The sequence below is a fragment of the Euprymna scolopes genome, chromosome 35 (assembly GCF_053919585.1).
Source record: "Euprymna scolopes isolate OS-2025 chromosome 35, ASM5391958v1, whole genome shotgun sequence".
NCBI classification, from domain to species: Eukaryota; Metazoa; Mollusca; class Cephalopoda; order Sepiida; family Sepiolidae; genus Euprymna; species Euprymna scolopes.
Window position 1 is genome coordinate 78,739,537 of NC_136516.1, and position 144,179 is coordinate 78,883,715.

The 144,179-nt window shown below is 33.3% G+C and overlaps 1 pseudogene; it reads right to left on the bottom strand.

The window, feature by feature from the left end:
* Positions 1-92, bottom strand: part of LOC145260027 (U2 spliceosomal RNA) — a 139-nt pseudogene extending 47 nt beyond the window's left edge.
* Between the last annotated feature and the right edge of the window lie 144,087 nt (positions 93-144,179).

A 144,179-nucleotide genomic window follows, 5' to 3' on the forward strand; every position in this document is an offset into this window, starting at 1 on the left:
CACTTTATATCACAAAGTAACAAACATAAGTACAGCATGTAGTAAGAACAGATACTACACTTTGATCTTGGCCAAAAGGCCAAGAAAAGGGTATTTATTTGCTCCCTCACCGTTCAAATTAGGCCAAGGCCGAATTTTACTGGGAGGAGTGAAGGGGAAATGTGGACCAACTTCCCGGGGAGTAGGGGAGCTGGTTAGTGACAATTGGTATGAAGGGTTGCTCCTACATTGACCAAGGTTTTTTATGCGGTGTTGCCCCAACATATGGTCTTGGCTTGCAGCATCTGCCGGAACAGATACTACGCTTTGAGCTTAAAAAGCTAAGAACAGCATCTATTAACAACAGACCTTTGATCTTAACCAAAAAAGCCGAGCACAAAAGTGTTATGGACAGACCGACAGATCGAACGACCAACCAATGGAGTCACTTATAGAGTCGCTTGCACGCGACTAATAATGAAAAGCATATTCTCTTGTCATAGCACTTATCATGAAGTTATTCTTTCAAATCAGAAAAGATAGCTTTATGTATTAGATGTATACCTACCGTTTTGTTTATTTTTACATTCAATATACATAACTGCATCGCAGTCTTTTCATATCAGTGGACCAGATTATATACAGTTATGGCTTTCGTCCATTCTCTGATGTCATTTTTTCAATACTACACCAATTCTAGAGAAATCTAAAGGAAGAAAATATGATTTCGAACATGTTAGTTGCACAAAAGCAGACAACAAAAGCCGGTTTTCGCGCTCCAACGCGAAATTCTCGCAGACAAAACCAGAATGTCAAACGAAAGCAAGAGAAAATTATTCCTTTTCTTCCTGTCTTTCTGTTATAATCACGCATGCGTGGCGCGTACAATTGGCAGGAAATAGAATCGATGACCCGACAGAAGGCATTGGGAAGGGATGCAAGATGCAGCTTGCACGGGGAGAGAAAATTCGCCTTCTCTTTTTTTTTTTTTGTGTAGCGTTTATCTTCTAGAGCGCGCAAGGTATGCTTACAAGTGCCGGCAGCTCAGCACGAAACCGCTCACACTTGCAATTACGGTCGACACAAAGGATTACACGTACGTATTTAGGGAGACGTCCATTACCTGCTTTCTTTCTTCCGGTTTCCTGGCTAGTCCAAGCGAAAAAGAATAGCAAACGGGAAACAAAAAAATAATACTGGAAAAAAAGTTGAAGAAAGTGACGAAACTTTTTGGACGCACAAGAAAAAATATACAATTCGGTACAATAGTTTGCACGTCAAAAGCTTAAGAAAATATGCAGCCTAAAGGTACACATACACACCCACACACATACACCCCCCCACATATATATATATATATATATATATATATATATATATATATATCATATATATGCAGAGAGAGAGATGTGTATAGATATGTACATGCGTAAATTATATATACATATATATATGCATGTGTGTATATATATATATATATATATATATATATATATATATATATATATATATATATATAGTCCTAATAAGCCCTTGGAGTAAGAACAATAAATTAAAAAAATTTTAAAAATGTAAGAAAAAAACAAAGAATATAATTTAATTTAAAAAAAAAACAAAAAAACACACAACCAAATTTAACCCATCGCAAACTTTGCACTTGAATAATCCGATTCCAAAATGTCAATTACAAAAGAGAATTACAAATTACAAAAGAGAATTCACGGATGCAAAAGAAAAACAAAACAAAAAAAAAATAACTAAAATTGTATAATAGAAATAGATAAAGCACTTTCATAAGCCGATTTCTAAAAAGTCTACAATTATAAAAGAGAATTCAAGTAAGTATATATATATATATATATATATATATATATATATATATATATATATATATATATATATATATATATATATATATAGCGGGGATACCCGGCGTTATCAGTGTTGCGTTAAGACCTACGTGCTATTTCTCGAATATTTAATACATTTTCATTACAAAATTCCATTTCTATTCCGGGCAACATCGAGTAAATTTTCTTGCAAATGTTGCATCTATATTTGTTAGCAATACAACAAATAGGTTTTCTTGGCATATGGGTCCAGCACCTGTTAGTTGATAGTGGACCTAAAATATAATAGAAAAACAATATAGACCTAAATATGAGGACCGTGTATGAGGAGGTAATATAGACCGTGTATGGGGATGTATTAAATATTTTATGTATATTTTCGGACAATTTATAAACGCCAATTATGTAAAATACTCGTGTTTGGCTAAATAAAACTCATGATAACGAATGCACAGATTTTAAACAGTAAAAAAGCATTTAAAATATTTAACATCAGAAATTATTCAATTTATCCATTTTTTTATTTAATGTTTCAAATATTAATAGACGCAACATTTTTATTTAGAAACAATTATTTATATTGAATGTGGGTGCTGTTTCCATCATTCTGTACTTTCAAATAACAAACAAATAAACAGAAGATACGGTAAAAATTGAATTTGTCTAGAAAATCATATTTAAAAACTAGCATGGTTCATAAACTTCAAAGGTACTAAACAAATAAAACGCAACAATATAATCGCCATTAATTTTTTTTGTCTTCTGTTTTAAATATAACTATGGGAGAACAGTTAAAACATTTGATATCACGTCATTTCTTGCATCTCATCATGCTAAACGTCCACAGAAATTTTCACCAACGTCGGTCTAATAATTTTTAAAAAAATTCTAAGGTAAAGTTTTGGATGCTTTTGTCGGTTTTTATATTTTATTCATTTGCGAACCATTATCCTCATTTTTATAGTCGTTATTTTATTATTATCTGCGGCCAGCTATTCCCGTGGCCTTCGCCAGGTTGTTAACCGCAATGGGATAGGAATTGGTTAAAACAGCAACTATAACAGATAAGCATAATAGTCTGCAAATAAAAAAAAATATACAAATTACCAATCTCATAAAATTTCCAATAATTAAATAATAGATACTATTCGATACGAACCCAACAATGGAGGATCAGATACGACAAAAAATCTTTGATTCATGAGACCAAAAAAATCAACCTTGTTCGCCCTTCGGGTCCCATGGTGCAGTGATTAGAGACGTTGAATATCTACGGTTCCAGGTGAGCATTGTCTGAAGATAGCTGTTTCAACCCTACCCAAAGCCGGCGAGAGGATGAGTTGACCAAAACGTGGTGAGATGACAACAACTATGGAAGGCAGTAATTACTGAAGATACAGTTAAGAGGTTCGATATTTCTATCCCGTCGCGGTTAAAATTCATTTCCTGTCGCGACGAATGCCAGAGGAATAGTTCCCCGGAACGTCGTGAAAACAACAACTATAAAAGATGAGTATAATTGTCTGCAAATAAATAAAATATACAATTTAATTATTTCAAAAAAAAAAAAACTTCCAATAATTAAATAAATATGCATTTATAGGTAAGAGAGATTTACTCCCCAAACAACACATCATGTTCGACGCCATATCCTTTAGAAAATTTACTGAATGGAAGGTAAACCGTACACTTATCGTTTAATTCTTATGTTATTATATTACTAGCGGGGGTACCCGGCGTTGCCCGAGTGTTTGTTTCCGGTACGGGGGGGGGAGTTTTAAAAAATGTTATGGTAGGTAAGTAGGAAGGATCAAACCCGGAGTCATGAGTAAAAGTAGGAACATCTGCAACGTTAACAGTTCGGCCACCAAGAAAAGTCCATTCCAGTTGTTTAGGAAAAAAAAAAAACGACTACGGTAGGTCGGCGCGAACGTGAAAATATAATGTGAATTGTCCAGCACGTTAACTACTACCCCACAGAGCACTGCAGCTTAGTTTAGTGATTTTAAATAACTTCACATGAAAGAACTACGAAGCCAAACCGGTGTTCTCTTCTCAACTGTTCCTTGTGAACGATCCCCAAACGGTGTTAAGTGGTGGCAGGGGGAGGAGGAATTTATTAGAGAGAAAATATTTTACCACTTCCATTGATCTTAACCGATTTTGGCCGTGACTTCTCAGCAGAAAAAGTATAGAAATCTAAGATTATCGAGGAATTTGAGAAATGATAAGCCTAAACCACACCTCAGATATTGTTCTGCCGTTTGTGCATATTATATTTGCATGAAATATCTTGATTTTTAATCCTATTAAGGTCAAAATCCCACGGGAAAAAATGAGTTCATTTTATTGATATAGAAGAGAAGAAGAGAAGAGAAGAGAAGAGAAGAAGAGATTAGCTTTATTACCATTTGAAACTATAATGGATTTCTCGTTGCGAACGATATAAGATGATTCTCGGGATTTGGAGACAGCTATTTTGTAGTAGACATCTGACTGGGATGGCTTAAGATGAAGAAGTCAATAAAGTCTCCAGATTCCATCAAAAAAAGCTAACATTTTTGGATTATTTGGACTACTATGTTCATCTTCAGTATTATTTTTCATAACGTATTAGTCAAATAACCTCCAACCTTCTTAAAATTATAGAACGCGGGAATCCTTTCATTCAACACATAAATCATTCTTGAAAACATTCGTGTCGTAGTGCCTAAAGCACCACTTGCTGAGATTCAGTTATAAGTTAGGCCATTCTGGAAGCAAAATGTTTCAATTCTCAGTGCGATTAACGCTAAAAATACAATCGAATTACTTAGAATTTCAACCCAATCATGGCTGACAGAACAAGAGCATGTTACCCTTAATTTCGTATCGGTGAACGCTGGTCATGGGATATATTCCTTGCTAATTAATTCGAAAGTGCTTTCCTGGCTAGGATCGAATCCCCCGACCAATGAGAAAGCATAAAACGCTAGTGTCTGTAAGAATTAAATTAATTATTTATATATCTATATATCTATAAAAGTGAACGTGTCTGTCTATCTGTCTGTCTGTCTGTGTGTCTGTGTGTCTGTCTGTGTACATTTCCCTACGCAATAACTCTGTCAATTTTTAGTCTATAGACTCGAAATTTGAAATACCGGGTACTGAGATTTGGGAAAATCGATGTGACGGGTGTCAGCAAGAAATTTGGCTGTTAAGGGGTAAAATTTCAACGATTTGACCTTTAAGAACTCTACCAAACTCCTCCGACAATTTTGGGTCTACACCCTTGAAATTTTAGATATAGGTTCCGTGGACATGGATCTAACGTAATAACTTGATTTGAGTCCAAAACAATAAATTTTAAGGGGTCATAATAGGGGTCAAACTTTAAAAAATTACCCCCTTTTTTTGCTCAGCATACACCTCTAAACACCCGGGCAACGCCGGGCACCCATGCTAGTATATATATATATATATATATATATATATATATAAGTGTAAGTGTGTGTGTGTGTGTGTCTGTGTATATTTCCCTACACAATAACTTTGTCAATTTTTAGTCTACAGACTCGAAATTTGATATACAGGTTACTGAGATTTGGGAAAATCGATGTGATCGGGTTTGGGCCAGAAATTTGGCGATTAAGGGGTCAAAGTTCAACGATTTGACCTTTGAGAACTCTACCAAACTCCTCCGACAGTTTTGGGTCTACGCACTTGAAATTTTAGATATAGATTCCTTGGACATGGATCTAACTTAATAACTTGATTTCAGCCCAAAACAATGAATGTTAAGGGGTCATAATAGGGGTCAAAGTTTAAAAAATTGAGCTCTGCGGTCTCTTCCAAATTTCTTAGACAATTTCTGGTCTAAATATTTGAAATTTTACATAATGGGTATTCAGAGATAGGGCAAGCTTTTTCATCAGTTTGGGTCGAAAAATTTTAGTTACCAATATATAAATGTATGTATGTATGTCTGTTTGCATGTCTGCCTTAAACTTTCAATACAGGCAACGGATTTTACCAAGATCAGTATTGTTTTAAAGTTCGACCTTTCATACGACAAATATCGAAAAATTGGCTGAAAACATTAATATCTACCCCTTCAACTAGACACTTTTCTACCGGGGGGCTGGTCATTTTTTCGTCGATATTTTGGAAAGTTATCCTCTCCTTTCGATTGTCTAGCTTTAATTTTAAAAAAATGTCGCTTCAGGTTTGGCGGTGGTCGTAATAGCGTAAACGTTAGGTTTTGCCCCGTTCTTTTCCTCCTTTGCAGTACGGGTTGGAGCCTGCCTTCCTGCTACCACTTTTTTTTTTTTGCTAAACATACACATCCAAACACCCGGGCAACGCCGGGCGCCCATGCTAGTATAATTATAAAACTCGAATGACCTTGTAACGGGTGTTATGACCCAACATCCGGTTTACGACTTCCGGTTGCGTATGCGTAAATAAACAAATACTCAACGCGACAGTAAAATTATTGTTTTACTGTGTACGTTTTCAGCGTCGAAATTGTTTTCTTTTCGCGTTTAAATTATCCAAATAACAATTGTTAATACTTTCTGCATATTTTTACATCGTTCATTTCCGTATTACGTTTAAGTTATTTAAGCGCAATTTTTTTTACAAATAAATCTATTTTAACCCGTTGACAAACATAAGAGCATTTTACAACGGCGATTTACCCATCACCTTCATTTTTTTTTTTAATTTATTCTTCATTTTTTAATACACGTTTCTTAAAAAACATTCATACATTTTCTTCTACGCTACCAACATAAATAAATAACTCCAAAAATATGTTTTTTAATTTGCGTAACAAATAAATATTTAACGCGACAATAAAACGTATTGTTTTACTGTGTACGTTTTCAGCGTCCCTATTGTTTTTTTTTCGCGTTTAAATGAAAAGATATATCAAAATTTGAATTTAACTTTAAGTATTATGGTATCTGTTCAGTGCACATTTACCTATAAGTATGGCAAACCACTTATAATTCAATAGCTGTAAGTTTTTTTTTTAATAAACAATTATAAACAGAACGACTCATAGAACTCTTTCTATAGTCTTTGTCATTTTAAAATACTTTCACAGAAATGTTTCTGTTATGTCACAAACAACATTTTCTTTGCGTCACAAGTGTCACGCTCATACATTAATTCCATAGCTAATATAACATAATGACCCATCAGGTCACAGGTAGTCTAGTAATTTATATATCTATACCCCTATAAACTAGTTTTATTTTTGTAGTGATATCTATATTAAAAACTCTGTTTTCTCTTTATTTATAAAGAAAACACAATTTTTTCATTAAATTAGTTGTGAAATTGCATTAATCTGCAAAAGGTCTAGCTAATTTGAACATTCTTTAAACCATTCATTTTAATTAATTCCCTACTTGTTTTTAGGTTTTCTCATGGGATAATCGTCTTTAGTTAACTATTACATGTAATTATTTTCATGCAGATGCACGACATTATTTATACTTGCGTAATATTTGCGGAAAAAGTTTATAAAAAACACGAACCCCTTTCTATATATATTTACCTATGCGTATATGTATTTGTTCAAACAATTTTTCCTACAAAACTTCTCTGTTAGATTTTTTTTACGACAAACATGAATCTTAATATATAGAGTATCCGGACCCATGCGAAACTTTATATTATTTTTGGCCGGAAAAAATCGGTGCAACAGTGTAAAAAAAAAATGGAACCTTTCAGGTGATGGCCGAACGACGGCATTACAAATATACATGAGTAACCTAATAGCTAATGGTTCATGTTAAAATTTTTAACCTTGCAGAAAACATATTCATAGCTAAGGCATTATCGTCAAAGGAAAAAATAAATTGTAAACTGAACATTTTGGTTTCGATTCTAAGTGGTGATGCAGGAGTCATTTTTTAAAACTTTGTAAATATTTACTATATATTAGGTCCAATGAAATATGATAATAAATACGAAATCTGCATGAATCGAAATTGTAGCGTATTTTACAACCGGTCAATGCCGAGCGGCCTGCTAGTATATATATATATATATATATATATATATATATATATATATATATATATATATATATATATATATATATGAACAAATGATTAATAAAACATGTTAAAAGACATCTTGAAAAAGAGTTAAAAACATATTTAATTTAAAAAAGGAAGCACAAGATAAGTGGATAGTCCTTAATCCGCGGAGTTTCGAAGAAATATTCTCCTTCTCATCAGAGGGCAGGAATTAGCAAAATGCAGGATCAGATTTTGCATATAAAAGTATTTAATGAAACTACAAGTAATTCACAGATCTTACTTGGATAAAAAAAAAGGTGAGATAAGGGGAATAGGAGGTAAAAGAAAAATGATAAAAAGATTTCACATGAATGGATAGTCCGGTGAAGGGTAAAAAATCCCAGAATGGTAAAATCCAAAACGGTCGAATTTAAAATTTCCAATCCAATGGGTATATATATATATATATATATATATATATATATATATATATATATATATATATATATATATATATATATATATATATTAGTGTTGGGACGATTCGATTAATCGGATTCGGATTCGGGAATCGAAAAAATCGGAGCTTTTTGGGGTATCAGATTTGGTGTTGGAATCGAAAACATTTGAGCTTATTTTCCGATGCAAAAACCGATTCCTTTAATTAACATTTTTTATTTGATTTTGTTTATCTGATAAAAAATAATAATAAAATAATAAATAATTACTGATTTAAACTTCCAATAAGACGAAAATATCAATATCACGACCCTAAAAATGTATTTTTACGTTTCATAAAATATAGAAACATTTGATATGTGTTTTTACGGTAATCAGGACAAAATACTACTTTTATAGTTAAATATTAAGAGATTTATAAAGAATCGGAATAAAAATCGGTAATTGTATCGGAATCGGGAATTTAGTACAGAATCGGTAATTGTATTGGAATCGGGAAAAATACTGGAATCGTCCCATCACTATTATATATATGCACACATATTATATATATATATATATATATATATATATATAATATATATATATATATATATAACTACATCATTTACTCACAAAAAATTAATATACGAGATTATAAATTTCTGTGTAAACTTACTTCAGAAGTGCTAGATACGTAGGTAGAGCTAGTTAGTAAGTTATAAAAAGTATAAGGCGATTAAACTACACTGAATATTCCGTGTTTCATCCACTCTTGCACTCTTCAGGCTTATGCACGAATTTTGTGGTTGTGTGCCGTTTTTATATATGCACCTTCTATTGAGATTTTAGTGAGCCAATCAGCTTTCTAGTATCCGCTGCGCCATTCCTATCAGCCAATGAACATGCACTTACCGGACAAAGACCTATTTGGCCTCTGGTTTACCTGTTCCTTTGTGTGTACTCTATTTAGCCTGGATATCTAGCTTCTTGACATATTTTAAATCTAGGTTAGTGTTTTTTCTTAATTTTTTATTTTTTTATGTTTGTTTATATATGTACACGTGTAAATACATATATATATATATATATATATGTGTGTGCGTGTGTGTGTGTGTGATAGTTTATGTATATTTATGTTTATTTAGTTTATTTGTTTATTTTCTATTGTTTTTGCTAGTTTTAAAATTATTTTGTATCTCTACCCTAGAGTAAATCTTATCTTGTGAACACATTTGTTCGCTATTTCTTTCCTACAGTTTAATAGATGCTGGGGGTTTTTAAAGTGCAAGATAGCAAATTTTTCATGAAGGCATAATCTACATGGGTGAACTAATACGCGGAATGCGATGGCGAGCAAATTTCTTAAAACGTAAACAAGAATCCTATGGTTTAAAAACCATAAAAATGCGGAAACAGTAGACCTCTTAATTAACTTTGAAAATGGTCTTTCAAACGTAATTAAAAACTTTGAATTCCACAGTCAACCTAACAATTTCTAACGGAAACTACACAAAATCGTTAGAAGCATAAACAACTCAAATAAAATCTTTATAAAAGCAGATTAAGCTAGAAACTTTTATGAAATAGATAAACAAGAATATAACCAACTAATCACAGGGAACACTACAAAAAACTACAAAAAAACTAGATACAAACAAATACGACTACAAGCGCATGTTCCCATGCGGAAATTTTATAGCAAGCCACACTCTCCCCAATGTTTATTTCGACTTGCGCAACTGCTATTGCTCAAGGCAGCATGCATACCGCAGATTTAACCGACATATGTCCATTTCAAACAGACAGACGTACATAGAAGTTAGAAGTAACGTTAAGAAAGAAATAGCGACGGCTAAGAGAGAATTTACGGAAACCACTAAAAAACGCATCGAAGCACAAAAACTAGGAACTCCTGACGGTGGATAGTAGAAAGCTGATTGGCTAACTAAAATCTCAATAGAAAATGCATATATAAAACGATAGACAACCACAAAATTCGCGCATAAGCCTGAAGTGTCCTAGAGTGGATGAAACGTGGAATAATTAGTCTAGTTTAATCGCCACATATATTTTATAACTTACTATATATATATATATATATATATATATATATATATATATATATATATATATAAGAATAACAATTTGGGGAATATATATATATATATATATATATATATATATATATATATATATATATATATATATATAAGAATAACAATTTGGGAACGTAACATTTTTCGTATAACAGCAGATACATTTGTGCCTATGTGCGCATGCGTTAGTTGATTCTCTATTCAAACGTGTGTACACACATCAAAATATCGAGACAGGGAAGAAAATGATTGAAGAGAAATTTGTGATGTATCGATCAGGTCACTAACAGTTAACCTCTAGATCAATGAATAACCTCGCCCCACCCTTCCACTTTGATAGCACTTGTTCTATTCTCTAACGCTCGGTGAATTGGACTTTACAAATCCCCAGCTCGATTCCGATTTTCTTTTTTTGATTTCAGAAATGTTGAAGCCTTGACATTTTCGAGAATTATTTTAAAAGTTTGAGGCATTTTATTAATCGAAAAGCAAAAGCTCTGCGTTGTGATAAAGAAATAAGAAAATGACTATCACTGTTGTAAGGCGAATGCTGATAGGTTTTAAAGCTCAGTACAAATATTAAATTCCGAAATGGTTGTGGCACACAAACTCGAATAATACCAGATTAATACTGATGCACTTAATTTACATTATTCTTTATGTTGTATTTTTATAGATCAAATGTCTATTAAAATTAAACTGTGGATATCTTTATTTCAACCCACTGCTTTCTTTCATTCATGTACTGCGCACATACACACGCATAATCGTGTTCGGAAATAACATCCTGAAACGTATGAATAGTTAATATATGCCAACGGTGTGACGTGACCATCCCAAGGAGCGGTTGAGCTCCCCACTTGTGGAGACTAAGACTCCAGGAGTACTGGAGAAAGCCAGGTAGATATAATTATTTTATTCAGTTATTTATCATCGGTGTGTCCAGGTGACAGCAAAAAAAAAAACCCCTGCTGAGAGAAAAAAAATAGAATTTGTGACTTTCATTTTTATGAAAGTCGACAAAGAATATCATTTTTTAAGTTTGTACTACAAAACAAGTAATGAGTAAGGTTCTGGAGAAATTATGTTTACAATTCAAGTGCAGTGATCCAAGCTGGGGTTCACAGGGGTGACCAGATTAGATCATGAGAAACGTTTGCAGATTCACAGGTGCACCCGTGGGGTGACCGTCCTAAGGAGCGGTTGAACTCCCCACTAAGGGAGGATGGGACTCCAGGAGTACTAGAGAAAGCCGGACAGGTACATTAATTCTTTTTTTCATTTATTTATCATCGGTGTGCCCAGAGTACAGCAAAAAAACTGCTGAGAAAAAAAAAAAAAAAGAATTTGTGATCCACAGGCGCACTCGTGGGGTGACGTTGTTTGGTACGATTGGTCCAGAGAACAACCCCAGTTCCACCCCACCCCTGAATATATAATGGAGTGAACAGTTGAAAAATGAGACAGTTGAGACAGAGCTGAAACAGAATTTGAGCCAGAGCTAGGAAAACCCAGAATTGATAAAAGCGAGAACAACTTGTACAGATTCGCCACATCCACTCTCTCTCTTTCTCTCTCTCTCTCTCTCTCTCTCTCTCTCTCTCTCTCTCTCTCTCTCCAAGCCAACCTCACCGCTATATCAAAAGAGAAGGGAAATCTAAATATAGACTGTGCGAAGACGGACATTATTGAACATTGTACTGTAAAGACAATTGTATATATTTATATATATCATTTTTCCTGAAATTTAATAAGTAGACTAGAAGAACTGAGTTGGTTTTTTTGCATGCTGTTGTCTTCCTGACAGAAGACGAATTGTGAATTTTTCTTTTATCATACGACAGACCAGCGAGGAAAGGACATATTAACCATGAAGCTAGAAGCGCCGACGAACACCCGGCTGCTAATTGAAAACTAACCAGCTCGATTAACGGGGATTTGCCGCACGAAGAATTCAGATCTGGTCGCTGTTGATCGAGATACTGACTCGCACGATCAAAGGGGCACTCTTTGGTTATTTGCGACCAGGATAGCGGCACAAGGGACGCATTCATAACAGTTCGGAAGTTAGAGCATGTGCCATGTTCCAATTCTGAATAGCAAAAACTGGTACTTGATGCATTTTTGCTCGACATCCAGAATCATAAGGGAAACGTCAAGGTCGAGTGAAGCAATTGTCAGAAAGCTAATATTTGCTTTTGTCTGTTAGTAGAAACTAACATATTTGAAATGGGTTCTCCAACCCGCTCAAGGCGGATGACTCGCCGATGAGTATACGGGGAAGAGTTTGCGAGTATTTTATGAGCGTAGCAAGTTTTTGCACGTATATGTTTTTGGAATATATTGTGTTACTTTCTAAGGTCTAGCATTATCATCATAAAAAGATGGGGAAATATGCGAAAACCGTGTGGTATAACGCACGTTGAAGTTCCTGAACGATAATAATCGTGTTTTTGTCAATTCATGCTTGCAATTCGAAGGACACGTGTTTCGGAGGTCTTCTTTATTAGTCATTTTAGTCAGTCAGTTGGCAAAATTTATAGTCTCAGGTTTAGAATAAGTACTCTATCCCAAATTGATGGTTGAATATGTGCTCATTCTTTGCATTAGACACTAACCCTTAAATATTCTTATTATCACCAACTGTGCTTTGGACGCATAATACTTTGTTCGCTGTATTTTATTCTGTCAAAGCTCCATAAAGATTTCAGCCAGATCGGTAATGTTGTATCGTGATGACAACTGGCTATTAATCTTTAGCTGTGGATGGAATGGAAACCATAATTAATTCGCTGCACCTAATTATAACATAATTGAATTAATTAAAAAAGTATGGCTAACAAATACAAATAAACTATATCTACATAAAACGCGATATATTCAGTAGTCGTGCGAGATAGCCCAGTGAAAAAGGTTTATGCTTCTAATCATTGGGGTCCCGATTTCGAATCACGCTAGATTCAACAACTCTGATGAGTCGTAGACGATGAAACACGTATCAGTGTATAATTATATTTTAAAAACAATACATATGCCACGGGGTACAAAATTGGTCTAAGGGAAAATTATTCCCAACTCGTATTTAGGTAAAATTGCACTTTTGTATAAATAATTGAATTCATTCAAAAAGTTTCGCAAACAAAAACAAATAAACAATACCTTATTAAACCAAAAGTATATACAAAAATTGAGCAACATTGGTCCAGTGGTTTCAGAGAAAAGATAGAACGGACAGATTAACAGAAAATAGAGAAAAATATGATACAGATATTGCCAATATGGGTTTCCGAATAGGGAGTTATGGGGTACATGAACCGCCATGATTATGTATAATCACCAGCAGATATCTAAATCTCGATAATCTTGTCAGGAAAAAAATCTTTGTATTTTTACGTGATCAAAATAACTAATAAAATATCGATATTAGATGCAAAAAAAAAAAAAAAAATAGTACACTTTTTCAAGAAAGTTTCTGTTGCGATGGATTTCTGTTTCGTTTTTTACTATGATTCACCTCAACTAAAACACAGTGCTGTGGAGACGTAAAATGACGTTAACTACTCTGGCATCCTTAGTTGAGAGTTTCGCAGCGTGATATTTACCTACTTTGCATTTAACTACCTGTATGTTGCTGCAGTCAGAAGAAAAGAAGATAATCTCGAAGAAAAAACTATTAAAGTAGAAAGAAACCCAGCTACAGGAGATTTCTATGGTAATCATTACCATCATATCGTATGAATCCGAATATTTTATTATTAGTCAGGATCCCCCGATATTTTTTTAGTCAGAATTCTTTCTAGAAAGATATCGAGTACAGGATGCGCCAATTTAAGATTGCCAACATCCTAAGTGAAAGTGATTTCGTAGATGAACTGGATTTGAACTTGGAACAACCAGACCCTTCGACACTGATGGGTTCGGTTTTTTTTCTGATTTTCTATTCGCTTAGTGGTATTTAGGTCGAAGGAGTGCCATTGCAGTAAGTATGTAGCACGTATTCTAGTAAAGTACGTTTAAAGCGAGCAAAGGGACGCAGCATTGCGGCGATGGGACAGGGGTAGATGATATGGAGCTTATTTGATGAGAGGGTCTAAAGTTAGACCTAGTCTATGAGAGAGAAGCTATGGATTAGTGCATCAACCTAGGATGTGACAGAAATATTCCATGTATGTGCCAATGCTAGCTCTATACAGTTATAGGACTATAGTAGTTATTAACAGTTGTCCGTCATGGAAGGGATGTCTATCTTTTTGGAGCTGATCTGACAATTTATTCCATGCATCGATCTTTGGATATTTATCATTTCTGAAATTCATGATAAAATTGTCCCAGAGATGGGTATATTTGGTAATGACACTACGCTATTAAACAGACAAGAAAGGAAAACCAATGTACACATATTAAAGATATTCCTTTCTCTGCAATCTCGTTTCCGCATAAAATATGTTGCGAGCTTGTCTCTCGTCTATCGTTATTTTAATAGAAAGTGCTCGTCTTAGCTGCACTCTATAGTAACCCTTACCAAACTTTTACAAAAACACTCGACACTCTGCAACAACTATCAGAAAGTTCCCCATTCTCCATCTGTGCCTAAATCTAAACGCAAATTCGGTGAACAAAGCTTATTATGAGAAACTGTCCCACTGTGAAACACTATTCCACTGGCCTGCTTCCCGACCGACTACAATATGGTAACGTTCAAGTCCAACGTACAAAGATCCTGTTGAACCGTCCCAATTTTATTCTATCCAATCTAACCTAATGACGATTACTACACAACGCCTTGCATTCATTAAACCATATCCTCGAGTGGCGTTCGGGCCTTGATAAATGGTGAATCCATTTGTAATAAACAAACAATTGTTGAAACGTTAAAAATTATCTCCTGTCTGTACTGGAATGGGCACATGAATTGACGGTAACATTTACCTGCTAAGAGTAAGCTTCTTTCTTTTAACAATTATTTTGCTACAATAAACCTTCTCAACCACTGGATGTCATGACTAATAATAAGAGATGTTCATTTCCTATTTCTCGGTTTAACATTCGCAGCTTACAGGAATTGGAACAAATATATTGAAGACATCCCCAACACGTGCTGCATAATACTACTCACATAAGACGGTATCGTGTACCTCAGCAAAGACACTATTCGGCAATGTATGAAATACTGTAATCGCACGCAATCTGGTTCATAGACTACGTTCCCCTACTTCTTAGAGATGGTCCAAAAGAAGTCTCGATCCTAATAGGTCTAGAACTACAGGCCAAGCTCCAGCATCTGTCTAATCTAAAAGAAAAATTAATATACTTTGCTTGCATAAAAAATGCATGAAAAAATATATTATAAGAAGAAAGTCATTGTGCATATATTTTGAAGAGTATGCGCATGACAGGGGACGATATTGACATAATAATAACTGTTATTTTTTGCATGAAGAAACAAATGTGTAAAAATGTACCGAAATTTTAACATGCTGGAGGAGAAAACATAAATGAAAATAAATATTTGGCTCTTGGAATGTAGTTGTAGTGTTGTTCTTTTACAAATACATACACACACACCTCTCTCTCTCTCTCTCTCTCTCTCTATATATATATATATATATATATACATATATATATAACTACTTAATTTACTCACATAAAATTAATATACGAAAGTATAGATTTATGCGTAAACTTTAAGTATTTACTTCAAAAGTGCTCAATACGTAGGTAGAGCTAGTTAGTAATTTATAAAATATATATGGCGATTAAGCTACACTGAATATTCCGCGTTTCATCCACTCTAGGACTTTTCAGGCTTATGCGCCTAAGCCTGAAGAGTCCTAGAGTGGATGAAACGCGGAATATTCAGCTTAGCTTAATCGCCATATATATTTTATAAATTACTATATATATATATATATATATATATATATATATATATATATTACACACACACAAACTCACACACACATATATATATATTACACACACACAAACTCACACACACACACACACACACACATATATATATATATATATATATATATATATATATATATATATATACTGTAGTGTTTGACTACATGGTTACGGCAGTTTTAGTCATTTAGAACTGCTTTAAAGCTTCACCGCTCACTCATTTTTCGACCAAATTTCAAACAATTATTGCAGGATATAGATCACCTTCTCAGCTATATTATGATTTTTTGTTTCAATTGTCCTTCAGTAAAACAAAAGTTATGATGAGTTTGACGTTTTTTATGACTGGTTTCCATAGCAACCGCGTCGATTGAGCGACTACTGTTGCTACCAATTCACCGCTCTGGGATAAAGAGAAGTAACGAGTGAAACAGAGAGAATGAAAGAATAAAAAGGAAATAATTGGGGGCATTTTATTGATTGCAGACGAGTGATGTACATTGTTATTACATATGTGTATGTTATGTTTATGGCTGCAAAAAATAAGACTGACATTAAACAAAGAGCAAGTGAATTTACTGGAAGCTTGGAAAATCATGGAATACAATAGAAAAACGCAAGCATGAAAAGTAATATGGTTAAGCTTAAACATGGAAAACTTTACAGACTAGTTGGTGAAGCTGGAAAAGAAAATAGCAAGATAGTCTAGTAAAAACTATAATAAATTTATAACTTAAAATATTGTGGCATTCAGAATTTTTTTTTTAAATTCCATTTATAACATTATATAACCAAATAATACTACAAGTAAAACCTTGTATTGGTTTTATGATTTTGCGAATGTTTAATATTGTTATTTCTATTTATTAACGTATTTTAATTAAAGCTGTTTTTTTTTATTTCAAGTAAAACAATATCTAACTGTCCGTTTCGAGGAAAACGTATCTGTCCCTGATGAGTTCTTTCTATTCCATGAAATACGCGTGCGACATACTAAATAAACATATGAATAAAATATTATAAATTTAACTTAAATACATCCTTTTAGTTTTGGGTGATAATTAACGATTATATATATATATATATATATATATATATATATATATATATATATATATATATATATATATATATATATTAGCAATCGGTGCCCGGCGTTGCCCAGGTGTTTTGAGGTTAATGCTGAGGAAAAAAAAACGGTCAATTTTTTTAAACTTTGACCCCTATTATGACCTCTTAACATTTATTGTTTAGGGATCAAGTAAAATTAATAAGTTAGATCCATATCCAAGGAATCTATATCTAAAATATCACGTGTTTAGACCCAAAATTGTAGGAGGAGTTTGGTAGACTTCTCAAAGGTCAAATCGTTGAATATTGACCACTTAATCGCCAAATTTCTGTCGAAAACCTATCACATCGATTTTCCCAAATCTCAGTACCCTGTATATCAAATTTCGAATCTGTAGGCTTAAAATTGACAGAGTTTTAGCGTAGGGAAATGCACACAGACGCACAGACACACACACAGACACTATCACTTATATATATACATATATATATATATAAACATAAACATCATATATATAAGGATAATAGTACGCCATATATATAACAAAAGACCATTATTTACTGAAGTGAAAGGAAAACCCGGGGGAACTTTACCCAAAAATAAATCTATATTTTTTGTGTGTATTGATAGTCTTATCAACACCCTTTTTTTCTATTTATTTAAAAAGAAAATACACCTTTGTTAATTATGAGTCGTGGAATTGCATTCATCTACAAAAGATCTAGCTAATGTGCATATTTTTTATCGTTTTTAATTAATTCCCTATTAGTTTTTTTTTCGGTTCTCTTATACGATGATCATCTTTATTTAACTATTACGTGGAATTATATTCATACAGATATTCTATATGATTTATATTTGCGTAATATTTGCGTAGAAATGAAGAAAATCAAATTTACTGTGTATTTATCGCGTGTTAGCGTGGCCTTCGTTATAAAGACGTTTTAAGACGGTCTTGGTGTTAGTCAGCGGGCTTGGTTGCAATAACAACGTGACGTAGCCAACGACGGTAGTGGACGTGAGTGTGTGTGCGTGTGTGCGCGTGTGCTCGAAATTATAGTAGTACTAATAACGTTTGTTTTCGTGTTGTCTCTACGTGTGTGCCGCTAACGCCAGAGTGTGTGTGTGTGCGTGTGCGTGCGCGTGTGCTGGGAATGGATCACAACGTTTGTTTTCGTGCTGTGTTTATATTATGCATATTGTTTCGTATCTTATCAACTTTTTCGAATCTATGTGTACAGTAATACAAACCCGTTTTTCGAGCTGAATAAATATGTTACATTGAATAAAAACACGAAAAATCCAGTTTGGTAGAAAAGTAACTTATCTTGCCTTTGATAATATTTATTTGTTATATATTTGTTTTTTGACAATTTTTCAAATCTATGTGTACAATAATACAAACCCGGGTTCTTGTGCAGTTTTCCATTGACATTAAAAAATGAAAATATTAAAAAAAAATATATATTGTACGTACTCGTCATGGGATAAAGTTTTCCTACAGAAAAAATCACGTAATTTCATCAAGTAGTTATTTTTTATAGCGAAAAAAGAAAAAAAATCAATGCGACAAGCGAGTAATTATTAATTCAGCCATCTTGATACTTAACCAAACAGAAAGTTCAAGTAGGGGCATTTCCCCTTTTTTTTATATAGCGAGGCCAAATTTCGCGAATTTGGCCTATTTTAAAGCAGTTTGGCCTTCAAAATTTCTGTTTGGCCTTTTTTTCTTCGCCGATGAAATCTGGGGACGCAACGGGAATTTTCGGCAAAAAAATGTTGTTACTATGCACATCTATGTATTGAAATACAATTTGTGGCAAAATTTCAGGAAAAACTAATGGATGGTTCTCTCGCAATAGTCCGGACAATTCGCTAAATTATCTCGTCAAAACCTTAAATCTCGAATTTTTGTGCATTTTTTTTTTTGGGGGGGGGGCTAATTTGGCATAATAGTGTCCATTTAATAGTATTATCTTGAAAAAATAAAAAAATAAGGAAAATTACCAAAAAAAAACAAACAAGAACAACAAAAGTGTGCCGTATTTTTAAAAGTTTTATTGCGTTTTTTATTTGCTTTTTTTTTATTTCATCGGCGAAGAAAAAGGCCAAACAGAAATTTTGAAGGCCAAACGTGTTTACTTTTTTAATATCCAATTTTGCTCTTTCAGATTATTTTACTAAAGTAAGTAAAGCTTCATTATTTTTCAAAACTGTTTTTGTTTCTTTGTTTTTCAATATTTCGTCGATATTATTTAGTAAGAGTGTTTAGCAGAAAAGCCAACAAACGACTACCCGAAAAAATAAATATACAAGAAATAAATGTTATCATAGTCAATAAAAGATCAGTTCATGTGTTTTTTTGTTTTGAAAGAGTTTTTAATGCTCTTTACTTGAAATAATTTCAGCGAACCGAAATTTAAACGAAATTTGAGGCGATAACTACTTAAATAAATTTTTATATAAACTACACATGACATAATCGACTATTCCTCAAGCACAAAATAACGGAAAACATTAAAATAGGGTTATAAATATTCCTTACGTTGACGGAACTCTCTTAAATTGTTAACCCAGAATGCTCCGGTGCCCCTGCTCCAAATTGAAAACGGGGATCTCCATTACAAAGTCGCTTCCATTTTGATTTTTTTAAACCGGTGCATGAATTAAAAAGAATTTTTTTTACAAACTACTTAAAAATACAAACCAATGCACTTTTCTACCATAAAAGTAATTTTTATTTACTATGGTAACATTTATTTCTTGCATATTTATATTATTATATGTATATAACACGTTCTCTTTGCAAGGAAACGTCTTTTTGTTGGTCACTCTTGGCTACGAATGGAAACAAAGTTGATATAAAAAATATATTTTCGCAAAAATTATCTTTACTTTCATCATATTTTGCTTAGTATAAAATTTGGAGTATCAAAACCTATCTCTTTATAACCCTCTCCTTTTCATAACCTATCATACTTTCATCAATCACAGTCCATTTTCTGTATGCTGTTTGTGAACCCAGTCAATGACTTGTACTTCTGCTAGTATATATATATATATATATATATATATATATATATATATATATATATATATATATATATATATATATTAGAATGTGACAGATTATATAATATTTTCCACAGCCAAACAACGCCGGAGCTCACAAGAGCCATGACAGACAACGTACCGGAGGTCCAGGACTCGAGGTTTGCCCTCATTTGGGCTCATCAGTTAGACGCATCCGAAGTCAGGATTCGAAACCCGAGTTTCTTCCATGCGAGGCAAGCACTTTGTCCACTGAGCACACGCTTGTACACAAGAAATTCATTAGCTAAAACTGATCAAGCAAACCGCGCCGAAATCTGACTGTGAAATAAACCTACTTCTCTCTACAAGAGACGCGGTCAGTCAACCAGCTAACGTTGACTGCCATGGCTTTAGTGGGCTGCGACATTGTTTGGCTGTGGAAATTATATATATATATATATATATATATATATATATATAATTTAATATACATATGTGTTAGTGTGTGTGTATGCGCGTGCGTGTTTGTGTGTGTATAGAAAGAGAGATTGAAAGTTAGAAAGCGATAGAAAAAGAGAGAAAAAGATTGGTAGAGAGAGAGAAAGGGAGAAAATTCATTCGTTGGATCAGTTAGTTTGTACGCCGTGATCAGAAAGAGAATTTATGAGATCGAAACTCCCCGGTATTTTTTATTCTGAGTTTTGTTTTCTAATGAATGTATTTTACGGAAATTAGGATTCCGACCTATGCCATGCACCCCTCCTAATCTATAATGCAGGTATCTTTGTCTGCGTGTATACACAGGATGGAAAGATAAATTTTCGCCCTAGAAAAAACGTGTATCTATTTTCATTTGATGTAAATCAGTTATTTTTATTGTTACATACCATCTAGTAGTTAACCAGTTTTGTAGAAATCCCAAGAGGTTTATTTCATGTCTTAAAGTGTAACAATGTTCACCGAGCAAGATCAAAGATGAACCGCTGTATAACTCATACTATCTGCTGATCCAAATTATGACAATAGGACCATTGCCAGCGTTCACAAAATGCATCGCTGGATTGCCACAAATAAAAGGGACGTTTCAAAGGTTTTGAAAATAATGTTTCCGGCCACTGCTTTAGTCTTTGGCGTACTTCCAAGTGAGTGCCACATCATGCTACCTCACCTCGTCGAAATCTGGTTGAAAATCAACAACAAAGTGTACCTGAATTTACTGAAAAATGTGGTGATACTCTGGTGCAATCAGTTGGCCGCAGGCAGACCCTGCGTGTGGCATTAGTATTCGCTGGCGACCCACAAGTTCAAAGATATCAAGGCTTGGCTTCAGAAAGAATGCTACGACTTTGTACCCTTCTTCCACCAGCCCCCGCTTCCCCCGACCTGAACCCGGTAGACTATTTCGTTTTGTCATTCGTCGAGAACATTACCACTATGACCTCCCGTAACATCAAAGCCAGCCTGCTCACATCCTCCGCCGAGTATTCGCCGGTGCTCGTGAAAAAGGCATGCTCCTAGTTCTGGATCCGTATCGATGCGGTGATTGAAGCTGAAGGCAGCTACATTTTATTTTCCAGACGGGTTATGTACTAACCACATTGACACATCGGTTACCAGTAGATTACCCACGTTAAGCAACGCTGAGCCTAGTCAGTATTTAAAGTGACCATTTGGGAATTCTAAGTACTGTATGCAATCTCCACTTACTTCTGAATCGTTTCCAATCGTCCTGGACCTCTTGCCACACGACTTTAGCAGTGTCAATTCAGGAGAGTTTTGGATTGCGAAATCCTTGCTTACCAATTACACATGCAATTACCTTGACAGGGGTTATCCATTGTCACTTCAGGTTGAACGGGTGCATCATCATCGATTATGTATTAACTTGTTATAATCAAGAAGCTCATGTCGACACATTCTCCGAGATATCTATAAAAATGAGTTGTTTGTCAAGAAAGAGGAGTGAAGTGTAGGAACTCGGGGAATTGAAAAAAAAAAAGAGATAGAAAAGAGATAAAAGTTCCAACATAAACATTTTACTCTTTTACATCGGGTAACGCTGTGTATCCCTGCTAATCTATAATATAAATCTCAACTGCCTGTTTAAACGTATGTATGTATGTATGTATGTATGTATGAAAATATGTATATTTGCCTAAAACTTTCGACTAGGCGACAGATCTTAACGAGATTGGTATCGTTTTGAAGTTTGACCCTTCGGGCGATAAATATCGAATCTCCCCCAATTCATTCCTTCACCCTGAACTGGTCGGTTTTCTGCAAGGAGGTGTCGCTTTTTCCCAGATATTTTAGAAAGGCATCCCCTCTTTTTGATTAACTAGCCTTATTTTAAAATTCACCACTTCTGGTTATGCGATGGATACAACGGCAAAACGTCACTTTATTTACGTTCTTTTCCTCTTTCGTTGTACGGGTTCGAGCCTGCCTGCCTACTACCACTTTTTTTTTTTGCTCCACTCACACCTGCAAATACCCGGGCAACGCCGGGCACTAAGGCGAGTAAATTATGAATGACTGCCAAAATAATAGTGAAATTGATTGTCGAGACGTAAACAGCTGCTGGAGGAGCGGATCGGAGGATAATAGTAAAATGAATCGGTACATACATTTTCTGCACAATGTCTGTATATGTATGTGTCGATTTACGTTTTGACTGTTAGATTAATTCTTAACACGCGACAGGATTAACGAAACGAACCGCGAATAACAGAAGAAAACACAAGAGAAAGTGAATGACGCCCTGAAGTAGTCAAACCACTAGATCAACTTTGTTGAATCTAAAACAAGGAGAGCCAGGAAAAAAGAGGATTAAAAACCTTAAAGGTGATTATATTTTGATGGTAACAGGATTTACGGGAATGCTATTAGAGAGGAGAGACATATTTAATTCAAAATGTAGTTGTTGATCCTGGAAGATAAAAATAAGAGAAAACATAAAACAACAAAAAATGTATTAGATATGTTTGTGCTGAGATAATCTTTGATGCAGAATACAATTTGAAACCGCCACAACACCATTTACTGCTTCTCGCCAAATAGACTTGCTTGTCGGCTATTTCAAATATTGTTTGATCATTAACTGATTTAATATTCAAGTCAGATTGATTATGTAATAAGGTCGGCACATAAAACACAAAAGCATCGATCTTTAATTAATTTAAAAAAGAATCAATTTCCCTTCATCAACTTTTATATGTATTACTTTTTGCTGTGCTATACGGCCAGATGTAACAGAGCGCGGAAGCACATATGACAGCAGTGATAACTGTATGCAAATGACCGAGCTGTGTGCGATGTGACCCAACAGCGAGGAAGAAAGAAAGAAAAGGATTATAAAATATATAAATGGGCGATCTGGAAAGACGTGTCTGGATTATAAAATATATAAATGGGCGATCTGGAAAGACGTGTCCGAAACATGGCTGGACAAAGACAGAGTACAACATGTTCGGCGCGACAGAGTCTTGTTAAGCAAATTGGAGTACGAAAATGCTTTTGAATAAGTGGCAAGGCGTCATTATAGAATTACCTGTAAATAAATGTCTGTTGTTTCAACTGAAAAATAAGTGGGTTCTTTTATTACTTTCCTTGCGATTGCCTGGTACGAGGCTTTGTTCAGTAAGTACATGTAAATAGATATCTATTGTTTCAAACTGAAAAAAAAAGTCGAATTCTTTCCTTGTGTTTGTTTCCTTGCGAATGTCTTCATATAACCTGTGGATCCTGAGTAACAACTACGTTATACAGCTACTGATCCAGAAAAAAACGTCAATTATCCCCCTTTGTCAGAAACATCGTTCATGGACAGCAAGTACTAAAGAACGAAATAATTGAAGCGAGAGACTTGAGCTTACAAGAAAATAAAACCAATAGAAAATACTGTTGGTCGAAAAAATACGGGAAGACAACTTTAACTAGTGTGTAAATACGAGACGTTTTAGTCCCTTAAAAACGGGTAAAATTTGTAGAACAGTGACCAAAAATGAGTGATTTACGCAAAATTGATGGGCGAATATGGTTAAATTTGTCTTCGTCTTTGCATTAAAATTTAATGCTTACTTCGCTGTGCCTTATCATCACAAACGCCTAAATAAATTTCGACTTGATTCCTTAGTTCGACAGGAACATTCCTGAGTTCGACAAGATACAGCTGAAGAAGCTCAGAGGTTACCTCGGGCGAAACGTTCTGAAAAATCACATTTAAAATGAGAACAGTACTCCGAAGAATCCAAATAATACAACTACTTTTTGTTCCTCTCCACTAACGAACACCGCCAAATGCAACTACAAGGAAGATGACTTCATTCTACAGCGCTAGGGAAATCATCACATCTCTCAGTATCCTATATACAATTAGTCTATGTAAAAAGTATTGTGCTATATAGAATCTGGTGCATCAACCACTAGTTCTCACTATTGGAGAGGGGCTTCAAAAAAATTTATAATATAATAGATCCCTGAATGTCGAACCACCTTTGCCCCAAGGCCACAATTAACTTATTTTGAAATTACTTTGATGGAATGTGCTCCATTGAACTCAGAGCATAAGGGCCCACTCAACGTAAATACCCCCAGATTAAGCCGACACGCACAAAAATCTCACGCGTTCACCATAGACGTTTCCAATAGTATTCTTATCTAATCCTAACTTGCTTCGAACTATTAAGTATTGTTCTTTTGCTTCCCCGACAATACTAACATTCAGAAGTTTATATGTGATAGGAACTGTTATCTCGCTTCTCAACTCCCTACCTAGAGTGTCCCCGTGTACATTATCACCAATTCACAGTGCCCTCTTATATCCTATTGGTAATTTGCCTTGTTCCATGTGAATAGGAGTAAAAAAAATAGCTACAAACATTAAAAAAAATTATTTGTACCTAATTAAACTTTGTTATCCATAAATTTCCCGAAGAACACGAACGCTATGGTACAATGTTTTGTGAAATAAATTGGGCATAAATCTAATTGAAAGTTCTGTAATTAGATAAGTGATTGCGGTTAGAAGTTTATCCTCTTGCAAGCATGCCAATTTATATGAAGCGAGTAATATTTTTTATAAAGGCACATTCCAAACATAAGTAAAATTACATTTCTTTTTTTTAAGTTATGACTGTCAACAACTGAGATGGAGAAACATATCAGTGGAGACGTTGATGCTGTGTTGCATATTGATTATCATGCCAGTCAAACTCATCACCAATTTCAGTATTCGTTCGGCAATTTAAAATTATACCAATCAATGACAAGCAGCGTGAATCTCCATTGGGATGATACTGTGGTGGCCTTCCAGCAAACTTAACAATAGTATACAGTGTATATATATATATATATATATATATATATATATATATATATATATATATATATATATATAATAGGAAATACAAGACAGCCACATGCATTGTATACACAGTACTTGTTGGACACGGATATCCTTAGGGTCTTATCGCTAGTGCCTATATCTGAGCTAAACATCTCACCTTTCGAAATAAGGAACACAGTTAAGACTGATTTTGATGCCAGTTTTCGTAATCCTTTTGTTGTAGAGCAGCGGTTCATATAAGAGACACATTAACTGCACATGTATAACGGACTGGGATGATTCTTGAGGACTTCATATTATCAATAAAGACTGGGAGATATGATGCCCCAGTTCTTAACACATATAGAATGGAGGAGATACTTCACTTATGACGGAAGAGGCAAAAGGGGGTTATATAAGAGTTCATTCATTCTGTAACAAATCCCGACTAATCCATTTTAATCTCAAACGTAAACTTAATTACTGCCGTACCTAATTAAAATGTGTTATCAATATTTTCCTCGAGAACACAAAAGCTATGACAAAATGTCTTATGAAACGAATTGGATACAAATTTAATTGAAAAAACCTTTAATAATAAAATGATTTTGTTGAACATTTATTGACAGGCAGACATAATTGGAGCAATGCTTGTTATAAAGAAACATTCGCGACATAGGATCAGACAAGAGTGAGATAGAAAAGCGGCTTAGTGTCGCTGGGAAGATGGTTCTGTATTGGCTATCAGGCAATACGCTATTAGACAATATCAGGGATCAGACTGATTGCAAAGTGATATACGACACAAACTGACAACTTGGGAGTGCCAAGTCCGAATTCAGTTCGTTTCAGAGAAAAGTTTTCTAATTAAGGACGTTGGCAACCTTCACGTATTTCTTCTCGTAAGTACCCATTGTCTTTCTAGAAAGAATCATCACAAGACAAATATCGGGGAAGCTAATGTCAACAATCAACCATTAAACACAGTGGTGCATTGGGCAACCAAAACTCCTCCCCACCCCCACCTATCCTGAGCCAACCTAGCCAGTGAACCTCAACAATGCTGCGTAGCTTTCCTATCGCTTTCCACCGTTCTTCTTCACGTTGCTCTCGGCCTTCCTCTTTTTCTTTTGTCATCTAGGGTCAAGTACAATGCTATTCTTGTGATTCATTGTGGGTCTTTCCGGAGAACATGCCCAATCCACCTCCATTGCCGTTTTCTGAAGATCAGGCCGCTTTCTTCTTGATGGAATCTCCTTAGTATGTCTTCATTCGAGATCTTTTCAGGCCAGAATATCCTCAGTAATCATCGAAAGCAGGTGGTGTGGAAGGATCGAAGCTTAATGAAATCTGCCCCCATCGTTCTCCAGCATTCTGATCCATATAGGAGTGTTGATAGTACGCAGCTCTGATAGAGTTTGAGCTTGGTGTTGGTGTTGGTGCTGTATTGCGCAGATCTCCAGATGTTGCTCATTCCCCTAAACACTCCCCTTGCCTTGCTCAGCCTACTTTGTATGTCCTCCCTTGTGCCGCCCTCGGGTTTGATGATGCTGCTCGAGTAGGTGAAGCTGTCTGTCGCAAGTCATTTCGATTTATCTGAACTGGAGTTGGACTATTAACGTCCAGTCTCATTGTCTCTGTCTTCTTGGTACTAATATTGAGTCCAACTTGCTGCCCAAATTTCTGCAACCTGCTTGTTTTCTCTGGCATATGTTGGTGTATATGGGACAGTAGTTCCAGGTCGTCGGCAAAATCCAGATCTTCGAGAGTATAAAGCATTGAAAAACTCTAGCTACTTCACAGCGACAAGGTGGTAATTAAAGAAGGAGTCAACAATCTATATTATATTTCATCTAGTGTGTCTGCCTCTATGTCTGTCTCTACAACTTTTTCATATAAATTACTGTGCTGATCTATGTAAAATTTTGTATGGCCCTTTTTTATAATAATATATAACCTTCTACTCCAATAGTTTCTTCCCCAGAACTGCTAGACTTTGGAAATTGCTTCCGGGATTCTTCTTTCCCAACTATACTGACATGCAGAAGTGCATGTGTAATGTGAACAGACATCTTGCCACTCATCTCCCTTTATGATATCCCTGCAACTTATGTCTCCGATAGTAGCCCCCTACTTCAAAGTGGAACTGTGCCTTGTTTGGGGTGAAAGTTGAATAAAAAAAAGAAATACGTACGATGGCATCTGTTTGATGCAGTGTTTCAGATTCATATGAATTAATAGGTATTAATCATTATAATATAAAATTTAATCTAGAAGTTTTCCTGGAAACTAGGGAGCTGATTACGCTGGAATTTTTGATCGACTTCTGTTGTGATAACATTAAATTGAACTACTATGGTATTTGTTCGATGTATTGTTAGCGATGATTAAGGAATTATAGGAGTTACTATTTAATGCAAAAATTAGCATAGATTTAATCATGTTCAACCATTAATTTTACATAGTGAACTCATTCTAAATCAGCAGGTTATAATTTTTGCTCGTTTTAACAGGAAGAATATTTCGTAATCCTATGATTCATTGAATGAATGATACTCAGCAACAGAAAAACAATCACATCACCAATGACAGAATTCGTTGGCGATATACAATGAATCCTGACTGAGATGAAATGTCCATGTCTACAGCATTGTCAAGCTAACGTACGGGCTATCAGCTGTGGAGTGGCGTCTATGAGGACGGTCAAAACAGCGTTATCTAGACACGATTTACAAGAACGTGAAAATCGCCAGTGTGCACTCGGACATCGGGTACATGGCCGAAAGAAATGCAGCCTGAGATATGATGTGGACACATGCAAAAAATGGAGGGCAAAAAGAAGAACAAGAAAAAAGTTATACAATTGGTTTGTACGCATTTTCTACAGAATAGTGTAACTACTTGTCATATAGCCAGAGCAGGGAGAGGATCCTCTTATCGCGTTATCAATTACATACGATATACAAATCTATGACGTGACCGTCTTGAGGAGATACTGCTCCCAATTAGGGATGTTAAACTCCCCTAAAAACCTGAGTAAGGCCGGGTAAATATGCTGACATTGTCAGTTAAACGTTGATTGAATCCTGGACAGCCGCGGGTGACCTATAAAAAGGGGCGGGTTTATTGTGTTTGATAAAAACAGAGAGATGTTTTTATTGTTTGAAACAATGAGAGAGCCAGATATTTTTATTGTTTAAAACAATGACAGGAAATGTCAAAATAAGGAGGAATGACACTGTGTGGCCTGCGGAACACGGGCTCAGCCGTTTTGGGTTTCTGAGTATAGAAATTGACAAGGTTAAACCCATTGAGATCGTGTGAAAGAGATTTCATTTTTGGTCCCAGATTCACAAAACTTCTGACAAATTGCCGCAATTCACACACGCAAAATGGATCTGGGGATTCCCCATGAAGCGGATCAGACCCTGATTCATTAAGCAGATCGCCAGTTCCATTCCGTCACCTTTGTATAAAACCGCATACCCGAGGCGAAATAGATTGAAACTAAATCTCGAGAGAAACACACGCTCCAGGGGGGACGCCACAACCCCCTCCATCGATCCTGACCGCTGTTGTGAGAACGAAGAATAAGATTTTGGGAGAATCTTGATGTTTTCTGGTGTAATCGAACTGAACGATGTATATATGTAAAAACCTGCAACTTTTATAAAATCAACTTTTCCGTAGTTAGAAATCCTGAGTGTGTCTACTATTTCTGGCGTGCATTCGAAGCTATTTGCTTTTCATCAGAATCAACACGGAGCTGAGTACTATGTGAAGGCCTCCCAGTGAATAGACGATAACGACCAACAGTTTCGATGAGGCCAGAGGTCAATTGCTGACCTAAGCGATAGACCTTTCACAATCGTACAACTTTTAGTTAAGAAGGCAGTTTAGTACTTGTTCTCGTAGTGCACTTGGTTTATTATGTTCTTGATTAGTGAAAACGAACTTTTAAACTGATGCATTTTTTTTGTTCTAATCTAGAGTGCTCCGTTATGGAAACTGTCATTTTTTTCTCATTAAAACCCGGATTTTTCTCTTACATTGCTCTTGCAGGGAGATAAGTAAATAGGAGCTTTATAACTCTTTGGTTTAACTCATATAACATAATTGAGAAAAATTCGACTTTATCTGTTGACATAGTCTATTTCTAAGGTTCTACATTGATTCTTATGCTTCTTTCATAATCTCGTAAATTCTTTGGTCATCGATTTTTTTTTTGGGGGGGGGCTGGGGTGTAGATCTGGAGAATAGGGTGGTTGCGGAAACAATTCAATGCGAAATTCATGTACTTTAACTATCAGTGTAACATATACAGTCTTGTGAAAGAGCATTTTTTTCTTTATTTGTGGCCTCTAGGAAAGAAGGCTTTTGGTCAATTTTTTTTTTCGTATAAAGGAACCAGTATATTATTATTTAAAAAAAATAAAAACTACTAACTGCGTTTCTTTTCTTGGATCAATATTAAAACAAAACATCTTTCACATTCCCAAATACTGAATCACAAAAGCTAGCATGCTGATATTTGCAATTTAAGTATCTTTGGATAGTTATCTTCCAGCTTTCCTTCCTCAAATATTTCACAATTTGACTCTGCAATAAATTAATACATCAATTTTCCATCCATTAAACGCTGACAGAAAAAGAACAAATTTCATTCAAACAGTTGCAAACAACGTTCTAAATGGGCGATGCGTATGTTTTCGGATCGGCTATAAGCAAACGTTATATTATCTTTATTGGTCCTTCGATAAAAAGATAGTGGGCCTGTAAATTAACCCTTGTCCGTTCGTCCGTCCGTCTGTTCATCTGTCCGCGCCGTTCTCAATAACTACGCCTCTGGTTGCCTTTCAAGTTAAAAATGGCTTAAATTGAAACTTTTGTGCTTATTAAAAAAAATTGATGCCTTAGATTTTTATAAAACTTTCTGAAAAACCGTAACTAACTGATTTCTATATAGTCTTGTTTGTCTATCCTTTGCGAGAACTCTTGGGTGTGCTCCAGAGGATCTTTTAGGGCTAATAAAAACACTCCATCTTTTCGATTATTTTACTATATTTGTCCCAAATTTTCTGTATGTATATTTGTCAGTTTTGGATGGTGCTGAATTCAAATTTAAATACGTTAAGGCCTTAGGGGACTTTTGGGACTAAATGGGAGGGGGTGGCGAATAATGGACTTATTCATTTCTTTTTTTGCATGGTGCAGAACTCAAATTTTATATGTTAAGACCTAAAACTGCACCGTTTGTTCATTTTCACCAGGATTTGACGTCCCCTAGGGTTAAATGCTGAACTTTGTCATTTTTTATGCCTCGTTTACTGTGCCTGTTTCACTTGTTTTTTTCTACAACATCCGATTCTTTCAATTTTCTGCTTTTTAACGCTTTGTTTCTTATTTACATTTAAGCTAAAACGAGTTTTTAGACATTTTAAGTTTTCCAGAGCACTTGAATTATGCGGCTCACCAGCGAAAACAAGAAAAGATGAAGACAAATATAGTAGGAAAACAGTCAGCAGGAAGAGAGTTCCACAAGCTTAACTTCTTGGGGGAAAAAACTACAAGAATATGAAGCTGTGTTAAAATGAGATATCCAAACAGTGAATTCAACGAGACCACTTCAGGCACGAGTAAAAGAGCTGATACTAAGAAAACATGGACTAGATGAGACGATTCTGAAGAAAACGTGCTGTAATTGTATTTACAGAAAAGACTGAGACTGGCAACATCGTGTCTGTAAAAGATAAAGAGACAGAAAGAGAGAAGGGGTGAGGATACAGATAAAGACAATGAGGTCGATCAAACTAGAAATACGCTTCTGATCATTACTAAATACTCTCAAATGAGGCAGAAATACACCAGCGCAAATACAACAAAAGAACTGCATACAATTTGTGGAAGTAGATTTGTAGAGATAGAGAATAATTTTACGAGAAACAGAGATGGGCTTGGTCTAACAGGTCCCGTATATCAGCCAAACACCAATTTATATCGCATCGCCACAATATTGCATCCCCGTGCATGTTTTACAGGTACTTAAATAAAATATGTGCTGATGAACTCATCACATATGTGCTATATCCGACAAACCGTACTAGCAGCAAACTCCCACCACTTCACTTTTGATGTTCCCAGCTTGTTCTTTTGGACTTTGATATTTCATCGATGCCTCTCGTTCCGTTACTGCACTGTTATGCAGACGTTTTAATAAAATGCGAACAGACATCTTGCTGCTCAACTCCATACATCTAATTTTTTTTTTACTCACGGGCCCTCTTTCCCTTCTTTTTTTTCTTGGCGGACCTCTTCATAGCTATAGGACATGAGAACATATTTTACCTGTGAACTTCCAAAAATATTACTTGGATCTCTAGGGCCCATGTGGATCCCGGTTGAGAACCGTTGTCCTACAGAGTTCTCTATATATAAAGGGGTAATACGACTTGTTTAGGATAAAAAAAAAAATTATATAGGCTTCAAATAGATGGAATAATATAGACAGACGAAGTACTTCACGCGTTTCATCTGTTTGCAGCTTTGATTTCGTTATATATCATTTCCCAAATAAATGAACTACTCAAGATGCATTAAAACAAATTTCAGAGATATGACACAAAAGCGTTCCGAAGTATTAGATTATATAAGGTCACCTGTTGTTGTTTTCTTCGTTTCATAATCATTATATTCACGTTCATTCTACTCACAGAGGAGGTGGCGGTGGCCCAGTGGTTAACGACACGGACGAACAACCTGGCTGTTCCAAGACCGAATCCAGTCCGTTCCACAAAAATCATTTTCACTTACGAGGTTGGCGCTGTATCCTTTTTCATTCTGTTAGAGAATTCTAATTTAAAAAAAAAATTATCGGGGAAACCAGTGCCAGCAACAGAATCTTAGAAATGATGAACATTATTATTTTCACTATATCTATTAATATTTTCCCAAGATGTCAGTGTTATTAACACGAAACTATTAATCTATCTTCCTATACACCTATAAATTCGTTTTTCTTTTGTGTGTATTGATATTCATATTAAAAACCCGCATTTCTATTTATTTAAAAAGAAAATACAATTTTCTTATATATAGGTTGTGGAAATGCATTAACTAGATCTAGATAATTTGAATATTCTTTTTAAACATTAATTTTAATTAATTTCCTATTAGTTTTTTCGGTTTTCTTATGGAGTGGTCATTTAGAGTTAAATATTACGTGTAATTATATTCATGCAGATATTCTACATGATTTATACTTGCATAATATTTGCATAAAATCTTTACATTAAACAAAAAATTGTTTCCATATATATTTATGCATACACATATATTTTTGTTTAATCTATTAGTGTATCTATCTATATATCTATAAAAGTGAAAGTGTCTGTGTGTCTGTGTTTGTGTCTGTGTACATTTCCCTACGCAATAACTCTGTCAATTTTTAGTATACAGACTCGAAATTTGATATACAGACTACTGAGATTTAAGAAAATCGATGCGATCGAGTTTCGCCCAGCAATTTGGGGATAAATGCGTCAACGTTTAACGATTTGACCTTTGAAAACTCTTTTTGGTCTACACACTTGAAATTACACGTAATATTACACACTTCGACAATTTTTGGTCTACACACCTGAAATTTTAGATATAGGTTCCTTGGACATGGATCTAACTTAATAACTCGATTTGAGCCCATTGCAATAAATTTAAATAAAGGGGTCATAATAGGGGTCAAATAAAAAAAAATTGACCGTTATTTCTTTTTTTTTTTTTTTGCTCAGCATACACCTCCAAACACCCGGGCAACACCGGGCACCCATGCTAGTGTTTTAAATGTGTGATGTTATTTCCCAAAATCGTATGAAAGGTACAATTTTTTAAAATTAATTCATAAATTTATAAATTTATATTAAAACATATATATAGATATACATATGTAACTATATGTGCACACACACGCACGCATGCGCACACACACACACACACACACACACACACACACACACACATATATATATATATATATATATATATATAAAGTGAACGCGCCTGTGTGGGTGTCTGTGTGTCTGTGTGTGTGTCTGTGTACATTTAATAACTCTGTCAATTTTTAGTCTACAGACTCAAAATTTGATATACAGGCTACTGGGATTTGGGAACATCTTTGTAATCCATTTGCGGCGAGAAATGTAGCTATTAATGGGTCAATGTTGAACGATTTGACCTTGGAGAACTCTACGAAACCCCTCCGAGAATTTTGGGTGTAAACACTTGAAATTTTAGATACTGGTTCCTTGTACATGGATCTAACTTAATAACTCAATTTGAGCCCAAAACAATAAATTTTAAGGGGTCATAATATGGGTCAAAGTTACAAAATATTGACCGTTTTTTTTTGTTTTTTTTTCTCAGCATATACCTCCAAACACCCGAGCAACGCCGGGCACCCATGCTAGTATATCTATAAAAGTGAACGTGTGTGCGTCTGTATGTGTCTGTGTCTGTGTCTGTGTGTGTATGTGTACATTTCCCTACGCAATAACTCTGTCAATTTTTAGTCTACAAACTCGAAATGTCATATACAGGGAACTGAGATTTGGGAAAATCGATGTGATCGGGTTTCGGCCAGAAATTTCGCTGTTACGGGATCAAAGTTCAACGATTTGACCTTTGAGAACTCTACCAAACTCCTCCGACAATTTTTAGTCTAAACAATTGAAATTTTAGATTTTGGTTTCTTGGACATGGATCTAACTTAATAACGTTAGTTGAGCCCAAAACAATTAATATTAAGGAGTCATAATAGAGGTCAAAGTTTTTAAAAATTACCGTTTTTTTTTTTTTTGGTCAGCATACACCTCCAAATACCCGGACAACGCCGGGCACCTATTGCTAGTTATATAATAAAACTGGTTATCTATTAAAATATTAAAACTAAATAATATAAGTGGTATTCTATTAACAATATAATAAAACAGGGTGTTCGAATACACTTTATAATAAAACTGGTTATCTGTCAACAATAAAACAAAACTAGTTAACAAATAACACTACAGATTACAATTGGTTATCTATTAATTATCTATCTATCTATCTATCTATATATCAATAAAAGTGAACGTGCCTGTGTATCTGTCTTTCTGTGTATCTATGTGTTTGTGTGTGTACATTTCCCTACGCAATACCTCTGTCAAATTTAAGTCTACAGACTTGAAATTTTATATACAGGCTACTGAGATTTGGGAAAATCTTTGTGATCGGTTTTCGGCCAGAAATTTGGCGTGTAAGGGGTCAAAGTTTAACGATTTGACCTTTGAGAACTCTACCAAACTCCTCCGACAATTTTTAGTCTAAACACTTGGAATTTTTGATATAGGTTTCTTGGACATGGATCTAACTTAATAACTTGATTTGAAGCCCAAACAATAAATTTTAGGGGGTTATAATAGGGGTCAAAGTTTAAAAAATTTACCCCTTTTTTTTTTTTGCTCAACATACATCTCCAAATCCCCGGGCAACGCCGAGCACACATGCTAGTATATATATATATATATATATATATATATATATATATATATATATATATATATATATATATATATATATATATATAAGAGAACGTGTCTGTGTGTCTATGTGTTTGTGTGTGTACATTTCCCTACGCAATAAGGCTGTCAATTTTAAGTCTACAGACTCGAAATTTGATTACAGGGTACTGAGATTTGGGAAAATATGCGTGATCTGTTTTCAGCCAGAAATTCGGCTTGTAAGGGGTCAAAGTCTAACGATTTTACCTTTGAAAACTATGCCAAACACTCCGCCAATTTCAAGTGTAAACACTTGAAATTTTAGATATAGGTTACTTGGAGATGGATTTAACTTCATAATTTGATTAGAGCCCAACACAATAAATGCTAAGGGGTCATAATTGGGGTCAAAGTTTCAAAAAATTACTCAGCCAATTTTTGGTCCAAATATTTTAAATTTTACATAAAGTGTATTCAGACATAGAGCAATATTTTTAATCGTTTTTTTTTAATTGAAAATTTGGCTTCCAAGGGATCAAAATTTAAAAGATCTTACCTTTGCAGTCTCTAGCAAGCTATTAAGTCAATTTTAGGTCTAAACATTTGAAATTTTACTTAAAACGTATTCAGACATGCAGCAAGCTTTTTAATCTGTTTGGGGGCGAAAATTTGACTGGCAAAAGGTCAAAGTTTACAGAGTTGACCTTTGCAGATTCTACCAAACTCCTCCACAATTTTGGGTCTAAACACTTGTGATTCTAGATGTACGTTACTTGAACATGGGTCAAACATTTTAATTTGATTTGTCCCCAAAACAATAAATGTTAAGGGGTCAAAATTGGGGTAAAAGTTTTTAAAAAATTGACGTCCACGGTCTCTACCAACTTTTCTCTATGGTTGTTAAGGAAGCTTATTATTTAGAAAGGCATTACCGTACGTATTTACACTTTTTAATATATACATATGCGCATAAAGTTATGAACAGTACATATGGCCCGTGCAAAGCCGGGTGGAACTGCTTGTATATAATAAAACTAATTATCTATTAACTATATAAGATATTACCTAGTTACCTATTAAAACTATTAAATAAAACTCTTTATCTATTAACCATATAATAAAACTAACTGTCTATTGACTATATAATTAAACCGGTTTTCTATTAACTATAATAATACGTTTTATCTACAAACTATATAATAATACTTGTTATCCATTAACTATATAATAAAACTGGTTATCAATCTATCTATCTATATAATTATAAAACTCAAATGACCTTGTAACGGGTGTTGTAACTCAACATTCAGTTTATGACTTCCGGTTGCGCATGCGTACATAAACATAGCCCCATAATAATCAACACGACAATAAAACGTATTGTTTTAATTTGTAGATTTTCAGCGTCCCAGTTGTTTTTTTTTTGCGTTTAAATTAAAAGATATATCAAAATTTGAATTTAACTTTAAGTATTATGGTATCTGTTCAGTGCATATCTTTCATTTTAATATACTTTTATAGAAATGTTTCTGTTATGTTACAAAGTATTTTCTTTACGTCACAAGTGTCACGCTTTTACATTTATTCCATAGCTAATATAACATACTAACCCAACGGGTCACGGGTAATCTAGTCTATATATCTATAAAAATGAAAGTGTCTGCCTGTCTGTATGTCTGTGTGTCTCTATGTGTACATTTCAATACACAATATCTCTGTTAATTTTTAGTCTACAGACTCGAAATTTGTAATCCGTTTTCGGCCAGAAACTTGGTTGTTAAGTGGTCAAAGTTCAACGATTTGACCTTTGAAAACTCTACCAAACACTCCGCCAATTTTGGATCTAAACACTTTGAATTTGGATATCGGTTCCTTGGACATGGATCTAATTCAATAATATCATTTGAGCTCAAAACAATAAATGTTAAGGGGTCATAATAGGGGTTAAAGTTTAAAAAAAAATTGACCTCTGCGATCTCTATCAAATTACTCAGACACTTTCTGGTCTAAACATTTGAAATTTTCCATAAAGGGTATTCAGAGATAGGGCAAGCTTTTTTTGGTCTGGGTCGAAATTTTGAGCTGCAATATATAAATGTATGTATTTATGTTTTCATGTCTGCCTAAAACTTTTGACAACGGCGACGAATTTTCATAATATCAGTATCGTTTTGAAGCTCGTCCCTTCAGATGACAAATATCGAAAAATTGGCTAAATACATAAAATTTTCACCCTCAACTAGGCACGTTTTTATAGGGGGGGGTCGCTTTTTTCGACGATATTTTTTAAAGCCATCCCCTCTTTTCGATTGTCTTTTAGCCTTAATTTAAACCTACGTCTCTTCCGGTTTGGCGGTGGTTGTAACTACAAAGACGTCACATTTTACCCGGTCTTTTCCTCCTTCCCGGTACGGGTTCGAACCTGCTTTCCTACTACCACACTTTTCTTTTGCTCAACACACACCTCCAAAAACCTGGGCAACGCCGGGTACCCCCGCTTGTATATCTATAAAAGTGAAACGGTGTGCATATTTCTCTACTAAACTATTCTGTCAATTTTCAGTTTACAGACTCGGAATTTGACATAATTGCTATTGAGATTTGGGAAAATATTTTAATCTGTTTTGGGCCAGAAATTTGTCTGTTAACGGGTCAAAGTTCAACGATTTGGCCTTCGGAAACTCTACCAAACTACTCCGCCAAGTTTGAGTCTAAACACTTTAAATTTTAGATATACGTTACTTTTACATGGATAACATTTTGTAATTTGGTTTTAGTCCAAAAAAATAAATGTCAAAGGACCCAAATTGTGGTCAAAATTTAAAAAAAATTGATCTCTGCGGTCTCTACCAAATTACTCAGCCAATTTTTTGTCTAAACATTTGAAATTTCACATAAAGTGTATTCAGACATAGGGCAAGCTTTTTAATCAGGTTTCGTCGGAAAATTCTGCTACCAAAGGACAAAAGTTCAAAAGATTTGAACTATGCCGCCTCTAGCAAACAACTCACCCAATTTTTGGTCTAACCACTTGAATTTTACATAAAAGGTATTAAGACAAGCAGCAAGGTTTTAATAAGATTTTGAGCGAAAATTTGGCGACCAAGACGTCCAAGGTGAAAGAGTTGACCGTTGCAGACTCTACCAAACTCCTCTGCCAATTTTGGGTCAAAACACTTGAAATTAAAGATACAGGTTACCTGGCCATGGGTCAAACATTATATATATATATATATATATATATATATATATATATATATATATATATATATATATATATATATATATGTGCACATAAAGTTATGAACAGTACCTAGGGCCCGAGCAAAGCCGAGCTGAACTGCTAGTTAAATATATAATAAAATCAGTTAGCTATAAAAACTATATAATATAACAATTTATCTAGATACTATATACTAAGCTGGTTAGCTATCTAAACTATATAAAAAGTAGTTATCTATTAAAACCATATCAAAATACTTAAATTCTATCAACTATATAATAGCCCTGGTTATCTAGTGGTTATGTAATAAAACTGGTTATCTATTAACTATACAACAAAACTGGTTATCTATTAACTATACAACAAAACTGGTTATCTAATAACTATACAATAAAACTGGTTATCTATTAACTATACAACAAAACTGGTTATCTAATAACTATACAACAAAACTGGTTATATATTAACTATATAATAAAACTAGCTATGTATTAACTATACAACAAAACTGGTTATCTATTAACTATACAAAAACTGGTTATCTAATAACTATACAACAAAACTGGTTATCTATTAACTATGCAATAAAACTGGTTATCTATTAACTATACAACAAAACTGGTTATCTATTAACTATACAATAAATTGGTTATCTTTTAACTATATAATAAAGTTGATTATATAATAACAATGTAACAAAACTAGTAATGTTTTAAGCAAAAAATAGAGCTGGTTATTTATTAGTATAAATACAATTGGTTATATATTACCAATACAATTAAGAGTATAACTAAATTAGTTATCTATTAAAACTACATAATATTTTTATTAATAATCTATATAATAAAAATGGTTATCTATTAAAATTATAGCATAACTGGTGATCTAGTTGGACTTGGATAAAACTGGTTATCAAATAACTATATAATAAATTTGGTTATCTATTAACTATTATATATAACTGGTAATCTATTTAAACTATATACTCAAACTGGTTATCTATTAACTGTATATTTTGTCTATTAAAACTATGTATTAAAATTAGTCATCTATAAAAACAATATAGTTAAACTAGTTAACTCTTAAGTATAAATTCAAACTGGTTAACTATTAATTATAAAATAAAACTGGTTTGTTATCTATTAACCATGTGAACTACTAGTTATCTATAAAAATATAATTGTAATATATATGTAATATCTGACAGGACAATTTGCTTGATATTTAATCTGCGACTTATCTCATTTATATATATATATATATATATATATATATATATGTGTGTGTGTGTGTGTGTGTGTGTGTTTACACAACTGTTTATCTATAAAATATAATTAATTATATAATAATACTGGTTATGTATGAAAACTATATAATATAACTGTTTATCAATTAATTATATAATAAAAGGTATTTTTATTAACTATATTATAAAACTGGTTATGTACTAATTATAAATTAAAATTAGTTATGTATTAACGATATAATAATATGGTTATCTATTTAAATTATGTAATATAACCGTTTGCCTATTAAATACATAATAAGACTTGTTATGCGTTAGCAATACATTTAATCTGGTATACTATAAACTAAATAATGAACCTGATTATCTATTAAAACTATGTAATATGAGTGGTTAGATATTAACTATATAATAAACATTAACGTGCGTGTAAAAAATATGCCGTTCGAAATTCCGTGCAGATTCTCGAGTTGGCCAAAAAGATTCCCGAGGTTATACACCTGAAAAAGCTTAAGGTTACATCGTCAGACACGTTGTGCGAATAATACCTAAGATAACAGCATCAGTACAAATAAGCACACTCATACGCATTATTAAGTCTTATCTTAATCCATGTTTCTGGGCAACGTCGTGTGGTTCTACTAGGCAAATATATACTAATGGTTATGAAATACTTCGATCTCAATTTTATCTAGTTGTGGATTCTTTTTCCGTTAATGCGATGAGCGAATCGTTTCCAGCTGCCATTAGGAAACTGTCCGGAGTTTGGATCTATTCAGGACATTTTATCCGATGGCTTGGCTTTCATCGCTATAACATTTCGGGAGGAAAGGGCGCCATTCATTGCCAGATTGAATTGCAAACATCTTAACTTTCAAATGAAATATTCATTCGTCACTTGAGTCGGACTGGTTGACCTGAAGGTCACACCACGTCCATAAAAATCAGCAAAAATGATTTTGAAAACAAATCGATACATTTTCCTGTTTAAATATTTATTTCTCTTTAAATCATTTGAACTAAACTTTTAGAAGTATATTAAAAAAAGTTCATTGAAACAAAACACTAAAAAAACAAAAACAAACGGGTTCCAGGAAGTTACATGAAAATAGAATGATTGTGCCATTTTTTTTTTTAATTGGGCAATTTTATAGCGTCCGGTTAAGTGGAGATGGACTTTACACACATTAAAAGACCGACTTAATGACTTACGCTGCTATCCTAGGATGATAAGTAAATAGGGGTATAACATTTAAAAATCACGGAAGGGAGGACTCTCTCTCATTCTCACTCTCTCTCTATCTCTCTGTCCCTCTCTCTCTCTCTCTCTCTCTCTGTCCATCGATTTCGATGAATGCCACGAAACATCATTCATGATGGTGCGACTTGTGCGTGAAATTTTTGTGGCAAGAGTTGCGCAAATCTACAAATATACCTCTCTTGAATAAGTACTGTTAAATGCCAGTTACAAGTAGAAATTTCAAGACGGCTAGAAACAATGCGAGATAAGCGGGATTCTCTCTCTCTCCCTCTCTCTCTCTCCCTCTCTCTCTCTCTCCACACACACACACATACACACACACACACACACACACACATATATATATATATATATATATAGGCATAATATACATATATACGTGTGTGAATAATACTCAATATGAAGACAGCAGTACAAATATATACACAGGTATAGAGATAAAATATTTTATATAACTATTAGTACAAAAAAGACTGTTATTTAGTATATAAGACAATGCTTTGGAATTATTGGTTTATTTGGTAATTCTTTAGTGTATATACTTTATTACGACTACTTTCAAGTGAAATGTCAGATTTCTTGATTAAAGCTTTCTATCATTGAATCTAATGATTTCCAATATCTCGTTCACTCAAAGAAAATAGAGTGGGTTTACAGATATGTGTGTCCTGGCGTTTTTAATTATCTCGTTTCTAAGTATTGGCATTTTGTTATTATCAGGATACTTAGAAAGTAATGTCTCATTGTAAAGAATTGAAAGAGTATTTATTGTTATAATATAGTTGAATCTCGAAGTTAATCCTACGAAGTTAAAACGCAAGTGGCTTTAAAAACCACCTTTTCTTTTTATGCATTAAAAACATTCGCATTCCCTATGCCTTCAAAAAGCAAGTAATTTTACCAGGAACCTGTTCCCAAAGTATTTTCGCCCAGATCCTCTCAAGCTCCAGTAGAAACAATTCTTTGAGAAAGTAGTAAATAGTTCGAAATGATAAACCCTTTATAAACCCTACTCAAAAAAGCAGTTTTCCCTAGATGACACGCACTGGTCGTTCCTAGGTCAGGAAGCCAAGAACATTGTTCAACAACATGGTACCTTCGGCTGGGGAAGGCAATTCGTAAAGAAAACAGCCGAATGACTCATATACAAACCTTCTTACACATTAGCGACAGTCAGCCGAACAGAAACGAATTGTAATTCACATCTACATACGCAATAATAAGAACAAGATAAATCAACGCAAATATAGGCGCAATGCCACGCTGCCAAATACTAACATACATATATAATTTTACTATGAACACTCCATAATTGTAAGCCATGTATGTTCTAATTCAACTTTCGGCGCTTCTACATAACTGGGCCATTAATTAGTAAAAACAATGGTTTCAACTGATTTTTTGTCAATTCTAATAAGTTATAATTATAGCTTCCAAATTATGCCTTCGAAATTGCTTTAATATTACTGAATTATCAAACAAACCAACTTTATTCGCGTTAATAAGTGAAAAATTGCCACCCTCTCGTTTAAATAAAAATGGAAAAGTTTCTCTATTTTGAACTATCCTGTGTTTTACGATCGTTTTCATCAAATTCTATTTTTCATTTTCTTTTATAAAGACATTTTCTACTTAATCAATTTTCGAAATTTTGGATATAATTATCTTAAATATACGAGAAATATGTGGATACCATTTTTTCGTGTGAAATCCGGTATTACAATTTCAGAAATTTCGTCCCAATAGGGTGGAAGGGCCAAAATCCTTTTTTTAGCAAAAACGAATTTGCATAAATGAACATTTTCATTATAAAAGTAAAAGTTATATCTTTCGTATAAAAATTTGTGTTATAATCGTAATTTTATTTTTTTTTCATTTATATAAATCTGCTTATGCACTGAGTAAGTGCTTGCTAACTAGCGACCATTCTCTTCCGTAAATGTTTCATTTATTTCCATTTATATATATATATATATATATATATATTTAGAGAGAGAGAGAGATAGAAAGAGAGAGCGAGACAAGAAGATAAATTTAATAATGTAAATTATATTTTATATAATTTTATTGTTAGAGAGGGTATTCAAATAAGATATATCAAAATGATATATATTTGAGTATCATGTCGAGCAGGTAATTCTATGTAAAATATAATTTAGTCTGAAAATTGTGTTTTTCTATGAAAAGCTTTATTTCTTATCATGATTATATTGATCTTTTTGTAGGACTCCGAAAAAAAAATAATAAATAAATAAAACATACGTCAAAATAAAAAAAGTGGGTGGCTTTCTAAGAAAAACACCGGATTCTCCGAGGCGGAGACGTAAAGCTTAATATCGTTTAAAAAATCAACAACAAAAACTATATATATATATATATATATATATATATATATATATATATATATATATACATATATATATATATATATATATATACTTCATTTACTCACATATAAAATTAATATACGAAAGTATAAATTTATGCGTAAACTTTAAGTATTTACTTCAACAGTGCTCAGTACGTAGGTAGAGCTATTTAGTAAGATATAAATATATATGGCGTTTAAGCTACACTGAATATTCCGCGTTTCATTCACTCTAGGATTCTTGAAGCCTGAATAATCCTAGAGTGGATTAAACGCGGAATATTCAGTGTAGCTTAAACGCTATATATATTTATAACTTACTATATATATTCATAACTTACTATATGTATATATATATATATATATATATATATATATATATATATATATATATATATATATACAGGCGGTAAAAAGAAGCCCGCACTTGTTATTTTTTCAAAAACTCCAAATTTAATCTAAATTTAATGTAACTGCTTAAAAAAACTATATCTCATTTTATACTTCTATTCCTCTATAATTTTAAGTGTTCATATTTGACTTTTAATTTAAATATTCCAGTGTTCACGTCAATTAAAACAAAATAACTTCAAATTTAGGTGGCAAAAAGAAAGTCTGCAGAATGGAAAATTATTATTTAAATGTAATTTCGGAAATAATTGCAACACAAATACAACAGGAACACAATGAACTAGTTAATATTTCACAGCATAGCAATTCTGCAATTTGACAGCCTTCAATCTGTTGGGAATTCCTTGAATTAGACTGCAGCAATACTCCGAGGAAAAGGCATCCCACTTTTCTTTAATTTTTGTCCAAAGTTCTTCCAAATTTGAAATTTTATCATTGCGTAGCTGTTGCTTGATGCAATGCCATATGTTATCGATAGGATTGAGGTCTGGAGATTGTGCAGGACAATCCAAACACGGAATATCATGCTCTTCCAGAACCTCTTGACATTGCCAGCTGTATAAATGGGAGCATTATCCTGCATGAAGATGGGATTATTACTCAAACTCCGACCAATGTAAAGTAGAAAATCTTCAGTCAACATATTAATGTACTTGGTCGAATTAATTCACCTTGCAAGCGAACAATAGGCATTGGACCATTGGAACTAATAATGCCCCACACCAAATCTGAATCTGCACCACCTTTCATCGAGGATTAAATTCCTCGTCTTTCCTCCGACGAACGTAATGGCTACCATCACTGCCTAGCCTTTTGAAATTGCTTTCGTCGCTAAATAGCACTTTTCACCAATATGAAGAGTCATGATCTTTATTGAATCTGACGAAGTCCATACGGCCCTTTCTCTTCTATACAGAAATCATTGGCATGCGTCGTGCAACATATCCTCGCAAATAAAAGTCCTTTAATCTATTCTTGGCAGTAGAAAGAGAGCACGTTTTAAAAAGACTGCACTGTTGTTGGATTGGACAGTTGTTTCAAATCTGTTTCTTAGGCTGCGGACCTTGATAGCATTGTCTTCCCTGTTAGAAGTAACTCTAGTACGACCAGATTTAGGGGCATCACAAACACTGTCGGTGTTTTGGTGCTTTTGCACAGTCTTTCATACCGTTTTCTCTCATATTTCAATCTGCAACCGATTCTCGATTGGATAAACCAGAAAGGTGGAGATTAATGAGAGAAAGTCGTGGCGTATGGACTAAATGTTACGTTGCAAAAATGTATAAACTTTGTGTGTGCGAAAGTTGCTTCCTTATAAATTCCAAAACGACTGAGTTTCTCTTTTGCAAATTTCACACAAAGGTAATTTATATATCTGACGGTGTTTTTATATAAGTTTCATTCAGCAAATCTACCGATAAGTATCGAAAACCCAAAACATCCTAAAAGTAGTCTTTTTTATTGAAGATTAAAAAAATTACAGGATAAAATTTTAGATTGCACCATCAAGGCGATAATAACACCTCAACAAGTAATTTCTTCTTAGAAAAAAAATCTTGCACAGCGGTAGAGCATTCGATTACACACAAAAAGATCCCGTGTTCAAGCCTGGGTGTACCTCACGATTTTATTTTAATTGTTCTTATTAATGAATTCAATTTACGATAAAAGAAGAGGTACCAATCGTCGCAAATGGTTTTTTAGTTTGCATATCTTAAAACTAAATATGAATCAGAACTGCTTTTTTCCAGGGCATTCGTAGTCAAGCCCAAATATCAGCTGACGTGATATAGTAAACAAACGCAGACGGATATTTTAAACTACATTAACATTAGCATTTTTAAAAGTTTTTTCTTGCTAATTAGTACACCAATTAAATTATTCCTTGTAATATATGACACTCAATTGAAGATTGATTCTATAATCATAGATATGCAATCTGCATAAATTAAAATGTTTAAGAGATCTTGGAAATTAATTTAGTGGAGCTCTTGTCCATTTTTTTTATTCAATAACTTTTAAAAATCTAAACAAAAATTGATTTTTCAAAGCATATTTTACATGTTTGTAAAAGTGTTCATATAATTACATTTTGTTCGTTATGTTTTCACGATTTCGTTCCAAAATTAACGTTGTTAAGTTAGCACTTGCCAACTGATGATCTATTTATTACATTAATAATGTAACTACCCTTTTATCCTGAATTTTAACTGCATGCATAATTATAGCACTTTTGTTTGAAATTTTCGAAGATCTTACTATCGCAGAAATGCACTATCCGAATGGAGAAGCAACACTACAAACAACCTGTTACGTTATAGATATTTGAAATTAAATAGATGTACACCTCACGTTTACAACCTAACTCCCTTGAAGCTTTTAATGTCGTTCGCAAAAGTAAAATTATATATTGGCTGAAAATGAAAAGATATTGAATTTCATATCCTTTTCATTTTGAACCAATATATAATTTCCGTTACTCTATGATTAAAAACATTAGGCACTTTTAATTATGATTTCCTATGTTTATTGTTTTAGCAAATTAGGTATAACCCATTATAAAATTATCTAATATTTCTCCCCTGAAGAGATGGATAGGCATCGAAAACCTGTCGGTTTAGGAGATATACTTATTGAAATGTATTCTTTGTCTTTCATCAATAAAAATTCTAGATTTGAAATTTAACCATTTCACGTCATGAAGTTTAAATTACTAAATTATATATATATATATATATAATTATTCTTTACTATAATAATTAAAGAGCTACAGCCACTAGTGTTTAATACTTTCGGGAATCTTTAGTGCAGGGTGTCAGGATTATTACCAGTCGAACGATTTGAACCCCGCAACACGAGATATCTCTGGCTCGATTAACGAAGACCTAATCCATTCGGCTACCATTAACCGCATGAAATAACGTTGAATTTAAACATCTTAATTTTAAATGTTCATTTACGTTAGTCAGACAGTGATCTAACCGTTATACGATGATCTATGCATAAGAGCTAAATTGACCGACTTTAATTCAACTGATATATATATATATATATATATATATATATATATATATATATATATATATATATGTGACATGTGTGCGTGTGTGTGTGCGTGTGTGCGTATTATTTACAACAATAGATTAATGGAGTGCCATCAACTTAAATCGAAACTGAAACCAAAGCTTATTGAGAATTATTGGTAAAATCATTTATAAATATATATATATATATATATATATATATATGCATTGAGAGCCATCAGATTAAATCGAAATCAAAACCTATGAAGTATTCTTGGTAAATTTATTTATTTATTTTTTTTTTTACACAGTGATCACCACTTATCAAGGCCCGGAAGCCACTCAGGGATAAGGGTTATTGCAAGTACATTACGTTAGTGTGGAGATTTTATGAAGTGTTTACTTAAGAGGGCGGTTCATTAGGAATTTGTTAACATTAGACTTGAAGACATCCAAGTTGTAGTCCGGAGAGAAGCAGGCAGACGGAACAGAGCTCCACAGGCGTGCAGTTCTAAGAAAGAAGCTTTGTTCATGGAATCCGCGCCTCGATTTAGGCACAGATACAAGAAACGGAAGTCCATAACAATTAAACGACTCTGATATAACTTTGACACAGAAAATAAATAAAAAACACACACGCAATATACATTATTATCAACGTAATGTTATTCTACCTTTTTTCTATGTTTATTGTTATTGCTTTCCCATTTCTTTCAAATTTCTTCGATCTTTCTGCTCGGGGCATTATTCCTTCTTCTTCTAATTTTTCTTCTTTTCTTTTCTTCTTCCTGTTTTCCTTCTTTTACTTCTTTACCCTTCTATCTCCTCTTACCTCTTTCCCCTCCCCTCATCGTATTTTTCTTCTTCTTCTTCTTCTTCTTCTTCTTCTTCTTATTATTATTATTATTATATTAATACGATATTATTATTATATTAATACGATAGCGTGTGTGTTCTTTTGTGTGTCACACTTACATCCGGGTCGTTTAGTTGTTATGTACTTTTATTTCATTTCATAGCTGATGGCACTTAAATCATCTATATATATATTTTTTTTAAATAATTCTATCAAAAATTCTTCATAAGTTTTAATTTCGGTTTCGATTCAACCCAATGCATCCAAGTCATATGGATATATATATATATATTTTTTAAATCGCAACTTTATAATTCATAAAAATCAACAGAACATTAACTCTATAATAATATATAAGAAATCTGCAAGAATTAAAATATCATATTAAAATATATTAAGCATATTTTACGACCGGGTTACACCGGGCGTCCCTGCTAGCTTGGATAAATACTTTTGCAGTTTTAACAAAAGAGCTACAATAATATCAGAGCGTCTCCATTTGCACTGAACATCTACAGAATGCCAACACCAATATATTACATATGAATGAGTCCCCTGTGGAATTTCCCCAGGTCTCGCTAGTTATTATTATTATTTTTCTTGTATTCCTTCTTCTCCTTTTTTTTTTTTTTTTTTGATAGTGAATGAAAAACAACAATTTATTCTTCTTTTCATTTCTGTCCTCCTCATTATCTTCTCTTACTTCTGATCGTTCTCTTCCTCCTTCTTTTCATCATCATCATCATCATCATCATCATCATCATCATCATCATCATCATCATCATCATCTACTTCGTATCCTGCGTTCCTCTTATTCTTTCTCCTTTGTCTTTACATTTTCTGTTCTTTATTTTCACCCCTTCCATCAAAATTTGACCTCATATCGAAACCAAGTGCAAGAAATCAAGAGAAACGACGATCATATTGATTTTCCTTGGACCGCCCTTTCTATTCCAAACCCGTGAAAATTGCTGCTCTATATGCAAACTTGCAAATTCAAACCAAATACATCAATCCAGCAGAGGGAAGGTGTTGGAGGGAAAGAGCATTTGATCGACGGGTTGGTTAGAGGGGCGCTCCCCGACACAGAACGTCGACGACCCGAATGGTCACAAGTATTTAAGCTGAAGCTTTTAGTGCGCACGTTCGTTATCCATATCGAATTGTTTCGACACTTTTATCGACGATTGAGTCGATAGATAATGAATCTGACTTGGGAAATTATTCGAAATGACTTTTGCAGCGGAAATCCGAGTGACATTCACCATCTCTATCAAGAAATATGTCATATGTTTGAAGGTTTTGTATTAATAAAAACGGAACTTATGGAGAATGGGAACTGCGTTATCGTCGGTATATTCTGGATAGGTTTCGTAACCGGCGGAAGATGCCGAACGAATGTTTCATGCTTCTTTTTTTTTTCGAATTTGCTAAATTTGTCAATAAGAACAATATCATTTTAGTTATTACAAAGAAATTTACAATGATAAATTAATGAAACTTTTTTAAGAGATTAAACGAAATAAGGAATAAAGTTTGAATAAACAAATAACACTCACTGTTTTGTAAGTTTCCTGAATAAGTATTTTTTATAACTAATACTTTTAAAATAAAGTTTTTTGTGAGTTTTCCGCTTTAAGTTGACTTACGCCTGCTGTAACATGGCCGTTACACTTTAACCGTGTCGTTACATTTACACCGTGTTGTTATATTTTCAACCACTCAAACTCGAACCTTGTCTGGTATCGTCGCAGGAGCAAACAAAAAAGCAAGTGCATAAAAAATACGGCTCGGCATTTTTTTTAATTGAATACAAAATGCATTTATTCCAGTGATTTCCAACAACAACTCATGCGCTGAACATGTCTATCGAGACAATCTTCCTGAAAGAACTGAACAAAAAAACACAAAAAACTAAAAGTGTCATCTTCCATCACCGAGATATATAAGTGACTTGTAACCGTCTATGTATTTTATAATTCCATGAAACTTCAGTTTTCGTAGAAAGTCGGTTCAAACCATGTAGGCGAGTGTTGCTGCATGCATACTATACGATGAACAAGATTGTGACCTTGAATATGATTTTTGGCCTTGATGTCTCAAAATTTTATTAGTTCAAAGTTAGACAAAGATCGCTATTTTTACAAAGTTTATTAACGATTGGGCAAGCGATATGAACACTATGCTGGACATAACCATAGTGACAAGCAAGTTTAACGTAGTCGTTTACCTATAATCGTATTAAATCTCTCGGACCTACACGTTGTTTGGTATCGTCGCAGGAACGCACCAACAAGGAAGGACATAAAAATACAACATTTTTTAATTGAATACAAAAAGCATTTATTCCAGTAATTTCCGACAACGCACTAATGCATCGAACATCTCTGTCAAACACGCCGTTCGTCGCCTGCCTTTGCGCCTTTTCGACCACGCAGATCATTTTCTTCCTTTCTCTCCGCGCATACGAGTCAAAAAACGTCTTATTCCTTCCTTTGCTCAACCACGCGCTCGCCTTTATTTCTACCATTTTTCCTCCTTCCTGCGACTTCAGCGCGTGCACACTTGTTAATTTGCATATATGCTAAGACGGCTGCTGCTGCTAATGTTTTGACCCGTCAGGCATTCTACGACTGCTGCTGATTTTCTACACGTATGCCATACGTGTTATGTTACCATAGAAGCGCATTGCTTCGTTACACTGCCACGTTCCAACTTTTTCAATAATGCCCTGTTAGTAGCTATTCGAACTTTAATCCCTAATATATCAAGTATCAAGTCTGTAGACTAAATAGGAGGGGGTTGGTAGAGACAGTTTTTCAGACATACAAGATCACTTTAATATATATATATATATATATATATATATATATATATATATATATATATGTGTGTGTATACATATATATGCATATATATATACATATATATATATATATATATATATATATATATATATATATATATATATATAGATGTTAATTGTTTGTGTTTTCACGAAACGGTTTCAATGAATTCAATTATTTACGAAAGTGCTTTTTTACCTAAATTTTAAAAATAATATCTATGCCGCTCCCCATGTTAGGGTACCAAATTGGTTAAAGGGGACATTTTTTCCCAAATCGCATTAAGGTAAAAAATACACTTTCGTAAATAATAGAATTCATTGAAAACGTATCGCAAAAACAAAAACAAATAATATCTAAATAAATCGCAATGTGTCCAACCAGTAGTGGGAGATGGGCGAGTGGATAAAGAGTTTAGCTCATTACCGTGGGGTCCCGATTTCGAAGCTCGCTAGATTCTGCCACTCTGATGAGGCGTAGATGATGAAACATGTATCAGTGGATAATTATATTTTAAAAATAATATGTATATATATATAATATATATATAAGTAGCAAACCGCCCGGTGTTGCCCGGTCGAAAAATACGCTAAAATAGTTTAATTCATGCAGATTTCTAGTTTATCATTATGGAGCCATGTTTTTCTATTTTGATATTAGTGAAATATTTAATTTTTCAATATTATAGTATTCAATATATAATCCTAACTTCAAACGTTTTTTTTTAAATATTAATAAAATACCACCAGCATTATTCCTTGCTGTCTGACCTAAATCCATAAGCATAGAAAAACTAAAAAAAAATAATGTTGATTAATATATAAATGTATATTTGCGCATGTGAAAAAAATAACGTGTTTAGTTGACTTACGCCTGCCAAGTTCCATTATTTTATTTTGCAAATTTCGCAGCTGTTTTTACTTGCTAACCGCCGAATCGTTTTCGACAGTTATATTCAAATCACTGTATACCAAACTTCAAGTGTCAAGACTAAAAATTGACAGAGAAGCTTGGTAGAAATATGTCCTCAGATAGCTATACAGACAAATATGTTATATATATATATATATATATATATATATATATATATGCATGTGTGTACTATATTATATCAGGTAAACATATCGTATTTTATAAATTATCAAAGCTTCTTCAAACGATATACAGTAAAACTCCTTTAATTTGAACTTCCTCTCATTTTGACTTCCTCTCATTTGAACTTCTTCTAAACTTGGACTTTCTCTAAGCTTGAACTGTCTCGTCATTGAAATTGTATTAGCATATTTGATGCGGAGTAGCAGTAAACTTATTTACATGGTTTAATCAGATATTGCGCAGAAATGTTAAAATTGGTACTATGTAATTAATGTAGATTAGCTATTGATAATTAATTTACACTAACTGTACATTTTTTTCAGTTTGCTATATTTAAAATAGTGTAAAACAAGCCATCACAATGGCTTGCAACTCTAAAAGAAAAAAAAGTGACTCTGACTTTACTCGGAAAACGTCAACTTATAGAAAAATTAGATGCTGGAGTTAAAAATAGCGTTATATTGAGAGATTATAATATTGGAAGAAGTACACTGTTTTACATGAAAAATGAGGAAATATTGAAGGCTGCTCTTCAAATAAAAGACATGTCAAAAAAAGGACTCTTCGCCGACCAAAGAAAGTTGAATTCGATCGAATATTGCATGACTGGTTTGTAGTAAAACGGAACGAAGGTGTAGCAATATCTGGGCCCATGTCAATGTCTAAAGCAAAATCTCTTAAGAAAGAATTGAGTATCGCAGAAGATATGAAATTCAGTGAAGAATCGCTTAGGAGTTTTAAGAGTAGACATGGTATAAGACAATTAACAATGTCAGGCGAACAACGGTCTGCTGATACACAGCAGCATCAAATCATTGTGACAAATTCAAGACGATAATTGCCGATTATGGGTTAACACTAGAGGATGTTTACAACGCTGATGAAAGTGGTCTAAATTAGAAGTGCTTACCTACAAAACATTAGCCGGATCCGAGGAGGAGAAAATAAAAGGATTCAAATTAAATAAAGAAAGACTAACAGTGATGGTATGCGCTAATGCTTCTGAAACTCATAAAGTTAAGCTTCTTGTCATCGGCAAATAAAAGTGTCCCCGAGCATTGAAAGGAGTCTCGCCTTTGCCAGTATCCTATTGTTCTTCACGAAATGGATGGATGAATCAACCGTTGTTTAAACAATGTTTTTTTTTAAAGAATTTGTGCCAGTTGTCCAGAGGCGTTTTTTTTTTTAATTAGGTAAACCTGATTCAAAGTGCTTGCTTCTGTTGGACAATTGTAGAGCACATTCTTCTGAGTCATAACTAATGTCATCTTGCGGGTATATTTTTGTGTGCTACGTACCACCTAATGTAACTTCTTCTCTCATCCAACCTATGGATCAAGTAATTATTTGGAACTTAAATTTTTTCTACAGAAATGATTTCAGGATGAATATGATAAATAGTACCGTGAGTATAAGCGATTTTCTGTGGCATTTGACTATTATAGATGCCATATTTTCTCTCGCAAGTGCATGGAATCAAGTTCGAGCAAGCACATTAAAAATAGCATGGGGTAAATTATGCCCAGCGCCAAAGGCTTCTGAACTAAAAGAATCAGAGAATACATCTGGTCTAGAAAGAATTATTGAAACCAAACGGTTACCGACCAACCACGCTGCTCTTAAATCACATAATGCAAATGATGTTGAAATATGGGTGCAACAAGATGAGGAAACTACTGATCAATATCCTGAAGGCAGTACTGGTGATGAAAATAGCGACAGCTCTCATTTTCTTGGCCCTTATGTAAATAACCAAGAACACTCTGATGACGCAATATCATGGGATGATGCAGAAAAGTCTATGGAGACGGTTATAAACTTTCTAGACTAAAGTCCTTACTTTAGTGACAACTATGTTTTGCAAGCAATATCACTCCGAAGAGATATAATTATAAAGAAACTTTTAGAAAGGGGAAAAGGGTTCGTTTTTTCTTCACTAGAAGCCATTCTTCCTACGATAAGGATTTTCTTCTGCAAAGTTAAATCTCCAAACCAAACTAGCAAATACCAGTGTAAGCTTATCGTTAGTTCGATACAATCTGGTATTTGAAAAAAAAACACACTTGACTTTGTCAAGAGAAAAAGAGACAGACCGTGAAAAATAAGTATTCGCGTACGTCATTTGTGCTTAGCAAACACGTAAAGAATCAAGTCATTTTTTGCACAAGGAAAGAAGGTAAAAAATAATAAATAAATAAAAAAAAAAAGTTTCCCATAGGAATTCGTCGGATATTTAAAGCGACGGATTTTATTTTTGCTACAGAAAAACGCGTGCAAATAAAAAAATGTTAAAAATATGTTCTTTCGCTGGATTGTTTCTACTTAGACTAGAAATATAGCGTTCAACAAATTAAGTTACAAAAGGACGGCTAAACTGGTGTTCTTCAAACAATAGAATTGGGAAACCAAACTTGGTTGATGTTTTTTTTTTACTAAGGATAATGTAGTTAATACAAGCGTAAATTGTAAACTGAATTCGTATGATGCATGCGAAATTCAAAGATTCACTGTTGGAATTGTTCCAATTCCAGGCAGAGCAAAATCTCGCGTTGCAAAAGCAGCAAATTCAACAAGTAGAAAGAGAAGATTTAAACAAGCATTTGAAGAAAAAATGCTTCAACAACAGAAACTCTTCGAGGAAATATTGATGAAAAAACAGGAGGAACAACAAAAAAATTCTGAAGGCGACACAGTTAACTAAAGCGGACGATAATCATAACGCATTTTCTCAAACAGCTGTGTGGGCGGCTATTGAAAATTTCAATAATAATCCAGAAAACGATATCACTTTATTCCAGTACTATAGACGATATGAGGATATTTTTATATCGGATTTTAGTACCTGGTCAGACGCAAAACAGTTAGGCCTTTGCTAAGGAAATTGGAAAATCTGAGCATACAAAGTTCGTGAATTTTATTCTCACAAAAAAGACCAGTGAGTTGAGCTTCCAAGAAACAGTTACGCTACTTACAGAACTGTTTTCTGCAAGAACGTCTCTTCTACATAGGCGATATAAATGTATGAATATTACTAGAAGAGGGGAAGACGACTACACTACTTATGCTATTATAGTGAAAAAGCACTGCGACGATTTTACACGGGATGAATTATCAGCAGATAATTTTAAATGTTTAATATTTGTGCAAGGGCTGGTCTTAAATAAAGACGCTGAAACCAGCCGTTGTGTTTTAAATAAACTCGAAAACGAACCGAGTTTAAAACTACAAAACTTAGCGGAAGTCTGTGAACGGTTTATTGCGTTGAAACAAGACAGTCGTGACAAAGAGGAAAGCGGAGTGTCGCATATTAAAAAGATCCATCAAAAGGAAAACTCGACTTCAAAAAATAACCAGTGAAAGAAACAGGGAAATAATCCATCTGGACCATGTTGGAGGTGTGAAAATAAACATTGGTACAATGAGTGCCCCTGCAAATTCAAACAATTTGACAACGGCCACCAGAAAGGGCATAAAGCATCGCATTGTAGAAAAAATCTGGTAGAAAGACACCCATTAAACTTACGAAAATTGAACCTGAGGAACAAAATATCCGGAAATATGTACAGGTCAAAATGTTTAAAAAGAAAGTAAGGCTACAGCTTGGTAGTGGGTCTGACATTTCCATTATTAATGTACAGACATGGAAGAGGCCTGTGAGATCCAATATGATTAAATCACATAAAACGGCGAAAAGCGTGAGTGGCGAAAAAATTAACTTCGAAGGAGAATTATTGACGAATATCTTTTTCCAGAACAGGGCCGAAAAAGCAACAATTCTTTCATGCGAAAATCAAACAACCTCTTTGGAACTGATCTGTTCGAAAAGTTTAGACTGTGGGATCTGCCTTTAAGCTCATTTTGCCAAAAGGTTGAGGATTCGAATATGGAGGCAGAAAAATATAAGAGGGAGTTAAAAGAGAATTTCCCAGACGTACTTTCATGCGGTTTGGGAAGGTGTGCAAAAGCGGATGCAAAATTTGACGTAAAAGTAAATGAACAGCCAGTGTTCAGAAAGAAAAAAATGTTCCATACGCCGTTATAGAACAAATAGATGGCGAATTAGAAAGACTCGAAAACATGGGTGTCATCGGAATAATTGATCACAGTGAGTGGGCTGCATCAACGGTTTACATCAAAAAGAAGAGCAAGGAGATTCGGGTCTGCGCTGACTTCACAACAGGCTTAAACGGGGCATTACAAAATCACCATTATCCTCTTCAGAGCCCTGAAAAGATATTTGCGAAACTGAGTGGAAGGAAATACTTTTCTCAAATCGACCACAGTGACGCGTAATTACAAGTTTCAATCGATGAGGAGTGTTCAAAGCTGCTATGTCTAAATACTCATGAGAGATGGTACAAGTTTAACAGACTTCCTTTTGGGGTCAAAGTCGCCCCTGCAATTTTTCAGCAAATTATGGACATTATGTTAAATGGGTTGGATTTCGCAGTATCGTACCTGGACGACGTGTTAATGAAAAGCCCTAGCAAAGAACAATGCAAAGATAATGTAAACCAAGTATTCAAAAGGATCCAGGATTATGGATTTAAAGGAAAACAGGAAAATTTACATTTTTCATGGAGAAAATAAAATACTTGGGTTAAATCATCGATAAACATTGAAGAAGGCCAGATCCAAATAGATCGAGTGCAATAAAGAATATGCCTGCTCCAGAAAATATTGCGTCTTTACAAAGTTTCTTAGGTTTGGCAAATTACTACAATGTATTTGTTCCAAATATGCATAAACTAAGGTTGCCATTAAATGAACTGTTAAGGAAAGACCAAAAAATGGGTCTGAACACAAGAGTGCCAAGAAGCATTTCGGGAAATTAAAGAGACTGTAACGTCTGATTTGTTGATGAGATTAAGAGTAAGGCAGAGTTGGGGGAATTTATTATACGCACGAAAGAAAGGATCAACAATGACGAACTGGATGAAGAAATTTATTCAATTTGCGATAACGTCCTGTTATATAGCGACAGGGTCGTAATTCCTGCGATATTACAGAAAAGAATGCTCAAGGGATTTAATGTAGGACATCCAGGTATATCAAGAATGAAAAGGCTTATGCGCTCTTTCGTTTATTGGTCAAACATGGATAAGGATATAAAAAGAAAAATCAGGGAGTGTATAGGATGCACATTAGCTATGAAAGCTCCTCCGACTCAATTCGGATCGTGGGCAAAACCGGACCGACCTTGGTCTAGGATTCATTTAGATTTTGCAGGGCCGGTAGATAGGTTCTACTATCTCATTATTGTAGACAACCTCTCTAAATGGCCGGAAGTACTAACATGTAAGAATCCCACATCCGAGGTAACTATCAACTTTCTGTATGAACTATTCGCTAGGTTTGGAGTAGTAGACTGCATTTTTACAGACAATGGAACGCAATTCATGTCTACCGAATTTAAACATTTTTTCGAGGATAATCTAATCGAGCATATAACCATTCCGCTATACCACCCAAGAAGTAATGGGCAAGCAGAGAAATTCGTTGACACATTCAAGAGAGCTCTGAAAAAAGCTAGTGGATCGCTGACGGTTAAGTCAATCCAACAGTTTTTACAAGTCTACAGAGTCACTTCGAATGCAAACATCGAAATGTTGAAGACACCTGCTGCGGTTATGTTCGGACGCAATGTTAGATCGATTTTTCACAAGTTGTTACCAAACCAGGACAAGTCAAACCTCAAGAAATCAATAACAAAAAACGGTATAAAGTATGCGAAAGAGTATTCTACAAGATTCACAAAAATAAGACTTTCTCCGGCACTGTTGAGAAACAAATAGGCAACATGGTCTACATGATTAAGGGTCCAGACTTCGTGCACAAACGTCACACTAACCAAATTCGGAAAAGATACTCGAACAGTGAGGTAACCAGATCGCCCGAGGAGGACATCATAGACATAGTGTTTTATACTTTTCAGGTGCCCATACCAGAGACAGCTCTGGAGAACAGAAGATCAAACAGAAAACGGAAATCAACAGAATTGATTGGGGTGAACCCAAAACAAAAACGGTATTAATCCCAGACGGGATATTTTCCTTGAGCAGATGAATTTACACCTATTAGCACTATAAATAGCGCTAGTAATTCCAACACCGGTGAAAGAGATGCAACTGCACTTCAACTGCTAGCCGAGTGCCCTGCGGGTATTTTCCTATCTTTGTACATTATTTTTAATACACGTGTTCCTTAACCGAACCTTGATTTGATTGTTCTTATTTTCACTGTTCTCCACGACACAATAGTGACTTAGGTTTAAATTATGGCTAGACAATCGGTGATTACTTTTGAAAACATGGGCAAAAAATCGACCCCTCCCTGTAGCAAAGTGCCCAGTTTAGGGTGAAGAAATGAATGTTTTTAGCTAATTTTTCGATATTCGCCGTCCGAAGGGTCGGGCCTTAAAACGTCATAAATCTCGTGAAAATCCGTCGCCTCTGTGGAAATTTTTAGGCAGACATACGAATATACATACATACATACATTGACCCAGACAGATGAGATTTATATTATAGATTACTCTATTAGAAAAAAATCAATTAGAATTTCGATTCAGTTTAAAACCCTTTGGCAATGGCTTTCAAGTATGCCGGCAAATATGTTAAATAAATGTCAACTGTAGTCATAAACGCTGTAATAAAAGAAACGGTCTATTTGAAGACTGCTTCTGGTAATTGTCAAGCGATGTTTATAAATAAATCAACCATGATTCTTTTCAGCAGTTTTTATTTCAGCGGATTTTTAATGTCTCCTTTTAAATATCAAATACTAAAAGACACATAAAATATCAAAATAAATAATATAAATAATATAAAAAGACATATACGAAACATGTTTTTAGGATAAAGTATTTAAGATATTTCTTAAAGATTGGCAATAATTTTTACAAAATATATTTTCATTTAAATTAAACTATTTTTGTCACCCTGACAAACAGAGGACGGAACTATAAATTCACCTTTGTCCGTTAGTCTGTCCGCACCTGTATCAATTACTACGACTTGGAATTTTTTAAAAAATTTGCACACTTATTAAACATGATATAAGTAAAACGTACCAGAACGGATTTTTCGAGAAAACTCCCCCCCTGGGGTGCCTTTCGGGTTAAAAGTGCTAAAATCGACACTTTTGTGCTTATTGAAAAAAAGTTGATACCTTAGATTTTTATAAACTTTTCTGAAAAGTTGTAACTAACTGATTTCTGTATAATTTTGTTGGCTATACTTCGCGGTAACTCTTTAGTGTGATCCAGACGCTCTTTTAGGGTTAATGAAAATACTCAATTTTTTTGGACTATTTACCGTATTTGTCCAACATTTTCTGTGTATGTCTATTTGCAGTTTTGCGTGGTGCGGAACTCAAATTTAAATATGTGAAGGCCTTGGGGAGTTTTGATGAGCGATTATGGAATTAGTCATTTCTTTTTTTGAATGGTGTAGAACTCAAATTTACATATGTTTAAGCCTAAAACTGCACCGTTTGTTATTTTCACCAAGATTTGACGTTCCCTGGGGACTTTTGGAGCTAAATGAGGGGTCGGGGAAATGCTAAGAGATGGGAATTCTGACTTCAAATTCTACTGCTGCCTTGCAGTTTTCCTTAAAAGGTCATGGGACCTCATTCAGTTAGTCATTTTTTTATGCCGCGTTCACTGTGCACTCACGGGGGGGGGCACGCATGCATCACTTTTTTATATAGAAATATCCTCAAATTTATCATAAAATTAAATGTCAAATGAATAAAATATCGAGAAAGAATTTGTTAAAATCTTACGGACGTCGGATTCAAAAACCTTTATGCCATTTAGTAATTATCTCCTACAAGTCTACTATTAATCTACTATCCATCTATATAAAAGCCAAGTACGTTCAAGGATGGAGTACTGCTGCCACATCTGGGCAGGAGCTGCTAAAAACAGCTTATCCTGCCTGGACAGGGTACAAAATAGACTTCGTATCTTTGTGAGGGATGCACTTTTCTCTTCCTTGCACCTTCTCTCCCACAGAAGAAACGTTGCGAGCCTGTCTTTGTTTTATCATTATTTTCATGGCAAGTGCTTCTCTGAGCTCCAATCTCTGTCCCCTCTCGCCAATCTTTCACGAAAATATCCATCTAGCTGAAACAACTGTCAATAATTTCCCCCACTCTTTATCTGTGCCTTAATCAAAACGTAGATTTCATGAACAAAGCTTCTTTCTAAGAACTGCATGCCTGTGGAACTCTCTTCCGTTTTCCTATTTCCCACCTGAGTACAACTTGGATGTCTTCAAGTCCAACATAAACAAATTTCTGATAAACCGCCCCCTTAAGTAATCCAATTTATCAAATCTCCATTACTAAGGATTACTACGATATTATCCTATTGATTACTTTACACACATAACCACTTATCCTCGAGTGGCCTCCGGGCTTTGATAAGTGGTGACTCTTAATTACAAAAAAAGCCATGTGTATTACTGTATTCATAATAGGGATGGTGAAATTCTGTCTGATTCGAATTTCTGTATCTTTAAGAAAACACGCAATAATGTATCTGTAATATGTTCTATATCGTCCCCACATTTTCTTCTTTTCTGCAGCTTTTCTCTAACAGACGTGATGTTGTTAGTCTATATATTTTCTATACATACTATTATCATGTAATATCTTCAAACCCGAGAGGTAGTGCGTTATGGTCCATCGATGTGTGGACATGCCCTGGCAGACTACTTACCCCTACCCCACTGTCTTGTGTGTGTCCTTGGTTGGGCGAAGTCTAGGGGAACAACCCCAAAATCAAAGACCACTGCCTTGTGGACCTTATCACAGCAAAAGGTTTAAGAGATGGGAACTCTGACTTCAAATCCTACTGCTGTCTTTCAGTTTTCCTTAAAAGGCTATGGAACCTCATCCAGAAAGATAAGGCTTAGTAGCGGACACGATAGGGCGACTGTTTACCTCAGATTACGTTCGGCCAGAAGTTGCGGACTCGTCTGCTGCCAGTCATCGAGGGTCTGCTCCACTGGACATGAGCATTGGAGGTTCAGAGGGTGTCTATCTGATGCGTAACAGATACTGCACCTAAACTGCACAAGCAAGTTTGGAGCCAAGGTGGGAAGTCCTGTGGCGATGGAGTGAGACTACGCCAACACCGACGGATAAAACACTGACGCCTCACCTAGTTATCGTCAATACTAACGGACTGCATGATGATGATGATGATGATGATGATGATCTTCAAAATTTCCTTATTTCCGGTTTCATTTGTTTAGGATTGTTTGACTCGTTGGTCTAACGGTCTCTATCAATAGGACTCTTTCATACCTCATTGTAACACAGTGTTCTCTTCCAGTAGATTTTTTTCCAAAAGCTGCCGGCTTGTGAAATTCTCTTCCTGAAATTTTCCAATTATGAAAATCAGTTTGATTTATGAAAGGGCGTTTTAAAACTAATGCTTTCATATTTCTATTACGCCTAAATGGATTAGAAGAATTGCAAATGATGAATGAATTCATTATTTATTACCTGCAAGCTTCATCTCTCTGTTGCAGATATTGACGGTGGGAGCCCCTAAGAACGCAACCTTTGTGTGGAACTGCGTAATAAGCAAATATGTCTCATGGAATTCCTGGTTAAACTGCATTGAGAATGATGGTGACTTTGTAAAAAACATTTTGTTGGGAATAAAACGTCGCTAGTTTTTATGGTAATATTATCGTTTTCGTAGCTCTTCAACTTATTGAGTAAAAAAAAGAATATTTTATTTTTGGAAAAGCTCTCATATGACAAAGCGCGCGGAATGAGAGCATGCTAACTTCATGGATGAAATAAAGGGCACCTTTTAAAATTTGATGCAGATTCCCGAGTTTGACTGAAAAAAAGTTTCTGCGTTCGATAGATTATAGTTGAAGTTGATCCGAAGTTACATCGACCGAAACTATGTGAAAATAACACCTAAGATTAGAACAATAATCCAAAGAATCAAAATGATACAACTAATTAATTCTTATATAAAAAAATCCACAATTTTTCCATTTATTTCTCGTATATTAATTTAATTTCTGTTTTTTAAAGAAATCTTGAGTTGTGCCGTTTCTACTAATAAAAGTTTCAAAGCAAACTTCAAAGTTTAAATCCGCTGTTGGATATTTGACGGCAAAGGCGTTTTACTAAATTGTTTGCAACATAGCAACCAAACAAGAAAATAGGTCGATGTTTCGATCGAATCATCGATTTTTCGATCTGAATAATCATTGATCAAGAATAACAACGATTAAAAAAAAAAACACATTTTTTAAAAGGTAACTTTTGAAAAGAGGGTTTTCGGGTTTGCAATTGAAACAAGAAATCCATTACTTGATTTGTTACAGGCACAATTTGTATGTATATATATATATATTAGGGTAGGTCGATTTTGAAATTTTTCTAGAAAATCAAAAACTTCTATGCAGGGAAAGTTGTGTGTTGGTATGCTGAGTACTAATATAAAAAAATTAGCTTGCCATCTTTCATCGTTGGATGAGCATTTAACTTTAAATATTGTCTTATTAGACGCGCTGAAATAATCGTTGCTTTTTAGACAATTTTATAAATATTTTACAATTTCAGTCCAAACAAATTTATTAGATTAATCATTTTAGTAAAAAGGAAAGAAATATATTAAAATTAATATTAAAAAGTGACCCCCCCCCCGGCTGCATATAATCTTCAGTTGACAACATTAACTGAGGATGCAAGTCATAAAAAGTAATTCTGGGTCAGAATCTTTTCCATCTTATGCATATTATTAGCAAGATTTTGACCTTAAAATATTATTCTTTAGATCCTTACATAAAGTGGCTTCATGCCTTGTCTGGAACGATATTCATAAAAACATAAAATTAAAATTAAAATTTGAAAGGTCATAATTATTAATGAAGGAATAGAATGAAATGTGCTTGGAATTTATAAGTTAATCAATTTTTAAAAAACTACAATTGTTAATTAAAACTGCTCTAAAACCTTGATTCAGCATAGGTAACTTTAGTTTCAAATTTATACACTAATTTAAAAACAGATTCATGAAAAATATGTCAAACCACACACAAATGTTAGCAATGATTATTGTTGCATCATTTCATAGTGTTCCACATAAGATCCTTTTAAATCAAAAGAAGACCTCATTTCTCGACGTAAAACTTTTGCAATAATATGCTTGTGTCTTCTTTCAAATTCATAAACCAACTGAGAAGCCTCTTTGCGAATGTGAAGGTAAATCAGGAAAATCTAGTTTCCTCCCACTCAACGATGAATCCTGAAGGTCATCATCTGAAAATTCTTCTGTAAAAGCAGGCTCACAGACTCCAATTTGAGATAGGTTTATTAAATGAAACCAATGTAAAGCTTTGAAATTTATTGTTGAAATTTTTGTCAACCTTTTGTGAGATGATTTTTCACTCCTGAAAGAAAAAAAAAGCAATTAACTTTAAAAATGGATTCTACTTGTTTGAATCTTTTCTAATGATGGAATTTCAACAACATTTAAAAATGAACATATAAATCAATGTAAACAATTTCATTGTTTTTATATAAAAAAATGTTTACTTACCTAATGGTTTAACTTATTTTATAGCTTCTTTCCTCACTTCTATTTCATCTGATTTGACCATTGCATACAAAATATTTTCTGGCAATAGAGCAAAAGCATTGTATTGAATATTTTTTAATGCAACTGTTTGGATTTCTTGTGGCTGCTGCTTAATTCTCTGAATCATATTGAAAATGTATAGTTGCTAGTTATGAAATTTATTGTCTCTTTTAATTTCAAACCAACTAACTGCATACACTCCAACAATAAATTTAACCAATGTGTGCATTTTATTAAACAGTGTTCGATGATAAATCTGTCGGGTCCATAAACACATTAGTAGAATTGCTAGAGTGAGCCATCTGGCTTGATTTAAAGGCCCAATCCTCCATGCAGCATATTTTGCATCAACTTTTCCCCGTGAAATTCCTACTGCATATTCCAAAAGTATTCTTTGGTCGCCACTCAGATAATCAATGCCTACCAGTAAAGAATAATTGATATCTAAAGGACTGCTTATTGGTGGAAATTCAATCTGGGGCAAATGATTATAATTATATACATATATAATTTGAATTTTAAAATTTGTGATTTGAAAAGGTTAAATTTCGAATATAAATTTTAATATTCCTGTCATCGAAATCGGTAAAATCTCCGAATCATCATCAAATCGATTGATCTCGTGCTTTAATCAGGAACCCACCGCAAATCACTGTAAAGAGACTCGGATACCCCCGCAGTGATACAATATATTGCAGTCTACATTGCACTGTAGAGAATCATATGTTGATTCTATGGTATTAATTTCTATAATGGCGTGAATTAAAGTTTGAAATGCGTCAAGTGTCATGGTTCGATTTTGCTCCAAACAAAAACGTTCATTTCACATGCGCCCCTGTCTTATCAAAGAACATAATGCTGATTTTTATACGCCTTTATGGCTATAAAACATTCCAAATGCACTTGCGATATTAGGCTGTATAAAAGTGTTAACTTTGTCAAAATCGGAATTTTTTTTTTCGATAATAGATTTCTGATACTGACCAAAGGCATTCCAATATATCTATCTATAACCACTCCCAGACACATTAAGTACATGTGTATGAAATCTCAATCAAGTTCATATGCAATGAACTCACACACACGCAGACTAAATGCCTTTTTATATATAAGTAGAGATTACTTTTAATATACTAGCAGGTCGTCCGGCGTTGCCTGGTCGGAAAACAGGCATAAATATTACATTTTAATGCATGCGGAATTGTTATTTATTATAAACGGAAATACGGTAGGTATTAAACGTAACGTTAAATTTATTTAAAAAAAAAATGAAATAAAAACAAAAAGAAGGTATTATGTTTTCCTTTTCTACACGGTTCACTGCTTGTAAGTAAAAAAAAAATACTTGAGCTGAGATCGAAACAAAAACCTAAAGACGGTAAGTCAAGTACGATAACTATCAGGTCATTACGAATGTAATATTGAATTTCTTTTCAATGTCGCCGCCTGTTTAGTCTGAAGAATTGGCCTCTTTGAAAATGGGTTGGTTGACTGTTTTTGTTTTATGGCATATCAACCCTTTTCGGATTATTTAATGCCGAATCCAAAGATTTTGAAGAAATTTTTTTTTTTAATAGAATATATTTGTTGTTTTCACGTCGGTTTCTATTTAACCCATAGTTGTGACCCTAACAGGTACTAACGCTCCGGGTCAGAGTGGACCTGGGAGCAATGGTAATTAAAGGGTGGCTCCACACTCCCCAAAGCCCACAAGCTGGGGCCTCACCACTAGATATAGTTTAAGGTCATATCCAGGACCCTCATTGAGGGACTTTTACCCTGTGCAGGAGGTCAGTCGGCGTATTCTAATGCCCCACCGACAGGGCATTTAAAATGAGATTCCACCGAAACATGTATGCACATATGTAACCAATTATTTTTAAATAATAAACACACTATAAACCATATCTCTTCTCTATTGAAAACTCTTAAATAATCATGCAGATTTCATTAGATTAACATCTAGGAATGTAGAAAATGCTCAGTGAACATATTAATGATTTGGTCGAATTAATTCGACCTTGCAAGCGAACTATAGGCCCTGCACCATTGATACTAATAATGCCCCACACCAAAACTGAACCTCCACTACCTTGCAGCGTTGAAACTGAACACCTAGGATTAAATTCTTCGTCTTTTCTCCGACGGATGTACTGTCTACCATCACTGCCTAGCCTATTGAAATTACTTTAGTTGCTACAAAGCACTTTTAACCAATATGAAGAGTCGCGATCTTCATTGCGTCTGACGAAGTCCAGACAGCGCTTTCTGTTCTTTACATAAATCATTAGCCTACGTCTTGCAACATATACTCACAAAATAAATTCCTTTAATTTGTTCTGACCGTAGAAAGAAGGCACTTTTTAACAAGATTACACTGTTGTTGTTGGATTTAGGGATCGGTTTCAAATCTGTTTCTTAGGCTGCGGATCTTGATAGCATTGTCTTCCCTGTTAGAAGTAACCCTAGCACGACCAGATTTAGGGCCATCATGAACACTGCCGTTTTTTTTTGCACATTCTTTTGTACCGTGTTCTCATCAAATTTCAATCTGCCGCCGATTTCTCGATTGGATAAACCAGAAAGGTGAAGATTAATGAGCTCCTGACGATCACTAAGAGACATTCGTGACATATTGACTAAATGTTACGTTGTATAACCTGGAACAACGAGTTATTTTTTTTTAAATCGACGTGAACACTAGAATATTTCAATTAAAAGTCAAATATAAACAGGTAAAATTATCTATAAATATAAAAGCAAAAATGTATGTATGTATGTGTGTTCGCTTTTTCTGTATGTCTACAAAATACTTTTTTCAAAGAAGTGGTCGCTCGCTTCACAACTTTTTAAAACTTTTGATATCACATATAAATCGTAATATCTCACAGTTAACAACGAAGCTTGCCTGTCTATTTAATTTGCTCGATTTCGAGAAGATAAATATTCAACATTTGTCGCTCGCCGCATGTGGGTTAGTCTTTTTCCTATAACATCTTGGGGGGGACCGTTCAGCAGTAAATACTATCCCGCAGTCAAACTTGACCTCATTATCTCATTAAAACGGGCACCTGCCAAATCCAAGTAATTAAATAAATTCAAACGTTGTTCTTTAGCATATCGCGGCAGAGCAATGGTTAACGTCGCACTTTTTTTTCACTCTTTAATTTACAACTTTGCCTCAACGGTTCGAGTTCGATCCTCATACTTACTTTTTTTTAACACCCCACCCCCGGAGATTCCACACACACCTCCAAACACCCGGACAACGCCGGGTACGCCTCGCTAAGAGGGGAATAAAAGCCGAATCAAATGAGGTATAGGTTGTTTAAAAAGTTACATTAAATGTAGCTTAAATTTCCAGTTTCTGAAAAAATTAGAAGTGCGGACTTTCTTTTTTTCGGCACTGTATATATATATATATATATATATATATATATATATATATATATATATATATATATATATATATATGGGGGGGTTGGATATGTGTGTGGGGGTTATTTGGACATGTAGCGCACATGCACTCTGGTTTTCAACCGGGAAAATTTGCTGGTGACGCGTTCGACACTTAACCATAGCAGAATAAGTAGAATATAACAGTACGTTTGGTGTTTCTTTTGCACATGCTCCAAATTAAAGATTCAAAACTCAACATGGCTTAATTTAAACCTGCCGTATCGATTAGCTCGTAGATTAGACAGATAAATTAATAAAAAGCCTTTAACACTAATAATTCTTTTCTTGATTTAGCGGATTGCACGTATGTCTTACTTTTAAAACTTGTGAAGTCGTTAGTGTATTTAGGATATTAATCAATATGGAATTGGCTCTTTAATAATCAATAGGATATCTACATGAATTTAAATAAAATAGATATGCGTATTTTACGTCTAGGCAACGTCGTGCGGCCTGCTAGTTAATATATATATATGTATATATATATATATATATATATATATATATATATATATATATATATAAACAATGGTAAACTACACATTTTAGAAAAAAAAATTATGAATTTAATTTAAATGAGAAAACCTGAAAATGGTAATGATAAAACCATTTTTATTTACTTTTTATTTTTGTTGTTGTTAAGGTCAGAGGCCTGGCTTTATCAAGGAGATGTCAGTCCAATTAACGTTTTTTTCTTCTTCATAATAATGTAATAAGAGGTCGAAGCCTCCAGGAGCAAAAAATACGTTTTCTAATACCGAATCAAAAGATTTTGAAGAAACATTTTTTAATAGAATATATTTGTTGTTTTCAAGTAAGTTTCTATTTAACCATAGTTGGGACTCTAACAGGTACTGCCACTCCGGGTCAGAGTGGACCTGGGAGCAATGGCAATTAAAGGGTGGCTCCACACTCTTCAAAGCCCGCAAACTGGGGGATCACCACTGGATTTAATTTAAGATCATATCCATGACCCGCTTGGTTTAAGCGCGATATTTTAGCAATATAAAGTCACACATTTTAGAAAACATTTTTTTTATAAATTTAAATGCGAAAATTTGAAAACCTGAAAATGTTTTGAAATGATAAAAGCATTTTTATTTACTTGTTGTTTTTGTTGTTGTCGTCGTTGTTGCTGTTAAATCTGAATGTTCGCCAATAACCTAACTTTATGAAGGAGATGCCCGTTCGATTAATTTTTTTTTTCTGAATGGAGAATAAAGCGGTGAATTAGCCGCGCCCGCCGTTCTAAACATTGCTTTTTTGGATACTATTATCGTCATTTAAATTATGACAAGCCTCCTGACATGGTTTTATTAGTAACTTAATGCACTTTTATATTTCTCACTAAATGGCTGAGTGAGAAAACCCTGGTCAGTTCACTGGGTTCGATCCCAAGATTGCATCTTCTGCATTGATGGTTGCGTATGAAACATTGGTGTCTGCAGGCATACAAATGTCTCAGTATTCCTAGAAAAATATTATATACGTATACATTTACATATATGTAAACATCCGCACACACACACATGTATATATATATATGTGTGTGTGTGTATGTGTGTGCGTGTGTGTGTGTGTGCGTGCGTGTGTGTATACATGCTGTCAGATAACATGAATATTTTATTCTGTTCTATAGAGACCAGTCATTTGATTTTTATCAGTGAAATTTATATGACTATATTTTGCTATCTTTCCTATCTTCTGTTCTAAGAAAATAAAATAAAATATAAGCAAAAGCTTTTAGTTCCTATATGACTGGTTGATGCATCCGATTAAACATTGTTTATCCAGACGTTGCACACTATATCACCATGCACCTGAGTTTAATCAATAACGATGCAACTATTTTAGGCTTTTAAAAAGCGCAATATATGAAATCCATTGCATAAATAACGTAAATTCAGTAAAAAAAAAACAAAACGATTAACATTTAAAACATGAATATGCCTACGTCGTGAGACTGCATGTATCCAACAGAGCTCGAATACGTTTACACGGCAGTTCTCGTTAGATTACTGAAGTTAAGTAACATTTAGGCTAGATCAGTATCAGATGGGTGACTATCTGGGAATACTATGCGCTGTATGTATGAGGACCACTACGCTTACATGCAAGAACTGAATAAGCCTCACGTAGTCATTTCTCCTGGCCGATATATGAATTTAGAAAAACTATTCTCCGGAAAACTCGGCCCCGGAAAACTCGTCCCCGGAAAACTCGGCCCCGGAAAACTCGTCCCCGGAAAACTCGGCCCCAGAAAACTCGTCCCCGGAAAACTCGTCCATCTCGGCGAATGGCAGCGATCAGGCTGGCTTTGATATTACGGGATGCCATTGATAATATACTTGACGTATGACTAAACGGTTCATGTTGGAGGAGGACGGGTCCAGTAGGTTGAGCATAGTTGTAGCACTCCTTCTGATTTGCTTTGGATTCATGGGCAGGAGCTGAGTTCTGCTGCCACATCTAGAGTCTGCATGCGACCAACTGATTGCACCAGAGGATCACCACACTCTTTAGCATATCCAGGTTCAGTTTGGTGTTGAATTTGAAGCCGACTTCGAAGATATAAGGTGGCGAGATGGGCCTCACTTGAAACCACACCAAAAAACCATAACTGGCTGAAAATGTTGTTTTCATCACCCTGGACACGTCACTGTTATTCGTGACAATCCAGCAATGTATTTTATAGGTACTGGAAATGGCCTTGTTCTCAAAGCTTGAATCGGTAGAGAGCATGGGTTGTACAGTGGCGCATATCCAATTTCGCTTGTTGAACGTTGTGTCATTTTCACAGATGATAGCAGGCTCTTATCGCTCTTAGGGTTTGTACAGAACTGGTCAACTTGTGTAATGTTATGACCCTTTCGGCTGTGATCACACCGTAGTATCTGTTAACTGTGGCAAGCAGGAACATGGGTCAGCACATTATTATTGGCTCACTTGTAGCTTTCACACAGGTCATCATAGGTCTGATTGAAAACCTGTGGCGCTTCCGAGAAGCGAAGTGATAACAAGTCTCCCCAGACGTCCAGCACTCTCCACCTCCTTCGATAGCATTTGCAAATAAATTTGCGTTATCGCAACAGCCTCTCACCATTGGTTTATCGCTGGCAGCAGCAGTTGGTCCGTACTGGAATTTGAGTGGCACTAAGCCTACCCAAGGTCCCAGTTCTCTAAGTTCTTGCCCAGCGGAGGTCTGGGCAGTGCTCTCTCATCAGTCTTTCCCTCCTCCTTGACCCTTCTCGGCTCTTGCATTTCACACTTTTTAATGGGGGACGCTGATGGGGCAATGGGTGGAGATCCGTGATGGGGATGTAGAACTAGTTGATATGCAGCTTCATTGTTTATTCCGCTGTTCTTCATTCCCTGTAAAGCTTCTTTATGTTTTGTATCTACAGCAGGTTGTCTGGCTCACGTATGTTCCATATTATTATTATTATTATTATTATTATTATTATCATTATTATTATTATTATTATTATTATTATTATTATTGTTACTATTATTATTATTATTATTATTATTATTATTTGATTCGAGCGACGTTTGGTCGCTGGATCAATTATTATGATTAGAAAAATAAACAACTAAATTGGGTAAAAAATAATTGACATATATAATAATATCGCAAAAGGAATGTGAAAATAGAAAATAGATGTAAACATTATGTTTGGTTTGCATAAACAAATAACTAGATTGGGGACATTAGGTTGGTCTGAGACACGTAATGATGTGACAGAAAGAAACACGTGATGTATGTAGATTTGGAGAGATTCTAGCTGGACATCAGAGAGAACGGACGAGTCAGTATGACGTGGGAAGTGGTGTCACTTCGGACACTCAAGATCTAAAGAACGTGTAATCTCTGAAAATGACGGCCAAATCATGAAAATAAATGTTAAAACATAATGCAGTTATGTGTTTTGTTATTTACATGTGCGAAAAAGAACTGTTATCTACAATCGTTTCCTGTTAGAACTGTTGCATAAATATTAAAATATACACACTAGACGATCAACTAAATGATACGACATATATGTGGAGGTTTTGTGGATACTTTCAAGAGATTAGATAGACCTACAAAACTTAATACACTTGGTTTTTATCCGTTCAGATACTCCCTTATACTAGAAGGATGATTAAAGTTTATCAGATTCATTCTTCAAGTTTACCATGACCATAAAAGGACCTTAACACGCGTCGGCATTTATGCAGAAGATGAACCGCGCTGGAACAACGGTGTTGGATTTTTTTATACCAATAATGGTGCATCTCTCCCCTGTTTACATTTATTATTGTTTATCTGGTTCTTATATATGATTTTTTGTGTGTTTTGTATCAATTATGATTTTTAGTTTCGTATATTTTCGGTTTGTACAAAACTCCCTTTAATTTGGAGAAAAGGGAAATTCTAGCTCTGTGGTGATGTCACGAGCCCAGCGCGTATTTCGCCCTCTTTTGAAATTCTGCTGACGTGGAGAGTGAACGTGTTCATTACCCGGCGCTGAAAATGGAATTTTGAAGAGCCTCCTTCAAAGAAGTAAACCCGGCAAGAAATTAATACCCGACTGTGACGAGACATACTTCTGGAAATTAACTACGTGGCTGCAGTTTTGCACGTATTTATTTTACAAGGAGTGGAATTTAAAGAAAATACCTTTTTACGTGACAAAGAATTAGTGAATTTCCTATCCGGACAAGCGACGAGGTCTTGCTCCTGTAATACATGTGTGTCTCTACGGTTTGCATGCAACATGGAGGGAAGGAAAATTCTAAAAGAACTTTAAACAAAAAAAAAGGCACGTGCCTGACTGGCTTTCAATTGTGAGTACGCTCCTAAAATGAATTTCATATGCGAGTGTGATTAGGAGATACTACTATTTTATACATTATTATTGTATTCGTTTATGGATACACACAACTTCTTTATAAGAACCAGCAGTGTTGTTATTTTTTCATTACATGTTACTTTTTCATAATATGTTATCTTGGCGTTTAAGTTTAATGCTCGCAAAGGGAAAAATTTGCAACTTATTGTAAATAAAGTTTCTTCTTCGTTTCAAAGCAAGACATTTATATTTCATTCTTTAACCCCTCCCCTCTTTTGTTTCATGCTTTTTTCAGCTTAGTTACTTTAGCGTCGAATTTATCTGGAAGCAAGATAAATTCCGACAACGGTGTTATATAGAAATCCATTCTTTACTGTTCTGTATCTTCATCGCTAATAAAACTAACGCACCGATAAAATTGGATCCAACTTGCAAAATTAAATCCAAAAAAATTGTAAGATATAATGGGCCAACTTACCAGAGTATAGCTGCGGGGGGCGGAGGTGGAGGTGACGATGCTCTTTTAATTTCCAAAACGGACAATTGCTTTCTAGCTGTGCTAACAGATGGCAGTTCTTTGATTTCTTTTGTTTATGACGGCTTAAAATAACCAAAAGTTTTAGACCAATCAGAAAAAAAGGTTAATTATTCTATTTTTTTTTATTCTTTAAAGTTTATTATCATTTATATGTAGATACATTTTTAGTTTATATTTAATAAAAAATATCAGAAATACGACACCACATATGCATATACGCATTTACGCGTACACGAATATACAGCTAAAATATAAAACCCAACGTCGTTATAGAACGTATCCATACCCATGCCTATAATATATGTAGATAGGCAATAAAAATAGAAAACCGGAAATGGATCCATGTCGTCTTTTTAAGCGCGACAATTTTATCATTCTACCCTGTATTTATGACAAATGAACTTTTAATAAAGAAGGTCATTGATCTTTATCGCTAGAAAACCCGCAATGAGAAAGGTTTCACTTTCACTTTCGGCTTATACCCATTGGTACCGAAAAATGAAAGCAATAAACTACAATGTAACCTATTCAACTTTTATGATGCCATTTTCTCTTGGAGGGAACTTGATTAGATTTATATTGTTTTGTTAAAGCAATAAAAATTGTCATTTAACAAAGTAACAGATATATACAGATATGAGATTTGAAATCGGAAGTTATGCGAATGAAAACATTTCTTTATGAACCAATAAAATGATTGAAACGTATTACTTCTCACACAAGCGTAATAAAGCAGCGAATGAAGACAAACACATTGGGATTTGTGTATATCTTCAGGTTTGCGAAGTTTCAGATTTTTTATGACAAGATGAGAATATTTATTGGTCGTAAAATCCGGAGTAACTTCTCAAGATACTTTAAGAATATATATATATATATATATATATATATATATATATATATATATATATATATATATATATATATATATATATAGCCAGTAGACTTTAGTTTCCTAGAAGTACATCCAATGAAACAACATGTGTCTACCAAAATAGTGCTCAATGAGTGAACAGAGCAGGTATATTGATTTTATTTATACAAACATTAATGGCTACATATGTGCATACATGTTTCTGTAATCACCCACGTTGGGGGATTACGGATTCAGGCCAAGAATTACCGTCGAAAGGCTTTCGACGGTAATTCTTGGCCTGAAGACGTAATCCCCCAACGTGGGTGATTACAGAAACATGTATGCACATATGTAGCCATTAATGTTTGTATAAATAAAATTAATATATATATATATATATATATATATATATACTAGACTAGACTACCCGTGACTCGTTGGGTCAGTATGATATATTAGCTATGGAAGAATTCATGTATGACGTGACACTTGTGACGTAAAGAAAATAGTTTTTTTTTTACATAACAGAAACATTTCTATGAAAGTATATTAAAATGAAAAAAGAATGCAAATAGATTTCTATGAGCCGTTCTGTTTATTATAATTGATTATTTTTGAAAAAAATACAGTTACTGAATTATAAGTGGTTGGCTATACGTATAGGTAAATGTGCACTGAACAGATACCATAATACTTAAAGTTAAATTCAAATTTTGATATATCTGTTTTTTTTTACATCGTTCATTTCTCTATTACGTTCAAGTTATTTTAAACCCCCACTCTTTCCATGTTAAACAATGATTTCGAAATAATAACGTTTATATTTCAGCGTCCCAATTGTTCTTTTGTTTTTTGTTTATTTTAAACCCCACTCTTTCCATGTTTAACAATAATTTCGAAATAATAATGTTAATATTTCAGCGTCCCACTTATTGTGTTTTTTGTTTATTTTAAACCCCACTCTTCTCATGTTAAATAATATTTTCGAAATAATAACGTTAATATTTCAGTGCGCAGATAGTGCGCGCATGCGCAACCGGATGTCGAAAACCGGAAAGTCGGTTACATACGTCGTTATGAGATCATTTGAGTATTATAATTATATATATATATATATATATATATATATATAATATAAAGCTGAACGTCTCTGTGTGTGCGTGTGTGTGAGTGTGTGTGTGTGTGTGTGTTGTCACGAATAGGCTCCTATATGTTGACTATTAAAAAAAAACCTAATTACATATAATGATATAAGATGCATCGAGGATCAGGAATCAGTATGTTTGATCCTGCAGAACGGTGGTTCACAAATAGCGGGGTCTGCTTTCGCGCCTGGCCCCCAAAGTATGGAAATAAGAAATGAAAGAAAAAAAACGTTTACAAGTGTTTTTTATATAGATGTACATAGGAATACTTTGATAAGTATATTTCAACTTAAATAGGGATGGTATAATAAAAGTGTGGGGTCTGTACTTCATGGAAATATGGCACAAACTTTAACAAAGACTTTTCATATCTATTTGCGTAAGTATACTTTGATAATTTGTTTCAGTCTGAAGAAATATGGTATAATAAAATTATTGGGTGTTCGTTCGCGCCTGACCTCCATAGAATGGAAATATGTCACAAAGTTTAAGAAGTTTTTTAAAAGGAGTGAGGGTCAATAATAACACCTTAACTTGATTCCCGTTAGCTTTTTTTTTAGTTCAATCATATAGTGTCGAATAAATTCACCTCATAAATTCACGTTCTTATTAAAGTGAAAGCCAAAAAAAAGGTCGGAACTTTGGACAGTTCTCGACACAAATTTTGCATAACTCTGTTTTTTTTCTTCTCCACATGCACGTGTCACTCTTTCGAAAATAGATAAATAGATAAATAATAAAAAATAAGAACGTTACTTGTTATCGTGTCAAAAGAAGGAAAAAATCCTGCTCACATGATTACGTGTCTTTTTAAAAACATTTACATAACCTTTTTATTTTTATTTATATATCTGTTTAAGCTTTTTTGTCACTGTACTAGAAGTAATTCAGTTAATTACATCCCTTTATGCGTGTTCTTCACATTACAATAGTACAACCCTGAATCCGACCACGCAATACTACCCTGTTCAATACTGTAAAACTAAAATGACGCTGTTCTGCTTTAAAAGGGCGCCATTTTCTTCTTATTCATATTTATATAGATTCTTTGCTTTAAAAAAAACTAAAGTAATTACGTGTTTACTTTTTTAATATCCCATTTTTCTGTTTCGGGTTATTTTGCTAAATATGTAAAGTTTCATTATTTTTCAAAACTGTTTTTGTTTCTTTGTTTTTCGATTATTTCGTCGATATTATTTAGTAAGAGGTTTAGCAGAAAAGCCAATAAACGACTACCCGAAAAAATAAATATACAAGTAATAAATTTTACCATAGTCAATAAACGTTCAGTTCATATTTATTTTTGTTTTGATATAGTTTTTAATGCTCTTTACTTTAAATAATTTCAGCGAACCGAAATTAAAACGAAATTTGGGGCGATAACTACTTGAATACATTTTTATATAAACTATACATGCCATAATCGAATATTCCTCAAGCACAAAATAACGGAAAACATTAAAATATGTTTATAAATATTCCTTACGTTGATGGAACTCTCTTAAATTGTTAATACAGAATGCTCAGGTGCCCCTCCTTTAAATTGAAAACGGGGCTCTATACTTAAAAGTTGCTGCCATTTTGATTATTTTAACCGATTCGTGAATTAAAAAAAATAAAATTTTTACAAACTACTTCAAAATACAAACCAATGAACTTTTCTACCATAAAAGTAACTTTTATTGACTATGGTAACATTTCTTGTATATTTATATTATTATTATATAACATTTTCTCTTTGTAAGGAAACATCATTTTGTTGGTCACTCTTGGCTACGAATGGAAATAAAGTTGATATAAAAAATATATCTCTTTACAACCCCTCCTTTTCATAACCTATCATACTTTCATCAACCACAGTTCATTTTCTGTATTTCATGACATCGAAATTATTTTGAAGCTCGACGCTTCGCACGGCAAATATCGAAGAATTGCTCAAAAACATTAATTCGTAACCCTCAACTGGACACTTTTATATAGGGAGCAGTCGTTTCTTTCGCCGATATTTTCGAAAGTCATCGCCTCTTTTCGATTGGCTAGCCTTTATTTAAACCTACGTCCCTTCCGGTTTGGCGATGGGCGCAACAGATTTCCCATCACGTTTGTTTTTACACTTTCCTTTCCCTCTTTCGCGGTACGGATTCGAGCCTGCTTGCCTACTACGACGTCGTAGTAGGCAAGCAGGCTCGAATCCGTACCGCGAAAGAAGGAAAGGAAAGTGTAAAAACAAACGTGATGGGAAATCTGTTGCGCCCATCGCCAAACCCCAATTATCTCCATTTCATTCTTACATTCTCACTGTTCCACTTATTACTTCTCTTTTTTTGACAGTAGTGAATTAGTAGCAACAGTAGTCGCTGAAGCGACGTGGTTGATATGGAAATAAGGCATAAAAAGTGTCCCTTACCTCCTCATCTATTTTCACGATTTTAGAACACTAGAAAATTAGTAATAACTTTGTTTAACTTAACAAAAATATTGTTTTACAATATAGCTGAGAAGATGATCTATAAATTGTAATCATTGTTGGAAATTTGGTCAAAAATGGTGAAGCTTTAAACAGTTCTTAAACTTAAAGTGCGACGTAACCATATATTTAAACACTACCGTGTTTAAATTTTATATATATATATATATATATATATATATACATTATATATATATAAAATTTTACTGGTTCAATGAATTTAAAAGTTTATGACGTGAAATGTTTGAATTTCAAATCAAATTTATTATTCTATATAAGACAAAGAATACATTTGAAATATTATAACTCCCTTCGATGTATACCATCTCTTCAGAGAAGAAAATATTAGTAATTGGTAACAATAGTTTACACCTTATTTGCTAAAGCCATTGAGACATGGAAAATAACAATTAAAAGTTGTTTAAGTATTTAAATATCATAGAGTAAGGGGAGTTAATGAAGGGGATATAAAAATTCACATCCAAATTGCATGGTAGAATCCGAAGTGAATGATTTTCGTAGCAGTGTTGTAAAATTTATTTGCACTATCTTGTATACCGTCAGTTCTTATTTAGAATATTACTGTCAATAATATATTGTATTGATCATAGGTTTCCATACCAGTTGATTGTTAGATAATTTTATTCTGAAGTATATATATATATATATATATATATATATGTGTGTGTGTGTGTGTGTGTGTGTGTGTATTCAGCTGGTTAAAACCTTTCTCTCTCTGTGTATATATATATATATATATATATATATATATATATATATATATATATATATTAAGCTGATTTGAATCTGGTTACACTCGTCCAAATGTCTATGGAAATCAGCTGTAATAATGTTTATGAGAATGTCAACATTTAACGCTCCGGTGAATTTTCTTGCAAGACTCGTTAATCTACGATTGTCGTTGGATGCTTCTGTCTTTTGTCCGCGATAGAATCTGTCTTTCGACTCGTAAGTTGATCATGCCACCTTATACATTTCTCTCGTCTTCTATTAACTATTTATTCAAACGGCAATTCTTTCTGTTTCCAAATAATGAAGAATAGACGTCAATTGATTACAGCCCGGATCGTTTCAGCCATCTGCAATTTGTACAGAAGAAATACTCTCGTGAAGCGTTAACAATTAATACAGAAACTGGACAATAGGATTAGAAAATTTTTATTCATCAACAATATAGAAAATCGCATGTGTGTACACAATGATCTTGTGAATGAATGTGTTTGTGGGTTTAATGAGTATATTTCATACTTTGGCATTTGTGCTTACTAGGACGATAGTATTCGTCAATCGTCTAATCTATATATATATATATATATATATATATATATATATATATATATATATATATATAAAACGATCGAAAATGCCCAAAGTGTATCTGCTGAAGCGCAACGCACATGTTATTATCTCCCTAGATAGTAGGTTGCCTAATATACTCTAGCAAGACCCGTTAACCGGCGTTGCCCGGTGGAAGCCTACCACCCACCCTCGCGGTTGTTGTTGGTGACCACTGCCGTCCCTGGACAATTGCGACACTGGCTGTTATGGCCTAAATTAAATAATCTGGCTTTCACTGACGATTAGTGCTGGTGTAGGGCGATAACATGCAGGTACTCTTTGAATTAAAAAAAGCAATTAAGTGAATACGTAAATCAGTATGAATTACTAAAATTACGAAAATTGATCCATTAGACTAACAATAGAAAGTAAAAGCCGATTTTTTTTAAGTTAGGGATTCTCGCTGTACATGCACTGTTTAGAGTGATCGAACTCAGTGGTAGCAGTTCTAGCTGTTTCCGTTTGTTGTTCAAGTCTTCCTCGTCGTTTCAACTCTTCCGCAGATAGTATTTAATTAAATTCCAGTTTTCTGTCGTCTATTTTAACGTGTAAAACAAAACAATTACGACATTTTCGATTCACTTCTTTGTGTATTGTCGTGTTAAGTACGGTGTTTGGAATACACATCCCAAACTCCCCCTGGTAAAGATCGCTTTCGGAATAGATATTGCCAACCTCCCTATATAAAGAACGGCGTTCGGAACAGACACCCAAACATCGCAATGTAAAGAACGGCTTTCGGAGAAGACAAATGTTTTTTTTCTTCGGCATTAAAAAAAATTTAAAAAGCAAGCGAGAGCATGGATAGAGTTGATAATGATATATACAGAGAAATCGCGATGGAGAGTGAGAGAGAGAGAGAGCGAGAGGAAATAACAATTGACGTCTTAAGATGTAAGAAAATAAACGCAGCAATTTACTCAGATGACAAAAGTTAGTATCATTGCGACGCCATATTTGAATGGTACATTGGCGTTCGTTTAGCATGCTAAAACCGTTAATCCAAAATATAGAAATAGTCAGAGTTCAGTCAATCAGAATGAACGGAATTAGATGGGGAGACTTTATTATTTTTTAATCGGAAAAGAGAAATATTATGTTATCTCTATGAATTTATGATCCAGTTACGAAGAGTGCAAGCATAATATAGGTGTAATGTGTATATGTCTTCCTGGTATTGAAAGAGGCTGTAGGAGGACTTGATATTTAGAGACAAAAATAAGAACTATCCCCTCTAAAGATGGCTGAGATTATGATCATGTTGCTCCTAGGATGCAATGTAGGATTTGATTATAACGACTAAATGTGTCTAAAATGGCGTTCTAAAGTTACATAATATAGGTGCAAATATTCTAGACATAATAAATTTGTATGTGGCATCTGTTGTTGCTAACTTTGGTCCAGAGAGGAATTTCCGTAATCAAAATATTATATTCGGATATATATATATATATATATATATATATATATATATATATATATATATATATATCAAAATATTATTCCGACGAAATAGAGAAATATAGAGGAACAATCTGAGTTATGTGTTCATTAACCTTTTGCTATTATTTCGAGACGTCATCTGGATGAATGAAATTAAGAAAACAAAAATGCCAGTACAAATATTGTAACATTTTCTTGTGAAAAGTGTGACGATGTTCCATTTTGGAAACGGAAAAAGACGTTGGAAATTCATAAAAAGGGGGGGTGCTTTGTTAAAAGAGGGAGGTGTTCAATTACGTCATATAGCCGTTAGTATATATTTTTTTAAAATATGACGCAGTTAATATTCTTTCTGGAAATATATGTCTGTTTAAATTTAAAAAAAAATCACATGAGTGTGTCTTTGTCATGTAATTTATGGATTGAGATTATATGTATTAATTATATGGTTTCTATGGTGTTAGAGGGTTTACCTGTGTCTTCAATTAAATTATGTTCTTTTAATAGAAGTTTACTTATTGATAGGCCTACATCATAGAAACCTCCACGTTGTTTAATTGTGCTTGAATTTTCGATAAGCACTGATTCAAGAAGTCTCCGGCGCCGTTTATCTGAAATAAATTAAAATATTTTTGCTTGTTTGAAGTCAAAGTAATATTATTTTGCATTTTTTTAGATAACGATTCATAATTCATATTATTTGAATTTTTCAGACTACTTTTCTCAGATAGTGTTTTTCGCTAAACGTTTCCGTCAATGTAACCTCCTTCTTGGAGCATATCTTCAAGAATCTGGAATATTCACCGAATACCAAACGAAACCGTTTATTTCATCTACGGGGATGGCATGCTCTCGCTCCGTCAGCCATGACTGGGTAGAAGTCCTAAGTAATTTTCAATTGTATATTTGAGTGTCACCAGCATTAATTATTGAACGTACAGGAAGAGTGTAACTTACAACCCAATCTTGCAATTTGTGGCATTTTGCCAAATTTAAAACAGAATTTTTATAGTATTTCAGCTCGGCGTTGCCCCGGTGTTTGGGGGTGTATATTGAGCAAAAAAAATAAAAAAAAGAAGCGGTCAATTTTTTAAACTTTTACGCCTATTATGACCCCTTAACATTTACTGTTAATAAAGTTATTAAGTTAGATCCATGTCAAAGTAATCTATATCTAAAATTCCATTGTTAATACCCAAAATTGGCGAAGGAGTTTGGTAGAGTTCTCAAGGGTCAAATCGTTGACCTTTGACCCCTTAAAAGCCAAATTTCTGACCGAAAACGGATCATAATGAGTTTCCCAAATCTCTGTACCCTGTATATCAAATTTCGAGTCTGTAGACTGAAAATTGCCAGAGTTATTGCGTAGGGAAATGTACACAGACACACACACAGATGCACACAGAGACACACGCACAGACACCTTCACTTTTATAGATATATAGATTGCATATCGTTCTTCTACAGTGTCTTCACGTCCAGATACCATTTTTGAAATTCACCAGCTGTGGCAATCAGGCTTTAGTAGTAGTATTCGAATTCTTGCTGTAGCTGTGTATTTTAAACTGAAATCCTAAAAATGGTTAGTCATTTCATAAGATGTATAGCAATACCATACTGCATTTTCAAAAGTCTACGACAATTTTAAATATGCATGTACAAAAAAAAGCATGGAAAGACTACGCTACAGTTCTTCACGGAATAGCTGAGAATAGTAGTTCGAACAATCTAAATAATACGAGGAACACCAGTAGTTTTTTTTTTCATATTCTTTTTAATCATCTACTTCGATTTCACACACTGAATGGAATATAAAATTGTCACCCTAAAGAAAACAACACTACAGAGGTATTTTCAAAATTTTATTGAAAAAAAAAATCAATTCAATTAACTAGATTAATCCGAAGAGCTGACATCTATCCAATTATCCAATGTAGCTTCCTTCGGCCATAATCACCGCCTCAATACGAGTCCGGAACTGGGACTATGCCTTTTCCACAAACGCCGTCGGAAGCTCGGCGAATACTCGGTGGATAGCGGTGATCAGGCTGACTTTGTTGTTGTGAGAGATAATGTTGGTGATCTTCTCGACGTATCACTAAACGAAATAGTCCAGCAGATTTAGGTCGAAGAAGGAGGCGGGTCAGTGAGAGAAGAGTACAAAGTCGTAGCACTCCTTCGGAAGCCAAACCTGGCATTTTGGGGGTTGTTGGTCAGCACTGAATCCTGCTGCCACATCCAGGGTCTGCCAGCGGCCATCTGATTAAACTAGGGAGTCACCACGCTCTTCAGCACATCCAGAGACACTTAGGTATTGACTTTCAAGCCGACTTTGAAATGAAGTAGCAAGATGTGGCCCTCACTTGAAACCATAGTAAAGACCATGATCATGGTCGGATACTTGGTTTTCATCACTCAGGGCACCGCCCTGTTATTCGTGGCAATCCACCGATCCATTTTTAGAGTGCTGGCGATGGCCACGTTGTCAAAACTTGGATTAGTAGAGTTCATGAGTTGTACAGCGGCGCATCTCCGAACTCGTTCGTTTAACATTGTGTAACTTTCGGGCATAACAGAAGACTTCTATCGCTCTTGGGATTACTACACAACTGACCGACTAGTAGATGGTCGGCAAAAAAAAAAAATGTTTTCATCAAACGGAAATGGAATCATGCCAACTTTTCTAGGACAAAAATTTCAGCGTTCTACCCTGTAGTGTGAAAATGATAAATTTCGAAGCGATAAGAAGCGTTAGTGTGTATTCACGTGACAAACAGTACAGTCTTGTGCACTTGCTAAAAGCGACATGATTTTGGAACGTACAGAACTTTGAAAGTCTTTATTTTATTTTTACAATTGTTTCCAGATAAACGCAGCGATCGAGTAGCTTGCGCTTGAAAAAACATGCTCTTTTTGATGCTAAAAGCATGTAAAAACGAAGTCTGAAGGAGCCATTTTAATGGACCGATCGAAACAAAAGTATGGATCCAATCTTGCGTAAAACCGTTTATGAAATATGCCATTCAAAGGAAAACATCGGCAGAAAACATTTCTCGCATTTGAAAGCACTTCGTATTTCTCACTTGAATGACTCTCGAAAGCACGAACACGGCTGATAAAATACAAAGGAATAGTTCAAAATTGGCTTCGAAACCTAGTAGACATTGTTCTTTTTCCCTTTGCTACAACCTCATTCCTACAGAAGAAATCTGTCGATCTATCTCTACTCTATAGTCATTTTTATGGCAAGTACTTGTCTGAGCTCAAATTTATAGTACCCTTTGCCAAATGTTAAAATATAACTCGACTAGCTACAACCACCATCAAAAATTTTCTCTATACTCTCTATCTGTGCCTAAATTTAAACGTAGATTCCATGAACAAAGTTTCTTTCCTAGAACTCCACGGCTTTAATCTATATTTCTAAAAGAACACCATTCGCTCATGCATCGAGCATTGTCGCGACATCTTTCATTTTTTCTAACCCATACCCGAGTCCATATTTTACTTAGTGACATTTGCGGGACACTGTTCCGCTGGTCTGCTTTCTGGTCGCTAATAATATCGACTGCTCTGATGATTGCGAAAACATGAAACACTAGTGTCTGTATGTATAAACAGTTTTCAAGTCCAAGGTAAATCAGTTCTTTATAAACAGTCTTCTTAGATATTAAAATTCTACCTAACTTACACGATTAACGCCTACTGCGTTAGCATCTTATATTAATAAACCCTTATCCTAGATTGGACTTCGGCCCTTTAAAAGATGTGCATCCATTTTTAAAGCATAATAAAAAAGACAAAAATTGTACTAGTCTAAACAACTATAGCACACTGCAATTCTTATATTCTTAAAGGATATTTCTAAGGTTGCTACACAGGAAGTGACTTGCCTCTACCGTGCTAGAAAAGCAATAGAATAACCCTTTAAAATTGACCTTCAGTCTGTAATGAAATACGACCGTAAATAGATGTTAACGTTCGATTTTACTAAGATTAACCTTCTTTATGAAAAAATCTTCGCAACAACTTAGTAATATAAGAATTTACATTCCGCCCGAGAGCACATTGTTCAAACTCCTCACGGACTACAGAAATCGGAACAAATGCATTAAAGGCATTGCCGCAATAAAGGTTAGCTCCCTCTCCCATGCTAAAAAAAATCACCCGAACTTAAACGTAATCTATATTTCTACAAGAAAACCATTCGCTCATGCATCGAGTATTGTTGCGACATCTTTTATTTTTTCTAACCCATACCCGTGTCCCTATAAAACTTAGTGACATTTGCGGGACATAACACACACACACACGCACACACACGCACACACACACACACGAACACACACACGCAAGCGCGTGCGTGTGCGCTAACACACGCACACACACATATATATAAAATTATTAATGTTCTTTATTAGATGATTGGTTTCATTAAATTATTACACTTAATTCTTATTATGCATAGTTTCTACATCCTGCATAATTCGTCCAATTTAGAATGAAAACATTCTAAAACACCGACATGATTATATATATATATATATATATATATATATATATATATATATATATATATATATATATATATATAAGTGTTGTGGAGACGCCCAGTAATTAACGTAGGTGGATGAGTGAGATATATAAAGGTACCAATCACCAATACCGGGGGAGTTCTGCAACGACCGCTAAATAGGCAAGACGCCTATGTTGCCTCATGTAAAACATGCAACACACCACCTGCCGGAATATCTCCAACTGAAGTATATCTGAAGACATGTAAATATGTATATAACGTTTCTGCCTAATATATTATTGTTATACCTTTACTTTCCGTGTTCTTGTTAATTATTTGTGCAGACACATGAATAACTATATATATATATATATATATATATATGATGAAAATAATGGAAATAGTATTCCCACAAAATAGAAAAAATAAAAAAGAACAAACCGTATTACGTGTTCATCAACGTTTCGTCTTTATTTCATGCAGAGGAAGTCTCTAAATAAAGACGAAACGTTGATGAACACATAATACGGTTTGTTCCTTTTTATTTTCTCTCTCTCTCTCTCTCTCTCTATATATATATATATATATATATATATATATATATATATATATAGAGAGAGAGAGAGAGAGAGAGAGAGAGAGAGAGATACATAAATAGATAGATAATTATTTACAGTTATAATACCAGCAACGAAACCATCTCTGACTTAGTTAGCAGGGACCAAATCCATTTGCACCTGTCAACCGCGAGAAATATCGTTACAATTTAAACATTTATTTTTAAATGTTTTACGTATGTCAGAGTGATCTAATAATTATATGATTATGTGCACATGCGAGCTAAATTGGTCGACTTTATTTCAACTGTAAAGTTCTCAAACGATAAGAAACGAGTTTCTTTTAAGGCTGACATAATTATTCACTATAATAATTATCAAATACCTACAGACACTAGTTTTTCCACCATATATATATATATATATATATATATATATATATATATATATATATATGGTGGTAATATATATATATATACATATATATGTATATATATAGATATGCATGTATATATATATTATTTATAGTATTCCGATTTTTATTAGGTTAATAAAATTGATAATTTGGCAACCGTTCACATACCAATAAATTTTAAGTCAGAATGACATGACTTAAATTGTAAGCTTCAAAATTATCATCCTTTGTAATTGAGCAATTATATATGTTTTTAACAAAATCAAGACATCAAAGAATGGATTCATAGCAACAAATAGTTTCGTCGTCCGTTACAATTGTTTCGCGACCATTCAGACGAATTCAAACCTTATATCGTTCGAAAATTCTCATAAAAACATCCTCTCATCAAACGATTTGAAAAAACATTTTACAATGAACAATATGGAATTCATTTCCCATTGAAGGAAAAATATGAGAAAAAAAAATGTTACCTACATCTCGTCCCTCAAAGGTTTTAGTTTTCTGTTTGTTAAAGATTTTGGTACTCAGGCGGAGAGTGATCCGTGCTGAAATAATAGCGTTATTATTTAAAAAGCCATTCTTAACATGGGGAGGGGAGGGTGTTTTGTACCTATTCTGTACTTTAACCTTACAATTGAATAAAAAAACATATCATAAAACTTTAAATAAACGTGGAAATACGATGTAAAAAAATAGCGCGAATACTCTCTGCATTAGCACCATATATTTTTATATTAACCTATTTTTGTATCTCTATTAAAAAAAATTAATCGAATTATCATTTAACGTTGCCACCTATTGCCTATCTTCACTTAATATATTTTACTAATATTTTTCTCTAATTTATTAAATTAAATTTCTTTATTTCTTTATTTTATTTTATTTATATTTTTCTATTCTGGACTAATCAACAAAGTTCTAGCCATATTGTTTTGATTCTATGTTAGTTTCGTATCTAGAATTTGTTTTGTTTATTTACAAATATATCGGCATACTTATTTGTGTCATTTCTAAAAAGCGGATGTTGTTTGAATTTATTCCATAAGGAGAATAGGTTTAATGTTACTCTTTATTCAATGCAATCTCATTTTTCATTACAAATTTTGGATTAAATGTTTATTTATTTATTTATTTATTTTATTTTTATTTCTCTCTTTTTTATTATTATTATTTTCCTTCGTTCCAATCTATTTGGATTTACGGTTATCTATTAGTTTTGACATTGAAAGGGAGGTAACTCTATTCGTTAAAATTTTTAATGCTTTTTTCATATTCTAAGTTGATAAATTCCTATTATTTTTTTACGATTTATTTATTAGTTAATCATCCCCGTTTAATTCTAGGCTAATCAGTTCAGATTATATGTTTGTAATGCACATCTCTACTAGGATTTATTTCCAAAGTTTTAACCTAATTTTGCCACAACGCCTAATTTTCTGAAGTTGCAGATGGCTCTAATATTTTTCCCATGCCATTAATTTCAATTCAGGACTTAAGTTTTTAAATACTTATCTAATAATAAATTCCCATTATTAGGTGTTGTATTTTACTCCAATTTGCTTTTTGATTTTAACAGTTCAAAACAAAAATATTATTTAATAAGCTAGAAGTTTTACTCATATGAAAACAATATCTATTAGCATCCATTTTTTTTACTAATATTGTTTTTCTTATGTTTAAGTTATATTGCTAATCTTTGTTGAGCTGCTTTATTGATTTAAAATCAGTATCTATTAGTTCACCATCTTTATTTCTAATATGGTGTTTTTAGTGTTGAAATTATATTGTTATGTTTGTTAAGCTGTTTTATTTATCTAAAATCCTTATCTATTTAATCCACAGTCTTTATTTATAATAATGTGTTCCTAGTGTTAAATTTATATTGCTAATGCTTGTTAAGCTGTTTTTTATTGATCTAAAATCCATATCTCTTGGTACCCCATCTTTATTTCTAATATGTGTTTCTATTGATAAGTTTATATTGTTAATCTCTGTTAAGCTTCAGATATGCTTACTAAATTTGAGCCATTTATTACCTCTATTTTACTCGATTTTTAGCCATTTAACTCCATTTTAACTTTGGTCTTTCACTTGAGAACTATTTTTTCTCCTCCTCCTTTTTTGTAAACATAATATGTATTGCGTATGTAAATTTTTGTGGATTAAAAACCAACAACTATTTCAGCTACGTTTTAGACGTGATAGCAAAAACTATTCCTATGAAACCCATCCAGCCTTTTATTTAATACTAGCGAGGGGTACCCGGCGTTTCCCGGGTGTTTGGAGGTGTGTGTGTGGGGGGTTAAAAATAGTAAGTATGAGGATCGAACCCGAACCGTTGAGGCAAAGTTGTGAAAAAAAAAAAAACGTGCGACGTTAACCATTGCCCCACCGCGACATGCTTACGGAAACACATTTGAATTTATTTAATTACTTGGATTTAGCAGGTACTCGTTTTAATTAGTTAATGAGGTCAAGTTTTACTGCGGGATTTCATTTACTGCTGAACCCTCCCCCCTAAGATGTTATAGGAAAAAGACAAACCCACATGCGGAGAGCGACAAATATTGAATATTTATCTTCTCGAAATCGAGCAAATTAAATAGACAGGCCAGCTTCGTTGTTAACTGTGAGATATTACGATTTATATGTAATATAAAATGTTTTAAAAAGTTGTGAAGCGAGCGACCGCTTCTCTGAAAGCAGCCTTTTGTAAACAAACAGAAAAAGCGAACACACATACATACATACATTTTCGCTTTTATATATATAGATTTATTTTTAGAAAGCTTCCAGTAAACGCATCTTTTTGATTTACCAGGTTTATACTTTCTATCCTTATCTACTATTGACCAATTTAATTCAAAATATGTTTTTTGTTTTTATGAAGTTCGCTTACCCAAACACCTAATGCAGTTGTGTTCTTTTTAGTTCTAATGTTAATTCTAATTCCATCCCCCCCTTCTATCATGATCACCTTCTCCGTTAGGTTCATTCTCCGGTTCATTTTGAAGGATACAACATCGTTTCTGAGTCTTTTCATTGAAGACGCACCCGTGGTTCCAAGATATACCTTCTTATTATTATCAGCCTTAATCTCACATTTGTACACTATATCTGAGGTTAAGAATTTGCAATCCAACGGACAATTGCCAGGTATTCTGCAAATACAGTTTCTCTCTAAAATCCGTTCTTCTGATACAGACTTATTGTTATTCCTTATTTTGCTTATTTTCCCGTTACCAGATCTTAATATAGTGTTGGCTAAGTTGGCAGAGGTGGAGAAACAGCGTCTTACTGAGTACCTATTAATTATTTTGCTTTATCTATTCTCAGGTGGGAAATTTTCTTCAATTATTCTGTAAAATTCCTTAGAGATATTGTTTTGGATATGCTTGCTACATGGCGGATTAAACCAAACATTTTTCATTCGTCCGTTTCTCTTATTCCTCGTATCAACCTCACCATTACATGTTTATTTTTTCGTTCCTGTTCCTTTCGCATACTAGCATTAGTATTTCTACAAATATAGGTTTCTTTTCTTTTTTTCAGACATATATCCTTGAAAAAGTGGTCTGACGAAAAGCGCTTCGGGTTTTATTATATTTCATGATTCTTGTAATCGACTTATTTATTTTGCCCAATTGTATATTTATAATATATAATTTTCCCGTTTTTACTTAATTCGTATGAATAAATTTAACATCTGAATATGACTTATTTTTTCATCATTATATATATATATATATATATATATATATATATATATATATATATATGATGGCAGCAAACTCGTTCTCGAGTATTGCCATTACTTAATGCATTTCTGGCTCAAATGAGGCAGACATAAGCTTCACTAGCAGCACGTGCCGGACGGTCACTCTTATGGTCCTTCTACAGTCCTGCACATTTGCTGATGACCGGGTCCAGGCTGTGGTGCCCTGAACACCTGCCGGACCAGACCTTGAATGTTCCAGAGCCTTTATTGCCATTGACGCCCTTATCTGAATCAGTCTTCATTGAGTGTCTTTTGCTGTTTTAGGCTACAGCCAACCTTTTTGTTATCGAGATACACACTGATGGTAAAATGTGTATTCCATTAAATATCAAGTAATGCCTGTGCTTGAAGCTTTTTATAGTGAGTAAAGACTTTCCACCGACACAATCCCACTCTCTGAACAACTTCTACATTGACCCACAAAGAAGAGCAAGTCAACATCATTGAATGCAGCAGTCGCCGCAGATTTTATATCAGGGTTTTACTTCTCCTAGAGAGGTTGCCTTCACCACGGCTTACGGAGCCTTCTCCACCCATCATGCCATATGATCCATGATTGGGACTTAGGTTGCTAGGCACCAGATCATATTCCACACGCCGGTGGGTCATGTATTCCGCAGCTTACAGGGCCTAAGCTCATCTGAAGGTTTCTGTCAGGGTTAGCTTTCTTCAGCCAATATTCATCAGGAGATGAGTATTGGCTGAAGAGAGCGCGATCTTGGTATTTAAAACGGGTCCTAATTATCGGGTTTGAAACCGACGGTACCAATGACTTATCTTATCTAAAACTTTCTGTAACCCAAATATGAATAATACGCTCTTATTTTCAGATTTTCCTTATGATTGACCACTCTGCTGGATTTCTCTTTAAAAAAAAAACCTAATATATATATATATATATATATATATATATATATATATATATATATACTAACAAAAGTACAGAAAATCGACTCTGATTTATGAAAGTATGATAGTTTATCGAAAGGAAGGGTTGTTAAGAGATAGCTTCGAATTTGGGGGTATCAAAACAAAAGCAAAATATGATGAAAATAAACATAAAATAGATAAACCCCATAATTTATTATACCATACCTGTTCACACTGAAACTATTATCACAATATTGTGTGGATATATATTAAAAAGCCTTAAACTTTGTGACATATTTCCATTCTATGGAGGTCAGGCGCGAACGTACACCCCATAATTTTATTATACCATATTTCTTCAAACTGAAACATAATTATCAAAGTATACTTACGCAGATAGATATGAAAAGTCTTTATTAAAGTGTGTGCCTATTTCCATTCTATGGAGGCCAGGCGCGAACGCAGACCCTACACTTTTATTATACCATCACTATTTAAGTTAAAACATACTTTCAAAGTATTATTATGTACATCTATATCAAAAACACTTGTAAACGTTTTTTTTTTTAATTTAAATTTTTTTTTATTTCCATTCTTTGTGGACCAGGCGCGAACACAGACCCCACAATTTTAATGAACCACCGTTCTGCCAGATCAAACATACCCATTCTTATGTCTCGATACATCTTCTATCATTATATGGGATCAGTTTTCTATAATAGTCAACCATATAGGAGCCTATTCGTGACAAGACACACACACATACATTCAGCTTTATATATATATATATATATATATATATATATATATATATATATATATATATATATGTTTTCCTACAGTCACCTAGCCATGATCACAGGAAACTCAAGATTCTGGCATGCGGGATAATACTGCTGCCATCGATTAAACATTTAACCAATTAGTCCAAAGTTTTAGCAAATAGCTGAAGATACATAAAGACACAAAGACGGGTTGGTAATTTATAGTTGATATACATCTTTTTTATTCTCAATAATGCACTATTCGCATAAGAATATTGAGGAAAAGATAAACGCAATGATTATATTAATTCTACACATCACCGTTCAGCCATCAAACAGTTTGCCATTAATTCATCGCAGAAACCAAGCAGGTAAGATTAATATGATTTTGCCGCAAAATAAATCCAATTTAATCGCTACATATTTTAAACGGTTAGCCGTGTTTCGCGTAGCATGGGTGAGCGCGCGCCCTTTGGTGTGCGTTCCGATACACTGGTGGTTAAATTGGCCGTTCGCTGTCGCTATGCGCATCCAACTGAGCGACTATGATAAGATGATCTCTCTCCGGCGTCTCTCTTTGTGGCAGTTGATAAAGCGGAAGTCAGTTAATTAGATTAACTCCCTCGAGAATTGGAGCCTTCCCGTCATGCAAGTTTGCATTGTTGGTCGCTATTGATTACGAGTTCCTAACCTAATTAAATGGGGAACCGGTTTCCCATGCGATGCACTCGATGTTTCTACTTGCATCGAGTCTGCTTTCCCGACGAGATACTTGAGGTTGGGTTGCTGCAGAATCACTTATATTTTTTTACCGCGGTTTCTAGAAGACATGCGTGGGTGTTTATTAACTCCAGCACAGAATTTTTTTTTTTTTTTTAATTTTGGAGGAAAACTTGGTGACATTTTGATAACACATAAATTGATCAGTTGATTTCGTTTACTAATAAGTAATTATTTCTCAATACTAGAGGATAAGACGTGTCTGGATTTTTGAGATAATGGTTTGGATATTCGTATTATTTGGCTTCATTTGACTACTGTTCTCGTCTCGAATGTCATTTTCACAACATTTCAGACGATGAACTTCTTCATGTGTATCTTGTTGAATCCGTGAACTCGGGAATCTAAGCGGAATTTCGAAGAATACTCTTTATTTACTTATCAGGGGTAGACTGCTCTCGTTTATTTCCAGTGTGGGTGACCGAGAAATACAATTGCGAATTACTGAGGACCTCTATACAGTCATGGCTGACGGAACAAGAGCATGCTACCCCCGTGAAGTAAATAAAAGGCTCCGTTTGAAATTCCGCCGAAATTACAAAGATGGACAGTAACATTCACGAGTTTGACAAGATACAACTGAAGAAGGTCGGAGAGTAATTCGACCGAAACGTTTTGAAAATGATATTCAAGATGAGAACAGTAGTCTGAAATATCAAGGTCCTGGATATAACCTTAAACTATATCCGATGTGCTTTGGGGAGCATGGAGTCACCCTTTAATTGCTATTGCTCCCAGGTCCACTCGAACCCGGAGTGGTAGAACCTGTTAGGGTCCCAACTATGGGTTGAATAGAAACCGACATGAAAAATATATGTATTACAATTTTTTTCTTTAAAATAACTTGATTCGGCATTAAATAACCTGAAACAGGTTGATATGCCGTAAAACAAAAAACAACTAACCATCCGATATATCAAAATAACACGAATAGAGGATGAGAGTTAATGAGATATAATTGTTGTTTAGTTTTTCGGTATATAAACCAATTTCGAGTTATTTAATTCCAAATCCAATACATTTGTAAAAAGAAAAAAGGTTTTAAGTTTTATGTTCTTCAAATATTCAAATAATTATTCATAGTTTTTAGTTTGGTGGTTGTTTTTTACAGTATGTTAACCTATTTAGTATTATCTTATGCCGAATTCAGTAATTTGATAAAAAGTTTGTATGTTTCAAGTTTGTAATGCATTCAAATATTTATTCGTGGAGTTTGGTTTGGTTGTTTTGTTTTATGATGCACAACCCCTTTGCAAGTAATTAAATCCCGAATATTGGAGTAAAATGTGTACGCTTTAATTTCATTATATTATCAAATATTTGTTTATGATGTTTGGATTAATTCTTTTATAGAAAAAAAAAACATTTGTTTTTTTTTATTTAGAAAACATGATTGAGTTTTAAAATGGGAAATAAATAAAACAGTAATGTCAATATTTTTGTCATGTATTACGACTCTGATCCAAACCGAACTTGGATGCAATTGTAACTAATACAGCCTCCAAATAGGGACTCAACACTGGGTGTCTTTTAAAGCCATACCTAGGAGCAACGATAAGATAAATCATTAATTAGTTATATGATGAAGAGTATTATGAGAGGATTGAAAAATGATGATATTCATAATGGGATTCTTAACATTAGATTATAATACAAATAAGTTATATGGAAATGCTGCCCTCTCGGAACAGATCCAGAAAATACCTTTTTAGAGCCGTGGCGGAGACAGTGCTGTTTTATGGTTGATCAGCATCGACTCACAGTAAAAAAATACAAACAAACAAAAACAACAAAAAAAAAACAAGAAAACTTGAAAGTAAGTTAAATGGAACTTACACTAGAATGCTCCGGGCAGAGTTAAACTTAAACTGGAAAACAGACTCAACTATTAGCCGTCCGTATGCTCGACTGCACAGGATCTCTTCATTAATAAGAGAAAGAAGAACACAATATTAATGCTTAACTGCTACAGAAGAAAAGATTAGGTCGTCAGTGATGCGGTGGTGTGGAATCCTAAACACGGAATCGCTAAATTAGAAAAAACTTATCAAGACGTAGAGAAAATTATTGACAGAAGACACTGGCATCTAACTTGAAGATCTTCCATGGAATATAGTGGAGGGAAATAATCAATTTGGTCCAAGCAACCCATTTGATACGATATGATGAGTCAAGACTAAAATCAACTCGATGAGAAGGGTTAATGAGATGAATGGATTGTAAGTTGGATCGCGATTACTATTACGAGAGGATTAAAAATAGTGAATAAAATTAACTATTTTTTTTTTACAAACAGAGACGACTTATGAAAAATATATTCTATTCTAGATTCGAAGGGGATTACGCTTTCATGTACGCGGAGAAACCGTACGACTGTATGCATTGCGTTGTTTATCCGTCATAATTCAGTCGACTGCAACCTCTTGAGAAGAACATACATACATACAAATTTCGTTTAAAATTACAAAACGCACAGACACACGCGCACAAACATATAATAATAGTAGTATTAGGAGGAGGAGGATAGGAGAATAAGAATAAGAATAAGAATAAGAAGAAGAAGAAGAAGAAGAAGAAGAAGGAAGGAAGGAAGGAGGAGGAGCAGGAGATAATGACATGCGCCTTGGTGTTTCAGCGGAATTTTTTCGGCATCTTCGAACGTGGCTCTAGAGTCCTATTCGGGAATGGGATTATCTGCTGCATGGATACAAGAAGTAGCATGACGTATCAGGGTCTGCGGATTTGGGCGTTGCTTTCTCTGTCGTCTCTTCTCCAGCATCAGGTTTCTGTTATCTTCTCCTCTCCCCACTCTTTTCTGTACAGCATCCTGTAACGTGCCGCGGTCGTCTTCTAGCCACTCCTAATTGCCCGGGTCGATGCCCGTCAGTTTCAGGTTGTGTTTGAATAAGTCTCTGGAGCGAGGAACACTAGCCTACCTCTAGGGCGCCGTCTTCTTGCCAGCTCGCCATAAAGGATCACCTTTGTGATACAGCCGTTATCCACCAAGTGGACATAATCCAGCCAGTGGAGCCTGCGCTAACAGAGTAGGAGGTGCACGCCCCAACACGTCAGTGTTGCTGAACTTCTGCCAAGTAATACCCAGGTTAAGACGCGTGCAGCGGAGAATGCATAGGTAGCCTAGAATTCGCAGTGTAGAACAGCGTTCTGAGCTCACAAGCTTGGTACACCCTGATTTGGACGTTGAGAGTAAGCCAGCTGTAACTCCACGTTCTCTTGCTCAGATTGGCCATCACAACTGCAGATTTGGCGATGCGTTTGTCATTCTCGCTGTCAAGTATATATATATATATATATATATAAAAAGCTGTCAAAACAAAGTATGAAGCCACTTGATTAAAGAAACTAAAATACAACTTAAAGGTCAAAATCTTGCCATAACTAAGTGTTAAATTCTTACCAAGAACAAAAACAGTCTTTCCTCGCCGTAAGAAATATTGCTCGTGGAATATTATGGCTACAGAACAAAACAAGGGAAATGAAAGTTATAAGGCAGCCAAAGTAAACACAAAATCCACTTTTTACTCTCCTTAAATCTTATATATATATATATATATATATATATATATATATATATATATATATATATGGGGGGGAGGTATGTGTGTGTGTGTGTTGTTTTGAAAAAAGAAAAACCGAATCCCTATTGCAGAGGACATCTTCAGGATATTAAAAGGAAAAATGCAAAAATAGAGAACGATCATAGACCATACGAAAATAAAAAGGAAACGCTGTTAGAATCCTACCCATATCGAGAAGGAAACTATGTGTGTATGGGAAGGTTGGGTTGTTCAATGTCTATATATACACTTTTAAAAATACGTTAAATAAATATGTACACTTATTTCTCTCTCTAAACTTATTCATTTTGTTGAATTATTTAAGGATTAAGGAAAAACGGTTAACCAGGATCTGTTTTGATATTTTGTTCTTTGATTATTATTTTCCCTATACTAGGGGCTAAATGGTAGAAGCCTTTTCTTTGCGTAATAGTATTAGTGTTTAATATTAGTGCTGACTCTAAAATCTTCTTTTAGCTCTATCTATCACGTATTTTATAATTTTCGTATGATCTAAATTAAATGAATGATCGTGTTCTGCACAATGGCAAGAGTGCATTTAGGGCGTTACCATTCTTTATATCTCTTCTGTGTTCGAAAAGTCTTAGTTTCAATTTACGCTGTGTCTCACCTATGTATGCTTATTGACAATTGTTACATGGGATGGAATATATACCGGCGTCGGATGTGAGAGTTTTGGGAGAGTGCTTGGTAGTTTTTAATGTCTATTTTATTGTTGTGGAAGTTGTTTGTATCAAGTGAAAACCAAGTCTATTAAGAGTGTCGTAGATTTTTGTATTTTTAGTGTGGGTGGGAATGAAAAGATGTCTGTTTAATAGTGAGGTATTTGTTTTATTTTTCTGTCTGTTTATATTATAGTGTATTTTCATAGATTTTTTTTCTTTGTGTAAGAAATGAAATAGGATGGTTACTGTAGTTTTTTAAAACATTCGTAATGTATTGAATTACATCATTAAGATATTGGGGCTGCATATTCTACCGGTAAACATTTGAACATCAGCACTAACACGACCCTAAAAAATTATAGACTAACGCCTTCATACAAGGGATAACAATATTTAACAACTACCCAACCTCAAGAATTAGCATTACCAAAGAGATACATTAATGCCTTAAAACTTTTCACAAAAAATAAAACATCATCATTTCACACGCTGGTAATGAGGTGGATTAGTTATCATAAATAAAGGTATATATATAAAGTAATAGCGTTCGTGTGTGTGTTTGTACAACTCCCTATGATCAAAGAAATATAAAGTGTCTATAGTGTGTGTACACCTCTCCTGGCCAATAAATATTAATGCCCATTGTAGGATACTTCTGTCAAAGGAGACGGTATTTATTTGCTTCCCCACTGAGCAAATTAGGCACAAGGCCGTTTTTTAATGTGGAGATGGAGGGAAGGGGGGAGGAAAAGGGGGGACCAGCTCCCGAGAGGTGGGAAATCGGAACTGGATTAGAAACTGTTGGTATTAAGGGTTGCCCCTTCAGTGACCAAGTTCAGATATGTGGGGTTGCCCCCACATATGGTCTTTGCTAGTCATAGCTAGTCTTTGCTTGCAGCATATGTCGGAACAGATGCACACACTATTAGCAGAGGAGATACATATACTCCGATAGATTTAAAATCAATACAAAAAGATTTCAGAACCTTCAATAAATCCATAAAAAACTTATCAAAAATGATAAAAAATGGATAAATAACATAGAATACCACCCCGCTATTCCTGTATTATACGGCCTTCACAAAACACATAAAGAAAACATCCCTATGCGACATATAGCATCTAACATATGAAGCGTCACCCATAAATTAGCACGAGCTATTGCCCAAATTTTAACTCCATTAATGGGCACTATCAGCACTTCACATATTAAAAACTCGGCGACCTCCTAAACAAAATAAAAAAATATGGACATACAAAATAAAACCATGCATAGTTTAGACATAATTTCCCTCTACACCAATATTCCAATCAAAAAAATGCCTTAATCTACTCCACAAGCACCTAAAAAAATTAAAGCCGATCTACCCTTTTCCTCGGATACATTAATACAAATAATAAAACTCATCACCGATAGAATCTATTTTCAGTTTAAAAATTCTTACTACAGACAAAAATTTGGACTCCCTTCTTTCGAACACAGAAGAGATATAAGGAACGGTAACGCCCTAAATGCACTCCCATACACACACTTAGTTTCCTTCCCGATATGGGTAGGATTCTAACACTATTTCCTTTTATTTTCGTATAGTCTATGATCGTTTTCTTCTTTTGTATTTTTCCTTTTAATATCCTGAATATGTCCTCTGCAATAGGGACGAAACGTTGATCATTTCATAAATTCATTCGGTTTTTCTTTTTTTCAAAACAACATAACGTCAACCATTGCTGGTATTTTTATTATATATATATATATATATATATATATATATATATATATATATATATATATATATATATATATATATATGAAGACAATAAGAGTTGGAAATGAAGACACAGAACTATATATTGGTGGATATAGATTGGTTCATTTATTCGATAAGGGAATACAATCAATTAGTTGGGGGATAGAAGGGACTCTTTATGCCAAGGCCTTTCGAAGCCTATTGCTTCTCATCAGAAGAGTTAAAACGATGCTAGGTAACATAGTGGGGATGCGGCGTCTAGCGTTGGATCCATTAGCAATGAAATAGATCAAAACAAGTTAAAATTATAGATGATGTTCGAGGGGTCGAATTCTAAATAAAGGAGGAGCGTATTATATATAGTGTAATGCAGGAAGGTGTATAGAGTCTTTATCATAGTCTAAAGTGTATTTAGTATATGTTTTAGGGTTAAAGTATGGACTTTACTGTATGTGTGGTGGTTCTTATTTAACGGCGTATAAGGTGTCTATTATCCTTTCATAGTATTGAGCTTGCTCTTTTTCTCTAATGCGCTAAGCTATATATATATATATATATATATATATATATATATATATATATATATATATATATATATATATAACATAATATTTAAATATACATCTTTCTTTCGTTGGAATTTCTTAACCCATTTATATATATATATATATATATATATATATATATTCTAAAATGATCAACAACATGAAATTTGGAATATAGACTTGTCATTCATTACACACACACACACACACACACACACACACATATATATATATATATATATATATATATAATGAATGAATAACAAGTCTATGGTTTAAATATCATGATGTTGATCATCTTACAATCTATTCCTTTAATTCAGATGACGCGTTTCTTGACAGTATCTGTTTCGTAGTACAACACCAATCACTTACTTATTGTATGAATCAATGAATCTATTTTGCGCTTAACTCATCAGAAGAAACGACAATAATCCATCCATCAAAAGTAAAATAAAATGCGGAAATTGGAAGAGAAGCTACAAAAAACTTATAGTTTTCTTACATTTCACCATTTTGAAATAAAGACACTAAAACCCACATATACGTGTTACCAAATTCCATTAATTTATGTATATTTTGACAGAAATGTTCCATTTATTACTTAGTAAATTTATTACTCATAATTAATACCTTCATATTTAACCAATAACATCAATAATTATAATCTATTACACTTGTTTACACATACGAAAAAAAAAACCCAAACTATTTTCAATTTCCGGGTGTATAAAATTATTTATTAATTTGAATTTAAAACTATGCATAATTAAGTTCTTATTACTGTTATAATACATTTATTATTTACATAAATTATAATTCTTTCTATTTCTTAATTCTAAAATTATAATTTTATTTGGTTGAAATTTACGAATTCGCTATATAATCCGTTAACATAATAGTTTACTTTGAGCGAAACATATGAATAACTTTTTTTTTTAATTTTAAGTTATACTTAGTTATTTCACTTTTAACAAAATACTTAAATATATCTTTTCCGTTTTTTTGATCATTCTTTCTTTCATCTTCTTTTATTTCTTCAACTTTTTTCCCTTATAAATGATATTTATACAGTTCTGATATCATCCATATTTTGTATAATTCATTAAATTATTCAATGTATACTCTAAATTAATTTACTTGTACGTTGACTATAAAATGTTAGTATTAAAACCATTTCAATATACTATATTATATATTTATTCGTTTTTTTTATAAGTTATAATCGTTGTATGAATGGGTTATTATAGTTTCTATTTGTTATTAACATATTATAATTAATTTCCTCTTAATATTAAATATAAATTAAGTTAATACACTCATATTTATTTTATCTATAATTTATAATAATGATAATAATGATAATATTAATATTAATAATAATTATTATTATAATTATTAATCTTATTATTATTATTATTATTATTATTATTATTTTGAATGTAATACTTAAACATTCAAATTACACGTATTCTTACTATTCTAACATTCTTAAATCAAGTATTAATAAACATTTCTCGAACTAGTAAAGTAGTTAAGCATAATTTTTCTTTAACATTGAATAACGCTTAAGTCCTCTCATAATTAGACTCGTACCTTTATCACATTATAGTATGTTATTTTAATTTATTAAATGAATATTTAAATGGAATTTAATTCATCCTTCACTTTTAATCACTTAAGGATTATTAATGCTATTTTTGAATAATATTATAAATTCAACTTACCTCCATTTACGTTTATTATATTTAAAATTAATTTAATCTCCTACTTCATCTGTTTAAGTACAGTAGTCATAATAACGTTTAGAACATTTCTATCTTTACATCCGCAGTTTCATATCTTTATGTGATAGTTTTCCTACTATCTGCCTTCTTACTTTTTCCCCTCTTCCTCCTACCCCTTTCCTTCCTTTTCTAAATTTTAACCTATAATTCCGAAATAAAAACGTTTAGTTAGTATATATATATATATATATATATATATATATATATATATATATATTTCCAAAATGGGTGAACCTTATTAATGTTCAATTTATTTCATAGATATACCTTATTATAACTAGTGTTTTTACATCAATCTAACAGTTAACACAACAAATTTGCTTATATATTTGAATCAACACATCGATTGTAGAAAAACCACTTATTACAACATGGACAGCGGATTTTTGGATCAATGTTTTGAGTTTTAATTTTTTATTTTAGTTTATTGTATTATGATTACAATCCATTAACTAATATTCTTAGCAAACTAAGGTTTAACATGTCCAAACATTGCGACCAATCAAGAAGTTGTATTATTTCAAACTAACTAGTATTCGTTATTCTAATTAAATATTTAATTTTTCATCCACATGAAATTAAAGAATATAATTACATGCTCTTATTTATCACTTTTAATTTAAATATTACCTCATCATATTAACATTCATAGTTTATTTAAAATATAAATCTGATTTAACTAGTTAACTAATATTTGCTATCATCATCTATATATTATACATTTGGTTGGTTTAATCAGTTAATAATGTTTTACCATTACTAGTTTATTTTACTTTATTAGCTAATTTTATATTTTATATAATATATTTATCTCAATAAAGAAAAATAATCAATTAGTATTGCATGATAGTTTAGTATATTTTCCTCTAATCTATTCTTCTAAACATGTCATATTTAAGCCATGATATTCTTGAATCTAAGTCTATCATAGACCGCTTATTTCAATAAGTTAAACTAGTTATAAATTAATATTAGAGAAATTAATACTACTTTTTTATTATATTATCATGATAGTTTGAAATTTTTAAACGTAACATAACATCAAAAATTTATACCCTTTCCATTTACTATATATTTAATTTATTCTTAAGAATATTATTTTTCTTTATTTTAGATTTATTTATGTAAATAAAAATAATTATTACCTTATTTTTAATTTATTTTTATTTTTATTTATTTATATATTAATCGCCATTAATACAAATTAAATGTTCATGTTTTATAATTTAATTTTAGTTAACTTTATTTATACTTCTAATCAGGTTTTCGTCAAGACAACATATACTTAGATTTATGGAAACTGTTTTGAATCAGTTCCTTGCGTTTGTTAAATAGGTTTACTTTAGATATATAATATGATAAGATTCTAGATTGCAAAGGAAACATCGACCAGACTTGTTTGAAGAGTATTTATTAGCACTCTTTAGTACCAACCATTTCAATTTTTAATCAATTTTATTTTTTCTTAATCCACTAATCTAATTTGCTAATGATGTTTTTTCTTCTTATTATTAGCTAGTGATATTTAAAGGGATTGTGTATGATTATTAAATGTATCTTTTAAACTGCAATATATGTTCTGGTCCTATTATAATCTATTATTTCACATTTATATACAATATTGGAAATTAGACATTTACCTTCTAACGGACATTCGTCAATATCCTGGCGGTTCCAAAGTGAATTCCTTTCAAAGTTTTGATTATTTAATAAAGATCCTTCATTCGTCTCTTTGTCTATTTGTTCACTGTTGAAACTTATTATAGTTTTCACTAATTTAGTCGTAGTCGTAAAAGATAATTCAACATGATTTCGGTTTATGATTTTACTTAGATCAGGAATTCTTTTTATCAATAATTTGAAAAGAATCCCTCAGCAAATTATTTTCATGTGTACAGTGTGAGGCGGGTTAAACTAAATGTAATTTCTACGTCTATTTTTTTCTTTTTATTAATATTGCTATAATTATTTTGAGACGTTTGAGTATTATCTACAAAATTATTTTTACAAGTTATAGTTTTATACTATTTTTACTATTGGATGTACCCATTGTCATATTGCATTAATAACATGAAATGATGTCAGTTTTGATACATTCCCTTCCTTTAATATTTTATTTAAATTTTTAATATATTTTGTTTCACCTTTATATCAAGATCTAGATAATGCCTCATTATAATATTATTTTTTGTGATTAAATATATCTTCGTTATAGGGTAATCTGGAAATCGTTTTTGATATGCTAGGTATAATTCCTTTTTTCCGTCAAGATTGGATGGTTTTATTATAATCAATGCAATATAAAGTTCGATTAGGTTTATGATATGGTACATACGTATATTTTCTACTTTATAATTTTACTAGCAGGGGTGCCCTGCGTTGCTCGGGTGTTTGGAGGTGTATGCTGTGCAAAAAAAGCAAAAAAACAAAAAATGGTTAATTTTTAAAAACTTTGACCCCTATTATGACCCCCTTAAAATTTATAGTTTCGGGCTCAAATAACTTTATTAAGTTAGATCCAGGTTCAAGGAACCTATATCTAAAATTTCAAGTGTCTAGACCCAAAATTTTCGGAGGAGTTTGGTAGAGTTCTTAAAGGTCAAATCGCTGAAATTTGACCCCTTAACAGCCAAATTTCTGGCTGACACCCGTCACATCGATTTTCCCAAATCTCAGTACCCGGTATTTCAAATTTCGAGTCTATAGACTAAAAATTGACAGAGTTATTGCGTAGGGAAATGTACACAGACAGACAGACAGACAGACACGTTCACTTTTATAGATATAGAGATTTATGGTTATTATTAAGTCAATGTCTTTAAATAAATTACATAACATTTGACTAATAATTTCTAAATGTAAACCTCCAGAGTTTATGAGAAATAATGCATTGTCTCTATACAGACCGGCCCCTTGTATGTGGTTCCTTTTGTGCTAACTCTTCTGTGATCTGTGCTGATACCTTGTTTCAATATTTATTATTATATTTACTTAAGGTTCTTCAGGCCGATTTTGTAATGTTAGTTTCAGATTTAGCAAATTCTAACGCCATATCTAAATATTTCGGAGAAATTGACGGGTAATATGAGTCAATGGCAAGTATTATGATCCTACTATTATTACATTTAAGCAATGTATAAAACAAACTTAAAACTTCATCTGATAAAAACCATCATTATGAGATACTTTAGATTTAATCATTGGCAAGAATCTTTTTTATTAATGTTCACTATATCTGAAATAAAAGGAGAGATCAATTTTACTCTAGGGTTGTCTGGTTTGTGATCGTTCATTCATTATATGCTCTGTAATTGCATTGAGCTTCTTAAATAAGGATTGGTATATGCATAAAAAGGAAAATATAATAAATAAAGAATATTTCCACAGAAATATACACACACACTACCACACACACACACATATATATATAAACACACTCACACATACATATATATACACACAAATATATATATATATATATATATATATATATATACACACAGTTATAAGAGTATGATCATATAAAAACATCGCAGACATTCAGAATATTTTATATTACGTTCTTTAATTAGGATTAGTATATATTAAAAGGAAATATATATAAATTAAGAATATTTTCCCATATATATATATATATATATATATATATATATATGTATATATATATATATATATATATATATACTAGCAAATGTACCGTCGTTGACTGGGTTCAAAAACAGCCTACAGAAAATGGACTCTGATTTATGAAAGTACTAGCGAGGGGTACCCGGCTTTGCCCGAGTGTTTGTAGGGGTGTGTGGTGTTAAATAAAAAAGAAGCCGGGGGGGTAGGATCGAAGCCGACCCCCTGAGGCGAAGTTTGAAAATAAAATCGGCCAGCCAGACGTGAAAGATGTTTGAAAGTCGTCGAGCGTTACGACGACGACGATGACGATGTAAGCATTGTTATAAGCGAAGTAAGAAAAGAAAACAACGTTTTAATTAAGTGGGTGTGGGGGGGGGGTAAAACACAAAAAAAATAACGTAAGGCAAACGAACGAACGTTACGTGAAAAATGGCTTAAATAATACAGGGTTCAATATTTAAATTTTAAAAAAAAATCGAAAAAAAAACCCATCTCGCACCACGATTTGAACCCAAAACGTTTGCGGCGTATATAAAGTCTGTTCGGTTTATCAACTATTTAAAGTAAATCAGGTCACGACGTCATGACGTCATCTGACGCATGCGTTGTTGACCCTCCCCACTGCCGAATCTGTCTAGACATTTCTCTCACTCTCTCTCTCTCTCTCTTTCTCTCTCTCTCTCTCTCACTTCGTCTGTCTTACTCTAAAGACTGGAAAATAGCGCCTGGCTGTTTTTATTTAAAAAAAAACCTCGATCGTTAATATTTTTTGTAACCGTATTTTTTTTTACTTCACTTTTTTTTTTACTTTATATTTCGTTTAACTATCGTATCTCCCTATTTTGAATGTGGTAATAACTTTGGTGACGTTGCCATAGCGTAGAAGTTCATAGTTTAGCTTTAATTAATTTTTTTTTACCGATAACAACATTTTTAAATTGTAAATTCCGACGGCCATTAGAGGTTGCTGACGTCAAGATCACGTGACATGACTCAGCGGGTTTTAAATACAAGTTGACCCAAAATAAACGGCCGCGTGTATACTTTATGTATAAGAGTTGACGGCCGTATTTTTGGGGGCAGTTGTAAATCGATTTAAAAGTATGTAATGTTTAACATTAAAATGTCACTTTTTTAGGGCCCCCTGCAGAAAATCGATCAGTTGACGTACTTCTGATGGTCACTTTATGCCGATTTTTCGATATTTTTCGTCCGGAAGGTGGGGCTTTCATATGAGATCAATTTTCTGAATTTCTGTTGTGTTTGTCGAAAGTTTTTAGCAGACACACAAACATACATACATACATACATAAAAACACGCACACATACAGTTTCGCTTTTATATATATATATATAGATGATAGGTTATGAAAAGGAAGGGCTGTAAAGAGATAGCTTCGAATTTGGGGGTATCAAAACCAAAGCAAAATATGATGAAAGTAAAAACAAAATAGATAAACCCCATAATTTATTATACCATACCTGTTCACACTGAAACACTTATCACAATATTCTGTGGATCTATATTTAAAAAAAAAAACTTGTTAAAGTTTGTGCCATAATTCCATTCTATGGAGGTCAGGCGCAAACGTACACTCCATAATTTTATTATACCATATTTCTTCAAACTGAAACATAATTATCACAGTATACTTACGCAGATAGATATGGAAAGTCTTTATTAAAGTTTGTGCCTATTTCCATTCTATGGAGGCCAGTAACGAACGCAGAACACACAATTTTATTATACAATACCTATTTTAGTTAAAACATCCCTATCAAAATATTATTATGTACATCTATATCAAAAACACTTGTAAACGTTTTTTTTTAATTTTTAAATTTTTTATTTCTATACTTTGTGGACCAGGCGCGTATGCAAACCCCACAATTTTAATGAATCATCATTATGCCAGATCAAACATACCCATTCCTGTGTCTCGATACATCTCCTATCATTATATGTGATAGTTTTCTATAATAGTCAACCATATAGGAGCTTATTCGTAACCAGACACACACACAAACGTTCAGCTTTATATATATATATATATATATATATATATATATATATATATATATATATATATATATATATATATATATATAAGTGGTGGGCGTGTGTTTGTCTAAATAGACATTCGGGTATCGTTTCTGTGGTCAAGTGGGAGCACCGCCGACTGTCAACACAACGGTTCCAGGTTCAATTTTTGGCTTTGAAGAAGTACTAGTCTAGCGGCACTAATGAATTGTGATACAACGAAACAGGACTGTATGTCGATGGCTACAAATATATATATATATATATATATATATATATTATTATTATTATATATATAACTACTTCATTTACTCACATAAAGTAATATACGAAATTATAAATTTTCGCGTAAACTTAAAGTATTTGCTTCAACAGTGCTCAATACGTAGGTAAAGCTAGCCAGTAGAATGTGAGTAAATTAAGTAGTTATACTTAGCTCCTGAAACAGTTGAGCACTCTCAGAAGAATTTATGCCACCACACCAAAAATCGATATGGAAACGGTTAATTTCGAAACATCGCTAAAAAACATCCCCACGCCTAGCAAGCATAGTTATATCATTAAATTAATTAATAAAACAGATGAACTAATGCGCCGAATGTGATGGCGAGCAAATTACTCCTTTAAAAATGAAAACGCAAACAAAAAAGGATCCTATGCCTTTAAAACCCTAAAAAAATGCGAAATCAAGACACCTTTTGATAGACTTTGAAAATGACCTTTTTAACGTAATTAAAAACTTAGAATTCTACAATCAACCTAACAATTTCCAACGGAAACTACACAAAATCTTTAGAAAAATAAACAACTCTAATAAAATGTTTATAAAACAGATGCAACTAGAAGCTTTTATAAAATAGATAAACAAGAATATAACAAACTAATCACAGAAAACATTACAAAAAACTACAAAACTCTGGATACAAACGAATGCGACTACATAGATATAATAAATACTGAAAGTAAACAAATTACAGATAAATTAAAAATTAGCGATAAATTTGGCAAGTTGAAACCTAGAAGCATACATTCTGCTTAAAGACCACAAATGGGACTTTAATAATAATCCCAGCACCTGCCTGATAAACCCAACTAAACCAGAAATAGGTAGCATTATCAAAGCAATATTTCTAGAGTAAACAAACGAATCAAACAAGACCTAGAATTAAACCAGTGGGCAAATACTGCCGAAGCAATCACTTGGTTTAAAAATATAGAAAACAAAAATAAATGTACGTTTATACAGTTCGACATCATAGACTTCGATATCGAATTTGCAGAGGCAAACACTGATATAGCCTCGGAAGAAATCAACATCATTCAAAAATGTAGAAAATCAGTTCTAATAAATAACACTAACCAATGAATAAAAACTAAAATGACAAATTCGTTTGAATTGGCGATGAGTGCCCTGGATTCTGCAGAGGCATCAGATCCTGTGGGATTATTCATTCTATATACCCTCACAAGCTTATTTGATACTATGGATATCGGCCTATATAGAGATGATGGATTAGCTATAATAAAATACTCCAACAAAGTCAAGGGAGATTACTTTAATAAAATCATACACAAGGAATTGAGAAATTAGGCCTAGAAGTAGTCGTATTTACTAACATTAAAATAACAAACATCCTGGGCGTCATATTAAATTTAAATAAAACACACACATGGCCCCCTACTTAAAAGATAACGCTAATCCAATATGCGTAAACCTTAAATCCAATCACCCACCATCAATTATAAAACAGATTCCTAACTCGATCGTAAGTAGACTCAAGCGATGAAAATGCATTTAACAGGTCAACAAATATATATGAGAAAGCCCTAAAACATAGTTAATACAAACATATTGATATCAAATATAAGCAACAAACCACCAATATCTATAATAAAATTAAAAAGAAAAGAAAAAGAAATATAATCTGGTATAAGGCGCCATACAATCAAATGTTAAAAACAAAACTTGGCAAGAAAAGCACTTTCCCGCAACAAACCCCTTACACAAAATTTTCAATAAAAATACTGTAAAGTTATCCTACAACTATTAGAAGTTAGAGATGATAGTTAAGGCACATAATAACAAAATATTAAATAAAATAAATTAAAATAACAAGAAAATAAACAATAAAAAGTGGACGCTATGACAAAAATAAAACTAACACAAAAGACACATATGTAACTAGTAGAAATAATAATAATAATAATAATAACGAATAAGATAAATGCCACTGTAGATACCGCATACTTTGCCCTCTTCAAAATAAATGTCTAACCAAAAGCATAATTCACCAGGCCACACTATTTGCCAAAGAAACCCCGAATAACAAGAAGCATTACGTAGGTATGACTTCCTTAGATTTCAAAACTCGATATTATGACTACAAAATTACATTCAATTATAAAAAAAAAAACACCGTATGAAAACAACTCTAGCAAACAAATACTGGAAACCAAAGAAAAACGGACATTCGCCCGTAGTCGAATGGAAAATAATAAGACAAGCAAACACATGTAGAGATCTAGACGATCCATGTAGCTTATGCCTTCATGAAAAATTTGTTATCCTATACTTTAAAGAACCCCACTATCCATGAAACTGTAGGAAAGAAATAGCGAACAACTGTGTTCACAGGATAATACTTACTTAGGATAGAGATAAAAATAACTTTAAAACAAACAATAGAAAATAAAAAAAATAAATAAATAAGCATGCATATGCATAAAATATCATATATATATATTTATATATATATATATATATATATAAACTAACATATAAAAAAATTAACCTAGTTTTAAAACAGGTCAAGACTAGATATCTACGCTAAATAGCACACAAAAAAGGAACGAGCCAACCGGAGGTCAACTGGTCCCTTGACCTGCAAGTTCCTGCTCATTGGCTGATTAGGAAGGGTACGGGGTATACTAGAAAACTGATTGGCTTACGAAAAATTCAATAGAAAGTATATATATAAAAACGCGAGACAACCACAAAATTCGCGCAGAAACCTGAAGAATCCTAGAGTGGATGAAACGCGGAATATTCAGTGTACCTTAATCGCCATATATATTTCATAACTTTATATATATATATATATATATATATATATATATATATATATATATATATATATATATAATAGTATGAGCTATTAGAAACATTGCAGAAATTCAGAGTATTTTATATTAGAAAGTCTAATCAATGCGCATTTTTAAAGACTTCTTATCAAGTAAACTTGATGAAACTTTTTGTTCATATTTTTTACATTTTTCCATATCTATTACCGTTGGATGTCTGGTATGACATCCTGTATGAGGCCTATGTTAATTCGCGCGTGTATAATTTATGCGCAATATCCAATATGACTAATATTTACATTCATCACGAATGTACATGAACATCCTAGCGGAAAATTATTTTGTTTTGTTTTTGTAAAATTGCACGGCATTTAATTTGGCGTGATACAACGAATCGATGATTTTCCATTATTCTTTATGAACTCATGTTTTAATCATGAAGCTTTTCGTTTGCACACAATTTAGGGGCAGTCATTGGGAATAGTCGGTCGACATCTTTCAAACATCGACGTATAGCTTGCACATGATTGGCTGAAATTGCTGTTTTATCGGAAAATTCAATAATCTTTCATGCAGTTATGAATAATAATAACAACAACAACAATAATAATAATAATATGTATATACATATATATAATATGTATGTATATAATATATATATACATACATACACCCCCCCACATATATATATATATATATATATATATATATATATATATATATATATATATATATATATATATGAAAACAATACGAATGGAAAACGAAGTCACAAAAACTATATATTGGTAAATATAGAATGGTTCATTTATTCAATAAGGGTATACACACATTTAGTATCATAGCATACTACCTACATTTAAGACTATGATAGAGATCCTATACACCTTTTTTCATGACATCCTATATAATACGCTCCTCCTTTATCTTAAAATTCGATATAACTCCCCCAACATCATCTATGATTTCATTGATTTATTTCGTTCCTGATGAATCCCACGCTGGACGTCGCATCCGCATTATGTTACCTAGCCTCTTATCTACCCTTCTGATAAGAAGCATTAGGCTTCGAAATGTCTTGGCATAAAAGTCCCCTCTATGCTCCAACTAAATGTTTCTATACTCTTATTGAATAAATGGACCATTCTATATTTTCAAATATATAGTTTTTTTGTCTTCATCTTCCATTCTTATTGTTTTCCTATATAAACTTCAATGAAACTTGTTGAGCTTCATATTATCCCGATAAGTCTCCTCTTATAGAATTGAGCTCACTCCCTTCCTCTATCTCACTAAGCTCTGTCTGTCTGTTTGTCCCTCTCGCTCTCTCTTTATATATATATATATATATATATATATATATATATATATATATATATATATATATATACATGGTGTCCTAATAAGGTGTCTTAATTCTTGGAGTTAAAAATACTCACTTTGTGTTCAAGCAGATGTTTATTGATTAAATTGTCTCTGCATTTCTCTGATAATTTTACACTTTGAATAGCACTTTATTACATATTTCATTTTCTTTAAACGAAATTTGTGCACTTGCTAAATTGAAGGATTGGTTGCATCTATAATAAAACACACTAGTAACATTTTTGTCAAATATAAATTTGATTATTTTAAGACACCTTCATAATGTATACTAATGAATAAGGATGTATATTGGAACGCAGTAAAGATGTACATCTAAACAAAACGAATATTGGTTTAAAGTTCATAAAATTTGCTATCATATGAAAGGAACTATCTATGTGAGAGTTTGTTCCTTATGGACTCCCAAACGACTGAACCATTTATAAAATTTTATAAAAACATACTTTATGTATCTGGCCGTTTTCTTAGACCTGTTTTGTATCAGAATATCTTTGTTATTTGTCGGATATTAATAATCGAAAAAATAGGATAAAAGAATGGACCAGGCTATTGTGATCAAAGTAAACATCTTACACAGCATAGCATCAACAGTACATTTGAGAATTTTATTACATCACAAGCAGAAAGTACCGGTATATAAAATCAACGGTAGGTTCTTTGAGATGACAAGGGCGCGTCCGGAATGAATGTTTCTGCTTAAAGCAAAATTGAACAATGCTAGTTGACTTTTCAATTTGAATTTACATTCAACCTATTATCTCCGCGCAAGCAGAAAAGTCAACTAAAAAATCAACAGTTGGGTATTTGATATGACAGGAGTGCGTATGAACTTAATGTTTCTGTTTAGTATGCAACTCTACTATGAAATTTCACTTTTACATTTTAGACTTTAACTAAAGTTGTTACACACACACACACACACACACACACACACACACACGCATATATATATATATATATATATATATATATATATACTCATGAGCAAAAAAAATGGGTCAAAGGTGAAAGAAGGAAGAAATCGATTTTTCAATATTTTTCCATTAATTTTTATTAATTTTTACTGAAAATTTCTATTTTGCAGATCATTATTATTATAGCATATAATAATAAGTGAAAAAAAGAATCCTAAAAATGGTAAGACCGAATCTTGGTGAGGATATCAAAAACCGAATTGCAGGATTAAGGCAGTCCAAAATGACTTACAAGCAGAATTTTAGATTTTTTTTTTTTGATATTTTAAGAAAAGAAAAAAGAACACATCTCTTTCTATAGTGAAGCGAATTGGTCAAACTATTCGAAGTCGAATGCTTGCTAAAAGGGAAATCTGGATCTGATCGCCCTAGAGCATCCACTTTGACGGGCAACCACAGGCTTAAATTAACTATTTTGAAGGATTGAAAGACAACTTATGACTATAGCAAAGAGTTCAAAACAGGGACTGGAAATTCTCTTTCTAGGTATACAATATCTAGACGAATCAATGAAATGGGAGTTTCTACTAAAAGGTGTGACAAGAAGCCATTTACATCTAAGATAACCATCAATGATAGAAAGAGATTTTTCTCATGTTATGGCAAGAAAGATATAGGCTGGTTCAGGAATGTTTTCTGTTCAGATGAATCAAGATTTTGTCTTGCTAGTGATGCTCCCGATGCTCCCGAATGGTGCAATCAAAGAAGTGGAGAAACATTTTCGCCAAGTTGCATAAAAAATAGGAATGGAGCGATTATGGAATGGGAGACTTTTACTGTAGCAGGAGTTGGGAAACTTGTTAGATGTGTGAACTCAACCAATGCAAAGGAATACATTTGAATATTAGAAACATTACGATTACAAAGTATCCAGAACATGGGAATATCCCAGAACATTATTTTTCAACATGATAATGCCCCTGCACACACTGCTAAAGTCATAAAAATGTTTTTCTGATAATTTAATTAATGTGATATTTTGGTAAGGTCAATGCCCCGATTTAACCCTAATCGAGAATATTTTGTCCGTATTATCTCGGGCATTGGCTGGAAGAACTTTTTCGAACAATGGCAAATTGTGGGAAGCTGTGCAAGGCGAGTGGAATAGCATCTCCTCTTCACAGTGATTGAGAGCATGTCTAAAAGGATTCTTTCACACTTTGGTTGAGAGCATGTCTGAAAGGATTAATCTTTTAAAGAAATCAAAAGGGAATGCGATTCCATCCTAAGCATTAATTAAAGTAAATGTCTTATTCTGTGTTATTAGTCTCGTTTAAGTTGTCTTGTTCAATTGTTCTTTGTTCAATATAGCTTTTAGTGCAATAAAATTTGTTTGTCCCAATTTTTGGGTCACGAGTATATATATACTTATGGAAGGTCATGTCATATGCTACTGGTACCATGTAACCCAGTACTACCTGCCTCATGGTCTGGTCACCGGCGACTAAACTGGTTCTCCCACCAGACTTGTTTGGTGGGGAGGGTGGCTAGTCTCCCTGAAGGATTAAAAACAAGACTTCCAAAGGGCGAATGAACCGTTTTTCGGGCTCAACGGCCAACTAGCACCAGGTGTGTTTGTGTGTATGAATGTGTGTATTGGGGTGGAGAGGGCTCCCGTAAGCCGTGGTGAAGGCAACCTTTCTAGGAGAAGCAAATCTCTGATTTAAAAAAACCACAAAGCGGGAGACCAGTACCCGCATTAAGCTGGTCTGCAGTTTAACTTGTTTCTGGTTATCCTGCTCTTGCTTGTTGCTGGATCTCAACATTTTGAACAGAGAGAGAGAGAGAGAGAGACTTAGCGTTCGTACAAAGCTAAGATTCTGCAACATCAGGCATTTCTGTATTAAAATGGTCTTTGGCGATGGAAGTCATTTTTGGGGCTCATGGACTTTAAGTGTCTGAGGGAGTGGCAATCGTCAGACAAGACGTTGCAATCATCATATACTAGCATAAGTACATGGTGTTGACTGGTTTGCCGCGAAGTTCAGTTTGAAACAAGCCTACTATACTAATCATTTTTATCATGGATACTCCCACAAGATATTTCGGCAGAAGGGATCACTGTCCTAAGAAAACTCACGATTTTGTGAACCTAAAAAATAACGTTTATAAACATTAATGCGTGCGTTTATTTTTTATTTTGGTAAATGTGTAGTTTAGCAGCGTAAATTATTTGCCAGACAAAAATAAATATAAAAAAAACTATTTATTTTTATATAAAACACATTGTTAGGGCCAAAGGCTGAAATAAAATCCGAAAACAAATTCATTTTTATTTTTTTTATCATTTATATTTATTATTCGAGACCGCTATATTGCTTTTAAAATTTGTCCTTTCTAAGGTTTTAAGCTCTTTCATGAACTATGTTTTTGGCCGCCATGTTTTTTTCTAATGAAAGAGCATAATAAAGGCCAAATTTGGCCTTAAAAAGCCAATCTGTCTACTTACTAATAATTCCCCCCCACTCTTTATCTGTGCCTAAACCTAAACGTAGATTCCATGAACAAAGCTTCTTTCTTAGAACTGCACGCCTGTTGAATTGTCTTCCGTTTTCCTGATTTCCGGCTGACTACAATATGGTTGTGTTCAAGTCTAACGTAAATAAGTTCTTGATGAGCCGTTACATATAAGTTATCAAATTTACTGAATTTTCATTACTATCGATTACTATATTGTCCAATTTCTACTGTACACTCTTTAACCCTTATCCTTGAGTGACCTCTTGGCCTTGATAACGTGGTGATGCCTGTGTAAAAAAAATCTGTCAAACCTAAAAAAAGGCCAAATTTTAAACGTGCAAGACGTGCACATTTAGTCTAATAAAAAATGATAAAAAAAAAACAAAAAAATGATTTTTTTTTATTTTAGTCTTTGGGTTTAATAATGTTTTATATAAAGATAAATAGTTTTCATAATTTTTTTTGTCTGTCAGATAATTTATGCCGCTAAACTACACATTTACCTTTACTTTTTGTAAGGGCACCTTTTTAATGGCTTTTTTTGTAAATAAAGGACATTTTTGATTTACTTTTTTAAGGGAGGGGACTTTTCGATTTGCTTTATATTTGTCGTTTTATGTTTCTCATTTAAACCTCCTCCTCCAAAATTTAATTTGTCATATTTTGGGGTTTGTTTTGTTTATTATATTGTTTGGTGAAAGTAGAGAATGGTTTCATAAAAAAATTAAATTTATCATTATTTTATGTTTCCAATGTAATTCCCCCACCAGAAGAAAAGAAATTGTATTAGTCAGATTGTGCCCTCCCTCTCAGTCACCAAACTTGAAAAAATGCTAGAGGTTACATGTTTCCTTGAATGTTTGGTGGCCAAAAATTAGTTGCTCATTTTACCTTAAATTTATATAGAAAAGTTATCCCCAACTATAACATGTTATTATTTTTTTTTCAAAATGTGTTCTCTCATAATATTTATAAAGGCTGTTTAAATATATTAGGCTGAAAAAAGTACCTCTCCATTTTTAGGGGTTAAACGCCGCTGAGTAACGTCGTATAAAGGTACCTTTTTAATCAGAAAATGAAGTTTGTAATCGATAAAATTAACGGGAAAAAAGAAAAAAGAGTAAATTGTTGATTTTAGATGGCGGCAGTAGATCTTCATTTTTTAAGGTATTATACGACGCTGGGTTACATGGTAAAAATTTACTGATTTCCGTATTGCCGTTTAAGCAATAAAATAACACAAACAAATAAAATATTTTCAATTTTTTTCGTAAGCGTTTTTTTTTGTTGTTGTAATATTTAAACAAAAAACAATAAAAGCCAAACATTTTTCCATCTACACGGAATTATTTTTTCAGCAAGAAACTTGATGAAATTACCAAATGATGTTTGGTGCACGTTTTTTTTTTTCGTGCGTTGTTGGAAATATTAATTCCAAAATAAATTAAATTATATATACTATCAATCAATATGATTGTTGTTTAAATTTTATTAAATAAAATTTTAAATAGAATACTTAAAATAACTCTTTCGCTAAAAACATTAACTAAGATACCGCTATTTAGTAAAATCCATTTTTCTTAATGTCATATGAATATAAGGGGATCTCTTTATTATATATTTTTGCATATATCATACTATATATATATAAATAAATAAAAGATTAAAGTAAGACACGTTTTGTATATATTAATCAAATTGTGAACAAAAAAACAGAAAGGAATACGAATATATATATATATATATATATATATATATATATATATATATATATATATATATATATACGTATATGCATACAATTACATAAGTGTAACTTTGTCTGTGCGTGTGTGTGAGTTCGTTTCTTATAGACTCCGAAACGGCCGAACAGATTTTCTTTAAAATTAACAGAATTTTAGTGTATAAGTCTGAGAGTGATCTTAGTTAATTTTTCTCTCAGAATACCTCCGATAATTACCGATAATCGATAATCAAAAACATTGTATTAATTTATCTAACATCAGTAAAGCTATTTTCCATGTCGTCGCTTAGCAACAATGGTAGAACAGCGGACTATGAAAATTCTAATGTGGATAAGTTGATAGGTTGTTTTTATGTTTTTTCATGACGCGGTCTGTAGGTTCAAACTCCCCAGGTACATTTCTTAATTTGTTCATTAACTGCAAAGAACTTTATAAGACTTGAATATATATATATATATATATATATATATATATATATATATATATATATATATATATACTTCAGAATAGTTTTTATTTAACAATCAGTTGTTATGGAAACGTGAGATTGTAAGGTTTACAAAATATTACTGGCAGTAATATTCTATAAGTTATCCCATCTAAACAAGAATTGCTCGATATGCAAGATAGAGCAAATAAATTAAATTGTAATTCAATGAATTTCCAAAAAATCTCATTGAATGAATATAAATATTTGTTAATACCTTATAAATAGTTGCTAATATTTTCTCTCCTCTGATGAGATGGTAGACATCGAAACCCTATAGGTTAAGGAGATTAACTTTCTAAAGCATTCTTTGTCTTAGAATAATAAAAATTCCTTGATATCAGGTTCATTTCAATAAGAGTTTTTTTGAAATTCATTGAATTACAATTTAATATATATATATATATGTGTGTGTGTGTGTGTGTGTGTGTGTGTGTGTGTGTGTGTTCCTACGTTTATGCAAATATATTGACATATCACATAGATTTTAACGATAATTTAAACTCATATATAAAAAAATGTTTATTTGTGTGCGCTTAGTGTGCATGGGTCTTTTAATAAACATCAGTTTAAATGAAATGCCTTTATGCTTCAAGATCCCGTATGCTATCATATAAAATCTCTTGAAAAAAAAACTAGCTAACGAAGGAGAACAAACTTATCTTCGAGCTGCGATTAGCATACGTTTGGCGAATTAAGCATTGAATATTCAGTAGAAACTCATTTTAACAACTTAGATTTTTTTTACGTCAAAAAGTTCAAGTTATGTAAATGCATCCCTGTGGCGATATCACGAACACCACAAATGCATTTGGGAAATCGTTTTAATGAAAACGGAACACTTTACGTACAAACACACATTACGAAAATAAGTGAATCCTTATGTTTGTCTATTGTAAAGAAATTCTTAAATATTTTGATGATATTTTTTCTGAATCACTTTTCTAAAAACCAATAAAGTATCTAATCGTTAGCATATTGCATACATATTTATTACTAGTAGTTCGGCCAAGCTTTTCTCGAGCCCTATGTACGGTTCATAACTTTTTGTGCATATATATATATATATATATATATATATATATATATATATATATATATATATATATGATGAAAATAATGGAAATAGTATTTCGACAAAATAGAGAAATAAAAAGTAACAAACCGTATTATGTGTTCATCAACGTTTCGTCTTCATTTTGAGACTTCCTCTGAGGAAGTGTCGAAATAAAGACGAAACGTTGATGAACACATAATACGGTTTGTTACTTTTTATCTCTCTCTCTCTCTCTCTCTCTCTCTCTCTCTATATATATATATATATATATATATATATATATATATAGGCGAGATAAGACACTGATAGAATTCAGTTGAAAATCCTGATAGATATTACTTGAAGTAATACTTTCAAGGAGATCCTAGTCAAAAAGGAAAAACTCAATATTTAAAAATAGAGCAAGATATAATTTTCGTAGTTAAATTTTAAATTCTGCCCACCTGGATGTATAACCCCGAACGACATTGGACTCCTTCCGATAATGGACTACCCAGGTTGTATCAACCTCTCTTTTCGTATAATTTTCTCCATATAATTATCCACAACCACTCAAAAAACTATTTTCAATAATTGTGCTGAAAAGCAAAATAGCGTCCATTCGTAACTGAACATTTTTCTAACTACATTTCATTTCCTCTGATGATATGATCCATTGTTGAAAATCCATGGATTAAGGAAATTAATATACCCTCTTCTATATATTCCTTTTGTCAAGCAATAAATTCTTAAATCGAATATATGTCTCTATATGTTGTTTTTTCAGAATTTAACAACGAAACTTATATATATATATATATATATATATATATATATATATATATATATATATATATGTGTGTGTGTGTGTGTGTTAAAATGTTTCACTCATATCCAGGTAACATACATCTAAAATTTCAACTCTGTTCTGTCTGCCTGCTTCCCACCGGACTACAACTTGGATGTGTTCAAGTCCAACGTTAACAAATTCCTAATGAACCGCCCCTTTAGTAAACACATCATCAAATCTCCACACTAACGTAATGTACTTGCAATAACCCTTATCCCTGAGTGGCTTCCGGGCCTTGATAAGTGGTGATCACTGTGTAAAAAAACAAAATCAAACGTTTAGATCAAATATTATCTGAGTAATTTGGAAGTGACCGCTAACGTCAATTTTTTTTAAAAACTTTGACTCAAATTTTGACCTTACCATTTATTGTTTTGGGCTCAAATACAATTAAAACGTTGATCCATGTCTAAGTTACCAACGTCTAAAACTTCAAGTATGTAGATCCAACATTTGCGAAGAAGTATGGTAGAGATTTTAAATGTCAAATCGTTGAACTGTGATCTCCCGACAGCCATTAATTATTTTGTTATATTGACAGACACTAATGTTTCCTTGCTTATGCAATCATAAGTGTAGGTGTGACAATTCCTGCCGGTCATGAGATTAAAACTTAGCTACGAAGCCATCCTTTACTCTATTTGCTAATTCTTTACCTTACGGCCACCAAACAATTTCCAAGGGAATGAAGGGAATTAAGAACTATCAAACGCCGTATTAAGGCGAACATATTAGTCTGAAGTGTCTGAACGAGCAGAAATCGTGAATATTACATAAACATTAGCTTACTACCTTTTAGTTATTATTTCTCGGACAGTGTCCGTCTCTAAACTTGTTCTTAAAGGGGCTTGATAATCTATATATTAATACGATAGCGTGTGTGTTCCTTTGTGTGTCACGCTTACATCCGGGTCGTTTAATTGTTATGTTTTTCGATTTCTTGTCATAAATAATTTTACCAAGAATTCTTCATAAGTTTTGGTTTCGGTTTCAACCATCGCTGATGGCACTTAAATCATCTTTTTTTTTTTTATAAATAATTCTATCAAGAATTATTCATGAGTTTTGGTTTTGGTTTCAATTATGAATGAACTCAAGTTATATATATATATATATATATATATATATATATATATATGTATATATATATATATAAGTTTTTATTTCTGTTTCGATTCAAGCTAATGTACCCAAGTCATATGGATATATATATATATATATATATATATATATATATATATATATATATATATATATATATATATATATCTTTTTATTTTTTTAAATCGCAAATTTATTACATACAAACATCGATAGAACATTAACTTTATAATAATAATACTAGCGTTTCAGACGGGCATTTCCCGGGTGTTTGGGGGTGTATATTGAGCAAAAATAAAAAAGCCGTCAATTTTTAAAACTTTGACCCCTATTATGACTCCGTAACAGTTATTCTTTTAGGCTAAAGTCAAATTATTAAGTTAGATATATGTCGAAGGAACCTATATCTAATATCGCAAGTGTTTGGACCCAAAATTGTCGGAGGAGTTTGGTAGAGTTCTCAAAGGTCAAATCGTTGAACTTTGACCCTTTAACAGCCAAATTTCTGGCCAAACACTGATCACAAAGATTTTCCCAAATCTCAGCACACTGTATATCAAATTTTGATTGTGTAGTCTGAAAATTGACATAGTTATTGCGTAGGAAAATGTAAACACACAGACAGACACACACACACACACACAGAAACGTTCACTTTAATAGATATACTAGCATGTGTGTGCCCAGCGTTGCCCGGGTGTTTGGAGGTTTATGTTGAGAAAAAAAAAGGTCTATTTTTTTAAACTTTGTACCCCTATTATGACCCCTATTATGTACACGGACACATAACAGACGGACACACAGATACGTTCACTTTTATAGATATAAATAGATAGATAGATATACGAAATCTGCAAGAATTAAAATATCATATTTAAGTGTGCTTTACGATCGGGCTTTGCCAGTTTTTTCCAGTTTTAACAAAAAAGCTACAATAATATCAGAGCCTCTCCATGTACAGAACGCCAACATAAATATATTACACATGAATGAGTCCCCTGTGGAGTTTGCACACGTTGAGAAAATATTCTCAAATGGTCGCCCATCTGATACTGGCCAGGTTCATCGCTGTGTAACGTTGGTAATATAACGAGAATCTATGTGTCAACGTTATTATGCCGGATATAATAATAATTAATAATATAAATAAAATGCATGCATTATGCCGAGACGTAAGACTTGTCTGGTTAATATCTGGGGAGGCATTTTAAACGACGGAGAGAGATGAACCCTGGGATGTAAAACCTGGGATCTGTCTGCTCTGTTATGTGCCCCTCATTTGCACTTACTGAGGTTTACAATGTTTCCAAAAAGCCTGGCCCTGTCGGTGGGCCATTAGAATATGCCGACTGCCCCCCTGCAGAGGGTAAAAGTCCCTCAATGGGGGTCCTGGATATGATCTTAAACTATATCCAGTGGTGAGGCCCCAGCTGGTGGGCTTTGGGGAGTGTGGAGCCACCCTTTAATTACCATTGTTCCCAGGTCCACTCTGACCCGGAGTGGTAGTACCTGTTAGGGTCCCAACTATGGGTTAAATAGAAACCAACGTGAAAACAACAAATATATTCTATTAAAAAAAAATTTCTTCAAAATCTTTGGATTCGGCATTAAATAACCCGAAAAGGGTTGATATGCCGTAAAACAAAAACAACCAACCAACCAACCAAAAAGCCTGTTCCACTATAAACACATGATACGTGTGGGTTTCGGACAACGTAGTTGTCTTAACTCATAGGTGTCTGATAACTGTTCTGATGGCAGCATCGTCTATATGCGCAATAAAACACGTGTAAGATTCTAGTGTCATCGATATCGGTGAAGTCGCCTATTTTTCAACTAAATCGATTGAGTGCCTGTGCTAATTGGGGGCCAATGGCCGTGCACTTGGGGAAGGTTCACATGCAACTTTGCACCGAATTAATCCATTTTAGTTTTAAGCACACTGTAGAGAACTTACCGTTCGTTTCATGATTGGTTGGTTGGTTGTTTTACGGAATATCAACATTTCTCAGGTTATTTAATGCCGAATCCAGTTATTTTGAAGAAAATTTTTTAAATGGCATATACTTTTTCCAATTAGGTTTTTATTTAACCCATAGTTCGGACCATAACAGGTACTACTACTCCGGGTCAGAGTGGATCGGGGAGCAATACCAATTAAAGGGTGCCTCCACACTCCCCAAAGCCCGCAAGCTGGGGCCTCACGATCGGATATAGTTTACGGTCATATCCAAGATCAGTTCGTTTCATAAAATTATTTTTGTAAAATAACTTGTAATAAACTTTAAAACGCAAAAATCAAGTATCATGGTTCAACAGTGCTTTTAACAGAAACATTCATTTCGAAGGCTCCCCTAGCTTATCAATAGGGCTATGGCAACTGAATATTCTTTTCGTTGTTTTGACTCTCGGATACAGTTGGATACAGGTAATCAACCGAGAACCACATCAGTCTATCTAAAAACATATAAGATATTAACGGATATATACCCGAGAGTAAAAAATAATGAAAAAATATGCTGATGTCATATCCCTACTTAATGAAACTATTATTGATATATATGCCCAGAGCTTCTGCTTGTGCTGTGATAAAAATTCTCAAATGCATTGTGGTGTTAGGTTGTATAAGGGTGTTTACTTTGGTTAAAATAGGATGGTACCTTTCTTAATTTGATTTTATCGATTTCCGATACATATATGAAATATCTATACTCATATGACTTTGTTTTTCAAGCGTGTGTATTGATATACATATTAAAATCCCTTTCTTTATTTATTTTAAAAGAAAATGCAATTTTGTTATATATGGGTTGTGTAATTGCATTCACAAGCAAAAGATCTAGCTAATTTGCATATTCTTTAAACATTCATTTTAATTAATTCCTTATTAGTTGATTCGGTTTTCTAATGCGATAATCATCTTTAGTTAACTATTATTTGTAATTATATTCATGCAGATATTCTACATAATTTATACTTGCATAATATTTGCGTAAAAAGTTTATAGTAAACAAAAAATTGTTTCCATATATATTTATGTATACGTATATATTTTGTTTAAAAAATTTTGCCTACCAAACTCCTCCTAGAGTTTTCGGTCTACAGACATGAAAGTTCATATATAAGGTATGCGAAACTTTATATTTGGGTTTTACCCCGGAAAAATCGGTGCAAAAGTGTGAAAATGAAAAAAGAAGAAATTTGCCAGGTGAAGGTCGAACGCTGTCATTACGAACGCATAACGTACTAGCTATTGGTTCGTTCATGTTTTAATTTTTAGCCTTGCAGTAAATATGTCTTCATGGCCCAGTCATTGGCGCCAGAGGCATAAATAAGTCGTAAGCTGAAGGTTTTGGTTTCGATTCTCGCTGGTGGCGCACGAGTCTTTATATTTTTTACACTTTTTAAATCATTACTATATATTGCGTCCAATATAATCTATAATATAAATCTCACCTGTTTGTTTAAATGTATGTATATATGTGTGTATGTTTCTCTGCCTAAAACTTTCGACAGGCGACGGATTTTCACGAGATCGGTATCGTTGTGAAACCGACCGTTCGGACGAGAAATACTGCCTAAAAAATTATTCACTTCACCCTCAACTGGGCGCTTTTTCGCCGATGTTTTCGAAAGCCATCCTCTCTTTTCGATTGACCAGCCTTAATTTAAACGTAAACCACTTCTAGTTTGGCGATGGGCGAAACCGCAAAGACGTCACGTTTTTTTCATGTTCTTATCCTCCTTCGCGGTACAGGTTCGAGCCGGCCTGTCTACAGCCACTTTTTTTTTTTTTTTTTTTTTGCTCAACACACACATCCAAACACCCGGACAACACCGGACACCCAAGCTAGTTCAAATACAATTCTTTTATTATTAAAATCAAGTGAGATAAGTAATTTGGATATTTTTTTCGGACTGTTATCCTTATCTACGCAGTTGTTTCATGATGTTTTGGCCAACTATTTATCTGACTTTCATAAGAGTATTTACCACGACAGGATAGGAATGTTTAGTCTCTTAACGGAATACTCAGTAATTACATACGTTGTGAGATGACAACAACTATGGAAGGCAGTAATTACTGAGGACACAGTTAAGAGACTCAGCATTCCTATCCCGTCGCGGTTAACCACCTAACGAAGGTCAGGGGAATAGTTGGCCAAGATGTCGCAAAACTATAAATATAAAGATGAGGATTACAGACCGCAAATAATTGAATGAAATGTGTAAAATAAATTAATGAAATGTGTAAAACAAATGAATGAAATGTGTAAATTAAATAAATGAAATGTGTAAAATAAATAAATGAAATGTGTAAAATAAATAAATGAAATGTGTAAAGTAAATGAATGAAATGTGTAAAATAAATGAATGAAATGTGTAAAATAAATGAATGGAATGTGTAAAATAAATAAATGAAATGTGTAAAATAAATGAATGGAATGTGTAAAATAAATAAATGAAATGTGTAAAATAAATAAATGAAATGTGTAAAGTAAATGAATGAAATGTGTAAAATAAATGAATGAAATGTGTAAAATAAATAAATGAAATGTGTAAAATAAATAAATGAAATGTGTAAAATAAATGAATAAAATGTGTAAAATATATAAATCAAATGTGTAAAATAAATGAATGAAATGTGTAAAATAAATAAATGAAATGTGTAAAATAAATAAATGAAATGTGTAAAATAAATGAATGAAATGTGTAAAATAAATGAATGAAATGTGTAAAATAAATAAATGAAATGTGTAAAATAAATAAATGAAATGTGTAAAATAAATAAATGAAATGTGTAAAATAAATAAATTAAATGTGTAAAATAAATAAATGAAATGTGTAAAATAAATACATGCAATGGGTTAAAGTTCAACGTTTTGACCTTTGAGAACTCTACCAAACTCCGCAGACAATTTTCTGTCTAAACACTGTCTAAATTAAGATATATGTTCCTTGGACAAGGATCTAACTTAATAACTTGATTTTAGCCAAAAATAATAAATGTTAAGCGGTCATAATAGGGGTCAAAGTTAAAAAAAATTGACCGCTTTTTTTTTTTTGCTCGACATACACCTCCAAACACCCGGGCAACGCCGGGGTGAAATGCTAGTATATCTATAAAAGTTAAATTGTCTGTATGTATGTGTCTGTGTGTGTACATTTCCCTACTAAACTACTCAGTTAATGTTTGGTCTACAGACTCGAGATTTGACATAAGGGATAGTGAGATTTGTGGAAATCTTTTTAATCGGTTTCCGGCCAGAAATTTGGCTGTCAAAGAATTAAAGTTCAACGATTTGACCTTTGTAACTGTACCAAACTTCGCTTTTGAATCTAAACACTTGAAAATTTAGATGTAGATGACTTGGGCATGGCTCAAGCGTTTGATTTTAGTTAAAGACCGAAGCAATAAATGATAAATGGTCAAAATTGGGGTCAAAGTTTTAAAAAAATATACCTCTGCGGTCTCTACCAAATTACTCAGGCAACTTTTGATCTAAACATTTGAAATTTTACATACAGGCTCTTTACACACAGAGCAAGTTATGAACTGTACATAGGGCCCGATCAAAGCTGGTCTGAACTGCTAGTAACAAATAAGAATTATAGTTGTAGATTTCTTTTTGGTAATTAAAATGTAATTTTACAGTACATTAGTAAACCTTTGGTTACTTTCGGCGATTTTGTGACTCTCGTTTCCCTTGTTTTGTCTGTCAGTCCTCGCATGCCATGAACGATATTTCTAACCGAAAGTAAAGTTTTTTTTTCTGGTTAATCCATCTAAATTTTATTGCTAACGAGTGGTTTGTTCTGAAGTTATATTTTAAAATATTTATCTCTTTACATCACGCAGTTTTATGTCTTGTCTGGAGCGATTTACACACGCGCACACATAACGAGATCGTTTGATGGAATACTGGGCACTCTGCTAGCGTGTCTTAGGTATCTCTGTACAAGAGTTTGTCAGACCAACTTGGCAGGAAGATATTTTTGCTTTAAGTAAACCCTGACTAAATATTCAGAATTACATGGTATTCGTGGCCCAAATAAGATCTCCTCCGTATGGTTAACCCACACTGGCTTTACCGAAGAATGCTGTAACTTTACCCAAGTGAGTTTACCTCAAATAACAGCACATATCTGGATACTCCACCAGAGTAACTGAATTCTTTTCTTAGAATCCAGTAAGATCAAGCGGCCAAAAAGAAAGATATACTACACCATTTTAAAATAGTTTATTGATTAGAGAAAAATATCTTATCGACTTCTTCATTAACTACAAAGTTTGACATATAAATAAGGACTTTAGTGGAAAATTAGAATATCTATGTCTCTCATATAAAGGTCAAGTTTTGAAACCAGTGAGTTGCCCCTCTATTGCGATTAATTAAGATGGTGTGATTAAAAAAAAAAAATGAAAAAACCGTAATTGCAACTTCTCTTCCAATTTCCAGATGTTAATCACATTCCTTCATTTTCTTATAAAATTAATAAGTGTTTTTTTTTTATTCTGATGAGTTAAGGGAGAAATAAATTCAATACTTGGTATCATAATTACATAAATGATTTTGCGCTACGGTGCTGTGAAAAAATTGTGCATGTCAACTTATTTAAAGGAAAGAAACGACATGATATGGTCAACAGCGTGAAATTTGAAATATAGACTTTTGTTATGTATTTGTTACACCCATACAGATATATATATATATATATATATATATATATATATATATATATATATATATATGTAATTATGTTTTAAACTATATATATATATATATATATATACATGTATATATATATGTAATTATGTTTTAAACTATATATATATATATATATATATATATATATATATAGTTTAAACCATAATTTTCTCTCTTTAATTGAGCACTATCAACAACCCTTGTCGAAATTCAATTATTCTTTATATTTGGATATCTTTCAACCGGGAATGTATGTATATATATATATATATATATATATATATATATATATATATATATATATATATATATATATATCCGCTTTCGTTTTACGGCATATTTTTCCTTATCGGTATTAATTTGGTTTGTTTTCTTTTCGAAAAAGAGACTTATCCTCGAAATGTACAAGACATCGCCGTTTGAGTAAGCCCATATTTACTGATTTTGAAAAAGAAATAGATATTCGAACGTTTGTAAAATACACAAACCTTCGTTCGTTCGTCTGATTTTATTCACATCACTTCAATAATCTGGCATTCTGCATTGTTACAGTTCCCTTACATTTCTCTTTCTCTCTCTCTCTCTCTATATATATATATATATATATATATACATGTACATATATATATATATATATATATATACATGTATATATATATATAGAGAGAGAGAGAGAGAGGGAGAGAGAGAGAAAGAGAGGGAGAGAGAGGTGGATTAAGACGTGTGTATATCTACGTGTTTGTATTTGTCTGTATCTTATGATACGGCATAATTACGTTGACGCACCAGTTATCCTCAGATCATCGAAGTTAAGCAACCTTGAACCTGGCTAGTACCAGGTGGGTGACCATTTGGGAATTCTAGGCGCTGTAAGTGCTCTCTTCTCAACTCGGCATTTGTTTCCAGTCGTCTTGAACCTCCGCTTCCTCTTGTATTTAACAAAGCCGACTCAGGAGATGTGTGGTTAGTGATTGCGCAACTCTTGCTACAACGCGCAGGCAGCCCTATAGAGGGTATCCATAGTCTGTCAAGACCGAAGGAAGTTGCCGTATATAATGAGCGAAAGTGATATATATATATATATATATATATATATATATTCTACTATATACATATATATATATATATATATGAAAGACAGAGTGATGAATAGAGTGTTAAAGAAGGAAAGAAATAAAAATATGAAGAAATTTCAACACAGATATAAAAAGAGATGGGGTATTAAGAGAGTAGGGGATGGAGAGAGGAAGAGAGAAACCTCAGGCAGAAACGCAGCTCGTGGTCTGCACTGATTTTCTGTGAAAGAGTCGATGTAATTTCTTCTTCACTCCACACAAAGGCATACCTTCACTTCCGGAAATGCACTCAGCTCACACTGAGAAAACCCAAAAACGAACATAAAACTTTTGTATTCGGGGCTTCAAACTAAATGGAAAATAGATCTCTATTTATTTGGTTGCTGGAAACAAGAAGACACAGCAGAAATAAACATTTAGAACAATAAAACTTATAAGGAGAACGGATATTCTTAAAGTGTTTCTTTATTGATCATCCACGTCGAACAATTACAAAAATCTTTTTTCTTTTAACGTAAGTGTGACGGACCAACGAAAATCGTATTCAAGACAAATAACCGTGAAAGACCAACTGACATTATTAAAATTGAAATTTATATTTTTTTAACACACGTTTACCTCTAAGGAGCCATATCGACACTTACACATAAGAGGCTACTATTTGGGGCCATACGTAGGAAAGATTAACAAGATGTTGGTTTATGTGACATTTTAACTTATGTATATCAGTACAGTCAGGGAAGCGGGTAGCAGGAAGGGAATTCCAAAGTCCACTTGTTCGACGGAAGAAAGTTCAATTTTAACGTTGACTCTGACAGATGACAAAATGATGCTTTATACTAAAACGTAACAGACCAACGAAAATACCATTTTAAACTTTATTATTACAGATAACGGAATGATGTTACAAAATTAATCGTGATAGACCAACGAAGTGCCGTATCGAGTTTCATTACGACAGGCGAATAAATGATGTTTAGAAACTTCACAGACCAACGGTAGAATCCTTTCGATCTTAACCTTAATAAACGACTAAAATATGTTTCAAACTAAAGCGTGACAGACCAACAAAGTTCTATTTCAATTCTAAAGGATATAGACGACGAAAATATTCTACAAACATAAGCGTGACAGACCAGTGAATGTGCTATACCACACTTATTCGTAACAGACCCTCGGGAGATCTTGTCAATAGTTGGTCATAAAATCTACGTGCAGAAATAAAAATGTTAGTTCGAACAGAAACGTGATAGACCTTAACATCAACCGACGAACTGACAGACGAAGGTGCTCACTGAGATATGTGGACGCATCATGAATATGTGTGAAACAAAAATTTTGATACAAATTTGAAAAACAAAATGTAGTTTTCGCATTTTATGTTTTATAATGAAAACCACATTTATTAAAAGGAAAAGAAAAACGAAGGAAACGGCAGCACAGTCGCTGATAGAATACAGAAATTCATATTTTACTAAACATTTTCGAAGAATTGAATTTACATTTTGCTAAACTTATATATAAAAAAAAATAAACTAGTCTTATTCATCTAAGGATTCCTGGAAACGATTTGATTGCGAAATATCTTTAGGGAAAAACCATTTCCGAAATTCAAATTTAAAATTAAACAACAGAAATACATAAGTTTGGAAGAAAGAATTCCTCCTTCTGCCATCTTTTGTTAGCAGATCATTTTTGTGTGTAAGAAGCTACGCTGTGCGAAGATTTCGTTGAACGGCGATATTCCTTGAATTTGTGCTAAAACCTGGGACCACGTTTGAGAAACAATTAGGTACAATAATTCAGTCGTTTACAAAAATCAAAAGAAAACAAAAAAGGAAAAAAATACTCAACGAGCGTGTTATGATAGCAAATAAGAAAAGACGGGCTGAATTGAACCAGAAGGAAATGCTTGTATGCAAAATGACAGTATTGATGACGTTGAGATTACGCAATAGACGGAAATTAGGAAGACATGCCAATACTATTAATACCTACCATTCCGTCTCGTGGGCATATATAAAACAAGGACATCCATTTTAGATGAAGAGAAACATATGTTTGTAGATAACTATCTTGTATACTTACCACCCCTATATATATATATATATATATATATATATATATATATATATATATATATATATATGTATATATATATACATATATATATATGATGAAAATAATGGAAATAGTATTCCGACAAAATAGAGAAAATAAAAAGGAACAAACCGTATTATGTGTTCATCAACGTTTCGTCTTTATTTCTCTCTCTCTCTCCCCATATATATATATATATATATATATATATATATATATATATATATATATATATATAAAGAAATAAAATTACAATAAGTTTACCAAGGTAATCAAAATGGTAAACTTAAATATATTTTAAATATTAAAGAGTTAATATTTACAAGTAAAGTAATCTCAACCAGAGGTAAATGGTCAATAAAACCGAAAAGGAAATAGAGCTTATAATATGAACAAATGATTAATAAAACATGTTAAAAAACATCTTGAAAAAGAGTTAAGAACATATTTAATTTTAAAAAGGAAGCACAAGATAAGTGGATAGTCCTTAATCCGCGGTGTTTCGAAGAAATACTGTCCTTCTCATCAGAGGGCAGGAATTAGCAAAATGCGGGATGGGATATTTTTTTTTAAACCTTAATTTACTTGATTCTTCTGGCCTTGGCACACGTGTTTTTAATATTCTCTCAGGGGCTTTTTCTGTGCACATTTGAACTTTTCTCTTAATGATTTTGAACTCATTCCATTTGTGATTTTTTCCAAGGAATTCTGCCTTTTGGATCATTTTGGACCATCTTGCAGTTACGCGATTCCTTTGGAACTTACCTGTTGGATTGGAAGTTTTTAATTCGACCGTGTTTGGATTTTACCATTCTTGGATTTTTTACCCTTCACCGGACTATCCATTCATGTGAAATCTTTTTATCATTTTTTTTTTACCTACTATTCCCTTTACCTCACCCTTTTTTTTAACCAAATAAGATCTGTTACCTTTGGTTTCATTAAATACTTTTACATGCAAAATACGATCCCGCATGTTGCTAATTCCTGCCCTCTGATGAGAAGGAGAGTATTTCTTCGAAACTCCGCGGATTAAGGACTATCCACTTATCTTGTGCTTCCTTTTTAAAATTAAATATGTTTTTTACTCTTTTTCAAGATGTTTTTTAACATGTTTTATTAATCATTTGTATATATATATATATATATATATATATATATATATATGTATATATATATATATATATATATATATATATATATATATAAGCATTTCAGCCCGGTGTTGCCCGGGTGTTTGGATGTGTATGTTGAGCAAAAGAAAAGTGGTAGTAGGAAGGCAGGCTAGAACCCGTACCACAAAGGAGGAAAAGAATGAGGAAACAAACCTGACGTCTTTGCGGTTACGACCACCGTCAAACCTGAAGTAACTTATGTTAACATTAAGGGTACACAATCGAAAGGAGAGGATATCTTTCAAAATATCGGCGAAAAAATGTCCCCCACTGTGGAAAAGTGCCTAGTTGAAGATGAAGATATTAATGTTTTTAGCCAAATTTTCGATAAATTGTATTAAAGGTCGAACTTCAAAACGATACTGATCTTGATAAAATACGTCGCCTCTGTCGGAAGTTTTAGCAGACATGCAAACATACATACATACATACATACATTTATATATTGGTAACTAAACATTTTCGACCCAAACCGATGAAAAAGTTTGCCCTATCTCTGAATACCCTTTATGTGAAATTCAAATGTTTAGACAAGAAATTTCATAGTAATTAGGTAATTTGCTGCTTTGGGATGAATTTTGCTGGAGGAGGGGTTCTTTGCTTGGTTGTCTCCCCCGTGGCGTAGTTACACATGTAATATATCTATATCTATATCTATCTATCTATCTATCTATCTCCCTCTCTCTCTATATATATATTTTTTTTCTTCAGAATAACATTATCTAACAATAAACTGCTATGGAAACCTATGATTATAAGTCTTACAAGATATTACTGGCAGTAATATTCTATAAGTATTATCCCAATACAATAAAATCCGAAGTGAATGTCTTTGATAGCTTACAACAATGCTATCAAAGACATTCCCTTCTGATGTTACCATGCAATTTGGATGTGAATTTTTATATATCCTTTTCATTAACTTCCTCTACTCTATGACATTTAAGTACTTAAACAACTTTTAATTGTGATTTTCCATGTCTCACTGACTTTAGCAAATAAGGTGTAAACCATTGTAACTATTTACAATATTTTTTTCTCTGAAGAGATGGTAGACATCGAAATCCTACAGGATAAGGAGTTATAATATTGCAAATGTATTCTGTGTCTTACATAGAATAATAAAAATCTTTTGATTTGAAATTCAAACATTTCACGTCATAAATTTTGAAATTCATTGAATTACTAAAATTTTATATAATTGTATAAATATTTATATATATATATATATATATATATATATATATATATATATATATATATATATATATATATAAGCATTTCAGCCCGGCATTGTCCGGATGTTCGGAGGTGTATGTTGAGCAAACAAAAAAGTGGTAGAAGGAGGGATAGCTCGAACTCGTACCTCGAAGGAGGAAGACAACGGGGAAAAACCTGACGTCTTTGCTGTTACGCCCATCGCTAAACCGGGAGTGGCGTATGTTTAAATTAAGGCTCGAAAATCGAAAGGAGAGAATGACTTTCAAAAATATCGGCGAAAACAGCGACCCCCTCCACTGTAGAAAAGTACCCATTTGAAGGTAAGATATTAATGTTTAAGCCATTTTTTCGATATTTGTCGTATGAGAGGTGTAACTTTTAAACGATACTGATCTTGATAAAATACGTCGCCTCTGTCGAAAATTTTAGGCATACATGTAAACATGCATACATACATTTATATATAGGTAACTAAAAATTTTCGACCCAAACCGATTAAAAAGCTTGCCCAATCTCTTAATACTCTTTATGTACAATTTCAAATATTTACACTAGAAATTGTTTGAGTAGTTTGGTAGAGACCGCAGAGGTCAATTTTTTTTTTTACATTTTTACCCCTATTATGACCGCTTAAGATTTATTGTTTTGGGTTCAAATGAAGTTAAGTTAGATCCATGTCATAGGAACCTATATCTAAAATTTCAAGTGTTTAGATCCAAAATTATCGAAGAAGTTTGGTAGAATTCTCAAAGGTCAAATTGTTGAATTTTGACCCCTTAAGATCCAAATTTCTGGCCGAAAATCGAGCACAAAGATTTTCCCAAATCTCAGTACCCTTTATATCAAATTTCGAGTCCATTAGCTGAAAAGTGACAGAGTGATTGCGTAGGAAAATGCACACACAAACACACACAGACACAGACACACACACATAGATACACACAAACACACGTTCACTTTTATATATATGCTAGCATTTAAGCCCAGCGTTGCCCGGGTGTTTTGAGGTGTGTGTTGAGCAAAAGAAAAAGTGGTAGTATGAAGGTAGGCTCGAACCCGTAACGCAAAGAAGGAAAATAACGGGGAAAACCTGACGTTTTTGCTGTCACGGCCACCGGTAAAGCTAAAGTGACTTATGTTTAAATAAGGGCTTGACAACCGAAAGGAGAGGATTACTTTCGAAAATATCGGCGAAAAAAGCGACCCCCCCAACTGTAGAAAAGTGCCCAGTTTAAGGTGAAAATATTAATGTTTTAGCCAATTTTTCGATATTTGTGATCGGACAGGTCGACCTTCAAAACGATACTGATCTTGTAAAAATCCGTCGCCTGTGTCAAAAGTTTTATGCAGATAGGCAAACATACATACATACATACATACATACATACATACATACATTTATATATTGGTAACTAAAAATTATCGACCCAAACCGATTAAATAGCTTGCCTTATCTTTTATGTAAGATTTCAAATATTTAGACCGAAAATTGTCTGAGTAATTTGTTAGAGACGACAGAGGTCAGTTTTCTTTTAACTTTGACCCCTATTATGACCCCTTAACATTTATGTTTTGGGCTCAAATCAAGATATTAAGTTAGGTCTATGTCCAGGAAACCCGCATCTAAAATTTCAAGGGTCTAGAACCAAAATTGGCAGAGGAGTTTGGTAGAGTTCTCAAAGGTCAAATCGTTGAACTTTGACCCCTTAACATCTAAATTTCTGGCCGAAAACGGATTACAAAGATTTTCATCTCAGTAGGCTGTATATCAAATTTCGAGCCTGTAGACTTAAAATTGACAGAGTTATTCTGAGGTAAATGTACACACACAGACACACACGCAATGACACACGCACACAGACACGTTCACTTTTTGTATATATATACTAGCATTTCAGCCCGGCGTTGCCCGGGTGTTTGAAGGTCTGCAGTAAGCCAAAAAAAAAGTGGTAGTACAAAGGTAGGCTCGAACCCGTACCGCAAAGGAGGAAAAGAATGGGGAAAAACTGACGTCTTTGCTGTTACGACCACCTCGAAACAGGAAGTGGTGTAGCTTTAAATTAAGGCTAGACAATCGAAAGGAGAGGATGGCTGTCGAAAATATCGCCGAAAAAAAGCCACCTCCCCTGTAAAAAAAGTGTCCACTTGAAGGTGAAGATATTGTTTTAGCCAATTTTTCGATATTCGTCGGCTGAAGGGTCTACCTTAAAAAAAGTACTGATCTTGTAAAAATCTGTTGCCTCTGTCGAGTGTTTTATGCAGATGTGCATACATACATACATACATTTATATATTGGCAACTAAAAATTATCGACCCAAACCGATTAAAATCTTGCCCTATCTCTAAATACCCTTTATGTCAAATTTCAAATATTTAGACCAGAAATATTATGAGTAATTCGGTAGAAACCGTAGAGGTCATTTTTTTTAAACTTTGACCCTTATTAGTATCCTTTAACATTTATTGTTTTGTGCTCAAATCAAGTTATTAAGTTATATCCTTGTCCACTGAACCCGTATCTAAATTTCAAGTGTCTCGAACCAACATTGGCGGAGGAGTTTGGTAGAGTTCTCAGAGGTCAAATCGTTGAGCTTTGACCCCTTAACATCCAAATTTCATGCCGAAAACGGATTACAAAGATTTTCCCAAATCTCAGTAGGCTGTATATCAAATATCGAGTCTGTAGACTGAAAATTGACAGAGTTATTGCGTAGGGAAATGTACACAAACACACACACACAGACAGACACACAGAAATCTTCGCTTTTATAGATACATATATACGTAACTTCATATATATATATATATATATATATATATATATATATATATATGAAGTTGCGTGTGTGTACATGCGTATATAATTATACGTGTATAGGTCTCATTCCTAAACAAACACGCCGATCATTATATTAACTATGGAATGATTATATTTTACAAATTGTGTTCTAAATTCCCGATTCCGATACAAGTATACATACTTTTTCTAATCTCCAGAGTTCGATACAATTAATGATTCCGATTCCGCGAAACTCGTATGGATATGTGGATCTAAAACCAGTTGAACCCTAATCGTAATTATGATGTTGACTGCGTCTTCGATGTCTGCGAGCACACGAGACACCGGCACGTTACTTCTGAGATAACATCAAACTCGCAGTTGATATCCTAAATGACCTCCCAGCAAAACACGGCTTGGTTTTGTTTCGCTGTTTGTTGCTTGTTGACGTATTTATTAATTTGGATCTGTTGAGCGTAAAGGAAAGAAAGACGAAATGCAACAACCACTCAAGAAATGTAATTTTTTTGCATCTCAACAAACGCACTTTGCATGTCGGCAGTACAAATCTGCGATTATGTCGTGCCGACTCGGAAATCTTTCTTCGACAGATTTTGCTTATTGATCAACGTAATCAATAATATACTATCGACATAGAAAAGGACTAACTTGGTAGACGTCTGCGTAAATAATTGCCTGATCAGTCGTGGCCACAGTGAAATTTCAGAAAAAAACAATTCATAAAATATCGGATTTTACCTACCATACCAAAGAATTGTGATTAAGCGAAACAATCACGCAGTTTTTACTATATAGTAAGAGTTGGAATACAAAACACGATAGATAACTTACTATGTGGTAGTTAACTGCAAAATTTTGACGACAACACAGCGTCTTACAACATATATATATATATATATATATATATATATATATATATATATTGCTACTTGTAAATTTTAGCATAATATTTCATACTCTACAAAAACATAACTGACTGAATCTGATTAAAAACAAATGCTAGTTAATAAGACCAAAAATATAATGCATTCCGAAACACACGTAAAAAAGTTCAAACTGCTCGAATCTGGTTACTCAACAATATACAATTTACAATATCGCCTATGAAACAACTAATATTTTTAAATGCTTAGCGTAATACTGTTTTTATTTCGTGAATAAATTTGACACACGGAATGTAGGCCGTTATTATTTCCCTGGACAGTCTGAAGACGTTTGATGGGCTAAATTCTCTTCGCAAAATCTAACATTCATGGCTCAAAGTCTCACTTGTTAAAAAAACACTTTTTGTAAATATCTGTCGGCTGATCACACGGTAACGATGCTGGACTAATACAATAACGACTAAGACTGGAACGCTAAAACTTTCCATTTCTATTCTAGCAGATGGTACCCAAGTCATATATATTTTTTATAACTTTTGAAATCATTACAATATATTGAATTATAATCATCAGTGAATTACCTCTATGTAAATATTAATTTTAAAATCAGCATGAATTACAATATAATATTTATGCGTATTTTACAACCGGGTAGCACCATCCAGCTTGCTAATATACATACTTATATATATATATATATATATATATATATATATATATATATATATATATATAATACAAAACTTTGTTGAATTTCAACAAAGACTTACATTTTTTTATAACTTTTGTTTATTTCATCTTGGATTTTTTTCATTACGGCCGTTTCGTTAATGGGGTGGCAATTTTATGATTTTATGTGTTCATAAAAGTCTCCTATTCTCACCAACTCATCCGATGTTGTTTCCATTCGATGTTACCAGAAAAAAGTGATTTGTACATGATAAACCTGGTGTTTGTGGAAAAGAAATCCCATCCCCTCGTTTTTAAAAGTCGGACATTTAGGGTTCCATGCTAACCAACATTTATCATATAATATATATATATATATATATTTATATATTAGTGTATTACTTTATGACGCCATTTAGAATTAATATCTAATATTTTAAAAAAATTGGTGAAGACCGATGAAGTCGTCGTTCTTCATAGATAAACAAGCAGGTATTCAACTTTATTATTATAGATTATTATATGGTCTTCTTGGTTGGTATCATTGTATATGATTGTTGTCTATTCCAAGACTAAGGATGTATTCAATATTTCCTTCACTCGATATCGATGTCTAAAAAGCTTCTTTCCTAGAACTGCACGCATGTGAAACACTCTTCTGCTGGTCTGCTTTCCAACTGATTACAATATCGTCATCATAAATCAAACGTAAATAAGTTCTTATTGAACTCGCTACTTAATTAATCTAAACATACCAAATAATCACTGTTAATAATTACTACGCTGTTGTCCTAACGACTACCATGCATACATTAACTCTCATCCTTCAGTGGCCTTCATGACTTGATATATGTTGGCCCCTTTTCTAAAAAAAAACGCATACATATTTGCTGCGTTTATTGGTTTTTCTTTCCATTTTGCACTATTCAGAAAAATATCAGCTCTATAAATAAACTTATTTATTGATTAATACATTTTTCATACCGTGGAATATCCACGGGTCTTGCTAGCATCTATCAACTTGGATGTACTATAAAGTATTTTGTTACACGAAATAAGAACGACAAAGATTAAGAGAATGTCATGCTGATCTCCATCTATCTACCATTAATCTCAAATATATCTCCTGAGCGCAGTAATAACTGTTTGGTGTAATTTCTGTCCAATGAGTAAAAAAAACAACAACAAAAAACAACAAAAAAAAAACAACATGCGTGAGATGTTTACAATCAATTATATTAATCAATATTTAGTTTATACGTATTTCCTGGATTATTCGGACTAAAACGGAAGCAAAGGTGAGTCCATGAACTGAGGGAAGAGCGTGCTGGTACACCTTGTTGAAGTTGAAGCTTATAAAATCAATATTGTATTGGACATCTGTTATAAATATATAAATTATATAAATCATATTTTTAAATCTTCGTAATTAATCAAATACTGTACAGGGGTTCTATTCCACTAATCTGACATTCTGTAGATGTTATTTGTTTTTATTTTTGCGATACATTTTTGAATGAATTCAATTATTTACGAAAGTGCATTTTTACCTAAATGCGAGTTGAGAATAATTTTCCTTTTAACCAATTTGATACTCCCATATAGGAAGACGCATATATACAGAGTGACCCCCCAAAAAAATTCTAATTAGGCCCCGTTTCTTAGTGTTTTGTCCGAATGAAATGAAACTTTTGTCATAACTAGTTCATTATATTCAAAACATCACATCAAAACACTAGGGTCTTCGGCCTTTTTTTCTCCGTTTGCTGAAAAATGCTCAGAAAATCAATTGAATGTCCTCTGTTTTATTTTAGTCACCCTGCATTATTATCTCTCTCTCTCTCTCTCTCTCTCTCTCTCTATATATATATATATATATATATATATATATATATATATATTAGGATGGTGCAAAAATAATGTCGTTGTTTTATCATATACGTCAAAACGCCATTATTTTTGCACCGATTTATATATATATATATATATATATATATATATGCATACACACACATTATATATATATATATATATAGTGACCCCCCCCAAAAAAAATGGGATCTAACTCTAGTTTCTTAGTGTTTTGTCCGAATGAAATGAAACGTTGGTCATAACCAGTTCATTATATACAAAACATCAAATCAAAACACCAGGGTCTCTGGCTTTTTTTTCTCCAATCTACAGCATATGTTCTAGATGACCTCAATTTAGCTTCTTTTTTTTGTCACCCTGTATTATTTTTAAAATATACTTATCCACTGACACGTGTTTCGTCGACTACGGCTTATCAGAATCTCGCTAGGTTCAGCCACTCTGATATTTTATATTTAATATATATATATATATATATATATATATATATATATATATATATATATATATAACTACTTCATTTACTCAGATAAAACTAATATACGAAAGTATAGATTTATGCGTAAACTTGAAGTATTTACTTCAAAAGTGCTCAATACGTAGGTAGAGCTAGTTAGTAATTTATAAAATATATATGTCGATTAAGCTACACTGAATATTCGGCGTGTCATCCACTCTAGCATTTGTCACGCTTATGCGCGCATTCTGTGGTTGTTTCTCATTTTTATATGGTCCTGTTCTGTTGAGGATTTTAGATAGCCAATCACCTTTCTAGTATCGACCGCGCCCATTCCTATCAGCCAATGGGCATGCATTTCATCGAACAACGGATCTGTTTTAGAACTAGGTTAGTGGTTTTAGGCAGACCTTTTCCTTTTTTTATATATAAATATACATATGTGTACATACATATATGCACATATATATATATATACATACATATATACATATATATGTGTGATCGTTTATGTATATTCATGTTTATTTAATTTATTTATTTGTTTATGTTCTAGTTTTTGTTAGTAGAAAAAAACAAATAAATAAATTAAATAAACATGAATATAAATAAACGATCACACATATATATATGTATATATGTGTATATATATGTGCATATATGTATGTACACATATGTATATTTCTATATAAAAAAAGGAAAAGGTCCGCCTTAAACCACGAACCTAGTTCTAAAACAGATTCTTTGTTCCATAAAATGCATGCCCATTGGCTGATAGGAAGGGGAGCGGTGGATACAAGAAAGCTGATTGGCTAACTAAAATTCTCAACAGAACAGGACCATATAAAAACGAGAAACAACCACAGAATTCGCGCATAAGCCTGACGAATCCTGGAGTGGACGAAACGCCGAATATTCAGTGTAGCTTAATCGCCATATATATTTTATAAATTACTATATATATATATATATATATATATATATATGTATATTGTGGAAGTAAGGATTCAATCAGAGTGCTCTATTATAAGGAGTATTCGATCTAAAACGGTCCCCTATTTTCCCTATTTATGTGGAAATATAATTTTGTCAATTGTATACTTATATTTTTTATATACTAATCCTTAATTTATGAAGCTCAATGTAATTACAGAGCACATAACAAACAAATACTATCGTGGATTGATAGTCACTATTTCTTCTGATGAGTTAACTGCAAAAATAGATTGATATAATCATTAAATGTATGATTTTGTGCTACGAAACAGTTACTGTCAAGAATTGTAAGTGTCAAGAGAATTTAAGGGATGAATTCTAAGATAGTTAACATCAGGAAATTTAAAATATATACTTTTGTTATATATATATATATATATATATATATATATACTAGCAAAAGTACCTGTCGTTGACTGGGTTCAAAAACAGCCTGCAGAAAATGGACTCTGATTTATGAAAATATGAGAGGTTATGAAAAGGAAGGGTTGTAAAGAGATAGCTCGAATTTGGGGGTATCAAAACTAAAGCAAAATATAATGAAAGTAAAAATAAAATAGATACCCCCCATAATTTATTATACAATGCATGTTCACAGTGAAACACTTATCACAATATTCTGTGGATCTATATTGAAAACCCTTGTTAAACTTTGTGACATATTTCCATTCTATAGTGGTCAGGCGCGAACGAATATCCCATAATTTTATCATACCATATTTTTTCAAACTGAAGCATGATTATCAAAGTATACTTACACAGATAGATATGAAAAGTCTTTATTAAAGTGTGTGCCTATTTCCATTCTATGGAGGCCAGGCGCGAACGCAGACTCCACAATTTTATTATACCATCCCTATTTAAGTTAAAACATATTTATGAAAGTATTCTTATGTACATCTATATCAGAAACACTTGTAAACGTTTTTCTTATTTTAATTTTTTTTATTTCAGCAATTTGTGGACCAGGCGCGAACGCAGACCCCTCAATTTTAATAACCACCGTTCTGCCAGATCAAACATACCCATCCCTCTGTCTCTATGCATCTTCTATTATTATATGTAATCAGTTTTTTAAAATAGTCAACCATATAGGAGCCTATTCGTGACAAGACACACAGACACAGACACACATATACACAGATATTCAGCTGTATATTATAGATAATATATATATATATATATATATATTATACGCTCGTTACATAGTTTTTGCAGCATTAAGATATTTATATAAAAATCTGGCTATTGACTGTGTATGAGAGTGTTAAACGTATCATTTATGAAGCTTGTGAGCAAGAGAGATAGCAGTTACAATCAGATTATTTAGTAATAAAATATGATGGAATTATATATTTGAATACTATTACCGAGATAAAATGAACGCCATTAATTTGTTCCGTAGAAAAAAACATCACATCGAAAATATCCGTATGAAATAAGATGCTAATTTATTGCGCAATGTTAGCTCGTGTGCTTTTCCTCGGGGCCGTGATGTTTTCTATATAGCATTACAGCGTGATATCGTAACAGAAAGCGGATGCGACTGATGCGACGGCGGCAGCAGCAGCAGCAGCAGCAGCAGCAGCAGCAGCCGGTGTACGACAGCCAACGTATGCAAATGAACAAGCAGTGTGCGAGCCGACGTCACACCAAAGAAAAAGAAAAGAAAAGGAGTATAAAAAAAAACGTATTCCGAGAAGAAAGAAATAGGTGTCTTTTACACGAGGCCGGAGAGCTACAAGTAAAGACGTGTCCTAAACATGTCCGTAAAAGGAAAGAGTGCCACGTGTTCGACAGAATCGAGTCTTACTAATCATCTTGGAGTACACGAAAGCGTTTTGAACAAAAGACATTACGTTTTCTAGAAGTACTTGTAAATAAAGGTCTGTTGTTTCAACTGAAAAAATGTGAGTCGAACTTTTTCCATGTCTTTTATTTTCTTGCGAATGTCTGCATACAACGTGTGGGCAACGATTGCTGACATGTAACAACTAAGTTATATACGTGCGCCATTAAAGGTAAATCAGTGATGCGAATGTGATATGTGAAAAGCTTGGTAAGAAAAAATTTTTACATGCATATGACGTCACAGAAAATTTAGACGCAACTGATAGCACATGTTTCAAGTTGACCAATGTGGAAGATTCTCGGGTTTCTTGAGTTTTAATTATAAACCACTCTTTAGATGGTAGAGTCTAGTCTAAATCAAATATGGTTAATAAAATGCAAAGGATGGTTAACGAGTGAAACTCAAGAAACCCCAGGAAGTTAAACTTTGGCCCATTCTCCTAATATGAAACGAAAAGCATCAGCGGATCTCGTCTTCTGTCATTAGCAAATATTCTAATTCGAAATAATATTGCTATTTAACACATACGAAAGAAAATATATTTAAAAATGAATTACAAATTTTAGAAAAGAGAAGTTATGTTATAGAATATATATATATATATATATATATATATATATATATATATATATATAGTGAATGAATGACAAAAGTCTATATTCCAAAGTTCATGATGTTGTCCATTTTATCTATTCTTTCAATTCAGTTGACGTTTACAATTCTTTTTTTTTACACAGTGGTCACCACTTATCAAGGCCCGGAAGCCACTCAGGGATAAGGGTTATTGCAAGTACATTACGTTAGTGTGGAGATTTGATGAAGTGTTTACTTAAGGGGGCCGTTCATTAGGAATCTGTTTACTTAAGGGGGCGGTTCATTAGGAATCTGTTAACGTTGGACTTGAACACATCCAAGTTGTAGTCAGGTGGGAAGCAGGCAGACGGAACAGAGTTCCACAGGCGTGCAGTTCTAAGAAAGAAGCTTTGTTCATGGAATCCACGTTTTGATTTAGGAACAGATAAAGAGTGGGGGAAATTTTTCACAGTGGATTCAGCTAGACGGGTGTTTTTCGTAAAAGATTGGCGAGGGGGGGACCAGAGATTGGAGTTCAGATGAGCACCTGCCATGGAAATAACGATAAAACAAGGATAGGCTCGCAACGTCTCTTCTGTGGGAGAGAGGTTGTAGGGTAGAGAAGAGGGCGCCCTCCCCACTAAGCCACGAAGTCTATTTTGTACTCTGTCAAGGCAGGATAGGCTGTTTTTAGCAGCTCCTGCCCAGATATGGCAACAGTATTCCATCCTTGGACGTACTTGGCTTTTATACAGATAGATAATTGCATCAGTAGTGAGATATCTTCTGGAGCGGTAGAAGGATCCCATCATCTTTCCAGCGACTTTGGCAACAGACTTGATGTATGTGTTCCATTTCAGATCAGGAGTAAAGGTCAATCCCAGAAGCTTGTCAAAACACGGGGCCTCTCCCAGACGAGAGCCATCCATCCCAATTGATGCCAGATGAGGATCAGAGCGTTGATGATGTAAGGTATGGAGTTTGGTTTTAGATGCATTAAAGGTAACCAGCCACGTCTTCCCCCACTGAACCACGCGCTCGAGATCAGAGGAGAGAGAATCAGAGAGAACTTTGTCATTTACAGCCTTTTATGTGTTGCCGTAGATGGTCGTGTCATCAGCATAGATGTCAACGAATGATTTAAGTATGTGTTTAGGGAGGTCATTGATGTAGATCAGGAAGAGAGTTGGGCCCAGGATTGACCCCTGTTGACGTTTACAATTCTTGTTTCGTAGCGCAAAATTAATCAAGTATTATATCAACTAGCGAAATTATAAAACTGAACCAAACGTAATGATAGGTTTAGAATTAACTAATACCAAGAATTATAATTGAAGTAGTAATAAAATTTATTATAACAGTTAAGTGAACTTAATTATGTATGGTTTCAAATTGATAGATAAAGAAAATAGATGAACTAAGCGTAGACGCAATTAAATTTGTGAATGTGAATAGTATTTTTTTTTTCGGAGGTGTAGAGAGAGGAAGTGAATTCTGTTTCCCGTGTTTAAGCTGCCGTTTGTAGGGAGGTGTTAAGTGATTCTTTTAGATTAGCGGTTATCTATTGCCCTTGGTTTTAAATTTCTCATAACCTTAGGTGGTTTTTATAGTTGCATATCTTTCATTGGTGATGACTTTAATTTATTTTTATTATTTATTTATTTATTTATCTCTTGTTTTTAGCTTTCATTCTTTTTAATTTTTATTTTTTATTCATTCATATGTTTCAATTTTTTTTTATAGTTTTAACTACTCTGCAAACAGATAAAACTAAAAATAAATGCACGAATAAAAGATAAAAAAAACGAAAGATAAATAAATAATAAACTAATAAATAAAAATAATAATAAACTAATAAATAAAAATAACACTTGTCAAAAGAAAATTAAAGTCAAAGCCAATAAAAGATATACAACTATAAAAAAAGCTAAGGATATGGGAAATTTTAAATCAAGGGCAATAGATAACCGCCAATTCAAAAGAATCACTTAACACCACCATACTAATGTTACCTTAAACACAGGACTATATCTCTGAAGAAAATAGTTCTCATATCCACAAGGATTACATCCCAGTTTTTGCGGAAATGTAGATCGCACCCAAATAACTTATGAAAACTAATGTGGTCTTTACATCCGATTCAATATCAATTCTTTTTTTGGTCTGATGAAGCGTTGTCCCTGAACTGGGACTCCACTGAAACATGTATGCACATATGTAACCAATAATGTTTGTATAATAAACAGAATATATAAAACTCTGTTCTGCATTATCTTTTATAATCATGGGAATCATTGGACTTACATCCATTGAAACCAATCGATACAACCGATATATACATACATATATATATATATATATATATATATATATATAGAGAGAGAGAGAGAGAGAGAGAGAGAGGGATGGATAGACAGATAGGGAGATTGAGAGAGAGAGAGAGATTCAGCCACTCTGATGAGAGGAGACGACAAAGCTCGTGTCAGTGGATAATTATATTCAAAAACACAATGTATACGCCGCTCTCCATTTGGGGGTACTAAATTGGTAAAAGATAAGATTATTTCACACTCGCAGTTAAAAATGCACTTTCATATAAATAATTGAATTCATTCGAAACGTAAAACAAAAAAATAAAAAAACAAATAAATAACATCTACGTCAATTGCAATATAGCCAAACAGTCGTGCGAGATGGCCCAGTAGTAAGAGTTTAGGCTTTTTACCCTGGGGTCCCGATTTCGAATCTCGCTAGATTCAGCCAATCATGAGTCGTAGACGACGAAACGCGTGTCAGTGAATAATTATATTAAATATATATATATATATATATATATGTGTGTGTTATGCTAGCAGGTTTACCGGCATTGCGCAGTCGGAAAATACGCATAAATATAATATTTTAATTAAGGCATGTTTTTTTTTTATTTATGATAGACAGAAATACCGTAGGTATTAAACCCAACCTTAATTCCTTTTAACAATATTTGGTAAAAAAACGGGAAGAAGCTGAGACATGGGCATGCGAGTATAACGTTTTTTTCTAAACAGTTTATTTCTTGTAAGTAAAAAAAAATACTCGAGCTGAGATTAAAACCTAAAGACAGTGAGTAAAGTATGATAACCGTTAGCCCAGCTTGACGTGATCTTTAAAGGTAGCTGTTATGTTTCATGACCACACACGCGCATTCGTGAAACAGTTGAAAAACAGATAAAATCCGATCACGTCCACGTACCATTTTTTTGTTTAATTTTGACCAATTAAAAGCCTTTTTTTTTCCTGATGAAAACCAACTAAATTTTTTTCCACGTGTCTGAATACTCAATATACCAAATTTCAAGCCTGTAGATCAAACATCCGTTAAGTATATAGGTTGAGAAATGCTCTCACACACAATTTCACTTATATATATATATATATATATATATATATATATGTGTGTGTGTGTGTGTGTGTGTGTGTGTGTGTGCGTGCGTGTGTGCGGGTATGTCTCACAAAGACATCAAGTGTTAGCTAATTTCGAAATTAAAGCCTACTAATCGGAAGTTATTTTTCTAAATAATCACTATCATTATCAATGTACTTTTACCAGCGATAAACCATAGCTGTGCACGGATGTCTGGAGCGCGCTTTCTCATATAAGGTAGGTTCCAAAAGTAAAGCCTGGTTAGCTAAC